Here is a 144179-nt window from a genome sequence, read left to right on the forward strand (position 1 = left end):
GAACTTTGAATGGTGTAGAGGAAAATAGGGTGAGAGGGGGTGGGGAAAGGAAAGAGAGTAAACTCAGACAGACATTATTACCCTATATGTATGATTACATGAATGGTGTGAATCTACACTGTGTACAACCACAGAAATGAAAAGTTGTACCCCATTTGTGTACAATGATTCAAAATACAGTCTGTAAAAATAAAAATTAAAACAAAAAAGATCTATAGGTGAATCTTGTTTTGTTTGCTTCTCTTTGTATTTATCTTGAACTAGTGATACTGCACAATTATACCAATCCTAATAGTAGTTTCCTTGATTCAGAATTCTATGGAATTAAAATATGAGTGGTCAGTAATGAAAAACCAATATTCACCCCAAGCTAAGACAAGATATTTGCAATAACAGCATCATTAAGAAAAGTAAGGGGTATGGAGTTGTAGCTCCATGGTAGAGCACCTCTGTTCAATACTCAGCACTGAAAAAAAAAAATAGGAGAAAGAAAGGAAGGAATAGAAAATACACAGACATTGATCAATATAATTGAAAATTCTGCCCAATTAAATATATTTAGCCCCCCCCATGCTGGGAGTAGGAATATTCTTTGGCACTGATTTTGCACATCCAGGTGCCTCCTTGTATATTGAATGATATCACTTGAGGTTATGATCTCAGAGTTGCTGTCATTTTCTGTTTGCACTCATTCAAAATAGGCATTTAGAAATATCTCTAACATAGAGTAGATCTGTGTAAATAATCATAATTTGGACACTAAAATCCCTGATACTGTACATCATTTTACTTCTTAAAGAGTCACAAAGGATTCAATAGGCAGGTAGTTACTATGCCAACAGAAATCCCTCAAAATTTTGACAGATTTTTACATGCATGTTACTATTTGCTCTCATCAGATGCATTTAATTTTTTGTCAATATCCTGCCCTCTAGCCTTACCTAATTATTGGCACTTTGAGATTATTATTTAAGAAGGTAATAGATAAAGGGAAGATAATATTGTGATTTGAAAAACAGATTCTATTTTATTTAATTTTGTTATTTAAAAAAATTTTAGTTGTAAATGAACATAATACCTTTATTTTATTTTTTTTTTTATGTGGTTCTGAGGATTGAATCTAGTGCCTCACAAGTGCCAGGCAAGTGCTCTGCCACTGAGCTACAATCCCAGCCCTCCATTTTATTTTAAATGAGATAGTGTTCATAAACATTTTATATTTGAGACAACATGTGAAGAAACAATTTGGTTAAAAAGAAATTATCATTTCAAAGGCCTTGACATAGGCAAATATCCTAGAATGAGCAAAAGACCAGTATAGCCGAGTGGTGTGAATGAACAGGAGAAACTAGTAAGATCTGTGTCAAGTGAAAATAGGGACAGATCATGCACAGCTTTGTTGGTAGTTATAAAAACTTTGACTTTTGTTCTCAATAAAAAAAAGACTAATGTGCATTTTACACAGAGAGTACCTGGATATGGCATAGTAATCTTTATTTTTCCTTCACAATGTACCTGAGGTTTAATTGACAAAAGAATTGTATATATTTAAGGTGTATCACACATTGTTTACACAAACACACACAAATTACCACAAGTAAACTAATTAACATACCCATCACTCACATATTTATGTTTTGTGATAACAATATTTAAAGTCCACCCTTTTAGCAAAGTTTCAAGTATATAATCCAGTGTAAACTGTGGTCACCATGATTATATATATTAGATCTCTAGAATTTATTTATCCTGAATAATTGAATCTTTATATCAAAACATGTCTTTTGTTGCAATTGAACTTCAGTAAGGACAAGATACAAAGCCAGATACAGATATTTTAAAGCAAGTCCAACATTCCACATGACAGATGGTGCTGTTTATGAGACATGTTCAGAGTCTGAACATATTTTGAAGGTAAACTTAACAAGATTGGACTGGCTATAGAAATTCAAAATTAAGTAGGTTGAAGTTGACTCCAATTTTTTTGTTGCTATTCTTAATGTTGTCATTTTATGTTCACTTTTGTGCTTCCAAAGAAACAAAGGGATGAACTTCCAATTAATTAAAATTTAAAAAGCAACAGCTAGAGATGGTTTTAAAGGAAACATAAGAATTTAATTTATGAATATGTTATGTTTGATTTGCCTATTAAAATATCAGGTAGCATTCTTGATTAAGCTTTTGAATATATAATAATGGAGACTGGGAGGAGATCTGAGTCAGGAATTTGAATTTTGAAATTAAGAGGTAAATGTATATTTATGATTATAAAACTGAACAAGATCTCCCCGGTAGTAAATAAAGGTCAAGGAAATAAATAAAGCACAAAGTTCTGGGTCATTTAGAATCTAACACAACAGGGGAAAAAGGAATTTTTGTCACCGGAGACTGATGTAATTTCACATAAAGAGTACCGTACAGTCAATTAGAAAGAAATGAAAGGAGAGCTGAGTCTAGTAAATACTATTCAGCCAGAAAGGAATAAACTTCTATGTTAGATTATTTTGTAATAGAAAGTAAAATAAGGACTGAGATGTGACCATTGGATGACAAATATGTATTAGATTTAATAGCTCTTCGTCCAATTTTGCCACTGGTGTGCTGGACCTTTCTATAATAGTCAAAAACATTAGCTCATGATCATTTAATAGATGGAGAAAATCATTTGAAAAAGTTAAGCATGATAATAGTGTCAACAGAAAAACAGTATTATTATTACAATTGATGTAGTAAAAAGAAGTTTGTAAAAAAAAATCAAAGCCTGTATAAGATAAATGCAAAAGGACATATAAAAATCAACACCTTTTGGAGAATATTTTGGGAGTTTTTTAAAGAAATTAAGCATGTATCTGCTATATATTCCAGAAATTATGTAAGAGAAATATGAATGTAAGGACAGGCAATTTACATATGAATGTATATAACAGTTTTATTCATAAATGTCAAACCTGGAAGCAATGTGTGAATAACCACCAGGAGATTAGCAGGTTAACACATTTTGATATAATCAAATATTCTTTATTAAATAAAACCATCTCTGGTATGTATAACAATAGGATCAACATCAAAATCATCATGCTTTACAAAGAAAACCATGCACAAAACATCGATACATATAGCACAATATAAACATAAAGAAATAGTTGGACTTTAGTGTCAAAAGGCAGATTAATGATTCCCTTGATACCATTTTTCAGTGTATAATTGACATGGAAGATCTTTTTAGAATAATGAAAATGTTCTATGTCTCAAATGCATAATAGTTATACAAGTTAATTTCTATTACAAAATTCATCTGCAATAAAGTTAAAATGGTTGAATTTCATTTATTCTAAATTATAGTTCCATATGGCAATATGATTAATTTCTAAAAGAGAAAAAAATACTTAAAATAATAATTAGAAAAAATGTGTTCCCTTTTACAACAGTAGGCACTTCAGGCAATAAAAGCTATATATAGGATCTGAGACAGTTCCAATTGCAAAATTTAATTTAATTAAAAAAGATGATAGTTAAAATTAAACCAGAGAGATCTCAGAGTTACTTAGCAGGCAAAATTTTCCATACTGTATTTTTAGAGTAGGTGATCCCCAAGATACTTAGCTTTCAAACAAAAGTGTAATACCCATTTTTTTCACTTGTGATAAACTACGGGAGGACATAGATCTTTCACTTTACCCTTTTAGTCTAATACATGAACTAAGAAAGGGCTCAAAGTATACTTGGCTTGTGTCCACTCCATTCCCTTCCTCAGAACTTACTCTGTGAGGTGTCGTTACACTACCCATATTTTTTGAGAAATTTTTTTCTTTATGTTTCCAAGCCTTTGAGGAGAAAACAACAGAAATTTATATTTAAGCACTCTGTTTGATCACTTTTATTTTGAAATATTTTACTTAAAAAAATTTCCCAAAGGTAATAGCATATCTTAAATCTCTAGATTGAAAAACAAAGAATAAACAACAGAAACAATCTTTTCTATTATTTGTAATATCATTGTTAATATAATATAATATTATGATATAATATCATTTAAAAATATATATATATATTTGTTGATGAACCTTTATTTTATTCATTTATGTATATGCAGTGCTGAGGATCAAACCCAGTGCCTCACACACGCTAGGCAAATACTTACCACTGAGCCACAACCCAGTCCTGTTAATATTTTTGTCTTGTTTATCTAATGTTAGGCGGCTCCTGACCTCTATTTCCAGCCTTATTCTTGGCAGGCATTTCAGTGACAAGGAAGATATAAATAAGAGATAAGAACAGAGGACAAAGACCTTTAGGCTTCTAGTTACAGAGTACTGTGAGAACTACCTCTTCAGGGCCCTGTTATCACCTGGGAGATTTAGAGCACATTATCAGTCACAAAGAAGTCTTAAAGGAGTGGATAGAGGACAGTTAATGAAAATGCTATTAACTTTCTAGGCACAGGTACAAATGCAGCCAGAAAATCACAAGTCCACCGAACACTGATGCAGACATCATCTTCAATACATTCACATGAGAAAAGGAGTCGGAGTCCCAAACTTAGGTAAAGCTTGAACTTGCTAAATTAGAAACGATCACATGGACAAACATCTTCATGTAGGTTTTTGCTTATAGTCAATTATGTTTTCACTAATACAGTTAGATAGATTGGAGACTCATCTATGTAAACTAATTTTTATATAAATTTCATATGCCCATATTTTAGGGTGTAAAGATCAGACTTCCTTTATAATGTCTATTTTTTATTCTCTCAGTGATATTCATTATGTTATACACTTCAGTTAAGTAAGGAAACCTACCTCATTACTTTGATCATGGTTTCTGCTGATTACAGAACTGGGATTAATAACTTTTCATGACTAGTATCAACTTATAAATGGTTTAATTGAACATTTAATGCACTTCAGTTTCACATCATAAGAACTTCATGTACATGATACCATAAATAAACTCAGTATTTCTTTTGCTAAACATGATATTACCTTTATCACATCTTTAACGGTTCATATTTCCAGTTTTAAAAAAGACACGTTAATATTCTTTTGTATCACCATATCTTTATTTTATTACCCTTACCAGACATGATCTCCCACATTATAACCCAGTTATTATCAACAATAGCTCTGAATGTTTATGTGCCTTATGGAAACTTTCAAATTCTACTCTGCTTCTTTTAATACAGAACCCAATTCCATGAAAATTGTATTTATTTAAAGAAGTGAAGAAATGGGGGTATATAAGTTTGTGTGTCTTTGTGTGTGTCTACATATAGGCACATACATTATTCACAAGCTTATATGGTGATACTTTGAACATAATTATATGCCTCATAAATATTTATTAAACCAAATTTATATTATTTCTATTTTTCAGTGTAAATTCTGGACAGGTCTGCATTGGCTTGATCATAGGGTGGAGAAAGAACAGATCTTATGTCCATGGTATTTTTTTCTCATAGGAATTTGTATTAATTACAATATTTATCTTAAATTATTGTAAGTATGAATATATTTACAGATACTTTGTATAGTTTATATGTAATATTTATTAAATAAACAAAATATAAAGAAGTAAAGAAGAATGGTTAAATCTCTACTTTTTTGTTTTCTGACAAATTAAGTGAGCATTCCATTTTTCAGTTAAGAAATAATTTAAACACTCATATAAACAACCATTGGTGTTCTCAAATTCAATTGCTTAAACACACACTGTGCATCAAGTTTAGTAAATTAAATCTCATCTGTGTGTCTGCATTATAAAGCAGAAAGCACAAATGAAAACATACACAAAGACAAATGAACTAATATAGTACATAATAGAATTTCAAATCAAGTCAAAATTAAATGTCTAATTCAATAAAATAGCCCTGAATAAACAAAGATATAACAAATTTTAAACAGGCCAAGTGATTTGAATTTCTTATGTGTGTTTTATAATATTATTCTACAGGAAGTAAAATGGATTCAATTTATCAGTTAAACGATTTATTAGACTGTCAAGGGTCAGAGTTTTTTTTAATAATTTTTTTGTTTGTTTGACTTTCCTGGGAGATTCAGCTCGGGGTGTTGAGCTTGCCAGGCAAGTGCTGAATCCCTGAGCTATATCTCCACACCCAGTTAATCTTATTAGAAATGTACTATTTTAAAGACTTGTCTAAATGTATTTATAACTTAAGGCATTGCTTAAAGTAGATCTGGAGTCAACCAAAAGCTTTTAAGTCTAAGAACATTTCCTTTCTATCTGTAGTAAATTTCCCCACAGTTTTTAATGCTGCCTTGAAGTTTTAAATTTTAATTCTACATTCTCCTGAACACACACACACACACACACACACACACATACACACACGTATTGAGGTGTGAATTTTTGAGTGTGTGTATGTGTGTGTGTGTGTGTGTGTGTGTGTGTGGTGTGCGCGAAGGTATGTTTTCAGGAAATTAGCAGGAGACACTTTTATTATTGGAAGTGATTATTACTTACCTTGTTTTATAGAGCATTATTTTGCTACATTTCATTTAATCTTTGATTTTCAGATTTTTTCAATTTATACATAAAAACCAATCAATGTATATAAAATTGTAGCTTCACATTTTAAGAATCAATAAACTATGAATGATTCAATAATGCAAGTCAAAACCAGAAAATCCAATGATCCTATGCAATCCTCTTTGAAAAGAAGTACTGAAATTATCATTATATCTACTATCGATATTTAATTTACTCAATGTAATTTTTAAATTAATGGAAATCAAGAGTAGAAAAGAATAATGTAGATGCTACCTTTTTAGCATATGTACATCATTAAAATTAATTTGTGAAGTATTTAGAGGAATAAATTTATTATTATGAATATATATATGTGAGGTAAATAAATTATTGTGAAACTTTAAGAATTATAAAAGATTTAATAATTTAGTAGGGCCTTTCAGAGTGAACAAATAAATCTAGCAACAAATAGAAAAATGGAAGATAAGTGCCCATCTTATAAAATCCCTCAGAAATAGTCACTGCAGGCTCTATAGTATCAACTAAAATAATTCACCCAAATGCCTGCTCATGTAGGGATGTGTTTCAATGAGAAAGTTTAAATTTCATACATTTTAGGAAAGGAGAGCAATTTTCACATGTATTTTTAAAATTCAATTGAGTTTATAAGTGAAATTTGTTGTAATAAGGTATTAGAATACTTTCTTCATAGTTACCTTGCAGGTAAAATTTTAATTCTTACACATATGTAAAAGTATGTATTTTTGCATGGGTATATGAATATATATACTCACACATCTTATTGTATTTATTTACAAACACACTTTTATTTATATATACTTATATTAACATATAAAGCTGTTGTAAATTAATATGAACCACAAGAGAATATAATGTGGAAAAGGTACTCTTTCTAACAAATTATGATAAAATAACATGATAACCCTGTGAAATACAACCATTTGACCTTTATGTCATATCATAATTCACAATCTTATTTCATCTGAGTTGGAGACCTAATTCCAAAAGGCAAAAGTCTAAGTTTTACAGAAACTGTTTGTCATGGTTTGGATGTATTTTGTGATCCAAAGTGTTGAAAAGTTGGTGCCCGATGTAATTGCATTGTGAGGTGTTGAGATCCTTAAGACATAGGACATGGTGGGTTATTTAGGTCACAGAAGGTACTACACTTGAGAGGCATTCAATCTTGTCATGCAGATGTGGGTTAGGTATCAAGGGTTTGGATTAGTTGCCACAAAAGTGTGTTTTAATAAAGCAAGTTCAACCCATATGTCAGGTCTCTTACACATGTGCTACTTCCAGCTCTCACAGGCACTCCTACCTGGTGATGCCATCTACCATGACAGAGCACAGCATGAAGTCCTTGCTACTTGCGACTGCCCAAGCTTGGACCTTTCAGTATCCAAAACTATGAACTTTGTGAGCCTATTTCCTTTATAAGTCTCCTAGTCTCAGGTAATTATTATAGCAACAAAAACACACACAATATATTATAGAATTTCTTTATGATTTTTTGAAGTGGAATAAAAATACTAAATAAAACATAAAAATCACATTCAACAGAATACATTTTACAACACAAAATTAAGAACTCCTATTTATCACAAGACACCACTGTTAAAAGTGAGCATGTAAACCATAAAATGGAAATTGGTGTGTTTAACCGTAATAACTGGGAAAGGAATCTTATCTAGATAGAGAAACCACAAGTAAATCAATAAAGAAATAAAATTCAATATAAAATGGGTAAAACGTAGACTAGACATTCCATAACTGTGATTATGTGATTAGTATTTGTAAAGGAACCCCAAAAATGAATAATAAATTACACTTAAGAGTTATTTGATGTCTTGAAAACTATGTAGAACGATTAGTATGATCATACAATCCTAGTAGAACTATATATTGTATAGTTCAAACCTTATAGTTTATATTTAGCAAATTTTTTTTATTACTGGCAATAGTTTACAATGTGCATACTGTATAACAAAACAATTCTGCTTCCACTATTCATCCATTGAAAGTATGGACTCACAAGTGAAAAAAAAAAGTAGTCTTAATCATAATAGGAAGAACTAAAAAATAAAAACAATTATCTATCTGTGTACTGGATAAATCATATGATATTATGACAATTGTTAAAAGGGAGCACCACACAGCCTTGGAAATGAATAAACTATAATCAGGTGACATAAGGAAGAATTTCAATAGAGTATTGAGAAAAATATGCCAGACAGAAGATGGTGTGGTATTATGACATTTATATAACAATAAAACTTACCATCTAGGTATGTATCTAAATATGCAAAAGGAAAAAGAGGATTAGCCATGAAGCCTGACATAATTATTTGTAGAAGGAGGAGAAGGCAGTGATTAAGAAATGACAGTGTGGATGCCATCTTGAGTAGTAGGAGATGTCCTGCTCAGATTTGCCTAAGAGCTGCAACACTGTTTTTGTTTGTTTGTTTGTTTGTTTTCATTTTGTTTATTAGTGAAATTTAATTGAGCTTTGCCCTTTAAGAAGTTTCCCATATATATGCCATATTTTACAATAAGAAATTTTACATATTTCCCATATATATGCCATATTTAATATGGTTTAAAATTTTTGAATCAGAGTAACTATTATTTATAAACAAACACATTTGCCTACACACACTTTCTCATTCTATTTAATTTACTTTCATAATTTCAAAATGTGCACATATTTTAAGTGTTAATAGTAATGTAACATAAGGACAATGAAAATAAAGCAAAATTTCCTTGTGAGAGCACCCCTGCCCCATACCTCATCTGCTACCAACCCAGAATTCACAAATGAGATTTCTCACATCCACTTCCCCACAATAACTGTCAACATCTTGGTAAATTTTCTGTATAGATAATAATTTATTGTATATTCATTTGTATTTTTATAAATGGTATCACACTACACATATTGATTGATTGATTTTTTTTTAATCCAAATGAATTAGATGTGATAGTCAAGTAAATGTGCCTACAGAAATTCATTCAAGGGGACATACACTGGGTAGCATAGTTGACAGTCAGTAGTTGCTCTCTATTCAGGATCCAAACAGCAATTATGAAGAAGCCATAGTGTTCCTGGGTTACTTCCAGCCAAGGACAAGGACAATTGGGGATCATATCTCTTCTACATGGGACAGGTCTTTGGTCTAAGGCTGCCCTCAGCCTAGGTGACATTTCACCAGAGCTGCACTATTGCTTAAGTTTCTTCCTACAGAAAGATTCTTCTTTTCCATTCACAGATATCAAATCTGAATCAAAACCTGAAAGATCTGCCTATTCATTCTCCCTTTCTTTTATCCTTCCCAGGCTCTTCCCCAATGAAATTTTTGTACATGTAATGCCATCTTTGTGTGTGTTCTTGGAAAAACCAAACAATTATTTTTCAACTAAAATATAATAATATATAACATAAATATGCTGTAGTTATTTGCAATTATTGTCTGTAATAAATATAGACAAATATAATTGTTTATATTGTTGATAATAATAAACCTGTTAATGCATTTATTTTATTTTTCTTAAAATGTTATTTTCATGAGAAGTACTGGAAAGAAAATTTTTGCTCATACCTACTCTTTAGAGAAATACATGCGTTTTTCTAAAATAGACATAGTCGAGTAGAATCTCAGGGTCAAGTGCACACATTTTAAGTTTAATACATTACACTGCATAAAGAATATACCAATTATTAAAATATAAACAAAGAGCACCAATTTTTTTCATATCCCACATTTGCTCATACAGTTTATTATTAAAGCTTTGACCATTAATGCAACCTACAAAGAATAGGGAGTGGTCAGAAGATTAGAGAGGACATGAAGTCTTTTCTCTTAGATCACCAATCTAAAAGAAATCCTCCATGAAGCCAGAGTGTGAGTTGAGTCTGATATGAGTACAAAAGTGATAGGTACCATGAGTTCTGACCACTTGCTTCTACAATTTATTTGTGTGAGACAGAAATTAATGTGCATGTGCTTTATTGAGAAAGAATTCACAATAAAGAAAACTCTTGTAAGTGATTGGGAAATTATTCAGGAAAGAGAAGAAAAAATAATTAAACAAAAACACTGTTTCAAGTGAAGTTTAGTCTGGACTATTCAAATAGGATTTGATAGGCATAGAAATTGTGTGACCTATCTTTGTGGTGCTGCATAAATCCCACGTTTGGTAGTGATTCCAGTTGAGGACAGTTTCAGGGAGGGAGCCCAACTGTGAGCTCTTAACTGCCAAAACTTAAATCAATTGGTAAAGCGGTACCTAGTTCTAGTTAAGAGGGAATCTTAGCAAGATGATGGCATGAACCATAATGACCCCAGGGCACTTACAGTTTTTTGTTGTTGTTGTTGTTGTTGTTATTTTGTTTTGCTTTTTATTCATTGTATACAAATGGGGAACAACTATCATTTCTCTGATTGTACACAAAGTAGAGTCACACCATTTGTGTAATTATACATGTACAAAGAATAATGATGTTTCTGTCATACCATTATCTTTCCTTTTCATGTACCCTCCTCATTCCTCATTTCCCTCTACACAATCCATCCTTCCTCCATTCTTCCCTTATCCTCTCCCCACCCCTGTTATGTATCACCATCCACTTATCAGGGAAATCTTTCAGCCTTTGGATTTTGGGGATTGGCTTATTTCACTTAGCATGATATTCCCTAACTCCATCCATTTACCTGCAAATGCCATAATATTATTCTTTTTCATGACTGAATAATATTACATTGTGTATATATATCACAGATTCTTTATCCATTCAGCTATTGAAGGGTATCTAGGTTGTTTCCACTATCTAGCTATTGTGAATTGAACTGCTATAAACACTGATGTGGCTGTGTCACTGTATTATGCTGATCTTAAGTCCTTTGGGTATAAACCAAGGAGTGGGATAGCTACAAAAGGGTGATGACATTATCCTACTATTTTCAGAGCTCACAAAATATTTCTGAGATACTTGACATCTCTTTACAGATACATCAATGAACACCTCAAACCCACCATTTGCAATATTGTGCTCTCAATTTCTCTTGACAAATGTTTTTCTATTGCTGCTCTTGTAAACGAAAACAAAACACAGAACCAAAAGAACCACATCGATCCAGTTGTTCAAGTCTTGAAGCTGTTTTGCTATCTGTCTCACATAACATTTTTGTCCAATCTATTACTTTAGCATATGTTTTTACTTCCCTGTCTATATTCCACAGTCCTTATCATTCTAGTTCATGACTGTATTCACTTATTGACAGTTCTTGAACCTGTTCACTTAAGGTCTTTCCCTAGCAGACTCAGCTGACATACATAGCAGTTTAGAAGTTTAGGAATTGGATAATTATTTTAAGCCCCAACTCCAGCTCTGGAATTCAATAACTTAAAAGTACCTTTTAGTCAATGATGGGTAGGATTTCATAGATTAATTCCTCTGCATTTTCATGAGAATTTCTCTATGTAATCTCCCAAAAACCCTCAGAAGAAATGAGATTTAGGTATCCACAGGGGAAAACATTTCAATATCACAACTGAACTTGAACCTTTTAATTTTCTCATCATACTTCCTACCTTACTGACCAGTCCTTCCTTGGGTCACATCTGAAAAGTACTTGCATTTAAATCTTTATCTAAAAGCATACTTTAGCAGAAAAGACTAATAAATTCACAAGTCTTAAAAATTGTATTGTCTCAATTCTTAAAATTTCTGTACTTTCTTTTGTATATAAATAGAGCTTTCTATCATTTCTCAGCTTAACACTGCAGTAGCTTCCCAAGAATTATTTCCAGCATTCATTTGTATCTCTTTAAGAAATGTAAATCTGATCATATATTAAAGCTATTGGATAGATTACATGGCTTAAGGATTAAAAAACAACATTTTTACATGGTATAGAGTTTATTATTGTCACTCAGAAGCTAGTCTCACCCATTTCCATATACCTTCTGAATTGCAATGAATGGATCTAAACAGTACATTTTTTGCATGCATGAGCTTCTTAAGATATCGACAATTTAGCTATTGTGAACTGAGCTGCTATAAACATGGATGTGACTGTGTTACTGTAGTTTGCTGATTTTAAGTCCTTTGGGTATAAACCCAGGAGGGGGATAACTGGGTCAAAAGGTGGGTCCATTCCAAGTTTTCTGAGGATTCTCCACATTGCTTTCCAGAGTGACTGTACCAATTTGCAACTCCACCAGCAATGTAAAAGTGTGTCTTTTTCCCCACATCCACGCTGACATCTATTATTGTCTGTTCTTGATAACAGTCATTCTAATTGGAGTAAAATGAAATCTTATAGTTGTGTTAATTTGCATTTCTCTAATTACTAGAGATGTTGAACACTTTCATATATTTATTAAATGCCTATATGTCTTCCTCTATAAAGTGTCTGTCCAGTTCCTTGGCCCATTTATTGATTGGGTTCTTTGTATTTTTTATGTAAAGTTTTGTAAGTTCTTTAAAATTTTGGAGATAAGTGCTCTATGTGAAGTGTGTGTGGAAAAGATTTTCTCCTGCTCTGTAAGCTTTCTCTTCATGTTCTTGATTGTAACCTTTGCTGAGAAAAAGCTTTTTAGTTTGAGTCCATCCCACTTATTGATTCTTGCTTTGATTTCTTGTGGAAACTAGATGTCCTTCAAGAGATGAATGGATAAGCAAACTATGGTATATATAAACAATGGAATATTATTCAGCCATAAAGAGGAATAATATTATGTCATTTTCAAATAAATGGATGGAATTGGAGAATATCATGCTAAGTGAAATAAGCCAATCCCAAAAGACCAAAGGCCTAATGTTTTCCCTGATAAGTGGATGATGATACATAATGGGGGTTGGGGGAGTTGGGAGTAAGAGAAGAATGAAGGAAATTTAGTTTATGTACAGGGAAATGAGAGGGGGGAGGGGGAAGGGGTATGAAAATGGTGGAATGAGACAGACATCATTACCCTAGGTACCTGTATGATTACACGAATGGTCTGAATCTACATCATGTACAACGATAGAAACAAAATGATGTACCCCATTTGTGTACAATGAATCAAAATGCAGTCTGTAAAAAAATAAATAATTTTAAAAAAAGATATCTATTGCATTCTGCCTCTAATAGGTGCTCCTATTAAGGTGGGAGAGAATTTTGAGGTAAATTACCCTAACACAACCTGATGCTATAATATTGTCAATTAATTTGAGAACTGGTATTTGTGGGAGCTAGCATTGGCATTTCATATCTATATGTCTTTTATAGCTGAAACAGTGGCACTCATATCTGAGGAAGTAATAATCCTGTCTTCAAAAAGTTGCCCTGTGTGAAGAAGAGCTGTAAAGATAGGTGGCAGCATGTTTAACTGATGCCTCTGCATTGATCCCAGAATTTTGTAAGCTTCTGATTTATTATGTTTATTATCTTCCTAATTGAAACAACTAGACTGATTCCAATAAAAGGACTGAAATATGATATATATAACCTGGTATGTAATTGTTTTGTATTTACATCCGCATCTTCAACACCAAAAATCTGTTCCCTTTTTGACAGTCTAATCATCCTGAATTTGTTTCATTATACTTTATGTTTTTATTTTTTTAAGTAAATTAAACTTATTTGTGCATTGTATCATGCTTCTTCAAACTTTCTTTTTGCTTATAAATGCACTTTGTCCTGACACCATTTAAAAAATGCCTATTCTCTTGTTATCAGAGAAAGAATCTTTGTGCAGAGAACCCTCTCTGAATTCCTTTATTATTAAACTGTTAATTAAATTATCTTATAAATCAAGTTGCTTTCATATTAAAGGAGCATAGAGATGTTCTATTTTAAGTTTGATTATTCAAACTTAAAATTACTCATAAAATTAGGTAACATATTTTACAGTCACAGTTTTGTTTGGTCTCACTTTTCCCATACTTAGAAGTAAAAATTCAGTAAGTTTTGGTGAACACTCACTTTGATGAAAGACTTAGAAAGAAGAGAAAACTACTGATGAAATGAAATTTGTAATGAGACAGTTAGGGATGGGATTCAGATCTCTAGTTGGAATTTTAGCCTTGTGTAAGAAGAGAGGAACCATTAGGATAGGATATGAAAAGGAAATTTGGACAAACACTTTTTAAAGTTCTTTATTGTATGTCAGAAATTAAGAAGTTCAGATTTTCTCCATGAAGCAGAATACTAAGGAGTCTGTTGGTATAATTGGAGTATTAATTGGAAGGTGATTTAAATAGTGGGAAACTTACTAAAAATATATACTTTTAAAAGAGAAAAGTAGTTGATAAAGGAAATGAAAGACCAAGCGGTTTTAAAAAGATAAAGGTCCATTTTAGAAGAGAAATAAAATATTTGCAGAAACACCAGTTCAGAAGTTGAATGACTAAATTGTTGCATATTTTCAGTGAAAGGAAAGAATTTAATTGATGCAGAATCTAAATGTTTACAGTACGTTCATGCATTGTGTCATATTAAGGCAACAACAGGGTTTTGTTGACAGTATCAGTAAAAGCATGGGTTCAAAGTGAGAGAGAGAAAATGGATGATTTTTTTTAATATAAGTTTAAAAATTCACACTCAAGATAACAGATTTGGGACTATATGAACATAAAATCAGAGAATGAAGTCTGAAGTTAAAATTCCAGAGTTGATGAAAGTAGAGTATATTAGATTTCATCTTTTTCATTAGTTGTTTTTCAGTCTCAGTTACTTGGGCATGAATTGGGTCACTTGCTTTTTCCTGAACTATTCACTGTGACTTTGATTAAACAGGCCCTGAGCATATGCCTGCACTCCTGATTAATTGGAAATGAATCTTGACCCCACCACTTATGGGACTGAGAGAGAAGAAAAAGATGTTTCCCAACAGAAATTAGATTATCAAGAGAGGAAAAATTGAATGGTGGATGTGATTTAATCACAGTAAGCCCTGTTTAAAACTGATTTTACCTATGCCTTCTTAGAGGGAAATCACAGACGCTGCCCTTGACTACAGCATCAAAGAAGCAGGAAATGTTTAATTCATAGTAAAAAAAAATAGTAAACTGAGATGTTCACATTTTGAAAAATATAAAATAAGACAAGGATTTGATTTACTCAACAAATTTTTACTGATCACCTTGTATGTTTCACAAACTATTAATGATGATTTGAATATATTAGTGGATAAGACAAATAAATATTATTTCTGATCTTCTGGAAATTAAATTTTAGTATTAGGGTGACAAAGAAGAATAAATTATACAATAAAAATTACATTTTATGGTAGTTTAAAAGGTTATGATTGCTATAGGAAAAAATGAAAAAAGAAACAGAGGTTACAAGCATAGGTATAGACATGTGCATTACCAAGTGGCAACTTAAATTCATTAATAAGGTGATTGGAGTATGCTTTGTTGAAAAAATAAGACTGCCATTAATGGGCAGAACTAGGGAAGGCATCCAAGTGAATGCCTAGTAAAGAACTCATTCTAGTTAGAGATGGTAGCCGGGAAAAATCTATGACTTGGAGTGGGCTCTAGTGTTTTCAAGAAATAGGAAACAATCTGGAAGCTGCAGCTGGGGCAAGAGTGGTCAAGTGAGAATTGCTGATGATTCTGAAGTCAAAGTTGTTACCAGATGCGATATCTTGGAGGGCCTTGTACAGCAGGGAAAGGTTTTGTTTTTACTCTGAGAGGAATAAAACTTTACATTTCAAGGGTTTCAAACTTAGGGTGCCTTGATCTGACATCTTTTAAAATGTTACTGCAGACGACATATAGAAAATAGATTATTGGAGAGATTACATATAGTTTGGAATATGATGTTACTGGTTAGATTTAGATTAAATAGAAAAAAAAATGTGTCACAACAGTCCCTGTTTGATTGGGTTGAGTTTTGGGGAATTTTCAGAGAGTGGCTCCTGCTGTCGTTGAAAGGCAGTGCCTAAACCCATTCACTTTGTTCAGAAAAGTCTTTCCATCTATTTGTAGGTAAAAGGATAAATCTATGAAAATGACACTAGGAATACACTTACCCCAAGAAATAAAGGATCCATTTCTAAAGTGGCTTCTTCCTACGAAAACATTCAGTGTTTTCTTGTGACAAGGCAAACACAGTATGAACTATGTAGTGGGAGTTAAAAGCAGCTATCAATCACAATTTCCTACCCACCAAGGCTAAACAACTTGCTTCACAGAAAGAGGTCCTGACCCAGGAGATGACTGAGGACATTTGACCCTGTACTATCTATGAGTATTTTCTTATACATGATGGAACCAAAAGAAGGAACTATGATTAGAAAAGACAAATATCTTGTTTACTTTTTAATATTTTAGCTTTAATTTGTAAGTAATAAAAATTTTAAAAAAGTAATGAAAAGTTTTCGAACGATGAAGTTATTAAAACATAGGTAGTGGAAAGAAATAGTTGAGAAATGTTAAAGAAAATCTTCACTCATTATGACATCATCTTAATAAGCAAAATATGGTGGCATACTGCTTTGTTCTTCAGTGGTATTTTTCATGAATGTGTTTATATATTTAAAATTTGTTGTTATAAATTTTTCCATAATTAGTTGCTACATTATCAAGTTTTTAATAACTCTATAATATTCAAAAAGAGGGTATTGCATACTTGGCCTTTTATTATGCTGGAAATAAAAAATACTGTAAAATCAAGATTCTACAGCATTTCATACATTGGTAGGTTATTGATATTTTATCACAAGCACATTCAATCCAAGTTCTGTATCTCTGTTTCCTGGTTGTTAATATTAGAAGAATAACATTAATAAGGTAGACAATTGGCAATGGCTCTTTGTTCAAATGATTTCAAATTGATATCATTCTTTCTCTACTAACATTTACCAATAATGAATAGTAAATATATAAATAATTATATTGAACAATGAAATAATGAATATAAAATTTGCCTAAAATCAAGTAAGTCCTAGATATGTTTAACTGTAGATTGGACACCAATTCACCATCTAACCACAGTTTCCACTCCAAGGTATTTGTTTTTTACTTTTCACTTTCACAAACCAATTTGTATAACATACAATTAGGAAGAGTCTGAAGAATGATAATTGGGATCCAGGAAAATTGGCAAAGATAAAATTGTGCTATGACAGATGAATATTCATTTATTTTGTGAAAGACAAAATATGTCAGTCAACTGGTTCATGTCAGTTTTATACATTAATTTCAAATACACTTTGCTATATATGCATATCAATATTTACATTGAGTTTGATTTAGAAAAGAGTTAAATAAACCAAACTTTGCAATATATTTTGTGAAACTAAAGCTTTAGCAATAATAAAAACAAAACATCTTGACTTGGCCAATAGACTAGATGTAGAAGAGAAAGTGAAGGGATTCTGATATGGAAATTATGGTTCTTTCTGCATTATTTTATGTTCAATATCTACCAAATGAACCTGTGAATAAAACATTAATTCAGATTTCATGAAAAAAATTTTATTAAATGTAAACATTCCACTATTTTCACTGTAAATGTTTAAGGAAGTATAATGTATAACACTGACTCAGTAGGTTTCTTTTATTCACTATTTTTGTTTTATATCCTCACAGGCCACATTTAATGATTTCCTACTTACATTGATTTTTCAAGATTAAAATTAAGAAACTTCTTAATATTTGTGTACTTCATCATCTAATGTATTTATTGGGCAACATGCATGTATAAAATATTTCATTATGTAATTCAACCAAATGACTTAATTCAAATAGCTACCATGGCATATGGTCAGACAGACATAGACACACACACAACATATAGTTCTTTCTCATAGAATTGTATAATTGTATAGTTTTGAAAAACAGGGAAAATGAAAGTCACAAATACATATGCTTAAGTATATATTATATAGACATGAAAAGATAGGATAGAAATATAGGGTTAAAGTTAAATTAAATATTGATTCAGCTTATAGTGTTATTGGATGTGGCTGCCCGCAGCAACAACCCCACGAGACTGAAAATCGGAGACAGACTGGGAATGAGCAGTATTTTTTTTGAGCCCGAAGTTACTTCCTTTCCTTGCACCAGGGAAGAAGCCTCTTATATACAATGGAGGGACAATCATCTTAGAATAGCCAGCAAATGATCAATGCACAAGCACAGGCTCTGTATAAGAAAGAATAGGGAGCATGAGTTGTCCACGAGTACGGAAGGAAACCTGATCAATCAGAGTAGAAATTACATATAAGCACGCCCTACTAAGGCCACACATGCACCACTTCTTGACTCTTTGCCAACCGCCATCTTAGAACTACTTGCTCATATGACTACATAGAATATGTAATATGTCTCTCACAATTGGAGTGTGTGTATGGTTTGTGTGTATGTGTGTGAGAAACACATTTCTTAATGAGCAAGAATATTTTATTTAAAAAAAGAAATGACAAAGGAAAATAATTTCTGGAAATTAGAATATATAACAATATATTTACCAATATATGTTCATACACTTTGTATTTAAATGTGTCCAGGTTTTATCTGTTCCATCTTTTGCTAGAAATAATACCAGCAGATTTTGTTAATTTTTTTTTAGCAGTCCACAAAATGTATTCAGCAATATAACTGAAGAGAACCATCATAATAGACATAAGGGAGAACACAGGGATGGGTCTCTTGGATACATTCTTCACACAGACTAACAAATAACTTTAGGTGTCACAACATATGACAAGTATGATTTGTTGTGCATCAACACCCATTCATCCCCCACTTCTTCCTTCCTAAAAGAATCGTGATTTTATCAGTTGAGATGATCTGCCCACTTGGGCAATGCCAACTCCATTCCCCTTTGCCAAGTTTCCCCAGGCTTCCTTGTGAATCTTCCAGTGAGATGTAAGAAGAAATCTGCTAGGAATCTGAGGGGGATAGATTTTACTCCCAAACAAAACAATCTTGAAAAGAGAAAGCCTTTTGCTCCCTGCTTCCAGTCTCTGGTTGGGATTAAAATGTCTGGGGCAACATCAAACCCTATTACACTCATTGAGGAAATAACCAGGACAGAAATCAAACATAAGGATCCTAGGGGGTAAGGATAGAAAGAGTCTGGATCTTTGATAACATTGTTGATCTGCCACACAAGCACTGGATGACTTAGCATCTTAATCTTAAAATAAAAATTGTTCAGGGGCTCTGAGACATTTTCAATAGCTTTTCCCAAAATTCCTAACTCCAACTCTGGTTTCATGATTTTCAAGAATAAGAGAAGGCCAGATGTGGTCAGCAAGACCTTCTTAGTTCTAAGAAGGATGCTTCCATTAGACTGTTCATAATTCATATAAAGTCAAGCTTGGTAATTCCTTTTGCCCTAAATCTCACAATACAGGCATTTTTCCATTTCCAAGGGAAGGCATTTTAAATTCAGTCACTACAAAGACAGAGTAGTTTTTGGTTATGTAGAGCCAAGTTAAAATTGTAAACAGGCACACTGTCTCTGGGCTGAGCTGGCGTGGACGTTTGGAGGGCAGCTGATCCGCAACCTGCAAGCCGCCTCCTGTGAAAGACTGAGCCCACTGTGCAGTTTTCTCCCTTTGTCTCATAACCATGTCCACCAATGAGAATGCTAATTCACCAGCTGCCCGGCTTAACAGATTCAAGAACAAGGGGGAAAAAAGCACAGAAATGAGGCAGTGCCGAATAGAAATTAATGTGGAGCTAAGGAAAGCTAAGAGGGATGACCAGATGCTGAAAAGGAGAAATATAAGCTCCTTTCCTGATGATGCTACTTCGCCACTACAGGAAAACTGCAACAACCGGGCACTGTGAATTGGTCTGTTGGTGACATTGTCAAAGTCATAAACAGCAACAATTTGGAAAGCCAACTCCAACCTACTCAAGCTGCTAAGAGATTGCTTTCTCAAGAAAAACAGTCCTCCATAGACAACATAATCCAAGCTGGTTTGATTCCGAAATTTGTGTCCTTTTTGGGCAGAACTGATTGTAATCCCATTCAGTTTGAGTTTGCATGGGCTCTCACTAACATTGCTTCTGGGACATCAGAACAGACGAAGGCTGTGGTGAATGGAGGTGCTATCCCAGCATTCATTTGTCTCTTGGCATCTCCACACGCTCACATCAGTGAACAAGCTGTATGGGCTCTAGGAAACATTGCAGGTGGTGGTTCATTTTTCTGAGGCTTGGTTATCAAATATGGCGCAGTGGACCCACTGCTGGCTCTTCTTGCAGTTCCTGATATGTCAACTTTAGCATGTGGTTACTTACGTAATCTCACCTGGATACTTTCATACCTTTGTCGCAACAAGTATCCTGCACCCCCATGATGTTGAGCAAATTCTTCCCACTTTAGTTCGTCTCCTGCTTCATGATGATCCAGAAGTACTAGCTGTTACCTGCTGGGCTATTTCCTACCTTACTGATGGTCCAAATGAACGCATTGAAATGGTTGTAAAAACAGGAGTCGTGCCCCAATTTGTGAAGCTTCGGGGAGCTTCTGAATTGCCAATTGTGACTCCTGCTTTACAAGTCATAGGAAATATTGTGACTGGAACAGATGAACAGACTCAAGTTGTGATAGATGCAGGTGCACTTGCAGTCTTTCCAAGCCTGCAAACTAACCCCAAAACTAATATTCAGAAGGAAGCTACATGGACAATGTCAAACATCACAGTTGGCCGACAGGACCGGATACAGCAAGTTGTCAATCATGGATTAGCCCCATTCCTCATTGGTGTTCTCTCTAAGGCAGACTTTAAGACACAAAAGGAAGTGGTATGGGCTGTGGTCAATTATACAAGTGATGGGACAGTTGAATAGATTGTATATACCTTGTTCATTGTGGCATAATAGAACCATTGATGAACCGCTTAACTGTGAAAGATACCAAAATTATTCTGATTATTCTGGATGCCATTTCAAATATCTTTCAGGCTGCTGAGAAACTAGGTGAAACTGAGAAACTGAGTATAATGGTTGAAGAATGTGGAGGTTTGGACAAAATTGAAGCTCTATAGAACCAGGAAAATGAGTCTGTGTACAAGGCCTCATTAGACTTGATTGAGAAGTATTTTTCAGTAGAGGAAGAGGAAGATCAAAATGTTGTACCAGAAAGTACCTCTGAGGGCTATACCTTCTAAGTTCAAGATGGGACTCCTGGGACCTTTAACTTCTAGGCTGTACAGCTGAGGCATAAAGTTTGTTGTGTACTATGTTCGGTATAAGTTTGTCGTACTGTTTCTCTACTAAGAGCTCTTTTTAAATATAGTTTGTTATTGTAGCACTTTTTACAACAAAACAACACTTGAACAGTTCCAAACTGTACATACTGTATGAAACTTGTCCTCTAAATGGGTTTCTTATTTCTATGTGGAATTTCATATCTTACAGTGTCCTGTAAATAAAGATTAAATTCCAAAAAAATATGTAAACAGGCAGCATTTTAACATATTTTTGTGTAAACTATGTAAATGTTGCCTAATAGAACATAATTTCTCTGACAGTGACCAGTCATTAACATTATGACAGCCACACTCAGGGTGGACCAAACAGAGCAAGAGGAATAAGTAGTTACATATGAATAAATTTTATATGCATTTGTACACACACACTCATATATATAGTCACCTATAGAGGTAGAAGAGGGAAAATTTAGAACAATGTAGTTTCTTATTAAAATTTATTTGAAGAATCTAGAATCCAGCTACAATGAGGATTCTTTCCCACAAAAGTTATTGTTAAAAATACAATTATGGGGCACATAGTATGGTGCCTCTCCTCTAAGAATGCTTTGTTGTATTTCAATAATTTGGCTGTATAACTTTTTAGTGGCGGCGAGTTATTTTTAAAACATTGTTTATATGGGTTAGTCTGATTCTAGAGGAGCTGTCTGGTTAGAATACTAAAGTCATGCTAAACAAAATATGCTTAGGCCACAGAAGCAGACCCAATAATTCAAACAGTTCCCCAAAGTAGTGACCATCTGGGTCAGATTCAGAAATAAGGCTAGGAATGTTGTTCAGTGGTATAGTGCTTGCCTAGCATTGGGGAGATCCCAGGTTTGATCCTCAGCACCACATAAAGAGAAAAAAAGAAGAAGAACAAGAAGAAAGAATAAAAGAAATGAATTATATTTCCATCTCCCTTGAACTACTAGCACAAAACCTTCTACGGTCTCCATGATTTTTACTATTTCAGAAGTTACTTTAGCCAGGGTTTCTGTTTAAGGTTTATTCTGTTCTGGTCAAGATTACCTGTAATGCAGGATTAAAACCAGCACTCTAGAGTCATGTATTCTTTTCTAACCAATGGAGGACCCAGAAGAAATTGATGGTATGCTTTTTGAAAGGTTCACCTGCGGAGATATTGGGGAGCCCACTCAAGTGGAAAAGACCAAGGAAGAACAAGGCTTCTATTAGCAGTATTATCAGGATAGCATTCTGGGCAATAATCAACTCTATTAATATGGTCTAAGAATACTTGGTAGCATTCATTTTCTACAAGTTGGGTATGGTACAACCAATGACCTAGTTTAAAACTAGGGAACAATTGCTGCCCACAATCAGGGCAATGTAAATTATGGGAGAACACCTGGACTTTGAAAGACAAAACAAGGAGCAATGTAACAGCAAGAGACCAAATGACAAACCAGTCCCATTACAGGATTGGTTTAGCAGTTTCTCATTTCCACCAGCATTACTTGCAGATCATTCAATGTGACATGTACCTCAGTGCAATTCTTCAAGATTTCATTGTCTGTTTTTCACTCAGTTGCAACTCAGTCTCTGAACTCAGGGACTGATCCAGTCTTACTAGCAGCAGCACAGACCTCAGAATAGCTCCTTCAATTCCCAGCTTCACAAGAAAAGAGAGGACTGTGTCTCAATTAGTTATTTTTTCTTTTGGTTATCAGCTGGTGGTGGTGCCACACAGAAATGTGAGACTTACTCTGCTTTGCTGGTGCTGGCACTCTGGCAGTTGCAATACCAGTACCCAAGTCTTAAGCCCTTGGCATTTTACAGCACTGCAGAGGGGACAGGAAAACCTGGCAGAGTTCTCTTGAGAGTGGATCCAAAGAAGTCTGTTTTGGGAGGACCTTAATCTGGAACTAATCACAGAAGTAGCTAATGCCGAGTTGGCTGGAGGGTCTGGGAATGTGTCACATACAAGTTATACAAGTTGTAGCCAGGGGTTGAGCTCTCAGTAGCAGGAGAGGCCTTCAAATGTTGCACAATGCAAGAAACGCCCTACAGCCGCCACAGCAGAATGTCGTCTCAGATTTTGTTAAATTAAATGAAAATAAATTCCAGCCAGAAACAGTGGCACATCCCTGTAATCCCAGCAATTTGAGAGGCTGAGGCAGGAGAATCACAAATTCAAACCACTCTTAGCAATTTAGCGATACCCCAAGCAGCTTAGCAATACACTGTCTCAAAACAAAGAAATTAAATTAAAAGAGCTGGAGATATAGCTCAGTAGTCAGATGCCTCCAGGTTCATTCCTTAACATCAATAACAAAGAGAAATAAAAAGAATTTCTCTGGGTTGTTACCTGATATTTCACAGAATCAATCAGATGGTTGGCGAATTAGTTTCATAAACCAATCCAGAAACGGTATTGTGGGCACCAGGAAAACAAGCTAGTGAGGTTACTCCTTGGGGCAACTTTATAACTCAATACAGCCAATGTAACTGGGCTCCTGAATTATCATCGCACTATTTTGAACTCTTCTGTGATTTTGTATTATTATTTTAATTTTTGGAGTGATTGCATCACTTTATTGGCAAATTGTGTATCACAAACATCTGTGGATGAAAGAAAGGAATTTCTGAGAACCATCTGGTGCCCCATGTCGGAAGGATAACCACAAAATGAAAATGTTCATTACTAGGATAAAGAATAAGGACTAGTCTCAAATGATAAATAGGTAAAGTATTGGGTTTAAACTTGTATGCCATCACAGAAAGCTTAAACTTTCATTTGTAGGCAATTCATAACTATGTCTTAAGTGGAATAATCTTATCAGAACTGCATCTCAGAAAAATCTTTGGCAAAATTGCACATGATAATACTACAACTCTGAATGTCTGTTCATAGAGAATTCAGGAGACTTATAAAATTTCTGAAAACAGATGGTGTCTTAACCAGCATAATAATAGTGGTAGGAATGGGGAAGATGAACCATAAAGAGTGGATTTAGTCATTATTTTGAAAGTAGAATTTGGAGAGTTTATAACTCACTAGGTGTGAGAGATAATAGAAATGAAGCAAAGATAGCATAGATTCCTCAATCAATGAGTTGGAATGCTGATGGAAGGTAATTAATTTAGTTTTGTACCTACCATAGTTGAAATAAATTGAAGATTCAAGAATTGACAAATACTGATTTAATTTGGTGGCAGAAAAAGAGGTACACACATTGAGACAATACTTAAGAGCTATCGTTTTGAGAATCTTTAGCATAAGGAGCACAGAATCCAGAGATACACTGAAAAAGAAGCCCATAAGAAACAGTATTAAAAATAAAATAGTGAATCAGTGTTTTGATGGAAGCTAAGGAAAAAGATTGAATCAATCATTAACTTATCTTTATCCCTATCATTCTTCAGACTTGTAAAGAGAAATCATGATTATAGAATTCAAGAATGAATTCATGGTCATGAAGTTTAAAAAGTACTCTTTAAATTTTTTTTAGCAGACGGAAAGTTAAATAAATGATAACTTGAATAGGAGGGAGAGATAAAGAAAGGTTATTCAAAACATAACCTTACAGAGTAGTGTTATTATAATATAGAAAATTGTTTATTTCAGTTCTAGTTTAGGTCAATGTGATTAACTTATTTTATGGAATAGGCTCATTTATTATTGTAATTATGTACCAACTATTAAGAATTCATACATCTCTTACTTATTTATTTAGTGTAAGTTAAGGTTGATGGTTAAATTTTTTAAAAATTTATGTTTAACCATACCTAATGCATAATGATGAGTTAGAATAATATATTTCTGGGCTATCCTTGAATTGTATGCAAATAATTTTGGAAACAAGCACAACATAAAATAAGTTAATGTATTTGAAAAGGTAATTATTTGAAAAAGAATAAAGTTTGAACTTTAGCACAAGCCAAGAGATAAGAAACATTTGTATAATCATCCTCAGTATTAAATGAGAAATAATTTTTTAAAAAAAATTATCTTTACAGACTGCGTTTTGATCCATTGTACACAATTGGGGTATAACTTTTCATTTCTATCATTGTGCACAATGTAGATTCACACCATTCGTGTAATCATACATGTACATAGGGTGATGATGTCTGTCTCATTCCACTATCTTTCCTTCTCTCACCCCTCCCCACCTCATTTCCCTCTACACAATCTAAAGTTCCTCCATTCTTCTTCCTCCCCCCTTTATGTATCATCATTATCTCTAATAATTAGAGAAATGCAATCAAAAACACCTTAAGATTTTACCCCACCCCAATTAGAATAGCTATTATCAAGAATATAAGCAATAATAGATGTTAGTGTGGATATGAGGAAAAAGACACATTCATACATTGCTGGTGAAGTTGCAAATTGGTGCAGCCAATTGGGAAGGCAGTATGGAGATTCCTCAGAAAACTTGAAATGGAACCACCATTTGACCAAGTTATCCCACTAATAGGTTTATAACCAAATGACTTAAAATCAGCATACTACAGTGACACAGTCACATCAATGTTTATAGCAGCTCAATTCACAATGGCTAGATTATGGAACCTACCTAGATGCCCTTCAATAGATGAATGGATAAAGAAATTGTGGTATATGTGCGCAATGAAGTATTATTTAGCCATAAAGAAGAATAAAATTATGACATTTGCAGGTAAATGGATGGAGTGGGAAAATATCATGCTAAGTGAAATAATCTAATCCTGAGAAATGATATTTTTTGATGAAAAAAATATATTCAGCTAAAAAAGGAAAAGTTAAAATAAAATAATAACATGAGGTATTATATTCAACATTTGTAAAGAACACATTTATATTCAACTTTTTGTGTGTGTGTGTGGTGCTGGAGATTGAACCCAGGGTCTTGTGCTTGCTAGGCAAGCACTCTACTGACTGAGCTATATCCCCAGCCCTATATTCAACATTTTTAAAGACAAATGCTCCACTGTTATTTCATCCTTTTTAAGTTAATTTTGAAAACCTACTTAAGAAAGCAAAAAAGAATCTCAGTAATAAAAACTATACCATCAAAAATATAGTTGTAGTGCTCCTAATAATATTTAAAATGCTTGTATAATATGTCTTAAAATACGCCCAAAGTTCTCACCAGAGTGCAATAAACTGATGTACAATTTGCCAAGGTTTGAGACACCAGCTTACTTGAATGACTGCTTTTGGTCTTAAGCAGTCTTGCTTACCTAATGTTTTATCAAAACATCATTCTGGACATGCTCCATTATGCAAAATATTTGCAAATTACTGCTTTTATTGATAAAGTTTTTGTTAAATACTAACAATCCAATGCTTTTTCCTGAAAGAGATAAAAAATGATATATCAACTATTAATAATTTTTTCTTACTATGAAACTATACAGGATCTGATAGCAAAGGTATACACATAATTATAGCACAAATAAAATCATCCATTACTTCTCAGTTTAAACGACAGAGATGTTATAAATATTTTGGGTCATTTCTTTCAAAGAGTATGTTGTGTGTGTTTACAAAGGTGTGTTGGTGTGTGTTTACAAAGTCTAGAAATATTTGCACAATTAATGAATGATTATTATAGAAAGGGAAAGAAGCAGGGACATAGAGAGCCTGGAATTTGAAGGATTTGGATTCTAGGATTTTAAATCTCATAATGTTAGGAATACTATAGGGGTTATAATATTTTGCATTATTGATAGGAAAGATTTTTATAAAATGCTCATTAAATGATGCTTATGTCAAAGTTTTTTCCTTGCCAGGAGCGACAAAAACTGGATGGGTAGAGAAAAAAATTCACTGAATTTAAGGTTGGCATTTAAAGAATTGAATTTAGGTCAAGAATAAACTACTATGACAGGTGTTCATTTGTTAGCATATTTCATTTTGATTGTATCAGAAACAGGATATATGTTTATGAAGGAAAATAATAACAGGTATTATATTTAGAAATAATTTCTCTAATTTTAATCACCGAATACGTTTATTTCAATAAAATAGATTTTATTTTTATTTGAATCTTGTAATTCAAACCCTGTACTACACATGCACAATTCAGGAGTTTGTGTGCATAGACATGTCTTCTAGTCTCCTTTCTTCGAGAAAATTCGTGTAGGTTATTAGGAAGAGCTCTATGCATGCACTTCTGCTTTGTCATCTAGTGATTTTTCTGTAGGTAATATTTGATACTAATGTCTTTCATGACTTCATAATTGTATTAAATCCTGTTGTGACTTGAAACTTTTTCTATAAAGGTAAGAAGGACTACTATGGTTTTGTTAAAAGGGAAAACTAGGCACACATACTTCATTGGATATTAGCAGGTAGATTTTTCTTTCTTAAGAACTTTTGATTTGACTATAGTTCCAGTTCTAATTTCACTCCAAATATCTTTTTTTCTCCTTTTTTTTATTGTTTTTATGTAAGCAGTTAGTTAGTTGAATTCTTCAGTTCTTGGCACACTATCTTCATTGGTTAGATTAAGAATCTTGTTATATTTGCTATTTTAATTTTTTTAAATTTTTCATAAAAGTTGTTATGAATATACAGATAAGGCCACTCATGTATTTTGTAGTTTAGACATATTCAATCAAATGAATCAATAAACACATCACTCTGAAGGAAGTGGCCAAATAACATTGTATAGTTTGTTTTAAGAAAAATAAATACAATCCATATGATAAAACAATAAAACATTGCATTCTACAATCTTAATTCTTGCACTTATTAAGATATAAGTCATAGATAATTCTGGATAAATGCAACTGAGAATTAAAGAACCATATTATATATAGTATTTATTCTTTTCATTTCAATGCTTACTCCTTCTTAAATTCAGAGCACAAAATTGAACATACTAAACAATAAAGAAATTTTCTCCATGCTTCTAAACTTCAAACTCACATTTCAACACTCACACACACACACGCACACACCACATGTTTGTGTTTCTAACAAAACTTTGCCATGTATATGCCAAATACATATACAGGGAATAAAAGACAGATATTTATATATACCAGAAAATAGGTGATGAGAAAAATAGAAAAGAATAGATGGCTTGATAATACATAACACTTCCATGAAGGAAATGCAAAACAAAACAAAACAGATTTAATGTTGTGTCAAAAATACTAACCAGTGTTTTGGAGTTAATTTTGACCTGCATATGAAATAACTAAATGGAGTCAAGTAGGCAATTAGTTATACTAATTAAGTAGTAAGGTGAAGTTCTAGATTGAAGAAAAATGTAATTGGTATTTTAAATCATGGGTATCAATGAGTCTTTTAGGGGGAAAATTTTTCTAGAGAGATAAGCACATATCTAGTCAGTCATTTCAGAGAGGAAAAATCAAGAAATATGTGTATTTGGTACACATTCTTTTTGAATGGAATAAAAGTAAACATTTGATGAAATCCCTACAGGTTTAGTAGCAGTATTGAGACTGTTTGACTATTTGACTATTGACTCCTATTTGATAGGAGTTTAAAATAAATCTAATCCATGAGTTATGATTTTTTTCTAAAAATTTGCACTTGACTAGATGTAGGAATGAGAAAATTTACATTTGAATTAAAACTTTACAGAAACTTTTTAGGTAAGAAAAATAAGAAAGAGAGAGAGAGAGAAGAATACTGATATTGAGGCTGTTTGTAAAGGAATACTTAAAATAGCTACTCAGGTGCCCTCAGCTGAGCAAAATCAACGTGTAGTTAATAGTCCTGATGTTGGTGAAAAGTTAGTTCTTAGTATGTACTTCTTACATGAATAAATGGATGAACTTACTGGAATATATCAAATGTATAAAAGTTTAAAATGTAGCTAATAATAAACAATCACATTGATATTTATGTTTTTAGCAGTAAAAAGGAAAATCTTTCAGTGTCCTAATAAATTAGCAGAGATTTTAGTGTGTGTGTGAAGAAATTGAGATTTCTCCTGTTGTGACCACCTGAGATGGTGACCACCTGAGCTACACTGGTTTTTAATTCTAATCTTAGGGTTCAAGAAATATTTCTTTTTAAACTGAGTTCACCGAATTTTTCTGTTGAAAAACTTGTATACATAGGTAAATAATAATATGTTGAGTTTCAGCAGAACTCTTAAGTAATCTAATAAATAATAACTACTTTATCTACTGTTATTTGGGTGTTTTAAAACACCACAAATGACTCAAAGCAAAGCTGAAGGCAATTTTATTCTGACAAATAAACTTTTTTCAATTAATGCTTTGAATAAATGGTGTATGTCTCAGGAAAGCCCCAAAATGCCATGAATGAATACACAGGCTTATGGCTTAGATTCAGTTGGCATTTCTCTTGGAAGCCAAATCTTATTTTCATAATCAAGGCCTCCCACAGAAGACTCTTCTCACACTGGAAATGTGCCTGGTTCATCTAGATGCAAGCCAACTAATTGGTGGGACAACAGATGGGTCTATTCAATTGATGTGCCTATCTGCCAAATAAGACTAAAAAGCCTCAAACCAAAATAAAACAGCCACCAAACTAAGAACTTGATCAAATTGGACATACAAGCATAGAGAACTTTTATTCTTTTTCATATTTCTTAATTGTAGGATATTAAAAAAAGAAAATTTTCTAGATTGGGACAAAACTGCGGAATCCTACTATGGGGAAGAATGTTAGAAACCTATCTAATAAAAATAAATGTCATAAAACATGAGTGACACTGGTAATTAAATAACTATAAGGTTAGCCAAAATTTGCTGTTATTTGTTTTTGTTTTTAATTGAAACTGTAATACAACATGATAGCCAATGATCACAGTGGTTTTACTTGTGCTGATGCCAAATAATCTTCTTGTTGCTTTTTATTTTAACTTTAGAGTCTCTATTTAATATATTGTAAAGATTTGGATAATTTTTATAGCAAAATGGCAGACTCCAGTTTGTTCATGAAATATTCAGTGAGTCAAGAGGTCTGTGATTTGCATTCAATTGTCCTTGAATTACAGTAATTACCCACTACAGGGTGCAAATTCATAAAGATAAATTGTGAATTATTTGTTTTAGCTTAATGTCCATTTCCAAACTGTGGAGTTTGTAATGGGGGAGTGCTCTAAATTTTTTGAGATATTTTCATGTTAAAAGCCTGGGTCAGTAATCATAAAAACAAATAGAAAAGGATGGAGAAACTCATCCGTGTATATTGGTTTAAACATTAGGAGCCAGCTAGCTATTATAATTTATGCAAATTATATGTAGATATTCATGAATCCTTTGCTGTGGACTCCATTTGAAAACAAAATGCTTATATTTTGCTAGTTCCTTATAGAATAGGAACATCATCTCTTAGTTCTACATAGAACATAGTCCTACATGGAAAAATGATTCATTATAATTCATAAATATATCAAAAGTTACCTTCTTACTCTTGGAAAACTACATACAGTGCTAGGACTTTTATGAATTATCAAAAATAAGCATGAGTCACTACTTTTAATTGCCATTCTAGATCACAACACTATTTGATAATGAAAAATATCTGGAGATTTTAGAAACATTTCATGGAATATTGCATTTTAAAATCTCCTTTTTGTCAATGTCTATTTTTTAAATAACTGGAGATATTATTATAAAAGTAAACCATGATGCATAATTAGTCTTTTCTCTGTCCATATTTCTACTGTTTCTTAAATTTTACTTTAAGAAAATCTATCATCTTATAAAAACAAAAAATAAATGACAAACTAAGAAAATAATCTTGTATTTAAACAAATTTTAAATTAATAGTGAGGTTTTCCATAAATTAATAATAAACCTAATTGAATTGCAGTGTTAGAGAAAGATATGGCCACATTCTTAACTATGTTCCTTAATTTAAAAGAATGATGGTGATTTACATTGATATGATTATTCCTGTAATGGTTTTTATGTCAATGCCAAGAATCAGAACTCATGAATCTATGTGGTTTATTCTGCTATGAAGAAATGCCCTTGTGGGGAGCACATGGAAACAGGGAGAACTGTTTCATGATGTTTGCTAAGTCTGACCTAAGTAGGAAGTCTATTTAAATCAGATATCAGTAGGAGAGAAGAATTAAAAACAATGACAGGGTTATGATCATATTTTGAAAGTAGAACATTCAGGATTTTCTAATTGTTGTGAGATATGAGATCAGGCATTTTCTCAATCTTTAAGAAAGTTTGAAGCACAAGAGAAAAAGTAGAGAGTTCCCTAAATATGTTTCAATTCTGAAAGGCAAAATATTATCCTTTCAAGGTTAAAGATGGGCCTCAGTTATCTATTTCATTTGTATATGGCTATCATGACCCATTACACTGACTTAAAGTTTATTAACTGGTAACCAATAAGTTTGAAAACAGTTCAATCTCTATATGGCCATATAAAGAATATTTTCATTTTTATAATTCCACCTGTTTCTTTCCCTGATGCTCATATCTCCATGTCTAACTTCTAACCTAAGATCTTTGAATATCTACAAATTTAATCCATCACAAACCAAGTTCTAATTTCTCTCACTGTTACTATCAAGCTTCCTCACCATTCATATATTAAATAGCAATGGCAAGAACATACTTTCAGTTGCTTAAATTAAGATATTGGAATTATATTTTCTGTTGTTTTTGTATCACAGGATTGGATTTCTTTAACTTCATAAATTGTGTCAGATTCCAGTTCCTGGTTTCCAGTGTGGAGATATAGGTAGAAGGAAGAACTTCTACTAGGCTACAAAGAAGACAGTTATCATACTGGCAGAAAAAATAACCCTGAATGTCATAATAAAGTCAAGTCATTATTATATACATAATGGGGAAAAAAAAGGAATGTATTTGGAATCCAGATGATCAAATGGAATGACTTTTGTGACTCGTTTGTCTGGTTACAGCTAAGTTCTATAAGCATAAGAGTCACAACATGATAATTTGACTCATGGATCATAATCCTCAATAATGTAGGTTTGGTTTACTCCACTTGATCAACCAACTATACCAAAAGTGCCACTATCCAAGGTAGAAAACTGTCTAGAGTTTGGGATGGAGGAAAAGTGTCAGTTGACTTTATCAGCTGCAGGAACGGAATATTCTGTTAATTGTACCATTCCATCTCTTGCATTTTTTCCTAGAAATCTAACCAACCAGAATCTTGGGGAATCTGCAAGTAGATGAATTATGAATGTAAGAATTAAGTTCAACTGAGCAGATTTAAATGGATGCTGTCCGCAATTTATCATGGTTCTCTTTGCTGACAGCTATTCCTACACAGCAGGAGTCATGAGTGCTGCTTTCTTATGTTTCTCTTTCTTCTGGTGCATCCCTCTTTGAGAATCATTCTCATTGTAAATATGCTGCCACCTCTTCAAAGAGGCAAACTTCAGTCTTTGACAGCCTGATATGGAGTGACAAAATGTTAGTTACTATGTCTTAAAGTTAAGTCAACTCAGTAGTACGAATACCAGAGTTCTTCAAGGTTTCAGACTCTAACGAAAATGTGATGCTGGCTTAATCTTTTGTACTCCTCTATCCTGCTTATTTCTCTTCTATTGCAAGTACTCATTCAAATAACTCCATAAGCAAACAAAGAATACCCCTCTTACACTGTTTCTAGGGAATTCAAATGAAACATTACCTTTGTCCAAAAGCTATTCTAAAATGTATGAATCAGGGGATTGTGCCCAAGGGAGAGGTGGAAAAGCTCTTCAGACAAGGAGATCAATGGAAATTTGTGAAAAAAGGTGAGCAAAACATAGAACATGCACATAAAAATGAAGTATCTAATATCTCTATTTTAGTGTTTGGATGGCAATTTTAGTGTTTATTGTAATGGTATATTGCTATGTATAGCAAAGCACCATAGACTCAAAGGTTTATAAACAACAGAAATATGTTTATTTTGGTTCTTGAGACTGGAAGTCTGAGATCCAGCAACCAGCAGGTTCTGGTGAGGATCCTCTTCTATGCTTCATATTGCTCAGTCCTCCAATCCACACATGATGGAAAGGGTACAAGTTAGCTCTCTTGGGTACTAATTTCAATCATGCCATCAATGATCCACTTTCATGATCAAATTGCCCCATAAAGACTCCACCTTTTAACATTATCACTCCGGATGTTAGGATCAATATGAGTTTTGCTGAAACATATCCACTGTATTGTAGACCATGCATTGGACCAATTTTTCCTTCCTTCCACTAGGGAATCAAACCCAGGGTGTTCTACCATTGAGCTGCAACCCTACCTCTTTTAAACTTTAAGATAGTGTCCCACTGAGTTTCTCAGGCTCACCTCAAAATTATAATCCATTTGCCTCAGTCTTCTGAGTAGACAAGTTGAATTTCTTTAAATGAGGAAAGTAGCGGAATTCCTGAGGCATTTGAATGTATTAAGAAAACAGAATTAACCATAGTGCAATGACTCATCCTGTAATCCCAGCTTCTTGGAAAACTGAGGCAGGAGTATCACAAATTCAAGGTCAGCCTGAGCCATGAAATGAGACCCTATCTCAAAATAAAGTTTTAAAAACAGGGCAAAAATATACCTCAGTTGGTGAAGCCTTGAGTTCAATCCCCAGTAATACCCTCCCTGTGCCAAATAAAAAGACTAAATCACAAATTATGCCTGTGATAAATATAAAGAAATCTAGTTGTATTTATAAGAAATTCAGTAATGATTAACTTCAGCAGAATTAAAAAGTCAATTAAGTAAGGAAAATTATAATAATGAATAGTTCAGTGGTGTGGAGCATTCATACCTTTATATTTTGAACTTCCTGTACATTATCTTTATTTTTTTAGATTAAGAAATTAAAATTCTTTAAAATAACTAATCTCTTATATGTTTATATTTCAATTCCTATGTTATTGTCTAATTTTGAACTTTACATCTTTAGACCATCTATTTAAATGTATTTGTGTTCATGTACTGTGTTTCTCCTTCTTTATATCTCCCTAAAATTTTTCTTAGAGTAATTTTCTCTTTTTAAAGTTCATTTAGTGAAAAATTCATTTTTTTAATCTCAAAATGAATATTTTCATAAACTTCTTGAAATATAATTTCACACGTTTTAAATGGAATGTTAGGTAGAACTTTGTTTCTCTCTTTGTAAACACTATCTACGGGTCCTAAAATCAGTGTTATTACTAGAAAAAGTCCTTTTAATCCATCTTTTGCACTTGCTGCTTTGAAAATAATCTTTATAGGTTTGATATTGTACAATTCTACCATATATTTAATGCATATTGGTTGTATTTTCCTGTTGACCTAGAATTTCTTGTTGTGTATCCAGTAAGATGTCTCTTTTATTAAAAAAATATAGTTATTATACCACCATTCTCTATTCAAAGATTCATTACCCTAATATCGGTCCTTCTCACTGTATCTGCAAACATCTTCATTACTTCTTCAGTAGTTTTCATCTTTACATTTCTCTGTGTTGCATTTTGCTTCATTTCTCCAGATTCTTTCCTACTTTGTTTATTATCCTCTTCAACTATGTCAAATCTACTACTTAAGCCTACTAATTTTAATATTATTTATTATCATTATTGATAAATTATCTGAGAAGATTTTACTGGTTATTTTTAAAGAAACGTGGTCATTTTTGATACCCTCATGATTCTTCACTAAATTTTACTTTCTTTTAAACAATTATAATGATGTAAGAATCTCTGATGCATGATTTTTGTATCTGAAATATTTCCAAATCTGGCATCATTGCATGAATTATTCATCTATTTTATTCAAGAAAATTTGTGTGATTTTACATTTCATGACTTTCAGAACTTTTCAAATTTTAGAAAATGTAATTAAGATCTGAGTTTATGCTATTTTATTCCTCAAGAGATTGGCCTTTGCTTTTACCAAGTGCCTATGATAATTAAAGCAATAAGATAATTTACTGTTTGTGTGTGTGTGAGAATGTGACTTTGTAGACAATGTGAAAAGCGTGACCTAACTCCACTCACTCCAGAAAACTGGGGAAGTATTTTTTACCATTTTATATACTCTGATTTAATCCAAGTAAATATCCCTAGTTTTTACTCTATTGAGCAATATTTTAATTGTGGTTTTTTTTTTTTTTTTCTGGTTTGTTTAGTGTCTCTTAGCATGATATTCAATCCCTACATCTCAGGCTGAATATGGTCATTTCAACAAAGTCATCATTTTGCATATTAAGCTTTGTTTGTTAATTCCAGGTAGTAAATTGAATTAAATTTTGGGGATTGAGTAGAACAAACATTTCTCTCTAAATATGTGCATTTGCTTTTTCCTTGTTCTCTGACAATTTTCTTTCCATTCTTATAAGGTTAGCTATAAATGTACTCATTAATGAAATATATATCAGATTTTTTAAAATTTGTAGCAGAATTTTAGCTTGTGTATTCCATCAAAATATCAGAAATCATAGTTGTCAATATATATATTTTATTAATGTTTTTTTAAAAAGATGATTTTTATCATTAATTCCTTGTCTTTAAGATCTTCTCTCTTCTGATGCTTAGTACCCCTGTATCTGAACTTACTTACTCTGAACTCTTATCTTGCTAGCTACTATTCTTGGTCTTACAGACCTTCCTGCAGATATTTTAAACTCAGTATTTTCTTTTATTATTGACATGTATTAGTCATATATATTAATGAGATTCCATACATGCATACATTTCACATGGATCAAGTTCAATCTCCCTTTTTCCAACCTCTCCGTATACATAACCTTCCCAATCTCTAGTAATTGCTATTCTACTTTCACATAGACATTTTTTTTTCTTCCTAACATGAAGGATAGTACTTGTATTTCTGTGTTTGGTTTACTTCTAGTCAATTTTTCTTGTGCAGAAAAATCTGTTTCTTTCTTAGGTTCCACCTCAAACTCATAGGAACCCCTCAGATTCATGCTAAACTTCTCACAATTGCTGTGAGGGATCAGAAATGGTGAAAATTAAAGCAAGTACATCCAGCAAACTACTGAAGAAACAAACAAAAAATTACATGATAGGAAGTTCTATTTTTGAATTGTCCACAGTATGTTCATAATTTTCTAATACATAAACTAGTCACTTATTGATGTTTCTTCATAATCTTTAGAATCAACTCATATTTTAGAAAAAGTCACATTGGCTATTATTAAGAATTAAATACAAATTATCTTGCCTGAAAAAAAATGTGTCTTGGCAATAATTAGATTTACTTTTTTATCCCTACCTTGTGATTATATCAGTGACTAATAATTATAACTTTACATGTACCATTGGACATATTTTGTCACTTTTACATTATATTTGTTTTATTATTTCTCTCCCTGTGCTGATATATGTCAAAGAACTGACCCTTCATTTATTTCTAAAGGTCAAATCACAATAAATCCTCTTTTGGATTTTTCCCTCATTATTTTCTGTCAGTGTGAATGGCTTACTGTCAAAGATTCTATCCTAGACTACTAATACAGGAAAGCTCAGTCTAAATATCATCTCATTTCCAATTAGTTCCTTAACCACCCAATATTAATCACACTTTACCAAATGTCAGAATCTTTCCTGTCCTTCTATTTGTTCATTTAATAGAATGTAACATAGTATACTAGTGTCTGTCACATATTAGATGCTAAATAAATATGTTTAATAAAGAAATGGACAACACTCTTCCACACTTTTATGGAACTTTCAGAGCAGGATAAACTGTTGGTTCTCATAAAACCTATTCCCCAAATATACTTTTTGGACTATAACCTGAGTAGTTTGGTGGGTAGCATATGACAATGATAGATTTTAAAACCATGGAGAATAGCATTCTCCACTGACTACCTAAGTGTGGATAATAAATCCTTACACAGAATTCAGTTTTATTGTCAAAGCCTGGAAGATTAACTGCTGTTAAGAACTGAAGAGAATAAAAGTAATCAAATGAGGAAGAGATACTGCTTGTTTTATAGCCATTTGTACTTTACTGATGATATAAAAAATTGAGCAAGGCACTATTTAAGAAGAGAGTTAAAAGTCAGAAGTGTCATTGATTGATGTCTGAAGACCATCTCACATCAGTTCAAAATTTCAGAGTAAGTCAGAGCTGTCTTTCTGCAGCTCATAAGGTTACTTGTGTCTATATTTTAAATAGAATTCACTAAAACAGTTTTTTTTAATGTTTCCTTAAAGAAATACTCTACCATTTGTTTTAGCCATTATAATTTCTTAGTGACCATTAATATAAAAATAAAGAATATGATATTTTGTGTTTTCTATGCATGTAGAAAATCTACACTATAAAGCTACCTTCTCCTTTTCTTATGAAATGTAATAAATAAGCATAATAACTGATTTCAAGATTCATTTTTGGGCACACAAAAAGAAATGTGTTTTGAAACTAACATTCTGCTACTCTGTCTTTTAGCAAATATTTTGAAAGTCTCGACAGCTTAGCACAATCATTTTACATATATATGTATATTTATCTATCTATCTATCTATCTATCTATCTATCTATCTATCTATATGGAGAGAGAGAGGCGATGGGGCGGGGGTAACAAGAGAGGGAGAGTTTTAAATCACAGCATGGAGGTAAAAAACTAGTTCACTCATGTACAGTTTCACAAGTTGTGAAATTTGCTTTTTTTCACATAGAAATATAAAATGCACAAGTTCTACTTCAATAATCTAATGTAGTAAATGCAGCCCATGTTCTGCAAGGATCATTTTGTTTTCAAATGCAGTTTTCTGGTTTTACATTACTTATGCAAACAACTTAAATTCAGTACAGAAAATACACTTAGAACACTATCATATGACTAGTAAGATTCATACAAGTTTGGCATTTTTTTTTTCTCTTTTTCTGTCTCCCTGTTTCTTTCTTTTCATTTTTTTCTTTCTCTCTTTTTGCCTCTTTCCCTTTCTCTCTCTTTTTTTTTTTATACTTTTCTTGTTGATTGGCATAGACATGAGCCAAGAACTGGCAAATGTAGGGAGAAATGTTTAGAAATTACCTTCTGTGTTTCAGAAGCCTCTATATTATTCATGACTAAGAGAGGAAAAAATGCCATAAAAGAAAACAATTATTTTTAAAATCAGGATGACAAATAAAATGAAGGGTACCTATATTATAATTAGAAAGCTCTTTACTGGAAGCAAAAATATGAGTTCTGTTCTTGATTTTGGAAGACTTTGTGATAAAAACCTGTGGGAAAGTGTACAAATGCTAGCGAGTAGTTGCTTTCAACAAGAATTGACACTGCAAGTGGGAGACACGTGGAAAAATCTTTGGAAAAGTGTTTGGATGCCACAGTAAGAAGACAACAACTAGTGCTTTGTATGTAGAGGTCAAGAATTCTTCTTGGTATCTCAAAACACACAGGATAGCCTCCTGCAACAAAGGGTTATTCAATCCCAAACAAATAGCATGAAGATGGAGAAAGTCTGACTTAGAAAATAAAACTGAAACTGTATTCAACAAATATTTAACTTTTCATATGAATATTGGCCTTATGTGGAACATTCTCACAGGTTCCATTTGGGAATTTCTTCTACAAGAGTAAATTAATGTTATATTAAAGTATAATTCACAGTAAAATAAAATAAAACTAAATTAAATCCAAATATCTAAATCGTGCTATTTATTTCTTAAACAATTGCTTTTATAAATATTCACAACTTGTTAATAGTTTTTATTATTCATAAAACGTATACTAAGTTTACACTTAGGTAATAAAGACATAAAATATAAAAACAGTTCTTACTTATCTCACTAGAATGCCTCTGATCCCCTGCAGGAAACTCCTTTATATATTTGATCTCCTGATTTTGCTTTCTGGGAGATTTCAAATTGTTCGTTATGATCAACAACCAAATCTGAAGTTTCTGTTTGAAGTTATGCTTTCTTATTGGTCAAACTATTTCATTTCATCAAATTATTTCCTACACATGGCTGAGATCAGGTGTTGCTTTAAAGAGTGGACAAAGTCTTTATAGACCAGGTTTGTATGGTTTTGATAATAAAATGTTCTCAATAAAATTGTAAGCTAATCTATTTGCTTTCTTTCATTTCAGGTGCAAATAACTAACCCATAGATTTCTTGTTGACACAGTTTTAAGACTGGTGAATCTTCTTTATTTTCTACTTTCTGTATCTGGACCATCTATTTATCCCACATTTGAATTGTGGTAACTATGAAACTATCAAAATTATAGGGTTGACTGTCAAAGCACTTAGCTCTAATCAAAAATTTTTCATTGATTTTGTCTCCAATGTTTGACCAAGGCTGCCAATGGAACAACACTGCTTAGTAAGATCCTTAGTAAAAGTCTTTTCTTGTTTTGGAAAGTGATTCAATTGGTTTCCCCACTGTAAATTTAAATTAAAGACTTAGCATAAAGTTTTCTCTTGGCAGCACTTTATTTTTCAATTACTACTTATACACCAGCTTGATTTTTTATTAAAATATCTACTTTGACAGTAACTTACTATTATGGTTTACACATGGGGTGTTCCCCTGAAACTCCTATGTCAATGCAGAAAAGTTCTGAGGTGAAATGATTAAATTATGAGGGCTGTCAAGTAACCAGTACATCCTAGTATGAATTGACTAATTGGGTGTTAATCTCAGACAAAGTGTGGCTGGAAGAAGTAGGTCACTTTGGTGCTTGCCCTAGAAGAGTTCATCTTCCTTGCAATCTCTCCCCCTTTCTCTCTCTGCTTTCTCACCACAATTATGTGCAGTGCTCTTCTGCCATGCTTTCCCACCATAATATTCTGCCTCATATTGGGCTCAGAACAATGGAGTCTGATGACCAAGGACTAAATCTCTGAATTTAGTCCATGCTCAGAATCAACTTTTCCACCTCTACGTTGTTCTTCTCAGATATTTTGGTCACAGCTATGAAAAGCTCACTAAAAACATCAAGCAACAGAACAAAAATATGCACCAATAAACTACATCTTTCTGTCATCTGCTTCACAATTATATACTTGATAGATATAAGGTATGCCTTCTAAATTGTTATTAACTGTTACCAAAGGATTTCCAGGGAGTAACCAGGAGCACTTGATTTTCAGTCTGTAATATCTACTAGCTATAGTTTCAGGGATAAATCATGGCACATTTAGTTTTTCTTGTTTCATTGTCCTACACTCAGGTAAAATAATGTAATATTTAAGGTGTACCCAAAGTTTCTTTAATAATGAGACCTCAAATTTAAATGGCCTAAATAAAGTAGGAACTTATTTATTTTCCACCTGACAATCCAGAAGTAGCTCAAGTTTGATGGCAGAGAGTTAGTTCTAACCAAAAATTTCCAGTGAATTTATGTTCTTTTCTTGATACCTTCCATCTTGCTACTTTGTTATTTCCGAGACTTCAACTGTAATTCACATTTTTTAACATGCCCAAATCACATAAAAATGTTGAAAGTTAGAAAGCAGATGTTAAACAGTTTTTTAAATATAAAACCAAAATCCAAAATTTATGCACATTCCTTCTATTCATATCCCATTGCCCAAAATTTAGTGACAGAGACACACCCATCAAAGAGATGACAATGAATTCAAGGAAAGTAATTCTCTTAAATGATGAAAATACAATTATATAGAAAAAAGGCAGAAGAAACGAGTATTGAAGAACAATCAACCATCTCTGCTAAAAAGAATATTTCTAAAGAAATCAGGCGAGTTAAGAAATCCATTGAATAGTTTGACATATAATCAGTGGTTATACAAAGTCCATTTTATATAGTGATGTGATAAAAGCAAGCTGCAAACTCATTCTACTATGATTATATTTCGGGAAAATTACCAAAATATTTAATTTTGATTATATGAAAATCAGTGAAAAGATAGACATCATATTTAGTATTTCATAAGAGTTACACAGTAGAATGAGAAGTATACATTTTTTACCATATTGTTTCTTTTTATAATAGCACTTTTTAATGACTTCAGTTTGAAAAAAAAGACAAACTGAGAAAGTTTTGAAAGATTCTTATTAGAAACTATTTTACATTAAAATTTAGTCATTAGATCTCATTATTCAAATAATTAATCTTGCTACTCTGCATTCACCAAATAATTATTGAGAACCTATTATATTCAAGAGGTTATAAAAAAGGCTAAGGTTATAACTATAAACAATTCCAGGCATTGTGGTGCACGCCTATAATCCCAGTGGCTCAGGAGGCCGAGACAGGAGGATGGAGAATTCAAAGCCAACCTCAGCAAAGGCAAGGCACTAAGCAACTCAGTGAGACCCTGTCTCTAAATAAAATACAAAATAGGACTGGGGACATGGCTCAGTGTTTGTGTTCCCCTGAGTTCAATCCCTGGTACAAAAAAAAAAAAAAAAATCAGAAAGTGAAAACTATATTTTAGTGGCATGTGTAAAGAAATACCAGACAGTGCATGGCAGCCCATGCCTATAATCCCAGCAACTCAGGGGGCTGAGATAGGAGGATTGCAAGTTCTAGGCCAGTTTCAAAAACTTAGCAAGACCCTGTCCCAAAATTAAAAATAAAAAATTTAAAAAGTACTGGAGATGTTCTTCAGTTGTAAAGTAACACTGGGTTTAATATCTAATACAAAACAGACACTCATACACACAAACAACAGAGTTTAATCTGGATTTATCCATGCTCTCAGACAAGAAAAGCTATGAGAGAACTTGAGTCACCTGAGGCTTCAGGGATAGGAGATACATCCTAGAGAATTGGCACTGAGATGAGAAAAGAAAATTCGAATAGAGTTATCACGGAAAGAATAAATAAAGTGTGTCATTCACAAAATAATCAGTATTCATTAACACCAGCATCGTCCTTTCCTCTAATCTTAAGCCGATGTAGGTACAATGTCAGCATTTTATGCTTTCTTCTCCTCAAATTTTTGTTGTAAATTACTCTGGAATTTTAGATATAGCCAACTTTGCCCTTTCTTATAATCTAAGAAGCTGGAGCCCTGGCAGGCATCTAGAAAGATGAACGTCAGTGAATGGGATGAAATATAGTATTTTCTTATTTGACTCACAATATCAAAAAGTCCATTGTTTTTGATCCACAGTAAGTTTTCTATAAACAGAAAGAACACAATTGGCTGACCCAGTAGGTACTAAAAGAAGACAATCAGATGAAGATAAAAGAAATTGCAACTTAACTTGACCACACTCAGTAACTAAAAGAAAGAATATCAATGTTTCATAATTTGAACAAACAGCAATGAGACATAGTCAAAACAGTTATCTTCCTGAGAGTTTTATTATTTAACAACAGATGGATAGTGTGTTCTATAGAAAATATTCATTTAAAGCATAAAAGGATCCCAAGTTCTCGTTTTTAAAAAGAAACTAATTAAAAGAACAATAGAAACATATAAAAATACATTTTTTAACACTGACGACTAAATGAATATGGATGAAAATTAAAGGCCATCAGAAAATTTTTGAAAACATCAAATTAAATGAGTAGACTGTAATTTGAGGAAAAAGAATACATCCTACCTCAACTTCTTAAACATTAGTTTAGAAGCTTCAACTATTATTATAATAACAAATTCAAATAATAATATGTACAATTAGTATAATCAGATTACAAATAAAATATATTTAAGATATATTTATGCACTCATGAATTTCAATAAGATAGAACAGAAATATTAGTTGTATTCTTCCTCTTATAAATAATACATTTGTTTACTTTACCTCCCATACTCTTCTAAAGCAATAAAAAGAATTTTAAAGATACAAATCAACAATGAAAACTGGAAAGAAAAAGATTAAATTAGCAGATGAATTGTTTCAACACATATTTGGAAGATGAAGGCTGATTGTAGAATCATAGTGCTTGCCATGAAGTAGTCTATGCAGACAAAGATCAAGTAGGAGATCAGCAGTGGCAGATAGGTGAAGCACATTTAAAAGATATGATCTTAGAAAATATTAGCTATCTCTGGCACAGCAGAAATTTTGAATAAGAAGCAAGGAGAACAATGAAAGGATAGGTTTAAAATCCATAGAACAGAAATCGTGTATGTGTTAAATCAAAGTGCTTGAGAAAAAGAGATCTCAGAAATAACAGGGATTATTAAGCCATAAGAAATCTTAGCCAGAAAGAAAGGACAGTTCCTGCGACAATTTCTCTGGACTGTGTTCAGCAAGACTGTGTACCTGTTAGAAAAAAGTCACGCACCCCTGAAAACCCAGAGTATTTTCTAATGAAAATTTGGGAAGAAGAAAGCATAAATTGCTAATGTTGACTACATTGGCTTTAGACAAGAGAGGAGAGACAATACTAGGAAGGGAAGGTTGAATGGGAGGGTGGTCTTCAAGGAGAAGGATTTGAACCTTCAGCTGGAGCTGTAAGCAGAAAGAGTGTGACCACGCTTTCATGGTTGTCCTCTGTGGTTTAGAGTCGAGAGTTTCCACACACCCTTAGAATTTTAGTGGGTTTGTTTTTGTTGTTATTGATGTTGGCTTGATCAGAAGCTGTTGGCTGCATCCCTTCTCTTTTCTCTCTTCTCTATTCTTTGGTCTAGTCACTAAATTAAAGACACTTCTGAATATTTTCCTCATCATATATGATATGTTATTTCTCCAAGAACAGAATACCAAAAAAAAAAAAAAAAAAAGAAGACGACATTTTCATTCTTAGTGAGAATAAAGGCTTGTTCCCTGAAAAAAATAAAATGGAGATAGCTAAAAAATATTACCTCCCACACCTACGTGGAACAGAATTTAAAAACCCAGGCAGAAAAATTTTGTAACTTTTTAGAGAAAATGAATAGCTTACAAAACTTCCACAGTTTGATATTTAGGTTGCTTAATGGCCATATTGAATAATGTCTTTTCACTGGAAGAGTGACTAAATTCTGGATGTTTTTAAAGCACTTTGTATATACTTAAAATAGGTTTTCTAAATTTGCATTTCAAATGTATTCATAAAGCTTTGTCTTCAGTGCAAAAGAGAACTAAAAAACCACAAAAGAGCCTAAATGGATTAATGTAAAAGTAAGAACTTTTAAAAACATTATCACAGCAGTGTTTGCCTAAATTTCCTGCAAAGAGGTTGAATATCCTTTGACTTTTAAATTACTGTCTGTTGGATGATGTTTTCATTTACTTCCCAAAGCATTGATAGCTATCCAACTCTAATTGGCATCTGTCTTGTGCTTTGACTTTCTTATATTCCCTGAAGCCATTTCCAAAACAACCAGGAGTCCAAACCAGCTACAAAATAGAACTGTCATATGAAAACAAGACAGATTGCGTTAATTCTTTTAATGGTTCATGTGATGGAAACATGGATGGTATAAGCACAATTAGATAGAACACTGTATCATTTTAACTAATGCAGTTGTTTAAATCCTGAGTCTCTAAAAATGGAATATTTTAGTGTACTTGCTGTGATTCATTCGAAGACCAGACCAAAGAAAATTCTGGCTAATGTTTGTTGGAGTCAAATTCATAAAATTCACAATAGTTAAACTAAATTAGATATAGATTGAAATGTAAATATTATGGGTTATAAATGGATGTTAATCCTTTAAACCTAAACTGAAAGAAAATTGAGTTTATACTTGGTGGACATGCTTTGTGAACAGATCTGTGTTAGCTCATTTTATTTATTTTTAGATAAAAATATAAAAAGAAAGAAAGAAAATTCAGTTTATATTGAACAGTTTTATATTTAAGAAGTTGTAAGAAAATTTTAAATTTCTTTCTTCCTTCTGAAGTCTCAATAATTTTAGCTGAAGACACAAACTAACAATAGAGAGATAACAGAAAAAGAAACATATACAAGTTATTATGTAGCTGAGCATGGAAGTCACACACATTGAGTACAAGAGGGATAAGATATCTAAGCATTAGTTGAAGCTTGAAGGGACAGTGTCTTGAATTCCCCAGGGAAGGGAGGTACAGAGACTGCGATGGTTGTGGGAAGAAAAAGAACAGCAAGCACAGTTGTCTTGTGACACAGGTCAAGTTTCTCAGGTAACATGTGACAATCTCTGGGCCTGATGTCAGACCTCCAATCTTTTCTTCTTGTGGAAAGATATTTCCTAGAAAGAAAGGATAATATCAGATAGCAATTATCTACCTATCTGATGTTTACTTCACTGATAAAGAAAGATGGATATTTATTTTTATGAAAGGACAGCTTTTAGACATGTTCTTTTGTCTGCAGAGATATATAACTTCTCCAAATATCCAACTCATAATATACAAAAGAATATATTTGTTTTAGTATATTAGATAACTTTTGTCACTATAACCAAAATACCTGACAAGAACAATTGAGGAAAGATTTATTTTGATGCATGGCTTCAGGGGTCTCTCCATAGGTGACCAGCTCCATTTCTCTAGGCCTGAGGTAGGGAGAACATTCAGATGAAGGGTACAGTAGAAAAAACTGCTCAGCTCATGGCAGCTGGGAAACCGAAGGTTGGGGAGGAGGAGACAAACACAGAGACAAAAACAAAAATAGAGGTAGAGGCCAAGGAAAGATAAACTTTTCTATGGCATGTACCCAGTAACCTACTTCCTACAGTTAAGTCCCCTCTCTCAGTAGTCCTTTCAGCTATCAGTTAATTAATCCATTTGATGAGTTAATGGTCTGCTGAAAACAGAACCCTCATATTACAATCATTTCCTAGAAGCTCTACCTTTGAATCTTACTGCATTGGGGACGGTGCTCTCAACACATAAGCTTTTAGGGGGGCATTTCAGATCCAAACCATTGCAGGTAGGATATTTTACTCTCCTACAAAGTCATTATGATTAAAGAATTCTTGGATATATTGAATTTGAATGAATGATTGGTCTTAAGCATTTCTTTCAATAGTATGTTACTATATAGTAAGTTATTCAATTTCATCATAAATGCATTACATTCTTAATTTTTTATTCAGCATTTTAGGAGATGAGTATGCATATCCTGATGTGACTGAAGTTCTTGGAAGAATCTGAGTCTACATTAAACAATTCCCAGACTGTTTGACATTGGTTACCTGGAATATCTGGATGGGAAGACAGAATTTTATAGATTAATCTAAGATTTTCTTGTGCCTACTCTTTAATAGCCATTAATCTTCACTCTTTTATTTGACTTCACAGTCTCCTGACCGTTAGGAAAACTTCTAAGAAAGTTATCACTAAGCTTAGCAGACTTCTAGTCCCCCAACCCAAAGTCTAAGAACACTATAAGATAATATCTGAAACCTGCCGAAAAAGTTTCCCACTCTGCTGGAACCCATCTACTCAAGGTTGTTGATAAATGTATTGATTTATCTCTTTCTTTTGTCCTGTGATTATAAAAGTTCACAGAACCATTGCTACAGTGGAACATGTCATTCAGGGTAACTTGAATTTATGCTCCTAGATCAAGATCACTTATATTTGTCTCAGAATAAACTGTTTTCTTATTTTTTAAAAAAGGTTTGTTATTTTATGTCAAAATGAATTTCATATTCAAAATGTGGTCATTTAATATATAGTTAATTGCAGTAAAAGAAAGGGTCAAGTGATTCTTAGAAAATTTAAAATATAAACTTTTAGGCAAGAGGATGAACGTTCATTTGGATTCACTAATTTGTATAAACTTGACAAAAATGAAATCAAGTAGCAAACTCTAAGTAATTTAATTTCTAAATAGTACTAGAATTTCAAGCTCATCAATTTTTAAAATAATGACTTTATATTCATTGAAAAATTACCTTATTTGGAAACTAAAACTCAATTAGATAGATGAAGATGGGAATATGTGACAGTATTCTACAAATACACTATATTCAGAATTATGAATTAAGACCTGTTTAAAACAGCTTGCTTGGTAGCAGATATTTTTACATGTTCATACTACTCTAAAATAATCAAATTGACAAAGTGAATAAAGTTTATTTGCCTTTTTTCCCAAGAAAAAAAATAAGAATAAAGCCTGACTTATTACTTTTTGTCTTACTTAGCTTGCTGTTATGTTTTAGATACTAGGTGTCCCCCAAAAGCTTATGTGTGATGGCAATGTAAGAAGAATCAGAGTTGAAATTATTGTGTTATGACAACCTTAACCCACAGTGAATTGATCCCTGATGGAAGTTAACTAAGTGGTAACTGAAGGCAGGAGGGCTGGAGGAGGTGGGCATTGGAGGCCCAACTTTGGGGTACGTATTTTGTATCTGGTGAGTAGAATCTCTTCCTTCCCTCCATCATAGTGTTTTGTCATTACTGTCTCACCTCTTGAGATCTGAGGAATAAAGCCGGCTGTGTATGGATTGAGACTTCCAAAACTGTGAGGCCCTAAGTAAACTTTTTCTCCTCTAATTGTAATTTTCAGGCCTTTTATTCACAGCAGCAAAGAAGCTGATTAAAACACCTGCCATCATTTTTCAAAATTCTTTGCTTCTATACAGATTGGTTCTCAGATTGGACGAACCATCCTTTAATCATTCTAAATTTAACACATTCAGTTCACCTTCTCTGAAATCTTCTGTATTTCCCCTGAGACACGGAGATGCCATCAGACTTTTATCACCATTTTATTCCCAAGATCTTGGATTTTCTGATGGTAAACATATCTTATTTCAGCTTTGAGAAGATTGGAATCCCCAGAATAAAATATGTCTCCATTTCCATTTCAAATTTAATAATATATTTCATTCATAGGTGAGAAAACAGAATTCATCTCCTTAAATTATTGCTTTATTTCTTTATGAACTATTTAAATCTTTATATGCTATGTTATAAAATGATAAATATTGAGCTATGAAAGTACCTCAGAGGTACAGCACTTTTGACCCTATATTTGATCACAAGTACAAAAAGAAAAAAAAAAGAATAGTAATGTATGTATGTGTATATGTATATATATCTATATATCTATCTATCTATATATATATATATAATGGGTGAATTGTTATTTTATGGAGTATGCTCATTAGAGACTTTATTGAGACATTAGACTGACAAATGTTATTTGAACAAAAACTTGAAGTGAGAAGAAGTAACAACTCATTAATTTTGGTGAAAGACAAATTAATCCATATCATGAATATGTTAAGTGCTTTTCATGGCTGTAAACAAAATATCTGACAAGGTATTTCAACATTTCAGAAGATCCATCCTGATTGGCTGGTTCCAAGGCAGAAACATCATGATGAAATGCATAGTGGAGGAAAGTATCTCAGGTTTTGGCAACTGAAAAGTAGAGTCAGAGAAAGAAAAGGACCAAGAAGAAAATACACACTTCAAAGGCACACTTCCAGTGACCTATTTCTTCCAACTCGGTCCCACCTCCCAGAAATGCCTCCTGCTATTCAGTGGAATAATCCATTTCATTAATCCAATGATGAGGTCCCAGGTCCCAAGATTTAATCAATGCCTTAGTACCCCCGCTTTGACCGTCCTGCATTGTGGACCATGCTTTCAACACATGAGCTTTTCAGGGGACATTCCAGATCCAAACAAAAATGTTTATCCCTGGCCCCCCAAAATCCATGTCCATCTCACAATTCAAAATGCATTCTGAACCTCTCCAAGAATCCCCCTAATCTTACCAGTTCCAGCATTGTTCAAAAGTCCAGGTCCAAAGCCTCTATGACTCAAGAAAAATTGTAGACTATGAGCCTTTCTAAAAATAAAAAATAAATCAAGTACATGCATCCAATATACAATGTCACAGAGTAAATATTCACATTCTAAAATGAAGAAATAGGGGTACAGAAATTAGGGATAGTTCCAAACCATGAACAAAATCTAGAGAGGCAGATAGTAGGTTGTGTATTTCCATGTTCCTCCTCTGGGACATGTGATGGCTAGATATGAAACCCTTAAGGGTTTGGACAATCTCAGTCCATGTGACCTAAAATTTGTTATATTGTTACATATGTATATGTTTCTGGACTAGACATTCAAGATTCTAATCTTTAAAGGAGTTACAGAAAGATTGGTTATGGCAGTCTAAACTCTAATCCACATACACAGACACTCACACATATACATATACATATGCACAGATTGAGGTAAAAATGTAAATTTGTATTAAATATACAGTTCTCCTGTTATAGTCTTTGTGAGAGACATAGAGGCACTTAGAGACCTCCGTTTCTCAGAATTTGAGACTCTTCTGGAATGCTAAACTCACCAGATGGTTTTACAACTTGGCTTCATAGTGGAGAGATTGTTCAGGTTGGCATAATGTGTGAGAACAGAATGCAAGACAAAGGGAAATGCTGTCCTGCTTGCCGTTCTCTGGGGAACAGAACTGTGTAGAATTAACAAGCTTTCTTCTCTGCCTATGGCATACTTTTCTGTCCAGTTGCTCAATCTGGGTGAAATTAGCCAAATTTGCAAACATGAATCACTTAATTTCTCAGTTCACATGACAAGAAGCTGTTTATGCACACATGTTGCATGGGGATTCCATCTTAAAGATGACTTGTTTGGTAAATAACAGCTCATAAGAATAATGTTATACATGACATGTTTTCCTCACAATTACTAAAAAAAAATATTTAATAAAGAATGAAAAAAAATGACTGATAATTGCATTTGGAATCAATGTTATATATATATATTGTTTCTTAAACTCAGCAAGCACATTTTATATAAGTCTCAGGGAAAGATTTTAACATCTACAAGCATTTACATTTGAAAATATAGGATGTGGTATTACCATTGCCTTGAAGTTAAGGAGATAGTTTTTCTTTTTGCCTAAAATCTTTGGTTATATACCTAGAGACTGTTATTAGGACATTTGTTAGGTGAAAACAAAACTAAACTATACAACACAGTGTCTGGCACCGTATCTGGCACAGTGATAAATAAGGCTTAAGTTTTTGAAGCTGAACTTATTAAATAGAGTATAACTGAAATTTAATTATGTATGCTATAAATCTTGACATAAAAATAATATAAAATTTTAATTGATAAATTTGATGACCTTAGATTTATATTATTCTTTAAAAAGTTTTTGTCTTTTTTCATTTTAAAAATGATTCAATTTCATTTTTTATATATTTAAAGTATACAACATAATATTTGGATATACATATGCATAGTTAAATGATTACTATAATCAAGCAATTTGGTAAATCTATAACCTCACATAGTTTCCTTTTGAAAAATTGTTTTAAGAAATGATTATCTAAAATCTATTCTCTTAGTGTTCCATATTTCATTGCATACCAGAAGTTATTTTTCTATATAGCAAACAACCTTGAAAAATAAAAGTGGTGTCTCACTTTAGGGCAGATAGTGCCTTGCCCAGGATAATAAATAATATATCCCTGAGAGACAAAGTTTTAACAGGTATGTTTGTAGATCAGCTTCTTTATAATATTGAAGGTACCAAGTGGAGTTCTGCCAAATACATCCAGTTTATATTTTAAGCAACAATTATTAATTTATCTTTCAAAACTAATATACTCAGGTGAAATGCTATACCATAGAACATGATAAAACAGGTATAAAGTAAGACTTTTGTTGACAAATGAAGCAGAAGTTCATTCTAAGTAAATTGATGTTTAAAGAAAAGCAAATGTACCCTCGTACAGTGGTGCATGCCTATAATCCCAGTGGCTCAGGAGGCTGAGGCAAGAGGATTGCAAGTTCAAGGCTAGCCTCAGTAACTTAGTGAGGCCCTGTCTCAAAATAAAAAAAAAAAAAAAAAAAAAATTTAAATTAAAAAGGGTTGAGGATGTGGCTCAGTGGTTAAGCTTCTCTTGCTGAATCCTGAGACCAAAAAAAAGAAAAGAAGAGAAGAGAAAAAGAAAAGTAAATGTGTCTACAACAAAGTTGTTGGAAGAGAGTGAAGAATAATAGCTGATGAATGTCAGGGCAAAATGTGTGAAGAGCATTTGTCATTATCCTAGAATCTGGGAAATTTTTGAAGGATTCCGGTGACACTATTAGATTGATTTTTAAAAATATAGGTTTTCCGTTCTCAGAGAAGTGATTGTAATGTCAGAATGGATACTTGGAAAGTCCAAAGCATGGACACACACACACACACACACACACACACACATCAGAATCTTTAAAGATTGAAGGATGGCAGGTAAAAAGGATGCATTAGAGTGATAGTAATGATGTTCTTATTCCAGATTAACCATGTGGAATCAAGAAATGATTCATTCAAAGCAGTTTGTTTATTTTGTTACATGAACTGGAAAATATGGACAAGAACAAACTCAAATTGAAATTTAGATGACTACTAGATGACTAGAACATTTTCTTCTAAGAAATAAGAATTCACTGATTTTATTTTAATGGAGGATATGATTTGCTAGATTTTGTATTTAAAAGATGGGAGAATTTGAAGCAACATTTGTAGCAGGGAAACAGTTTCAAGGCCATTGGTATGATCTAGGTGAGAGATAAGATGCTATTATAATAAAAAATATTGAGATTATAATTCTGCTTAATGGTAAGTGAGGAACAAAACTAATATGTTTTCCTCCATCGATTCCTTAGGAATAAATTTGGTAAGATTTCACTTTCATTACACTTCAAAATCCAGATTTTCAGATTGGTATGTGATTACCCTGGGAATAAAGGTATATTTTATCATTTAAAAGATAGATCACAAAACTTGGACTTCAGATATATGTGTGTAATATATATATTTCAATCATATAACTTAGGCAATTAAGACTAGGATGACATAAATGGCAGGAAATACAAGTGACATGAAGCTCATTTGTTTCTCCCTAAAGCAGGAATAAACTGCACTTATTCTTTTATTGATGCAGACACTGATAAAGGCAAATCATATGAGCAGGGCTAGTGATTTGGAATGTCTGAAACTAACAGATGCAGAATGTACTGAGCAATTCTCCATGTGATGATTAAAAATTCAGTAAAGTAATGTGCCTGTCACATTTAATGGAAGGCAGCATTCAAGATAAACAGATTTGTATGCACATTTGTAATGCTTTTCTTCTCTTAAAGAAGGACTGGTAGCACAGAATCTTCACATTAAAGTAAGCATAATTCAATGAAAGTGCCCACTTACACTCATAAATCAGAGTTCTGACTCAGATCAATTTGCATAGATCTTTGGAAAGTCTATGATACTAAAATAAGCAAAATATAATTAGAATGTTGAAAAATATCCAATTTAATTAGTGCAAAATTTTGGAACTGCTAACTTCAATTTGTTTTTTCAATATAATTTTATCTGATATGAAGAGTTGTGATGATCACACTTTAATAGGGAAATAAAGCAAAATTTAAATTTGAACAATTTTGATGAAAATCCAGGATGCAACCATATAATAAAGTCAAAGAACTTTACTATACTTCAATAAAATAAGAATTTTGAAGCTATCTGTAAAATTCAAGAATCTGTTCCTTGACTATCAAAAGTAACTTATAATCTATTAATTTAAAGAAAAGAATTATACTAATGGAAGAGAAATTTTAGGAGGACCCCAATTCAAAACAATCAAAAAAAGTTTTGAATTCTCAATGGTACCTAAATATTGAGGTATACTATCAATAGGAGAGTGAATTTTCAAACACTAAAGGGTTCAAAGTCACAATGATTAGCATTAGAAAAAGAACCCTTCTATTTTTTAAAAAGCACTTCCAAATAAGTGGATTCCACTATACTAGGGAACCTAGGATTAGATCTGTGTTTGCTCCAGAATGATTCAGTGATGGAAGATGTACTATCTTCTAACAGGTGAAAGGATGAGATCTGAGAAATTTTGTGACTTTTAAGAATAATTATTTTGTTTTGAGAACCTAAGGCTCATTTTACATATAGAGATGGAATTATGGAACCTCTCCCAAATTTGATGCCGATTTATTTTTTTAAACTGATTACCAAGGATGGAGAGTGAATTAAAAGTTTTAAAAAGTAATTATAGAGTTTATTTTCAAATAATTTGAATCTTAGCAATTGAATCAAACGTTTTCCCCAAGCCAGCTTTTTATTATTAAAAGGACTGCATGCAGTTCCTTGGTAAATGAGATGCCAGTTGTGAGGTGACAAGTAGGACTGACACTAAACTTCTCACCTTTCCATAATTGACTTTATACTGACAAGAGCTTTTCACCTACAACTCTACTTATTAATATTTTCTAGATTTCCTTGAAGTTTTAAGTCATTTTACTTGAATTTTTTTTTCTCTCAAGAAAAATAAAATGAACACAAACATATACACATACATATTCTTGTTTTAGTTTGATTTACTGGAATTGTTAAATAGATTCCTTTGGTAATAGCAGTCAATGTGCCTGTTACAGAATATTTTTCACAACTGTCGTATATATAAATAATATAGTAGTGTTTATGGTTTCAATGTAATTTTGTTGAAAATGTAAGAGCTCCTTTATATGAGAAGATAAAGACTTAATGGGGTCATAAGATTTACTAAAATAATTATTAATTCATGAAGAAAGTATTTAAGAAAAAATAAATTATATGATGTGTATTACTAGAAATGACATTTTGGAAGAACATCTAAAGCTTTGAATTTTATTTATTTGAATGTAGTTATTATAGGCTACAGTTTAGTTTGGCTTTAGAAGCAGAAAATTGATTTTGTTACTGTACAAAGTGGTCTCCTATTAACAAAGTTCACATAAATAGAGATACATCTGACTGGTTGTGTGTTGGGGGGGTATTTGAGCAACCACAGCCACATTTATTTGTTAACTCAGTTCTGTGTCAAAAATTCAGCAACCTATTATCTTTCTTGATTATTCAGTCTTGATCCTTCAGAATTATTTTTAATAAAAATTCTCAGCATGTATAGTTTTATAGTTTTTTAAGTTTCTTTCTTAGAGCAGTTTTAGGCTCACAGAAAAATTGAATAGGTATAGATATTTCCTGTATACACCAGATCCCACACCTGCATAGCTTGCTCATTATCCACATCCTGCATTAGGGTTTTACATTTGTTAGAAGTCATGAACCTATATTGATACATTGTAATCATTGAAAATCCTTAGTTTAATACATTAGAGTTCCCTTTTGGGGCCGTAGTTCTAAGGATTTAGACCAAAGTATAATGATATATCTACTACAGTGTATCCCACACAGATTATTTTCTTTGTCCTAAAATATCCTGTGTTCTCCACCTGTTAATTCCTCTTCCCATCCCCATCCTTTAGCAACTACTGATCTTTTTACTGTCCATACTTTTGCCTTTACAGAATTTTGTATAGTTGGGATCATATCATTTTTGGTCTTTTAAGACTGGTGTCTTTTGCTTAGAAATAATACTTTTAAGTTTCCTGCATGTTTTTTTTTTTTTCATAGTTTGCTAGATCATTTCTTTTTAGTGCTGAAAACTATTTGATTGCATGGATGAACCAGTTTTTTTTAGCCATTCAACTACTGAAGATCATCTTGATCACTTCCAAGTTTTGGCAATTACAAATAAATATCTATGTGCAGATTTTAGTGTGAACATAAATCTTAAATTCTTTTGGACAAATACCAAGGAGCACAATCACTGAATCATATTAATTTTATCTTTGTAAGGAAGTGCCAAACTATGTTCCAAAGTGTCTGTACCATTTTTTATTCTCAACAGCAATAAATTAAAATCCCTGTTACTGAAAATACTTTCCAGAATATTTTGTTGTTGTTGTTAGTGTTTCAGATTTTGGTGAATCTTATAGGTGTGTAGTGGCATCTTTTTTACATTTCTCTAATCACCTGATGACAAGTAATTTTCATATACCTCTTAGTATCGGTGTATTTTTTAAAGGGAGGTTATTTTAAGGTGGTTACCCCTGCTTGTTTTTCTGACTGTTCACTTTCTTATTGTTGAGTTCTAAGAGATATTGTGTATTTTAAACAACAGTCCTTTGTCTGATGTACTTTTGCAATATTTTCTCCCAATCTATCTTTGACTTCTCATTTTTAAAACACACAGTTATCTATGTGACATTATGTAAAAATTCAGGAACAAATTTCTTTTAATTATCAAAAGTTTACTATACAAAGACTACTATAAGCCTTATGAGGAGAAAGTGAGAAATCAGAGAGCTGGGAGCATATTTCTATGTACCTGGTACTATGGCATACATATATTATTTCCTTCCTTGCACTACACCTAAAATTTTATTGCTACTGAATCAAGTAAATAATTATTAAACTTTTGAAGTGTTTTTTCATGTCTCTATGAGAGATTAATTGCTTTTCATGCCTTTGAAATAATAAGAGATTATAATTCAAGTACTAGCTTTCCTCTCTTTGACTTTGGAGATCGTTATGATTAAGTGAAAATATGTTTACCTAATGCTATTATTAATCTTCTTTTTAGAAAGATTTGAGGAAAACAGAAGAAAATTGTGAAAGAAAAATAGGGCCAAACTCCTGCACTATACCATCCAGAGGCTGACATTCATATGACCTCCCCCGTGGGAGGCCTCCTGTAGTGTACACCACTCCACAGGGACCTGAACCAACCACATTGCTGTTTTCCATAAACCACATCTTATCTGTTTAGAATTTTACTATAAAATATCTTGTCTAAATAATGCTAGAAATTTCACATTTTCAGCGTGATATAAACTGGTGTATTTGGATGAACGTATTTCCTATTAAATTTTTAAAAAGATTGGGGAAGATAAAATTTTTCAAAACACTGAACTAAATGTGCTAATAAAGTGAGAAATATTAAAAAAAAAATAGAGAGAGGAGAATCTTTAAATTCCAAAAAGCAAATAATTCTCTGAAGAGAAATATGCAAAGGAAAAAAGGATGATGTAAATATAACACAATACAACATCAACATGCAAAGCACATTGATATACGAGGCTTGAAAGTGGTTGTGAGCTTGGAACTTGGAAGACAATTATTTAGAATTTATAGCCTGGACTTTAATAGTGATAGTGTCAAAATAAAACTTGAAAGTATTCTTTCTGCCTGGTAAATCTGATAAAAAATACCAATTCTAAACTAAATTTATGACTGTGCACCATTTCTGATGTATCTTCCTAGTTAATGTTTCCTTGGTTGCGATATTATTTTGAAATGTCTCAACTGAAGGCCCATAAATTGATAAAAATGTCACATAATGTTTTTTGAAACAATATTTTTTAAAAGAAATTTATGTTCTGGATGTAGTCATTTACTTCTCAAAACTCATTGTTATTTTGCTTGAATAGTGTAAATCATCTTAATTCTCTCGAGTCTATATTGCATTCAAATAGCCATTTTAGTTTTATTCATTTGCTCCTCAAATTATTCTTACAAGAGCTTGTTTATTACTTTTTATCGAACACTTATATTGTTCCAGTAATATTGTTTTCATAGGAGTGAATAAAGTTAGAAAAGATTGTGTAACAGATTAAGCTTTTATTGAATATTTATAATGTAAAAAAGAAATTCTAGTTACATAAATGTGTATTTTCTTAGTTTCTCATCAATATCTACTTATCCTGACATATGTTATGCAAGTGCAGTTAATGAAAATAGAAATCAATATTGAAATAATTTTCAATAATGTAAACTTTATCTCATTTAATGCGAAAGTTTTAATTAAAATCTTGCTCATGATTTTTAGCCTGAGTTCTAAGAACAGGAAGTAACTTCCAAATGCAATGGGCTTTTAAAAACTCTATGGCATGTGTTTATTCTTTATATTATGTGCAGATGTCCAAGTGCTATAATAATTCCATGAAATTCTTTCTTGTGTTTGGTCATGTTGTCATCTTTTAAATAGAAGCAGGTATTAAATTGTATATTTTAAATTTGCTTTACATTTCTGTCAAGGTAGCATTTATATTAATATATTCAAGGCATGAGCATCAAGTAGCATGCATGAGTATTAAATATTAAGCCTTACAAAATTATAATTTGTAAATTACTTTCAAAATGATTATAGATCATTGAACATAAATGATAAAATTACTTTTTTCTATCATTCATTCTGTGATCAGTAAGACCTTAATGTTCATAATAAAGTTTCCTAACATTTCTGCCTGCTTCTTTTCAGATACCTTTACTATACTCACTCTTGCTGAAAGAATAGTAAAGCGATTCTCAAGGAATACAATGGAGGAAAGAATGCAAGGAAAGGCTTTCAAATATGATGACATGTCTACTCTTTCTTGAATTCTTATTTGATTCCTAAATATTTTTTTCTTAACTTATACTTTTTACTTCTATCTAAATATCATGCAAGTGACCCTCTCTGCTACTGTATTCTTGGAGGAGCACTATTGGATAAGATGCAAAAAAGTTTAGTGGTAAATCTAGAGTCTGAACTCTAGATGCAGGCTTTCTGGGTACACTTGCCAACTTAATGACTTGTTGCTGTACAGTTTTGGACAAAGAAATTGAACATTTTTATATCAGTTTCATCATCTGTTAAACAGTATAATGATATTTTTCATTAGACTCAGAAAGATTCAGTAAGTCCATCACAGTGTTATATTTTGTTTGTCATCACCATCATCACCTTTATCATCTTAATTTTAAATTAAGATGCTAAAATAGTGAAAAAATGTGACATGACAATTGCATGTACTAAGGCTTATTTTGAACAAGGTCTCTATCATCAATAGAGTACAAATGTTTAATAGAAATTATAAAATTTCTAAACTTTTATGAGGTTAAATGTAGAAACCATAAAATCACTCATATTAAATATACAGTTTGATCAATATTGACAAACATCTAGAATCTTGAAAAAAAAATCATGATCCAGTTGAAGAACATCTCATTGTGTTGAAATGTTCTTTCATACCCATTACATCACTTTCCAACCTCAGCCCAGTCAGTAACTCATCTGTGGAAACAGAATTTTATATAGATGGCATTGCATTATATATAGTACCATGTGTTATTCTTTTTCCTAGGACAATGGTCTGGGAATACATCCATATTTTTAGCAGTATTTCATTCATTGTTATGACAGATGATTCCAACTGTATGAATGTTATGATTTAGATATGAGATATCTCCCAAAAGCTCTTGCTTAGACAATACAAGAATTTTCAGAGGTAAACTGATTAGTTTATGAGAACCTTAACCTAATCAATGGATTAATCCAGTGATATGAATTAACTGGGTGGTCACTGCAGGCAGGATATGATTGGATAAGATAGGTCACTGGGGACTGGAGGGGGCGTGGCTTTGGGGTTTTTACTTTATCCGTGATGAGTAAGCTCTCTCTGCTATTTTGTTGCCATATACTGAGTTGTTCTCCTCTTCCAAACCCTCTGCCATGATGTTGTACTTCATCTCCATCCCAGATCTATGAAGTTGTCTGCCTGTGAAATATTTTCTCCTCTAATTGTTTTTGTCAGATATTTTGGACATAACTGTTAAGGTTTGGATGTGAGATGTACACCAAAAGCTCACGTGTGAGACAATTCAGGAAGGTTCAGAGGAGAAATGATTGGGTTGTAAGAGTCTTAACCCAATCAGTGAATTAGTCCCTAATGGGATTAATTGAAGTGGTAGGGGGTGTCTTGAAGAGATCAGAATTGGGGAGAGGCTTTGGGGTATATATTTTGTATCTGGAGAATGGAGTATTTCTCTCTGCTTCCTGGTGATTCCAGCTGCTTCCCTCTGCCATGCTCTTCCTCCATGATGTTCTGCATCCCCTTGAGTCCTGAGGAATGGAGCCGGCCTTCTAGAATCATACCTCTGAAACTGTGAGCCCTCAAATAAGCCTTTATTCCTCTATAATTGTGCTGGTCAGATCATTTAGTCACAGCAGCAGGATAGCTGACTAAAACAACAACAATGAAAAAAATGATTAATACAATGAATATACTTCTTTTTGTTAATCATTCATCAGTTGATCAGCATTAGATTGTTCCAGATTGAAGCTATACTTTGGCTAGAAGTATTTGTGAGGAAATATGCTTCATTTATCTTGTTGGAATACTTAGAAATGAAATTGCTGGTTTGCACAGTAGGGCATGTTTACCAAAATGTTTTCCACTGTGTCTCTAATTGCTGTGTCTCTTCAGCATTGAATGAGAGTGTTTAGTTGGTTTCATGCTTTCCAATCCTTTGAAATGATCAACTTCCTAACTAAATTCTAATGCATATGTTTGGGCGTTGAATTGTGGATATAAGCGTAATTTCCTGTTGACTAATATCAATTCTTTTACTCTTTGTTTTCCTCTGTATGTCATCTTAGGGAAATATTGTTGAAATATTTTACTCATTTATGTATAGTTTGTACTCTTTATTCTGCATTTAATCAATAACAATCTCAATTATTATGGCTTTCAGAAAGATTTTAATAACCAGTAATTATGGTTATCCAATTTGTTCATCTTCAATATTGCCTCCTCTATTCTTTGTCCTCTATACTTTCATAAAATTTCAGAAATAATTTCTCAATTACAAAAATGCTGAGATCTTTACTGAAATGCATGAAATCTATTACAATTTAGGTGCAGATTAAATACTGTACCATATTGAGAATTTGCAAACACGAGCACAGCATACCCTTCCATTTATTTTTGTTTCTATTTATTTCAATTAGTAATGTTTTATAGTTTCAGTCATAAAATAATCCACACCAAAATATGCCACCTTAAGACAATCATCATCAGTGTAGTTTATGTGTCAGACTGTAATAGTGCCCCCTTTGTCTTCTGAATGCAACCCTCATTGCTCTGAGGCTTATTTTCTGGAAGAACATGATTTTTTTTCTCTTCTGCTCTCTCCCCCTCCCTAACAAGATTAGGAAGGCAGTGTTATCATTTTCTTCCCCTGGTTAATTGCCCTTGAACACACCCACTACAGGAAGGAGATGCCTGCTGAGGATCTGGGAGATGACTATCTCCCAAAGTGACAAGTGAATCTTAACCTACCATTGAGGTACCCTGAACCCCCCTACTGGAGCACACCTGGAATGTAGCTCTTGAAGAGTTCCTATAACTCCCAGCCCCACCAACCCTTCTGAAGGGGAGAATCACAGCCTTTGTGACTGGAGTCCCCTGTGTTTCTCCTTTGCTAACAAAGAAATAAGCCCTCTTTTTTCCTTTTTTCTCAAAAATCATGTCCTTGTTATTGAATTGGCATTGGGGACAAGGACCAAGCTTTCTGTTATCCGACTGGTCAGATCTTGGTTGGACTTTTCCATGCACCTGGAGTCAGCTGATAAATTAACTATCTACTACTTGCTCTAGAATGGCCTGGTCTAGGAGAGCTTTTGTTTGCTACATGTTTCCTCATCTACCAGCATAATTCAAGCTTCTTCACATGGCAGTTGCAATATTCCAAGACACAGCAGACACATGTACTGACTATTAACCTCTGTTCATGAGACACACTATGGTGCCAAACCAAGTTACAAGAGCACCTCAGGTTAAAAACGTGAGGAAGTAGATTGTACATCTTGATGAAAGACAATGAAAGTCACAGTACAATACACATGGATTCAGAGCAGGGATGGTTATGGTTGCTTTTCCAGTTATGTATCATATTTGATAATGTGACAACTTTTAACACTTTAACTCCATCTTTCCACTTGCCATCTTTCATGCAATTTGCATCCATTTATTTCTATGTTCATTTAGCCCAGTAAGATTCTATCATCTTGAATCATGGACATTCATTCCATGTGGTTCACAGAATTTTACCCTTAGTCACTCAGCCTTATATCTTTCTGTTATCTACTTATCTTTATTGACCTTAGGATTACATATTCCTTTTAAAATATTTTAAGGGCTTATATAAAATGAAAAGCTCTCTCATTTATTTTTTATTTAATTGTATTTCATTTGTAAAGTCATTTTAAACCAGAAGAAAAATAAAAGTTTTCATTATTTTTTTCCAAAAATTAAAATGTTAATATTATGTTTACTTCATTAAATGTTTCTGTTTACAAGTCAGATGCCATTCTTATTGTTGTTCCTTTGAAGGATTTCTTCCTCTGACTGCTTTAAATATTTTCACTTTTTTTTTTAGCAGTTTAACTCTGATTTGCCTAAAGATAGTTTTCTTTTCATTTAAAAATACTCCTGGCAACTATTTTAACCACAAAGACTTCTATACTTCTAATGTTCTGTTTTCATTTTTTTTTTAACTTCTGGAACTTTAAGAGTACTGTTATGGTTTGGATGTGAGGTGTTCCCCAAAAGATGACATCTGAGAAAATGTGAGAGGGTTCAGAGGGGAAAGGATTGGGTTGTAAGAGTCTTAACCCAAAGAGTATATTAGTTACCTGATGGGATTGACTGAGTGGGAAGTGGGATGTGGCTGGAGGATGTAGGGCACCGGCCACATGACTTTGGGGTACATATTTGTATCTGGTGAGTAGAGTTGCTCTCTGCTTTCTGATCATCATGTGAGATGCCTCCCTCTGCCACACTCTTACACCATTATGTTCAGTCTCCCCTTGAGCCCTAAGTAATGGATCCAGCCTTCAGTGGACTGCGACCTTTGAAACTGTGAGCCCTCAAATAAAGTTTTCCTCCTCTACAATTTTTCTGGTTGGGTCTTTTAATGACGGCAGTGAAGAAGCTGACTAAAACAAATACTTTGTTTTTTCTTTTTATTTTATTGCACATTTACCTTATCTATTTTATTTATTTCCTTTCTCGGCTCTGTTTTTACGTTTGAAATTACTTTTTAAATTTTTTCTTTTCCATATGTTTTTTTCATTTTATTCTTTAATAGTTCATAAGAGGTATACATAACATTAGGATTCATAATTATGTATCCATGGAATATACTTTGCTTCAATTAAGTCCCCAGTACTTAGCCTTCCCCTCTTCTCTCACCCTATTCCTTCTTTTCTACGCTAGTGATTTTTCTATTTGTTTATATATATTTTGGTAAAATTAGTGTGATATGAATGTACATGATAGTGAAATTTACTGTAGTATACTCATACACGTACATTGGAAAGTTAGGATTAATTCCACTGTTTTTCACTTATCCCATCCCTTGTCCATCTCCCTCCATCCCCTTCTTCTACTCTCTTAATCTGTATTTTGTTTGATGAAATTATCCACCCCAATTCTTCTCTCCCTTTCTTCTCCTATTTTTAGACTAACTTCAGCATATCAGAAAAATTATTCCACCTTTAATTTTCTGAGTCTGGTTTCTTTCACTTAGCATTCTAGTCTCCAGTTCTACCATTTACGAGCAAATGACATATTTTTGTTCCTTTTCACAGGCAACTAATACTCCGTTGTGTACATATGCCACATTTTCTTTAGTCATTCATCTATCGATAGGCACCAAAGTTGCTTCCATAATCTGGCTATTGTGAATTAAATATTGATGTGGCTACATCCCTATTTTATGCAGATTTTAGATCTTTCGGATATATGCCGAGGTGCAGAGCTGGATCATATTGTAGTTCCATTTTTAGTTTCATGAGGAAACTCCATATTTCCTTCCAGAGTGGTTTGCACTAATTTTTTATCTCACCAGCAATGTATGAGTGTACCTTTTTCCCCACATGTTCACTAACTCTTATTATTATTTGCATTACTAATGACTGTCATCTGACTGGAGAGAGATAGACTCAATGTAGTTTTCATTTGCATTTCACTAATTGCTAGAGATGTTAAACACTTTTTTATGTCTTTTGGCCATTTGTATTTCTTCTTTTGAGAAGTGTTTAGATTTTTTGCCCATTTATTAATTGGTTCATTTGTTTTTTGATCTTAAGGGTTTTGAGCTCTTTATCTGTCCTGAATATTAATTTCCTCTCTGAGGAACAGGTGGCAAAGATTTCTCCCATTCGGTGGGCTCTCTGTTCATACTCTTAATGTTTCCCTTGCTGTATAAATGGGGTTTAGTTTGATGACATCCCACCTAATGATTTTTTTTTTTTTTTTCTTTATTTCTTGTGTTTTAGGATTTTTGTTAAGGAAACTGGTTTCTTTGCCAATATGTTGCAGTATTGGGCCTACATTTTCTTCTAGTAGTTTCAGTCTCTAATCCAGTCTCTGAGTCTTTAATCTATTCTGAGTTGATTTTTGTACAGGGTGAAAGATAGGATCTCAGTTTCATTCTTTTATGTATGAATTTCCAGTTTTCACAACATGATTTGTTATAAAGATTAAATTTTCTCAAATGTAAATTTTTGGCATCTTTGTCTAACTGCATTTATGTGGGTTTATCTGTGTCTTCTATACCATTCCCTTAGTCTTGTCTGTTTTGGTGTCAATGCCATACTTTTTTTGCTGCTATAGCTCTGTAGTACAAATTGAGGTCTGGTATTGTGATGACCCCAGCATCGCTCTTTTCCCTGAGAATTTCTTTGGCTATCCTGGGTCTCTTATTTTTCCAGAAGAATTTTAGTATTGCTTTTACTAGTTCTAAGTTCAGTGAAGAATGTCATTGCTGCTTTGATGGGAATTGTGTTGAATCTGTATAGTGCATTTGGTAGTATGGCCTTTTTGACAATATTATTCTGTCTATGTAAGAACAAGGGAGGTCTTTCCATTTTTTGAGGTTTTCTTCAGTTTCATTCTTCAGTGTTCTATAGTTTTCATTCTAGAGGTATTTGGTATCCTTCATTAGATTAATTCCTAAGTGTTTTGTTTTTGTTTTTGTTTTGGTTTTGGTTTTTATATGAAAGGGATAGTTTTCCTAATTTTTGTTTTTCCAGCAGATTTATTATTGGAGTATAGGAAATCAACCAATTTATGTGTGTTCATCTTCTATCCTGCTACTTTACTAAATTTGTTTATTAGCTCTTGAAGTTTTCTGGAGGAGTTTTTTTGGTCTTCTATAGAGGATGGTATCATCAGCAAATAGAGAATTTGACCTATTCTTTTCCTATTTGTATTCTTTTAATTTCCTTCCTTTGCCTGATTACTTTGGCTAAAGTTTTGAGGACTATGTTGAATAGGAGTTTTAGGAAATGCTTTCAGTTTTTTACTATTCTGTATGAAGTTGTCCTTGGTTTATCACATATAGACTTTACAATGCTGAGGAATGTTGCTTCTAGCTCACCAGTTTCTTTAGTATATTAAATATACATAGGTGCCCTACTTTGTCAAATACTTTTTTTGCATCTATTGAGATAATCATGAGATTTTTGTCCTTAAGTATATTTATGTGGTGGATTAAACTTATTGATTTCTGTCTGTTTAACCAAACTTGCTTTCTTGAGATGAAACCCACTTGATGATGGTGCACTATCTTTTTAATGTGATTTTTGTATGCAGTTTGCCTATATTTTATTAAGAATTTTTGCATCTGTGTTCATCAAGGGTATTGGCCTGAAATTTTCTTCCCTTGATGTGTTTATGTCTGTTTTTGGTATCAGAGTGATACTAGCTTCATAGAATAAATTTGGCAATGTTCTCTCCTTTTCTATTCATGTAATAATTTGAGGAGGATAGTTTTCCCATACAATAACCTTGTGTTTTGCAACATTCACTCTGCTGTTAAATATGTGCTATTATTTTTAATTCTCATTAATTTATTTTTAATAATGAATCTTTAAAATAATTTATTTCTATTTCTGTAGTGAGTAACTCTTTTACTCTCAAATTTATTTACTTTTTCATGTATTAAGGTAATATTGTTTTTGAAAACATTTGTCTGATAATACCAATCCTGATTATCTCTGGGTTTGTTTTAATTGATTTGTTTTACTTTAGATTGTGTCATAAAGTAATGCCTGTTTTGATGACTTGGCAATTTTAATAAATACTAGATATTACACATAAAAATCTTCAGATGCTGTTGTGTTAACTTTTCATTGCTGTGGTCAAAATATCTAACAATAACTTGAGGAGGAAGTTTATTTTGAGCTCTGGGTTTTAGAGATTTAGTCAATGGCCAGCCAAGTCCATTGCTCTGGGCCAGAAAATCCTGGTTGACCTCAAAGGCTGAGGGAAGCTGCTCAATTTATGGAAGCAGGGAAGAAGTAGGGGGAGGGAGAGTGGCTGCAGTGAAGGTGAATTTACAGGCACACCCACCATGACCCACCTCTTCCAGCTGAGCCTCCCCTGCCTAGGTTGCTATCCAGTCATTCAAACTGCCATGGACTGATGAGGTTAGAGCTCCCATATGCTAATCATTTCACCTTTGCATATTCCTATACTGACATAGGAGCTTTGTGGGGGGGGGGGACCCTTCATATGCAAACGATAACGAGTGTTGTGCTCCTTTGGAAAGGGTTTTAAACTTTCCTTCATTTTATTTAATAAAGTAGAAGAATTATTATTTTAAACTAATGAAGTGGACTGAGTTGAAGCTCAGGACACATTTGATAATATTTCATCTTCATCTCCTCTGAGTCTGTTCCTAGTTCACATTGTTGTGGCAATTCCATTGAAGGTCTAACAAATTCACTGCCAAGTTCTCTAGGGCAAACTTGCCATTGTTTCTGAGGGGGTTGGACTTAAGTTTACAGCTTTCTGCCTCCTGAAACTTTAGAATTTTAGAAAGATCAATTTACAGTTCCAAGATCTTCCTATCATAGTAAAAACTGTGGCCCCCTCCACTCTGGGTTGCTCCACCAGCTCTCTGATGCCCTTTGCTCTAGTGATTTCAAATTATAACTCACTTTTCTATTATTTCTTTTCTCAATAGCAGATATTATATGATGTAAGTTATTTTACATTATTTAGAAATAAAGTGATGTCCTCACACAACATCCAATAGTTGACTGAGAGCGATCATTTGATAATATCTCATTATTATTTTCACTCTATCAATGTATCTTTTCTTCTACCCTGCTGTCACTTTCCAAGAGCATAAGCAAACTCATTTTCAAAATATCATCTTTAACAGCATTCGATGACCTTTAACATTTAATTAAGAAATGCATTTCATACTTTTGACCCTTGATCGAAATGTAAAGCATAAAATTTCACATTGAATTTATTTTGTGATTAATGATGTCATGTAAACCTAGTTAGTGTGATTAAATTACATGATCATGTGGAAGCAATGTTTCAATTTATACCTTTACTTTTACTTCAGTTTTGAAAATAATTTGTTTCACTTATCTATGTTTACAGTAAATAAATGTATATTAATCAAATTGACAAAAATGTGTGCTTAAATTCATATTGAACATCAACATAGATGTTGAAGTAGGTGCAGATTTTAATTTCTTCTGAGATTTGTTCATGCCATTTTCAAGTAAGAGAAAAGTCATGTTTGCCAGCATTAGTCGTATTTTTGACTTTATGAAATTATCTGAGTTTACTATTGAAATTATTGATCTTTAAAGGAAAATAAAAAAAACACTTTATTTAAAAAATATAAATATGATTAAAACCTAAACAAAATTGTAAAGCTAACTAAAATGCCTTTTTTGGGACGCAAAACACCTCTTCTATGATTATTATCAATGTTCTATGATATTTTCCTTACAAATTTCAATTTTTAAATAAACCCATTCAGTGCTGGCTTTGTTTTCATTCTGCAAGCTTGTTCATTTTGTAAATAGTTTGTTTCTAATACAAAAATGTGTATATTTTAGGTTACATTGTTCTATTAAACCACACTTTGCAAAATAATTGCTACACTAGTTGGGGGAAGACAGAGGTGAGTGGTGGGTATAAGCTCGGGGGACACGGCTAGTGGTCAAATAAAATCAAACAGAAAGTGGCCGAAGCAAACCTTATTGGAATTTGGCTCTTGGGCAAAATTCCCAGCTCCCCTCCCCACTACAGTTCAGGGTAGGGAGCTGGAGAACATCGCACATGGCCCCGGCTGCCCAGGATCTTTATAGGCTGGAATGAGCGAGGAGTCCTGCTGAGTGACAGGTTTAAGGGTCAGTGGAGTTTTCTTGCCCATTTGATTGGTCGCGGTGTGGTGCACTGCCCTTTGCCTCAGTTGCTCCCACTCTCTGTCATATAGTCGCCTAAATTCCGACCTAACAGTGGGAACAGGATAAGGAAATTATTTTATACAATGGGCCCACTGTGGTGACCCCCACATGATTTCTCTTCCAGGAAGCAATTTACCTGCAGCCCTGCCTGGCTTCAGTGTACAGGATATGTCACATTCCCCAGAAAACTACTTCTTGTCTGCAGGAGAAATGCAGGTCCCAAAATAATGTCAATAAGAGGTTCCTGAAGGGGCAGACTTGTGACCCTTTTCACAGAGCAGATCCTGAAATTCAGGGAGATAAGAATAAAACCTCCTAACAAAAAAATCTGTATTTCACTGTTCCTGGCTGATAACATTTGCATCTCAAATAACCTAAGAGAACATTCCTGCCTCTTTTAATACTGGGAGAGCTTCTTTTCACATGATTAATTTTAATTTAGAGAAATTTTGTCAGAGTGTTTTTGGAAATTCTCTAGATTAATCCAAAATATGATAACAATACTAAGAAAGAATTTGAAACCAATAACAAGATTTAGCTTATTAGTATTAGTTTCAAATGAATTTTATTCTTTATAAAAATTGGTATGAAATATCTGTAACTTTTAATATAAATTAGAGTAGATTCAAACTAACTTTAACTAGAAAAAATGAATGACATCTGGATTTGTATATATGAATAGTCTTCAAGATATTTCACATTCATGAAAAATTAGTCAAATATCATTGTAGTGCATATTATAATGAAGGAGAAATAAATGACTCACCACAATTCTGTTCAAATTCAGTAAAACTCATGTCAATTAAGAAGCAGAAGGCAAAGTTAAAATAATGCAATTAAAATAGCAATTTGTAAGATGGGTTAAGGGGAACACAAATAGTCCAATAACTTCAAACTAGTATTAACAAAGCCATCACCATATTTAAACCTGATTAAACAAAAGAAGAAGTTTCCAGAATCTGGATGCAGCAAGGGAGTCATGTGACGTAGGATGTTTTGAAGATGAGTTGATTTTGTCAACAGACAGACTCCACCTCAGACTGAAAGAAAAGAGGAAAGAAAGGGCGAATATGTGACTTCACTTTTTAAGTCATTACAAAAGGCTTTGTAGTGACAAATTGATCAGTGAAACCAGAACATGGTTAATCAATAAAGAACAGTTTCAGCACTGGAACAGTGTGGAGAATGACAGAGAATACATTTGGAGAGGCAAACATTAGATAACAAGCAAAAAATATAATCTTTTTGTGAAATTATTGTGAATAATAATAAAATAAAATGTGACATGTCAATATTTTGCTTATCAAAATTTTAACAGTAGAAATCCCTTTAACCAGCTATCTTAGTGAAATCAATTAAAATTAGTTATGAATTGCATACTTGCTTTAATTCATATCTGATGCTTAGGTTAAACATGAGTTTTTAATATTGAAGCTTATTATACTCAAGATGATAAACATAAATTTCATTAAGTATAAGCCATCAATAATTTCAAGAGCATGAGCCTTTCATATTTTAAATTAATCCAGAATGAGTAATTAAATTTATCCAATAAAGTGTTTGATTAGATTACACCACCCATGCTCAGTTTTGCACATTTCTTTATAAAAGTTGATTGATACTAAAGACTAGAAGCACTGGGAGGATGTAGATTTTTATCACTATGGGATTCTACATTTACTGTTCAAAGATTTTCTCCTCCTTTCCAAACCACAGAGATTCCTTTTTTTTTTCTGGTAAAGTGGAAATAATATTAATAAATCCTAAAGTCTTATGTGAAATATTTTACTAAATAAAGTAATATATATTTGAAACTAATACTGATTTAAAATTATTCCAATCTTGCAATGACTAAAAATAAAAATAAAATGTAAATCATACCCAAATGTATATAACATGTTCAAATACACTTGCATCTGCAAATCTCTCATAAGTTAAAAGTTTTGTATAGAGTCGCATTTCTTAAACTATTTTCAGGTACCATCCTTCAACTCTCATGATAGCTTATCCAGTACAAGAGTTTACATTTTCTATTTCCATGTACCAAAACATACCTTTTTCATTGTTCTCAGGAGAAATTCCTCCTGGAAATTCGTTCTCTACCTGAAAACTTATCCAGCCACTGAACAATATCAGTGACTTTTCTCTGTTCTTTTTTCCACTCAATTCTTCTTTCATTCTCTAGAGGGTATGTTAAATAATCTCTATGTTAGCTCTCATCCTATTGATTTCTCCACAAGGTCATGAATAATTCCTCATGTAAGAAACTCTACTTTTGTGACCGCTCTGAGATACCCATCTTTCACAAGTGATAAACTCATCCAGAAAAACTTAGTTTTAGAAACACCTTATACATGCTACCAATTACTTGAAATAATCGAAATCTCAATATTGAATAATATTTTATATAACTCACAGAAATGTCTTAAATTGTAATTGAAAGTCAAGAAAAATGTTGTGACAAAAGTTTTTTGCCAAAAATTATCACATGTAATTTTAAAATTATTTTCCTACACTTAGTATATATTATAACAACTGAGAAAAAAAACTCTTATTTTAAGATTGGCTTTCTGTATCCAAGAAATAACTTTTTAAAATGATTAAAGACCTTTTCTAAAATATTATTTTATTGGTTAATAAGTCAATAAAATAACTAGTGCTAAATTGTTTTCTTCTGTGCTTTTATTAAGACACTTCTATTTTTATTTTTTGAAAAGATAGTAATAAAATGTCAGTATATAATTATGTTTAGTTGTAACTAAATTTGTGGACTTATGTAGAATTCAGAAAGATGTTAGATTTCTACTTGAAAGTCACCAACTATATGTCTTTTAATTCTTATCTTTATATAAGCTATATTGCAAAATTGGAATGATTAGTCATTCCTGTCAGGGGCGGGCTCTGAGGGCCCCAGAGCCGCACCGTGGCCTGATCTCTAAGATGGCGCCTGGCAGCTTGCCAGACATAGCTGCACTCATAAACAAGTTTTAGGAAGTAACTCTGGTTGGCTGTTGTACATGAGGCGATCCTGGTATCTGCCTGGAGACTGTTCCTTGATAGGCTGACTTTCCTGGTAGTCTACTCTCTGATAGGCTGATGTTCTCAATATAAGTCTGAGACTTGCGGAATAAAGCCCCTTTTTGGTTCCTGTGATCAAGAAAAGCGTATGCGTTGTGATCGCCCACCGCCTGGGCGGTGGGCGATCATACATTCCTCAGCTTCTTATAATTTTAGTTAGAACTTTAATAATTTACCCTGACTTCAACTGCCAGTCCTTCCAGAAAAATAATATATTGAATTTCATCATTTTGAATTATTAAATATTTTCTTCATCTATTCATCAATGAGAAACCTGAAGATTTGTGCACATAATTTCTCATATTTGAGTAGATCAGTATCAATGTGAAGTAAATAATTTAATATGACATATAGAAGCAATAGGCTAATGATCATTTGGTTACTGGAATTGAGAACATAAATTGAACATGGAAGTCAGGTTGTATATGAGTAGATTTTGGATATTTACATTGAATTAGTTAATAAATCAAGTAAAATGCCAAGATTAATACTCCCAGTATTCATTCTCTAACATATAAGTCAAATCTTGTCATACATAATGGAACACTCATAACGACTGAATAGTATTTTAAGCTTTCCAAAGAGTCACCTATTCACCTTCTATTTTTTACTAAATGTTTTCTAAATTTATTTCAAAACCTCTATATACTTTATAAATATAAATGTCTTTAAGCAAATGTACTTGAAAGTATTCACTGATTGGAGCAGTACAATTATGTAAATCCATTCATTACTCAAAAATATTACAGTTGAATAATATTTTAAAAATAAATGATTTCACATGTAAAAATTTTGCATTTCCTTTTTTTTTTTTTTTTTTTTTTGTGGTGCTGAGGATTGAACCCAGGGCCTATGCAAGCGAGGCAAGCACTCTATCAACTGAGCTATATCCCCAGCTCACTCATACATTTTTTTTAGCTTATTTCACAAACTACCATATCAATCTAATTATTTTGCTTTAAAAATAAATAATTTTTTCAAAGATTTCTTTTTAAATTGGAAGAAAAAATGCTGTACTATTTTAAATTCTCTTTATCCCTTTTGTAAATCCAAATTTTCATCTATTGTAAAAATTTCTGTGTGTCTGAAAATGTCTATATTTTGGAAACATATTTTTGCTAAAGATTTGTAGTTTGAAAGGGGTTTTTGTCTAATTTTTAATTTTTTTAATTTTAATTTTTTATCATACTACAGATTGAATCCAGGGCACTTTATCACTGAATTATGTCCACAACACCATTTTATTTTTAAATTTTTAGACAGGGTCTGACTAAACTTGCTCAGATTGCCCTCGAATTTGTGATCCTGCAGCCTCAGCCTCCAGAATGACCCATTTGGTAGTTTTTAACTCATCAAATTTAAAACGTTTATCACACACAAATAAAAATAATTGAATCATTAACTAAGATTTGTTTAAAACCTCAATTTATGATTTAAGCAACTAAAAATGCAAAATAAAAAAAAAAACCAGGACTATTCATAATATTGATTTTTAAAGTTGTCTTCAAACTTTTAAAATAAAATGACAGAAGTATTTTGCAGATTATAATCAACATATTAAAATAATTTCATTGCAAAATTTAATATAATTTTTATTATTACATTAAGGAGACTATGAATGTAATGGTGGAAGTCCAACCTAAGGGATAAATTAGCTGATTTATGAATAATTGAAAATAAAGACTTGTTAAATGTTAGTAGCTGGAACCTATGTGAGAAGCTAAAGATATAACTTACTTAAAAATTTGATTTATTTTTCAGAACTTTACCTTGAAAAGAACAAACCAGTATAAAAAAATTTAGAATTTTAAGAAAACTACATTCTTTAAGGGAATTAAACAATCTTGGAGACTATCTAATATTGGAGAGCACAAGGTTTTATTTCAAAGTTCTTTGGAACATTTTGATTTTGAAATTACTTAATGAAATAAAAACAATTGATTTTGTCATCAATCATAACTCTGCCCAATAATTATTTAATATGACTATCTTCTAAAATAAATGAATATAAATAAATTCTTACCAAGATTGTAATGCTTTGCTAACTTATTATATCAAGTTAAATTCACAATAATGCCAACAGCAATAAAATTTAATTCTGGGTGTGTGCTTATTCAGGATTATTATCCCTGCCATCTTAAATTCAATTCAAAATTATCTAGTGTTCTAACTGTTATGCTAGATATAAGAGAAAAAGTTAGAGACATTGTTATAAATACTAAACTAAACTTAGAATCTGCACTTGATTAAATCTTTACTTTTTGTCAATGAATCCTAAAGTTCAAATATTTATTTTTTAATCTTGAACAAATTGCATTTAATGAAATTTATGTAATGTTGTAAATAATGAAATTTATGTAATGTTGTGTAATGTTGTAAAGATTCAAATGGTTTATTGACCCAAAGAACATTAAACTTTCTATCTTCTTACATCAATCATACTGAAGTAGCTTACATCTATTATTTATTAATATTATGTTTTAGTTGGAATTTAAAAATATGAAACAGAGATAATATTGCACAAACTATTGCTCAATAAGTAAGTACATAGGAATTTACAAAACTCCAAATCTGATGGGTCATAGTTTGGATAAAGTTTCATTTTAAAGGTGATTTCATATTCAATTCATTCCTCAGGAGTAATTATGTACATAAATCTGGATCCATCCAATTTTTTATTGATGGTGGTTGACCAAATAATGCCTATATAGTTCCTGATGCCCCTATCTTATGCCTCCAAATCTGTAAATGTTGCATTATTTACCAAAAGGGGTTCTGCAAAGATAACTAAATTATAGATCTGAGTATGGGTTGATTTTATTAATTTATCTTGGTAGGCCCAATGTTATCACAATGGTCCTTTTCAGAAGGAGAGAAAAGGATAAAAGTGAGAGGTGGATTTTTTGATGGAACAGATGTCAGAGACAAATAGAGACTTAAAGATGTTACATTGCCAATTTGAAGATGAAGGAGTTATCACCAGGAAAGAAATGTAAGCAGTCTGCGAAAAAACACACAAAAGGAGAAAATAGAATTTTCTCTAAAGTATTCTCTAAAATAGTGCAATCCTGATATAAATCTTGATTCTAGATGTCTACAGAAAAATAAGATAATAATTTGTACTTTTGTTAAACTCCTACGTTTGTGGTAATTTCTTATAGAATAAATAGGAAACTTAAGTATAGTTAGGGTATCCCAAGTTGAGTGCTTCTCTGAAAAAGACCTGGAATTGTGGAAATGGCTTTGAGGGCCTTCAGTGTACAGAGAATGGAAGATTTATGAAAAACACTATAGAAAAAGCCTAAACTGCCTGAGTCATCAGAAAAAGTATGAATGTTATTTTTTTCATATAGATGCAGAGTAAGAACTCAAAAGTGTGGACAATGGTAGGGGAAATCGGTATCATTTTAAAGAATAAGTCATCATAACAGATTTGGTAGAAACGCAGATGTTTAAAAGGATTCTGGAGTGGGCTCAGAAGGAATGAGGATCACGTTATTGAAGACTGGAGAAAAGAGCACGATTGTTACACGGTGGCAAAACCTTAGTAGAATTCAATACATTGAATTATCCTACAATTATGTGGAAAGTACAATTGTAGGTGATGAAGTCAGATATTTATCTGAGGAGATTTCCAAGCAAAGTACTAGTGGTTACGAGTTTGACGAGTTTGTCTGATCTCACTGCTTATAGTAAAATGTGAGAATAAAGAGGCAAATTGAGAACTGTCAAGCCAAAGGAAACAAAATATGATAAATTGAAAAATTCTCAGGCTTTCTTAAATGCAAAAGGCAGTAAAACGAGGAGATTTGCTGTCAGAAAAGAGTGATCTTGGAAAAAACTCAAAGTGTTGACTAGGTAACTTTTGCTATTCCTTTGTGGAGGTGGGGAATCACAGCATGTAGTTACATGAAGGGTACTATGAAGAGCTTGGGATTGTCTCATGAATATACTAGCCATCCCTCCAGAAGTCAAAAAGAGAGCTGACATTACCTAGAAAAGACCTGTGGAGGAGACCCTTGCACATTGAGTACATTCCTACAGCACTTATGACATATATAAGAAAACTTCAAGGATCTTGGGAGTCTTGTAACAACAGAAAAACCGCCAACATGGATGGGAAAGGGTGGCAGGAATGAAAAAAAGAAGCTTGCTGGACTTCAAAGAATTAAAGGCAAGAAACTTGGTGATAAATCTACTTCCCAGCAAAAGTCTGAAAAATATTCTAAATGAGAGAAAAAAAAAAAAAAAAAGATGGTATCTTGGTCAGAGATGGGATCCCTAGTGTTAAGGGATTATTCTCAAATTCTGAAACATAATATTGTTTACTAAACCTCTGGTTTTTAAAATTCATATGAGTAATGAATTCCTTTTTCCCTCCATTTGCTGATTTTTCAAAAGGGAATGTCTGTGAGTGGTAGTCTAAAACTGTTCCCCCATTGTATTTTGGGAGTAGATTACTTTTTCTTGAGTTTCACAGGTTCATTGATATACAGGATATTGATCTTAAGTGAATTACAACCAAAGCCTCACAATTACCTATTTTAGATATGGTACATTGAAGCTGAAGACATGTAAATGAGAGTTTGAGCTTTGAGTTAATGCTGTAATGGATTAATATTTTAGGTATAATGAGATAGAGTGGAAATATTTTGCATATGAATTTGGTGTATACTTTTAGGGGCCAGAGGGAGGAATGTGGTAGATAGAAGAATATTTCTAAAATACTACATCCTAGTCTTTTAAGCCCATGAAACACTATTGTACAAGACAAAGGGGACTTTGCAAATAAAAGTTGAAGAACTTGAGATGAGGATTACTATATATTTTCTGGATGGTTCAGTATAATCACATGGACCCTTATATAATGGAGGTGGGATTGCTAAAGTGAGAGAGTTAAAGACAGAAGCAAAGATCAGGGAGACACTAAGATTTGAAAATATTATGTACTTTTTGAAAATAGAGAAGGGGCCACAAGCAAAGAAATTTCTCCAAAATTTAGAGAAGACAAGGAAATGTATTCTCTATCTAGAACCTCCAGGAGAAATACAGCCTGACCAACAAATTGACTTCAGGAATTTTGACCTTCAAAACCATCAGGTAATAAATTTGTGCTGTCTTAGCCATGAAGTTTTTGATAATTTATTGTGCAAACACTATGAAACTACTACAATAATGTAAAGAACATGAATCGAAGGTTATAAAATTGTGAATCTCTTTTATAATGAAGAAAACCACAGTCTAATTTCTCAGTGTAAAACTGCATTAACATCATCCAAAAGCAAATTAGCTCTTTATCCATTAATTTCTATAGTCATAAATTAATAAAAAGTCATAACTAAAACAAACAGCTTCAGTCTAATATTTAATTGAGAATAAACTTTTACATGGACATCGAAAAAAAAATCTTTCATTAAGCAGTTGTTAACTTCCTCAGTCAAATGTAAATAAAAAGACATTTCTGGAATTGATTAATTATGACTATATTTTTATAAATGTAGAAACCAGTGATGTATATTGGTGAAACTTAACTTGTTTGTTTTAGGAGGTAAACGTTATTCTTTCAATCTGAAGGTTACAGAAAATAACATCACCCAAAAAAAGAGGAATGACAGCCTTCAGGGAGAAAAGGAGGACAGTGTGATCCTTGATGGGGGAGGGTAAGACAAACAATGGAGCCTGGGCCCTAGTCTTTCATCCTTTCCCAGTAACACTGAGTCCTGGAAGGGACGGTGTGGGGGTCCTCTCTGCCACCATCTGCGTGGAGGAGGAAAGGGTTGACTGTCCGAGGAGGATGTTGGTGTTGAGAGCACGGTGATATCTGTGCTGCTAGCTGTCTCAATCACCCAGATGCAGGCAATACAGGACAAACAGGACTGCTGGGCCCCTGTGCTTACCAAGGTTGTTAAGAGATATTTGTCCGAGGAATGTGCGTTGCCTGTAGACCTTATCTGTCAAGGATGGGGGCGGGGCTTAACCCCGACTCATCTCCTGCATAGTTCACCCCTTCCCTCCTCCCTTCTTCCATTAGGACCGTTCAGTTCTGGCAACCCAATGAGAATCAAATAGATTGGCAGGACCCAACCAGAGGAGGACTAATGTTTAGCTGTTCAAATGTTAACCAATTAAAAGAACACTGTAAAACTGCTTGCCTTTCATTATAAAAACCCTGCTAACGAGGGCTCGGGGCCTCTTAGCGTCACTGGTTTTTGAGGACGCAGAGGACCAAGTTCGAGCTTGCTAATAAATGAGTCTTTGTTGCTTGCATTGATCGTGGTCTCTGGTAGTCTTTGCGGGGTCTCGAGCCTTTGGGCACAACAGTTGGTGGTTTTTCTGTTACCCCCCAAAAATTATTTACTATAAACACACAAGAGTCAGTACTCTTTTTATGAGAAGTGGTGTGGCCATAACAACTCTGTCCTTTTTACAACCAGGAGTTGCTCAACTCTCTTTTATTTATAGACAGGTAAAAGGGGCAAGGACTGGGAGGAGTTTCTTCTTTGATGGACAGAGTAGGATGGAGTTAGGGGAGTCATCCTCTTAGGGGGAAAATTCCAGGAGACAGGGAACCACTTCCACACAGTGCCACATACTTCCCAGCAGTTCCTAGAAACCAGGTCTCTGCATCACATGGCTCAGCCTAGTCTGATTCTGCTAAATAAAAGGGCTTCCCATAGGATGGCAAACAAATGGGCCATGGGCACTGGATTTTTATCCCAGTAACAATGAGTTTCAAGTTTTTGCAACTGCTTCCCTGAGTTAGATCTCTAACCTGCAGTTTACTGACTGCCCAGCTGGCAAGTCCCAAATCTCTAATGATTAAGTCACACTAAACATTCTGATAGGATTAACTATCATTAAGACCTATAAAACACAGACCCCAGCTGAGGGCCATCTATGAACCATGTGTGGGAATTGAGCATTGTTCAGAGACATTAGGCAAGGAAACCTTGTCTTAGGAACTCCCAGTCCAAATCCAGTGGTTCCAGAAAGACTGATTCACATATAATCCTGTCTTAGCTCACCCTTGAAGTACAAGCACAGCCTCCTTGGGATGGGTGTGGCATACCAAATGCCAATCAACTTGTTTATGCAAGACCCCTGCCACAAGAGAAACAAGCATCAAAACAAGACTCCTTCCACTGAAGCCTTATCCCTACCTTTGATGTACTCCCCCTTAAATAAAGAATTGGGTCCTTTTTCAGTTGTTCAGTTATGGTTCCTATCAGGACAAGAAGACCCATCAAGCACTTTTTATATCTAATCTTTGTCTTTGTCTTTAATCTTCTACTGATTATTTCAGAACTTTATTTTCTCAGGCAGCTCACATCTCCTGAGCAGGAACCTGCTCTGTGGGGGTGCTGACCATGCCTTCATAGACTCCTCTTGTAACCCTCCATTTTCTCCCCTGAAAATGTGTCACGTGCCATTCCACCCTTGCTTAATAAAGACAGCTTGATGATCTGAGGTGTGCTCCCATTTCAGCTATTTTTGCTTACACAATCTGATCTTTTTAATTTCGTATTTAAAAATACCAACTTTAGTTTGAAACAACAAAAACTTTTTAAATCAGCAATATAAAATGTAAAATTTGAGAAAAACAAAAGCCAAAATATAAATGGAAAACTTAATTCCAATTTAACTTCAATTTAACTTCAATTTAAAAATGAAATATAAATTTTTGTATGCACTAAAAAATTGACAAAAATGTTTTAGTGGCAATATCTGGTGTTAATCACGAGGAAAATAATTAAACTCATTTATTGACACTTTTGGTTAAAAAAATTTTTTACAGTCTCTTCAGAGAACAATTCTACTCTGAGTTTCAGACAAGTATTTTAAATTTAATATTTCAGAATGAAATTGTCTTATCCTCAAACTTGCTCTTTATCTGAAATTTTCTTTGATGGCAAAAGCTCCATTCTCCTGGTTGATACAGATTTATACCCAGAAGATCTTATACACTCATTATATCTCACTTTCATTTTCACATAATGATTCAGTTTTATTGATTCTCTCTCTCTCTTCTTTAATATTGTAGAATCCATCTCTCTATTCCTACTGCCAATCCATTAAAAGTTTAGTAGGCATAAGAAGATGATTCTACAGCACTATTGAAATTGCCTTTTAATTTCTGCGAAGCTCCAGTTTAGTAATCCTCTGACTATTCTCAATGCTGCTAATGTAACATATTTATAAAAATTTAAACATTTAATTATTTTACTAATCTGTCCTATTATCAGCATATAAACCATTTCTCTTGGTGGAACACCATTTTTTAAAACACTACTGATTATCTCTCAGGTTCATTCTTTGTCCTGATGTCTTACCTAAATTTTATGTCTTGCAGACCTACTTACAAACTATTATTATTTATTACTTTCCTTTTACACATTTATGGGGTATACTGTAGTAATTAAATGAATCTGTATATGTGCAGTGATTAAATATATAATTTTTGGTTCAGTGGTTAACGTATAATAGTTGTCCATGTTTGTGGTGCATAGAATGATACCTCAATACATGTACACAAGAAGAATTGATACAATCAGGATGATTAAAATTTCTATCTCCTATTTACTTTGTGCTTGGAGGCTTCCAACTTCTTTTCTCTGGTCATTCATAGATATATAAGAGGTTATTGTGAACTGTCTTACTTGTAATTTAAGTAAGCAATACTGTGTAGTCCATGACTTTGTAAATATTACTGTTCCAGGAATTCATTCTTAATTCATTCTTTCACCAATTATTAAGAAACAATTAGGTGTCAGGTGTCAGGCAGTAAGTCATCTAACTCCTTTTCAACTCTAATATCTTTTAGCCTTTCAAAATTTAACTTATTAACTCCTCCAAGAAAAAAAAAGTCCTTCCATTACCTACCATGCCAACTTATTTGCTTTTAAAAATCGTTTCTATGGATTTCCAAAAATCTTCATTACAAAACTTTTTAATTCATTTTTGTTTTTGTTGTTTTGAATAAATTATTATTCTAAATCTATTTCTCCATCTAGGTCTAAATCATGAGCTAATTAAATAAAATAGACCTTGAGATAATAGCTCAATTAAACATCAGCAGTAAAACTAAACAAATAATGTAAACGCAAAGATCTTCAAAATGCATATTGACTAATTTATGTAATGATTTTACAATCTTTCAAAATTTCATCTTTATACTTTGAGAAATGTCAGTGTATAATTCCATGTGCCTATTCCCTTTATGAAGGCAAACCATCAGGTTGTGGATGTACATTGGTAATTTTTATAAATAACTAAAGTTTCTATCTTCCCTCACATGTTTGCTTGTTTTTATTTTTCTTTTTGCTTTCATATTGAATTTTTTATTTATTTTGGTATGTTAAAAATGTCCATGTGTTTGTCATAACTCTGGTCATGGAATTGTCCTATCATTGATTTATAACCATAACAAAATATTATTAAATGAATTTTTAAAAAGTAATTTAAAAAGCTTAGTCATGCCATTTTTTGACAATGTTATTTATTTATAATGTATAATTTAGTAGTGCAGAAGTGTACAGGAATATAGGAAAAATCTCTCTAAGGCTGCACAGTTACCTATATTATATTCTGAAAGGATCCTTTTCTAGCTAATAACTGTAAAATCACATTTTAGTAGCAGTACTTGCCAATCTAATATACTTTCAAAGTATCCCTCCATGGCCACAAAATTCAGAAAAATAGCATATTTTAAAACTTGGCTCATGACAGTAGCTCTCTACTAAAAGCCAATTATTCTGGAATATTCTGGTACTAAAACAAATCGCAAATACTCCTCATCCACTGGAGTCTCATGAAACACTTTCAAGGCAGCAATGCAGTTTAGTTGAAATAACAGATGGAATAAATGTCCCCCCTGAACCTAATTTTGCAAATATTGTTGTTGCCATCCTGCTTGTGATACTGCTTTGCTCTGAAAAGCTTTTCTTAAAATTTTCAGTGTATTTGGATCAAACATGTTTGCTTTTTTAAACTAGAAATACAAAACCAAGAGTTTGGGATAAATTTATTTCAAAACATTGATTTTCAGATGGCCACTCTTGAGAAAAAATGTCACAAATTGTCAGGTCAAACAATTCTGATTCATTCTGTTTGGTTTTGTTTTGCCATTTACATCCTATAAATCTGATATTACAATATTCTTAATGGCTACTCATGGTTGATAGTTATACTATATTTTCTCCCATAAGCTTTACTAACAATGTTAACCTATTTTATATAGTTCCCACTCATGGGTGTTATATTTGATATTATCATAGTCTTACCTTAACATATTAAATATATATTTCAGAGCAAATAATTTTCTTAATTTTGTTCTTTTGTCCTTAAACTCATTATTTTCGTAGTGGATTTTTTTAGGGAAATTATGAGTCAGAAAAGTAAATTGTATATGAGATCCTCCAAGTGTTCAGGTCGTCTATAACCATCAATTTGGTATATCTTTATATTCAGTGGGGTAGATAATAGGGTCTTAGTTTGTATAAAGAACATGAGGTTCAAAATCTTTTTTAATGATTATTTCACTTTTATTTTTTGTTATATAGGACAGTAGAGTGTATTTTGACATATTATACATACATGGAGTATAATTTATTATAATTAGGATCCCATTCCTGTGGTAGTACATGACATGGCATTTCATTGGTAGTGTATTCATATAAGAAGATAGGAAAGATGGTTCTATTCATTCTACTGTCTTTCCTATTTCCATCCTCCCTCCCTTAGCTTCTTTCCCAATTGTCTAATCCACTGAACTTCTGTTCTTTCCTCCAGTCACCCATCGTTGTGTGTTAGCATCCACATATCACAGAGAATATTAGGCCCTGGTATTTTGGGAATGGCTTATTTTAATCAGCATGATAGTCTCCATGTCCATCCATTTACCAGCAAAAGTAATAAAGTTATTCTTTTTATGGCTGAGTAATATTCATTGTGCATTTGTACAATGCACAATGTACACATGTACACATTTTCTTTTTCCATTCATCTGTTTCAGGGCACCTAGTTTTGTTCCATAGTTTAACTGTTGTGAATAAAGATGTTGGGTTGGGGATATAGCTTAGTTGGTAGAGTGTTTGCCTTACATGCATAAGACCTTGGCTTCAATCCCCAGCATCATCAAAAACAAACAAACAAACAAACAAAACACATTTATGCGGCTGTGTCACTGTAGTATGCTGATTTTAAGTCCTTTGCCTATATACTAAGGAGTCCATATAACTGGGTCAAATGGTAGTTCCATTCCAAGTTTTCTGAAGAATCTCTATACTGCTTTCCAGATTGGTTGCACCAATTTGAGTATGAGTACAAAATCTTGACTATGTTTACACGGTGATAAAATGAGAAAAATGAGTGAGGATTCGAATATTTTACTGTCTCAAAAAATTTATTCTAGGAAAATTAAAACTGCTATTATTATAATAAATTAATTTGCAAGACTGTTCTTTAAAAATAGGTTTCAAAATCATTGTCTGCAAAGTGAATTTGGTATTCATATATATTTTTTTCTTTTCTCAGTACTTTCAAGTAGTGACCCACATTTAAATTACAAGAATGTCAATGCATTTCAGATCCTAAGGTTCTCTTGAAAAAAATAACATATGACAACACAGGAAAACAGCTGAGGCACATCTTCTGATAATGTATGTGATCTGTCATTTGCCTCATTAAAGCAGCTACTTGTACATTTAGTATAACCCTGCAGGTTTCTTTTGAGCATCCATTTTTTTCATCCTTGTAGATACTTCTCTTGCTTCCTCCAGAAATCATTTTCCTCACTCCCACCAGATGGCAGGTTATGCTCACTTCCCTGACTGGAAAAAGAGAAAGAAACTGGATGATGTTTATGATCCTTAAATTTAAATACAAAGCACAGCAACCCAATTTAGCAGCATATTGGCATTATCTCCGTATTCCAGGTTGTGATGTATAATTTTGGAACACAGATAATTCTAATTTTGTTTCCTCTGTGGTCATAATCTCCAACTCTTTAGGACAGCCATATTGAAAGAAAGGAATCAATTTAAAGAAAAAGGGAAAAGAACAAAAATGGAAACAAAAAGATAACAGAGATACAATGTGCAAACCTTTTCTTAAAGTTGTCTCACAAGCCACCATTTGATGAGGTTTGCTGATTTGAGATCATTTCATTTGACCTGAATTTGTCATTTGTAAACAAAAATATTAACAAATATGTATATAAGTGCACCGCAGGGAAGTTGTGTCTAAGGGTTTACATCAGGGAACTGTCCACACATGTAATAACATAACCAGAGCATCAGTATTGTCAATTTAGTCAATCGAACATGTTTTGACTAAAAAATAACTACTAAATACCATATAAAATGAAAAAGAGAATTGCTCTTATTACACTCACTGTTCTCTGTAACTGTTTAATATAAAACTGGTTATCAAATAATATTCTCATAGTTATAATGGCTAATGTAGATTGCCAGATTTCAGACACTTTTCTAAGTGTATTGTATGTTTTAATTAATTTTCTCTTTACAAAATTATATTATTGTCTCTATTTTCCCAGTGAGAAGAATAACAGTAAGTAGTTCAGGTGTAAGTCCACAGGTATTCAACTGATCTATTACTCTCTAGCTGAGGAGTCCCTGTTCCTAATCACTTTATTCTGCTACTTATTGTGATTAACTTCATCTTAAAAAAATGCATTTCTAAACAGATAGAAAGACTGGAGTTTTTGTACAGCAAATGTTTAGCATTCATATTCTCTTTGTTGTTAAACTATGAGTAATTTTTATCATGTCTGTGTGTTTAAACATATTTACTAAAATGTTATAATCAGCTAATCATAGCATGATATCTGTTAAAGATAGATATGGCAGCTAGAAATTATCAAATAAGTACTTTTAGAATTCTCTAATAATGTTCCCTATTTGGAAAGGCATAAGATTTCTGTTAATATCTATAGAGTCAGTAAATATTTATTCAATAAATAAATGGGTAAAATATCAAATAATGATGTCAGTTTGTTTATAAAAACAAAGGGAAAGGAAAATAGGTAGAATTGCCATTTTATTGACAATTTAGTAAATATGAAGAACATATATTTAGTATTTCTGGTTATTTCAGATATTTTTAAAAAGCACAATCCTAGTTTTGATGACTACTTATATCAGAAATTTTGGCAATCAAATAATATTCTTTCCTCACTCTTGTTTTTTTCCTCTGAAAACCAAGATTTTGGAAAGAGTATTAAACTGATGATTTTGAAAATTTGAGCCAGTTTTTCTGAATCTCAGTTGATGTCATTATTTTACATTAAATGTGCAACTGTTTGAAAGGCAAAAGCCCTCTCAAGGTCTAGATTACATTTAAGTATAAAACTTTATTATTGCTATTATTAAGCTATGCTCATAAAAGGCTTTATACTGACTACTTTTAATGTATCTTTTTATTATGCTGCTAAAGAGGGATAAAGACCAGGCATTATTGCATCTTGCATTCTTCTGTTGTTGAGTGAAGGTATTTTATTTTACCAGGAGGAAATACTATATCATCACTCTATTACCCAATTTATTTTCACATTACAAAGTCTATGTAATAATATAGGAAGGGACTATTTTATTCATCATAGCTTGCTTGTTATTAAATTATATTTATTATAATCAAACTTAGAGTTTACATTATTGATCATTTTGTATTTCTGTACTTCAAATATATGTATATATATATATATATCTTTCAGAGTTCCAAAACTTTCAAATATTTATGAATATATTAAATATGAATATTATAATTGGTTATTTCTATCAGAGACATAATGGATGATCAAATATATATTAAATTATAGTTAAAATAATGATTCATATTAAATAGAATTTTATACTAAAAGATTACTTAAATAAAATTGCTTAAAAATACTCTTACAAAAAATCTGTGAAATATATCTTAGGAAACAAACTTCTTTTGTTTAGTCAATTATCTTTCCAATTTAAAGAATGGAACACCTTACAGTTCATTTTTTATGTTAATTATACATATAATGTGTCTATCATGCTCACATGACAGTAATAATTCTTAATACTATTTAGGAAATGTAATTCATGCTATTAGTCTCAGTTTCTTTACTATTTAAAATACTCAACTTACTTTTGTTCTTGGGAATACTTCTGCCAGACTGAGTCCATTTATCTAAATTAAATTTAATTCAGTTCTAATATTCTTGCCTCTAAGTACAATATTACTATATTGTACTCAGATTTCTCCTACTTGGAGAAATCACAGATTTAGTCTCATAAATTTAAACTCAAAATGGATATCAAGGTGCCCAGTCACATTTGAGACAGCCCATTTGAGTAATTTAATATATAATTTATAACTATTAATGTATCAGAAACATTGCAGTTCAGTGAGCAAAGTACAAAATTAGTGAAATATAATAGAATATCTTTATTCTTTGAGCACATAGTGAGCAACAGAAACAAATTTTTACAAATATCTCACATTCTTTTAGTTCTTCAAATGATACTTAAAGCAATATTTCATGAAATAAGATAAATGGGTTTGGTTTAATATTGAAGTAGTGAACTTCTTCAACATGTTGGTTTAATCCAACACGAATCATTAAAGATTTTCTAAATTATAAATTATTCCTTGAGTAACTATAGAAGATATAGCTCAAACTTTATTTGAACATAAAAGTAGGTTTTGAAAGATATTTTTAAGAAATAAAATGGAATATTATCACATGCTTCCCTAACTCCAGCGACCTCATTTTATGATAAAAATCTTAAGAGGCTTTCACTATAAAAATTTATTCATAATTCATTTACTACAACATAAAAGTCAATGTATTTGTGTGCCTCTCAATGTGAAAGACAAATATCTGAGGAAATTAAAGTGCATTCAAATAACAACAAAGTTTTATTGACTATGGAACTTGGTACTGTTTGAAGCACTTCACCTGGATAATTAACTAATTTAATTCTTCAAGCTTTATGGAATTGTTTCTATTATAATTCTCATCATAAAAATAATAAAACCCAGACTACATAAATTGGCCCACTCTTTGTTGTCAAGGCTATAGCACACACCAAGGTAGGGCCCTTCCAGAGTTGTGAATGTAATGCTTTACTGCCTTACGAAATCCCATTAAATTATTAAAAACAAACATTCATAACAGTGGATAGGAATGCTGTAGAACATTCCTGCTCTAAGCACAAGTTTCTGTTATCCTCCCAAACTGATGAAAAAGAAAATTTAAACATAGAGTTGGGGGCAGGATAGCAGCCAACAAAAGCTAAAAGCCTGGTGAACCTAAAAACTCTCTCACAACTAGATTTGAACTCTGACAAGACGAACACTCACAATTAAGTGACATTGAGATAGAATTAATAATAAATCAACTGATGCAAAACAGATTCACTAAAGTCTATTGTATTAATTCCCTGAAGCTGCCAAAATAAAATACCTCAAACTCAGTAGTTGAAGTGGATATAAATTTATTTTGATACAGTTCAGGAGATTAGAAGTCTAAAATCAAACTAAGAGTAGGGCCATAATCTTTCTGAAGCCTCTGAAGTATTCTTCCATCTTCCTAACTTTGGGAATCTTTGGTACTCTTTAGTTTGTAGAAATATCACTGTAATCTTGACCTCCATGGAAAATGGACTTTTACGTGTACATCAGTGTTTATTTCTCTATATTTCTTTCATATAAAGATGTCAGTCATTGATTTTAGGGGCACATTCTAAACCAGTATGACCTGATCTTAAGACCCTATTTCCAAATAAAGTCACATTCACAGAAACCGGAAGTTAGGATTTTGTAACTTTCTGTGAGATGCAATTCAATGTAAAAACTTCCCTTGCGTACAATGCACACCACATAACCATATGTGTGTGCATCTATGTACATGTGGAGCATAATTTTGTATTAGTGAGAAATAATTAATGAGAAGTAAAGAGACATCACTAAAAATACTGCATTTGTACAAGAACTATAGCCACAAAGAATAGAAGGCAGATATTATTGTTTAACCTATTATTCCAAGGGTATAGTTGAATTAAACTCTAATTAAAAGGGAAACATTCATTATCATATTTAAAATATTTCAATGCTTACCATTTGTAACTTAATGAAATTTACAGTTGAGTTGCTAAGTTTTAATAGAGAAAAATCATTTGACTTGGCTATTACAGCAAATTCTTGATCACCAATCTAAAATGACTATGAATAAGGATTCATTAGGAAATTAATAGTAAATTAGTAGAATTACTAATTAATATTAGTAATCCACCTAGTAAATTCACCCTTATGCTATACATGGAATTAGGTTAACGTCTTCTCCACTCTCTTTAAACATCCTCCCCTGCCCTAAATCAGGTAATGGTCTTCCCCCATAAATAATCATTATAGACTTTTTTCCTCAAATGCCTGGTAATCCTTAGTTGTCCATTCATTTTTGACAGTCAGGCACTTAAACACTGAGCATAAAGTCTATGCTCATGGGAGGGATTTGGTTGTATGTTAGGCTGTATTGTGATTTGGCAATATCCATTCATTTTATTGGAGAACTCGTCAATGCTAACATTTATAGACCAATGCCTTGAGTTTTTAAGTTGCCTCAGGAAAGAACCTTCCAAACTTTATTCTGAAAAGGTCAGGGATGCAGCAGCCATGGGCATTTGAAGCATAATTTTTTTGTACTAAGTGAAACTGAAGGACTCCTTATAGAGAATATATGCTTTTACATAATGCCTCAGTTTTCAATATGGTATTCCAATCTGCTACAATGCATATAATGCCTTGTACACACTTTTCAGACAACATATTTACTTTTTTCTTCTGAGAGAAGGAAAGGGAGTCAACTCTTTGTAAAAAGGGTGAATGTCTGGATATAAAAGGCTTTTTTATAAGAACCTTTAGCAAATCACCACCCAAACTCCTATGCTCAGGGAGACCTTATATTTTATTGTCTGTAGCTGTCTAAAGATTGACTTGCTTCTTGAACTCTATATATACAGACTGTAATTTTTAGCTTATTCTCTCTGCTAATTTGTATTGTTATTTATCATTCAGAGATCTTTCTTTCTTTCTTTCTTTCTTTTAATGTAACAGGAATTGATCTCAGTCACATCCCTAGCCCTGTTTATTTTTTTATTTTGAGACAGGGCCTCAATAAGTTGCTGAGGCTGGCTTTGAACTTGTGTTTCTCCTGCCTCAGCTTCTTGAGTCATTGGAACATACAGCATGTACAACTGTGTCAACCTTGGAGATCTTTCTTTGTGATATCTTTCTTTTTTTATAATCTCGATATCTTTATACAATCATGAGTTTTTCCCTCTATAATGTCTGTATTCAATGTAGTATTGTAACTCTATTGTATGAATATTAAAGCAAATTCTAACATAGGGTTCATTACCAGTCCAAATTTAGTTGAGATAAATCTTCTTTAATAATAAGAAATAAATATTTGGAAGGCAATAATATGGAAGATGTTTTCCTATCTTTAATATGTTGAGGATGACTAGGGGTTCCTCAAAGTCCAAGAATTTGTAATTTCTTTTTAATTTTATAACACAAATTTTGAAATTATTGACTTTGAACATTGAGAGACAAAAAGTATTGAATTATTCAGCATAGAATTTGAAATGGCACTATAAGGACAGAGATACTCTTGAGACAAATTTGGTACTTACCACATAAATGGTACAAAATGTAAATGCAAATTACAATTGTTTAGGATGCTGCATGGGTGTATGTTAAAATAAGAGAAATTTAGAAACAAATACATTATGTCTTTAGGGAGAAAATAAATTGTTGCGATGCAATGATCTGCTGAGACAAGTTTTATTGTTACACTATATGCACTATCGCCGATTAATGCATAAACTTGGGACTGTTCTAAATTGGAGCACATATTACTGATAGTATGCAGCATCAAGTTTAGGAAAATATTTTAAACTAACATACCACATAACACGTGGTAGATTATTTTAAGAATTACTGGTAAACTGCTTAAAGCATACTCAAATTGTTACGTGTTAAGGTAAATTTGTTACATTGGAAAGGCAAAATGTCATTCTTCAATCCTTTTCAGTATGAACATTGTAATTTCTGAGATTAGTTGAGTCTTTAAATGTAAAATATGAAAAGAAATATCACAAGAATGAGTCTGTCTGAATAATAAAACATATCTTTGTTTTAAATTAAGACTTCACAGTTTGATGTCTGCTGTCAAAGCCCTGGAGAACTTCTAATCACTGTAACTGAATTAATCTGAGTATGACTAACCTTTAAGGCCAGAGACTATTCTGATTCTATAATTCTCCCTCAATGGACATGTGAAATCCCACAAACTTGCTCACCTTGAACATGTGAGATGGCAGTCTGTGACCTTCCATAAGCCCAAGACCCTTATGAACCTACATAAGCTCTTTGTCCTGGCAGGTAGGACAATTGCTTCCCCAAGTTTCTACCTCAGTTGCAACACCTTGTAAATTTTCCTCTATGGAACATGTGCCATGACCTAGACTGAGAATTAGGTTGGTTGCCTTCACATACTTGAAGCAACCTCCTTTTGAAATTAGAGCATATCAGAGATTCTTAAATCTCCCACTCTTGAAGATATACATCTAAATTAGGCATTAAATGACTTTTAGATTTGATCACCCAGGGTGTAGATTGCTTCAACTAGTTTTGGCTGAAGAAGCAGAATAATTCTCCATTTTGTAGAGTACAAGAATGAGAACGTTTTCCTATTCTCCTTGCTAAATCCCTACCAATCAATAATGATCATAGAAAACCTCATCCAAGCCAACACGATGGAAAATTGGGCCTACAGTTTCTTCTAGGTACAGGGTCTCTGGTCTAATGCCTAGGTCTTTTATACACTTGGAGTTGAGTTTTGTGCAGGGTGAGAGATAGGGATTCAATTTCATTTTGTTACTTACGAATTTCCAGTTTTCCCAGCATCATTGTTGAAGAGGCTATGTTTCCTCCAATGTGTGTTTATGGTGCCTTTGTCTATTATTAAATAACTATGTTTATGTGGTTTGTCTCTGTGTCTTCTTTTCTGTTCCATTAGTTTTCATGTCTAAGGAAACCTCATCCAAGCTTCCTTCATAAGTTCTAAAACAATAAGAGTAAAAAACCAATGTGAAGAAGTTTGATCATAACGGTTATGAACTCTGACCTTTCAGTTAAGAAAACTCTTGGGCAAGACTATGGTTTTGTTCAGAATCATGGAAGTGTTGTTATTCCTATTTTTCTGGTTTGTTACCTCTATTAATAGGATTCTTGCCTATGTTCTGTCAAATGATCTTTATTTTGTTTTGAAAGAATTTTATTAATCTTTCTTTTCTATAGCTGCACATTTTTAAAAGTCTGTTTACTTTCAGTCGAGAAAATCAGCAATATCCTTGGATAGGAATGTTGCAAGGTTGAACCGTATTCCTCATGAAGCACCGTTATGCTTCTTTCAGTATCTATATAAAAGCTTGAACTATCTTTCATTGAAGGAAGGTGATAACCTTCTTTGAAATATGGATGATTAAAGCCTTTGTTCATCCTTCAAGGAAGTTTAGTAGAACATCATTTTATCTTCTTAAACATTGCTGAAAAAAAAAAAAAAACTCCCAAAATAAATAGAAATTTTGCAAATCTCTGATCCATCATGTGCTGCATGACATCTGCAAAGTAAGTAGCTTTCAACTGACAGTTTATGGGTCACTGAAATTTCCCTCTACCTACCACCAAGAAGGAACTAGGGAGTTTGGGGAGTTATAGGATTTAGTTATTGGTAGGTAACCAATCACCTGAAATAGCCTTTCCTGAGTTGAGATAATGAAACGCAAGAATGTTACACACAATATGCTCTACTCCAGAGCCCTTAGATTTTTCCTTGTTGTCCACTATTCTAGGGCTTCCTGGTCTTCCTAAATTCTTTCCATTGTACACAAAATACTTGGACATGCATTTGTATTATTCAGTCCAAAATAAAATGAACTAACAGGCTGTAGCACACTACCGAATAATTTTGTAGGCTATTACTGTGACTTCTCTATTCTGTAGGGGCAGTGATTGTTTCTATACAATTAGCAGAAACGTCTGCCTATGTTATTATGGAAAATATTTTAGGTTTGTTATTGCCTGATAGTCTCCAAACCTTACTATAATTGATAATGTACAACCTTCTTCTCTATTTGTCAACTTTTATGATGTAAAAGATTCTGCCCTTCTCACATTACTCCACAATGATACAAATGATACAACATTTTCAATTCTGCCACATCAATGCAAATTCCTGATGAAATAACACCTGGTAGGACAACTATAAGTTGACTCTTCTTCTACTCATCTATTTCAAACTAATATTTTAAAAATGATATATGACTCTCCCATTTTGATTTTCTGTATAAATGGGTATAACTTCAAATGTAGGAAGAAAAATTCCAAACTGGATATATTATTACTAAATTGCAATAGATCTAAAAAATTTATGGCCTCACAGATAATAAAATACACAATGGCACGATTAGTAACTCTTACCAGAATAGGTCAACTCTCTATATAGAGGGTTAACATATTTCAGAAGAATAGATATGTTTTTGGAAATGTACACATTTTTTGAAAAATAGGAGCACAGAAGGTTTTTAAATATCAATTGCAGCCCTACCTCCTAAAAAATGAATTCACATTTTGAACTACCTCATGCCATCACTCTTAGAAATGGAATATTATAAATGGAATAGTTGTGATTAAAATAAGCACATATAGTAAGCAACAAACTTAAAGTCAGAGGAAATGCTTATTGTCAGCTTCTATGCTAAAATGGTCACAGTGGCCAAAATCTTTGTGTTTCATAAAATAATTAAAATTGATTTGCCACACAAATTTTCCCCAGGATTTAATTAGCATTCAATAAAAATATTGAGAAGTGGAATAATTTCACTGGTGATATTCAGAATATTCTGAAAACTATGGTCTCTTAAGGTACTAGGATCACCAGAATATGATTCTTTCTGAAGATATTGAGTCACCTGAAATAGGATTTGACAAAATGTTGCATGCCGTTGCAGAACAGCCTACTTGAAAACTAACTTAAAGCATCACTGGTGGGAAAATATCAAATATCTGTGGAAGTTCCCAGTGCATTCTCTAGAGGTCAAAATCATCATGTATGCTATAAATAAAAGAGAGTTGAGCAAGTTGTTATTGTAAGAGGACAGAGTTAGTATGGCCAGACCCATCTTGTCTCCACTCATTTAAAAAGAATATTGGCTCTTGTATGTTTAGTCAGTAGGTAAATTTGGGGGGTAATTCAGTGAAATACTGAGGACATCCTCCTCTAGCAGTTAACCCTTTTCTCATCTACGTTGGATGTGGCACAGAGGACCCCCACAACTAATGATATTTACTTGTTAAAAATATACTTTTAAAAAAACTTATGCTTACATTTATAATTTTCCACAACTGTTGCTATATTTTTTATCTTTGTTAAAGAAAACATTTATAATTCGTAGAGTTTAAATTAATCAACAATTTCAAATTAGTCAACCTCTATATTTAAATATTAATAGACAAAGATAAGAAATGAACTAGAAAAAGAGATAGCAAAAACATACTGAGTGGCATGAATTATTTAAATGACCATTAAAACCACTCTAAGAACAGAGAAAATCTAGAAAGATTAATAAATTGTCTTGTTCAGGATCCATTTATCCAATAGCCAACAAATTACCTTAATTGAGTTTCTTAAGGAAAGAAGTCCATTATAAAAATGAAAATGGTTGCTAAATGTCAAGTTCTCTGTTTCACACAGATTTTTCTTAACCTCTTACTGTGACAACTTCCTATGTTGAATTGTTTTCAGAAAGAAAAGGAAGAAAAACTTCCTCCAAATACTTCATGATAAATATAATGTGTTTTTCCTTAAACAGAATAGAAACTTAACTTTCTTATTCCCCTTTACTATTTTTCACATCTTTCTTCATTTATTTGTTTCTAACCTTCATAATAACAGTTTAGGGTCCTTCTATCACAGCATACTTACTAATAATATTTTATCTTTCATGAATACTAATTCTTTCAATCAGGTTTTTAAGATTTCCTTTTTGAGAACATAACCTATTCTTTTCATCATTTTGAGGTTTATAAGTTTGCCTCCTTTTTAAGTGCTCATTCAAATACGGCTTATTTAATTTTAAAAAATGTCATGTATGACACCTCTCATTGGCCTTGGAGAACTTCAAATTTTGATAAATATTGTTTAGTTAAACCTAGATGATCTTACAACATTGCTGACCAAAGACGTGGCACTAGTGTCACCTGTCAATGATTAAAACAGCATGAAATGTTAGGAAACACTTTCGACATTTTTTTTAAATAAAGATTTATTTCTGTCAACACCTACCCACCCACCCACTCACACACACACACACAAGATAACCCATTCTATAAAGTGTAGTGTGTTAAATATTTCCTTACATGAGCAAGTGTGAAATATGATTTACTATGATTCCTTCTCTTGGAAACACAGGAACTAATATTTTGTTAATAGTTAAGTCAATGTTATTTTAAGGTAACATATATTTCCACTTAGATTACTTGTCTTTTACTTTCTTGACTTAAATGTTTTGTAAATTTTGCCACTGTATATTCAATACCTAAAACTGTTCATATAATATAGTAGGTATTCTGTTAATCCTATTGAATTCATATGTACTTTTAAGAAAAGTATGTTTTATTTACTTTGCAGTAGAATTATTTGCAGACTTTCGTGTGATATGTGGGTGAAATTTCATATATGAGACATTGTTGCATATCGTTGGAATTGGTATCCAGATAGAACTTTTGTGTTGAACAAAAGGATAAAATAAATTTAAATGCTCATTCAAATATGGTGTATTTGAAAGTAGTTACTTGGTTAATTGAAAGTACTCTGTATACTTTTAATGGAAAGAGTAAAAGGAAATCATAGATTGCTTGAAATATCTGAGACTTTTGACAGTGAATTCTGTTAAGCTTATGTATAACCCATAATTTAATTCCTCTTCTCCATATCTACTATAACTTTTAGTAGAACATCAATTTAATTTTTTTTGTTATTTTGTGAACGTGGGGGGGGGGGGGGGTGCGCGCGCATGCGCGCACGCACCTGCACATGCTTCTCGGAATACTTAAAAAACAGAATCTTGCTTAAAAATGATTACAGAGTGAGAACATTCTATTCTTAAGAGGAAAAGTCACTTTTTCCTTGCATTTATTTCACTAGTGTAATAACAAGTTGGATTGTTGATACGATTTAACATCATTTTAAAATAGAATGAGTTTAAATAATACCTAATTGTCATAAACCAACAATCACCAAATTAAGGAACAAGTATGTGAGTCACCACAAGTATGTCAAAAGAAAACGTAAACACTTGCACTTGTTGCTGTTTAAATTTATTAAGAGTTTTGTGTTTATTTTATTAGCACAACTTTAGGTTTAAGAAAAAATAAGTGGAAAGGCCAGTCACTATATACCTTTTTCCACATCTCCAGGTTTACAATGTAAGAAAGGATCTACATAAGCTGTAATTACACTAAAAGCTTGTTCCTCTTTCATTCTCACTGATGGCACCTCCTTTTGCCATATCTTACCTAAGAAGATAGTTTTTGTCAATGTTTATTCCCCACCAAAATCCTGTCAAATTGAATTGCTTCATGTACTATTTGTATATTAGCACACTGTGCTTCATATTTAAAATTGCAATACATTATTATTTCTTGAGAATAAACATTCAATTTACCTAGTTAGACATTTCTATCTACCCGACATCTACATAATGTCAATCTCTCTGTTTATATAACCATTGACTTCCTATATATGTATAAGTATTTTCTAGCAGTTAAGAATTTGAATATTGTGGTTAAATTTGGTTGGGTTTGAATCTATACTTATAATATTTGTTTAGGCAAGACTTTTTTTTTTGATCTTCCATTGGTGTACAATTTTTCATATATAAAATGCAACTAATAATATAGAAACTCATTATTGAGTTAATACTTCAAAAGCACATGGACATTCACCTGAATATTTAGTTCTGGGACCAACTCTGTACAACCCATATATTTTGACAATAGTTTTAATAGGTTGTTCTTAGAATAATAACTCTGAAAGCAGGTTTCTGATTCTTTGAATTGTAATTAAGAATATGATGAATCTGATTAAGGATGCATTAAAACACTCATAATCATAGTTATTTTTCTCCTTGAGGGTAAATTAACAGAGAAAAAGAGAGCAATGATGAAAAATTGTATTATCTTGAAAATTATTTGGCTATTTTCAAGTGGGATCATTTTAGTCATTTTTTTCATGTTTGTTTTTTATTGTGGTTATTTTAAAGGTTTTTATTGCTCTGTAGAATCTTTAGGATACGTATTTAAGAATTGTCACCTTATATGATTCATATGTCACAAATATTCCAATATGTCTAAAACTAAACATTAAATTTTAAATTTTGTTGTGAGGACATTTCTGGAAATATCTTAAAGTACACTTCTTTAAATACCTTTACCTATGCAATACCCTAAGACAGTGTTTACTGCTCCTGTCTTAGATTTATGTTGTAAAGTTTTCATTTCTTTTGAACTTGTTTCTCTCATGTTCACTATCACTTGCCATTCCACTACTTGGCATTTTTTGAAGTAGTTCTTTGTTAAAATTGTTCTTCTCTTTCCAAAGAAACCTTCGCCTTTGTGCTGCAATGATTTCATTTGTTGGTTATATAGTTCCCCTGTGAGCTTAATTCTCTTCATAAATTAAAGGAGTTTAAGGGATTTGCATGGGCCTGATAGCAAGATTCACAGCAACATAGCAAAATCACAAAATTCTTAGTCCATTTTGTTCTTTCTTTGATGTATATGTGCACAGGATCAACTGAAAATCTGAAATCAGTAAAGCACCCCAAAAGTAGTGAGTTAAGAAGTCAGTTATGTCAAACAGCTATTAAGAGTATGGTAGCAGAGTTTTTGGTCAATAACTTTTCCAGAATCATAAGGCATGTTTGAATAGAAATATCATCCTTTGATGAAAATATCTTTACTTTTGGAAGTTAACTGAGTTGACCAAAATGAAGAATAAATCTCATTCTGATAGCAAACTCGAGATTAACATATTTGTAAATAGATCAATAGATTTTAATTATTTTCCCTTCTCCTCTTCTCCAGTGATTTTCCTCCTTTCACATATGAGAAAAAGAAAAGCTTCAATCCTTTTCAAGGAAAAAAAAAGGAACTATAGATATGTGTCATAGTAACACAGATTTCAATAACTGTTAATAATATAAAATTATGTCTTGATCTAAGAAAGTGTTCTCTCTTCTAAGAACACTGACAGTTTATTCAGTAAGACAAATTATACCAACAGACAAATAACTTTAAGACAACTTAACTTGCAAAGGCTATATTAAAGACATATTCTTTGTATATAAAATGCCATTTCACAGAATATATTTTTAGATATTCTATGTCTCTTTAGCCATGTCTTAGGTAGTGATGACTTTATTATCAATGTGCATGCTTCTGCCTCCAGGGGAATAAGGTGATAGTCACTAATTCATTCAGCAATATTTAGAAAGTATTCATTATGCAGCAGTGACTGTATCGTGTATCTGATACTGGGAGAAGAACATGACAATATTTTTAAGGAGTGCCAGTAACTTACCCTTCAGTAATTTGTCAAAATTACCATTTGGGTCATTTCTTCTAATGTATGACTCCAGGAGCTTCTGCTCCACATGAGTTGATCCCTGATGAGACTCTCTAGGCTACTTTCCTCTCTGGAGTTTGAGGGTAAGTTTGCCCTGAAACTTCTGTTCTCAGAGTCATATATGAGAAGGAGTTAATTTTCAGTTTGTTGAGCTTTTTCTTGTAAGCATCAAAGTAACAACTTCCAACTTTTAACATGATAGAGCTAAAAACTGAATTCTGAAAATATGTGTGTGTGTGTGTGTGTATGCATAGTTTTCTTTTAAACTATTTCCTCTCATATTTACTGACACTCATCATCCCAATTGTTGGCATTTTTTAACTTGTTTTTTGTTAAATTTTTTCTTCCATTTTTAAAGAAACTTTTGCTTTTGTGCTGCATTAATTGTATTTGTTGGTCATTCTGTTCCCCAGGCAGCTTCTCTTTCAATCATCTAAACAATACTCTTGTATCTTCTTTTTTTTTTTTTTTTTGAAGAAAAATCTTCATATTTGGTAATATTAGTCCTTCAGTTTAGTCTCTTCTCACCGTAATTATCTTGGCCAGTTTGATCACTTATGTTGCCATATAAATATGATAATTCTCATATTAGTGATAGGACTTTAGTGCTAATTGTTTTGATAATTCAGAGTAATTTAGCTGTCACTGTAACTAACTCGTCAAGAGAACTTTCTATGATTGTATCACACAGTGCTTCAGAATGATGGGGAACTTGATGTAACTGCTAATTTTTTGCACATCAGTCAATAACTGCACTATATTTGTTGTAAAACCAGTTATTTGCTCAGAAGCAATGCTATATAGAATCTTGGCATAGCAAGTCATACTATAAATCTAATTTGGAAATTTAACTGAACTACTGATGGCAAGGAAAATACCTGCCATAGGGTCAGTAAGACTTAAGTCTAACACAATCAATTAGAGCCAGTTCCTACATTTCTGTTTCTAGGAGTTCTGGAAAGAACCATTTATCCCACTAATTTTTATTCAAAGAAAGAATACTTTTTGGAGTGGTTTAGAATATATGTATATATATTTACATATTTACATATATATAAATATACTTAATATATATAAAATTAGACAACTCAATTTTGAGAATTCGGGAGAAAGTGTCTTAGCCTGTTGTATGTTCATTAGTTGTTGCTCATAAAGTATCTGTTAATTGGCAGAATCAATAGTTAGGAAGAAAAGCTGATTAGAAGTCACAAAAAGAAGGAGAAATGGAACACATGAGACAAAAATGAAATCTGCTCTCACCATGTCCAATCTCCAGTAATGTTCCCTGGAGGAGAAGCTGACAATATTCATACCCCTAGCAGAATATAGACAAGGTCCCTCCATAAAACAGGATAAGCCAGCAGTTGAGTGACCTAGTGCCTGGCAATGAACTTGATGTTCTAATCAGTATTCAGATTCAAATAACCACAGCTTCACTTTTCTCTCCTAAATTCCCCACAAATTAATCTATAACCAGCCCTAAACCCATCACATAAAGGCTATTCAGGGAAGGTAGTTCCCACTTTACTATGTTGAGACAAGTCAACAAATAAGCACATTTATATTTTAGAAAATTAATTCTCAGATATATGATGTCATTTTGAGGCTAGTGTAATTTTTATATATTTCATTGTCTACTCTTTGATTGCTAGTATATTGAAATACAAATTATTTTTATAATGACTTTTTTTATAGGAACCTTGCTACATTCTCTTATTAACACATCGACTTATCTATACAGTCTTTGGATTTTCTGTGCATCTAAATACATCATCTAAAATTCTGTTTTGATTTTTTTCTATTTCATACGGTATACTAATTTTTTCTTTACACCTTTTTGAAAATATCTGTGTAATGTTAGGGCATTCCTTTGTTGATACCAATATTTCAATAATTCTTCATTATGTGACAGGTTTGTGGTACAGATTTTTTTTTTAATCAGGTGAAGAAAAGTTCCTTCCATTGATAAGTGTTTGCAAGATAAATGAGTTATATTTGTTCATTTGTACATAAGTCTTCATGATATCTCTTAAATGATCATAGCACATCTCTCTTTTATTAATGAAGTGAATTATATCAATTGAATTTCAAATATCATAATAAGCTTCATTTTCTATAGTGAATGTCTCCTGATTATAATGTATTAACTTTTTATATAATCCCTGAATTATATTTGATAATACATGGTTTAGTATCTGCAATATGTGCAGTATATTCATTACATTGACCAACAAACAGTAAATTCCTTCTCAAATTTTGCTTTCTTAATCAGTTTTATCAGTTTTTCTTTCTTTCTTTTTTTTTTTTAGTACCAGGGATTGAAAAATAGGCACTTAACCACCCAGTCAAATCAGCCATATCCCCAGTCCTCTTTTGTATTTTATTTAGAAACAGGGTCTCACTGTGTTGCATAGAGCCTTGCTTAATTTCTGAGTCTGGTTTTGAACTTGCAATCTTCCTTCCTCAGTCTCCAAACAGTTGGAATTATAGGTGTGCACCACTGCAGCCAGTTAGTTTTTATTTTCAACAGCACTCAAGTCTTATAAAACAAAGTAAGGGCAAGTTTCATATTATTTTTTCTTGAATATTTGCATAAATATTGCAAATTAATGCCAACTTATTCTCATGTTTTCTAAATGCTTTTTTTTGGTATATAAATGGACACTTGTACTTATATATGTTTTCTTGTTGTAACTCAGCTAAGTTAAATTGTGTGTGTGTGTGATTGGTACTGGTGATTGAAACTAGGGACATGCATGTGCTAGGCAAGCACATCACCACTGAGCTACATCTTTACCCTGCTAAATTGGATTTTCATATAAAAATTTAAATTTTTTGACAAAATATTTGTTATATTCTTACTATTTTAAATTATTATTGGCATCTGCAGTTATTATCACCTTTTCACAAATACTGCTTTATTCGTTCCTTTACATTTTGTTTTCTTGACTTGCTTTAGGGTAATTTTGTCATTTATATTAGCATATATTTTTTTGTTTGTTTATAAAGAATCAAGATTTGATTTTGTCAATTTATTTTGTCTTTCTTTTTTAATAACATTAATTCCTATTCTTTCTTTCTTCTATTTTCTTTTTTATATTGTTGAGATGAATACCTTATAGATGGTCATAGTTTCCTTTGAAACATGACTTTATGGAATTTACTTTTCCTCCAGTCATTGCTATAGATATATCCAATAAGATTTGTTATTTGTGTTTTCCTCATATTTTGGTTCAAATTGTATTCAGGTTCCTCACTGTTATTTTCTACTTGAAAAATTATAATGCTAATTTTAACCTACTTTAAAATGATAATCTCTGATTTTTTGTATATTTGTTATCATAACTAAATTCCATTTTAGAATAGAACTAAAATATTTCAACATTATGATATTAGCTTTGTAGTACAGTATAATGTCAGTTTTGTTAAATTGTGTATTTAATATATTTTTACTCATTAATGCATATAGCATTCAATATCTATCAGGCAATACCTGGATAATAATACATCATTGTCAACAGATATTTGATAGTTGTTCCATCAGCTGCATATTCTTATTTCTGCCCTTTTTGCTTTCTTTTGGACCAATCAAATGTATTTTACTTTTTATTTTTCTCAACAATTACTAATCACTATTTATTCTTTTTCCCATCTTGTCTGTTACTACTTTAAAACTTCAATAGACATTTTCATATATACATTATAATATTTATTAGTACTTTGAATTATTTCCTAGGTTTTACTTTGATCTTAGAATGCATGATTTCCCCAAGTCAAATTATGACAGATTTGTTCAGTGGAAAATTTGATTTCATACATTACATAGGAATTGAGAACAGAAAGGGAATTACTTCTGGAAAAACAACCTATTTCTTACAGAAACAAATTATTCCAAGATTATAGAAGGAGGTGTTATTCTTGAATATATAAGTTGTCTGAAAAAAATGAAAATTTATTCTTATCTCTTTGAACTACTATCATTGGGAAGTAAAGGGGCATTTTATTTGTAAATTATTAGGAAACATATTTCACCAGGGAAAGGGTGAGATATTGAAATGTGGAGGTGATGTAGTAATTGTCCTAGTAAGAAAAACTAAAAGACTGATTTTACTGAAAAAAGTAACTATATATTTGCTGAATTGAGAGGCTGAAATGTTGGAGATTTGTATACTAGAATCTCTTGAGAAAATATGTTTACCATCAATTTGGGTAGCTGAAGGAAAGCACTGTACAAATGAAGGAACCATTCACAGTGTCATGTGTGGGGTTTAAGGAGGCCTATGATCTTCATAATGAAGTGCCCTAAGAATTACAAAATGGCTCCCTAAGGTGAGAATGGGAAGGAAATTGTAGCAGAATATGTAAAATGGAACTCTAAGAGTATAATAAGAAAAGTGTTAACAATCTGATGTAGTCAAACTAGGAAAATAAATAGATTTCTTTTTTCTGTAATCCTCCAATATCTTGCTCCCTGCAGTTGGTACAGTGCAGCCAGAAGAGAGGAAGTAACATGTAACCTGATTCAGTCTATTGATGCCCTGAGCAGCCACCATAATGAATGTATTTGAATGGTAATGAAAAAAAATCGAGTTCAATTTTGAATCTCACACTTACCTTTTAAATGTACCACAGTTGCTGAATATCTAAAATATGATGTTAAACTTGAATAATCTATGACTTATGCTTAATATGGTAGGTACAACAGAAAGAGATAATTAGTTTTCTGAGATGTACTAAGTCTCTTCTTAAGTGAAGGGACTAGTGTAAGGCTTTCAATGTCTCTTGAATTTTTTTTTTTTTCCAGATAATGAAATGACAATGAGTCAAAGTAGTGATCCACTGCAACTGAACAGGAATGGAATGATTTGAGATAATAATGGTAGAACACATTTTACCTCATGTACTAGAAGGTCTTTATTAGTTCCTTACTCTTTATGAAACTTTTCTTTCCAAATTGAAGAAACCTTGACGAGTAATTCTTTTACTCACATGAGGAGGTAGTAGAATACCATTTTGAGATAATATGACATATATAATAGAATATTAACATGAATGGGTCTAAATGGATTTCAGAAAATGCCACTATATGAAATCAATGTATCAAACAGTAATCTTCCAAATAAAAACTGTTGGCAAAGCACTGACAAAAGTGGGAAGGAAGGGAGTAGACAGATGTTAGGTTAAAAAAAATGTGTACATTCTGTATTGTTTTCCTACATAAAAAGTGATATATTTAATGTGTAAGGACCTAGTGCCATGTTATCAGGCTCTAATCATTATGAACAGATTTTCCTTTCACAACTTTGCCCTCGGATAAGAATGTCACCTCTTTCTGCTGCCATATTTTCTCATAGATGTTGCAGTGAAGAAAAGAGGAAAAGTATTTAAAATCCATGAATTTATTATTTTAAAGAAAATTTGTCAAATAAACACTTTATTTGACAACCCAAGGTCTGTCAAATACTGATTGTCAAAAATCTTTGCCATAGCAGTCCCTTTGTAAATTGAGTTAATGGTTATAGAACACATGTCCTCCAAGGTTCCTGGCAGTGTGAAATGATGACTGCTTCTACTTGTCATTGAAAACTTTGAAAATACTTGACAATCACAGATTTAAAAAGAAATCATGATCTTCTGACCTGGTAAAAAGTCCTAAAGGACCAGATGCAGTGGCATATGCCTATGATCCCAGTAGCTTAGGAGGCTGAGGCAGGAGGAGCTCAAGTTCAAAGCTAGCCTCAGCAACTTAGGGAGGCTCTAAGCAACTTAATGAGACCCTATCTCAGAACATATAAAATTTAAAAAGTGCTGGGATGTTGCTCAGTGGTTAAGCACCCCTAGGTTTAATCCCTGGTATCTAAAAATAAAAGGAGGAGAAAGAAAGCACACAAAATAATTTTCCTGATTTTCAGTTCAAAAAGAAAGTGACAAGAACAACAAAATTTCAACTTATATATCAAAATGTGTATGATTTTTCTACAAGTGTAATTTAATTTCTTGGTTATCTTATAATCAATTTACAAACTTAATAACAGCAGTACAAGGGCAGCTTGAAAAAATGTCACGATTTCAAATAGTCTTAGTCTTAATGTGTTTGTTTTGACTCATTTTACCTTTTTCTTGTATGCCCTTCTGGCAGTTCAGATTTTAGATTACATTGTATTGTGACCCTATAGAAGCTATAAGGAATTATTATTTCCTGTGTAGGTATTGCTAGTGATCATTTGAACCTCATGTGTGAAATAAATTATGGGGAATATCTGAGCTCATAAGAGAGAACACGTATCAATAGTAAGCTTTGAGATTCAATTCTCTGTTAAAAACTTATGTGGATACACTTGTGGGTTTTTTTTCTGCTTTATGAACTTCAGGCAACTCAAAGTACCACAGGCACAGCCAAAGAGTTAGGCTCAAGGCTAAGCTGGTAGATTTAATGTCAAAAATCTTGCCAAAAATGAAAAATTTTCCCAGAACCACTGAGCACTGTATTTCACAATTTGTACTACTGGCTTTTCTGTTCCAGGAACTTGAATTCCCTGCAGGTACTTGTTTCCTCTGGCACCATGACCATTTCTCTGTCAGATATTACATATTTACCTTTCCTTCACAGTTACTGTTATCAGTCTAAGACGTCAGTTGAACTCTGGTCACAATTCTTCTGACTGGCATATTCTTGGACATATGCTTCTTCTGTAGCTAGAGGGAAGGTAGGGAAATAAACATGGAGAAGAGTGGCAAAATTTTTATAGAACCATGAGGAATTTCTTTCCAAACTTAAAATCTTCAAACATCTTTCTTTGAGTTTCATCATTTGCATTATTGATGCTGGTATATGGTGATGGTTGTGTTTGAATATTTGCATTGTTTTGCTTTTAACTAATTTTGTTCTTAAAAAAACTCAGACTATAGATTGAAATTGCAACATGAGGAATTCAGGTTTATTATTACAAATATAGAAAAATGTCAAATTGCAAAGTGATTGCCAAAAAACTGCTCTACTGAGTTCTGTGGCAATAGCTTCCATCCTCCTTTTACTGGAAATGTAGCCATTCCTATAAAATATGCTGTCTTTGTTGCATCTCATATCATATCCAACTCAAAGCTTTATTCAAACTGTAGCTATTAACTTGCAAACATAGTACCTTTCCCTAAATTCCTTCCCAATATTTTCAATGAGATTATTGGTTTTGTGGTTTGCTGGTCCATTCCTCCAAAAAGTACAAAAAATGCATCATAGGATGCTTCTAAAATATTTTAAAATGTAAGCTTATAGTAAGATCATAGAGTTCTGCTTCTCATTTATCTTTAAGTTACTGTGTTTTCAAAAAGGGACAGATAATAAAAAGAAAACATACTCTTGATCTGTGTCTTTATTCTCTTCAGCACGATAAACATCTGGTGAATAAAATTTGACATTTCAGAAGAGACTTCAACAAAAACTAGAATTGTTTTGAAATGACAAAGTCATAGAATAAGCTGTACTATCTTTTTATTTATCATAAAAGGAAGTGTTTGTGTTATCTATGAACATGAAGTTGATAAAGTGGTCTCAAGGACAGGAAAATAATTATTTGTCATTTTGGATTCCACACATTGTCTGATTTATGTTTCACATGGAATTCCATAAAACATGGTTGGCATATGCAAATAAGAAACAGAGAAATTCTACTTGTCTTATTTTATTTTAAATAGCAGGTCCTTATAAGTAAAATGCTAGATAACAGAACTGTGAGTATTAAAGGAGATAATGCATCTGCAAAAACATTGTAAATTTTAAAACATTAAAATAAATACTTGGGGTTACCTTTTTCAAAGATTAAATAAATGGCCTAGTTCAAGCAAACTATATCTATTTAAGAAAAGACGCATGCCGGTTTTAGCTAATAAATAAATGTTCTGACCTACTACTTGCAATTTATTTTCAGAGTTCTAATTATTTTATAAAGTAAATAGTATGTTTAGTTTGAGTTTTCTAGCTACCTCTTAAGGTAATATTATCTAATATTGATCACACTGATCAAAAGAGACAGTTAAATTTACTAAAACAAAACAAAAATTGTTTCTTCTTATAGGTTGTAAGACATATAAAATGTAACTATTTCATATTAGTCTTACTGTAAAGAGCAAAATAGCCACATAGCAAGTGATGTTCCATGCATCATATGTGACCTTAGACATTCTTAAAGTGGAGTTAATGCTGAGAAACATATTGTATTAAATATCTTGTCATCTTCAGATGTCCTAATGGTAGTGCCTATCGGGTGACTAATTATCTGCAAGGTATATGCAAATACACAGAATTTGATGAGGTCTTTACATTTTGACTTAAATTATCACATTAAGAATTCATGAACACCAAACTGACATTTCTATGGGGCTTATATAGCAGTGAAAAATTATCCAACGATGACTTCAAAGGTGGAAGAACGATAACATAACTGTACTTTGAGGTCATTTTGACCATTTGAACACAAATTATATGTGTGCATTTTATTGGTTTAGCATTTACAAAGCATTACCAATGCGCAGGGAGGAGATTTTGGAACATGAATGGTATGAATCTATATTGTGCACAACCATAGAAATGAAATGATGTACCCCATTTGTGTACAATGAATCAAAATGTAATGTGTAAAAAATAAAAAAAGATTCCCAGTATAAAAAGAAACATATTTGTTGCCCATAAATGACTCACAAACAAATCACAGATAAAAAAGAGTTTCAGAAAATCCATGAATTGCATCCAAGTCATTTAATCAGCATTATCAATTTGAGGTGCTTGTTTTTTATGACATTGGGCTCAATTGGGTCCCACAGGTAATGATATACGAAAGCCTATTTATTTTCTGCAGTAGTTGTTTTTTAAAACAGTCATGCAAGAAAAATTACACAACTCCTTAGAACTGCTTAAAAGCTATTTTCTTCTACCTGAGAAAATTGCACATTCACATAAAATATCATTGTGTTAAAATATATTAGAAACAGCCTAGTAAAGCAATTCTCAGTCTTCAATATAATTTTGTTTCAGAATAATAAAAATTGCAAGAGAAATATTACTTTTCAAGGTGTCTAATGTTTTAAAATTTTGAAAACCATTATGCAATATGAAAAAGGCTAAATTCAAAACAATTATATTTTGAAAATATTCAAGATAATTCAATAGACATCTGACAATCTGCTAATGATTATTCAATTAATAGGTAGATTGTTACAGTTGGTATCAACTACATTATGTTGTCTTTCATAGCAAAATATTCTAATCAATAACAATATCTAAGGACTAAATGTTTTCAATAGATTATAATCACATTGATTAGTCCAAAATATCAAATAACTGTTGTAAAATAAACTGACGATTTATTTGTCACAACGTGCCTAATATAGTGCAATCCAATTGAAAGTAATTTACCATGATAAAGTCAGGTTTAAATCACAGTTCATATAGGTAGATGATATTTTAATATAATTAATATGATACATAATGAATCTCCAAAAAAGATTATGATTTCAATGAAATTCTGAAAATATAGCCTGTAATCATATCAAAACTATTTCATACACATACATGTACACACACTCACATCTTGATAAATAGAACAGATTGAAAGGTGCAATTATGCTAAATATTCTCTGCTATAGACACTAGTAAGCTTTATGTTTTTTAAAGCTGAGAAAATTAAACATACAGAAATGTAGAAATCTCAGAATAAAAATTTTAAGAGAACTTTATTGATATGATGCTTCTAAATACTATGGTAGTGGTACCTACGAAGGCCCATATTGTAGTAGTATTACCATAAAAATCAGAAAAGTAACAATGATATACTAATACCATTATTCCTCAATACCCATTCAAATTTTGACTTGCTATACTGTCCTCTATAGCAAAATGATCTAATCCTGTATTACTCATACTATTTGCTACTTATATACTTAGTCTTCTTCACTCTGGAGTAATTTCTTAGTTTTTTCTTAATTTCTAAGTCCTTTGTAATTCAAATATTATAGAGATTTTGTACTTTGTCCTTCCTTTTGGTGCATCCAATATTTTTATTATTATTTTTAAATTTAGGTTATATATTCTTGGCAAGAATATCACAGAGAAATATCCTCTTTTAACCCCATCCCATAAATAGTAACCAAGATAGATTGGTCCTACCATTTGTGATATTAACTTTGGTGACTTGAATAATTTACTATTTCTCATTTGAATTGTTTTTTTAATTAGTAATACTTTGTAAGTCCATACTTTAAAAGTATATACTTAATTATTCACCATTCAAATATCAAATACTATGATATTTGTATTATATTCCTTTCCTGAATTAAACATGAAAGTTGCAAAATGATAATTTCTCTCTCTCTCTCTCTCTCTCTCTCTCTCTCTCTCTCTCTATATATATATATATATATATATATATATATATATATACACACATATATATTTTAACTTTAAAAATTATCACCTGGCAACATTCAAATAGTGCTCCCCATGAAGCAAGAATTAAAGACAGGCAGTCAGAGTAGGTAGGTAATCCTGTGGGATTGTAAAAATGGAGGCCAGTTTGTTTCCTGGAAATTGCAGCCAGCCCCTGGGAGATTGGAAGGTAATGCCTCCAGAGCCCTTTGATTAAAAGATTGCCTGCCTATGCTGCCCCTCTCAGAAAGTTGTTAATGAAGTATCCTCTGAGCAGACTGGGGACTTTTAATTAATGCACCCTGGGTTGCTATTCCCTTCCTGCCCAGATTACTCCACCTTGGCCCTTCCATCCCACCTGCTTCTCACCTTTTGGCAATCCCACTGGCATCTCATGGGCCTAGTCATGTAGGCAAGAATGAGAGATAAGGGAGAAGAGGTCAGGAGAACAAAGAAAGTCTAAAATGTATCCCCTTGTATACATTTTAGACTTTCTTTGTTCTCCTGCCCTTGGGATACCAAGATACCATCTATGGCCCCCTTCTCCCTCCCCGGAGAAGTCTGTTTTAATATTTTTATATAAAACTTGCTTTCTATATTTGGCTCAGCTACTTCTCTAATTTTCAAATTTTAATATCTGAGGAAGCAGAACTCGTCACTGATAACCTGTGGTATCACCCCCATTCCTCCTTTAGTCATGTATTTTCTCAGTTTCCTCATATCAATAGGGATGCGTAAGCTGATATTTTACTGAAGAGGTTATTACCTGAGAGTCAATATGACAGACGAGAGGAAGGCAACATTTCCAGGTGCTCCATGGCCCAGGTTTCAAGCAGTGGAGATACTGCTTCTCAATAAGGTACATGAAAGAGAGAATTCACTGAAATTCATTATCAGAGAGTGACTATTAGGGACTCAGACATTTAAGTGCACTGATCAAAAGACAAAGAAGAATACATTGAAGGCCAGCCAGTTGCTACAGTGGCAGATGCAATGATTCACCACAGAGGAGAAGAATAACACAAACCTAGAGAAACACAATGGACACATTTGGCATGCAAAAATTTAGGGTCTCCTAAACTTGGGATTCTTTCTCTATGATGCAAACCCGCTACATAAGCAGGTAGAGAACTAATGTTCATCTATCAACCCATAGACATTGGAGCATGGAGGACCAGGAGTAACTGGTCCTGGCACTACGTTTACCATGAGTAATAAGTACCTTTGTCTCCGACTTGAGTTCTTGTATTTTCTGTCAGTATATGTATCTGAATCTGAAATAAGATAACTAAATTTTTAAGTAAAAGACTCAAACAGATCCTTCATAGCTTTGAATTTACTATCTTTGAATTTCCTATCTAAGAAGTACAACTTACTAAAATGTGGCATCATAGTTGAAAGAAGTATTTCTAAAAATTGCAGGATAAAGAAAAGATCTTTATCAATTGCAATAGTAATAGTTTTATACTTAGTCTGGGTCACAGGAAGGTATGGGAAATGTTTTTCCTTAGTTCAGCCTGGGAATAATCCCTGATAATGAACTGAACTATAGTCAATTTTAAACAGAGGTACTCTTACTCTCCCTTGATCCATAACACCACACTGATATTTTATGTAAAACAAAAGTACAAATCCTTCCCACACAATAAAAAGAAAAATGAAACACACACACACACACACACACACACACACACACACACAATAAACAAACAAAAAAACCCTGCTAACAAATGGCTTTCCCACATATGATGATGATTCATAACCACCAGGATTGTCCAGCCTGTTTTCCTTATTCTTCTGTGTTCATCTAACAGTTAGAAGATGTGCTAGAATAACTTCCATTTACATTGCACTGCTCCAAATTCCTACCTGGATCAAAGGAATTCCAATAAATACAGCTCATAGTTAATCAAACATATTAAACCAAACATATCTATGTTATAAATAAATCTACTTTTTGTTGGAAATGTAACCACTTCAGTCACACATTACCAGATGTTCGTCCTCTGCATCCCAACTTTAATAAACTATAATAGACCTTTACCATAGCTAAGAGTTTGTATTAAAATTATTCCCATTGGTCAGGCCAAGTTGCACATGCCTGTAATCTCAGCAGCTCTGGAGGCTGAAGCAGGAGGATTATGAGTTCAAAGCCAACCTCAGCAAAAGTGAGATGCTAAGCAACTGAGACTGTCTCTAAAATACAAAATAGGGCCAGGGATGTGGCTAGTGGCCGAATGCACCAAGTTCAATCCCAGGTAGACAAAAAGAAAAAAAAACCAAAAAATTATCCGAGTTGCTTTGTTTTTGGACTCACTCAAATTTTCTTCTGTTTTCCAGCAGAGTGATATTTTTAATATTCAAATTAAACACATTATTTAACCTATAAATCAGGGACATCTATTACCTACACAATTCGTCTCATTTTCTAAACATGGATTGTTAGGGTTCATGAGTAACCAACCCCTGTCTATGTTCTCATCGTCCACTTCCGATATTTATTGATGTGAAGTTGTGTATCTTCACACATCCATTTTCCCTACTACATTAGCATGAAAAACTCAAGTCAGAAATTATACCATACATAAACTTCACTATTTTCATTGATTGGTTATGCAAGGTAATAAAATGCATTATACAAAATATTTTAGATATATTGGAACTATGAAGTTTTTAGCACCTCAACGATATATTTATTAAAACTCTAATAAGACATAACATGAAAATTGCTCTATTTATTACATTGTGTTGTCTCAAATATCCATATATTCAATATAAAAAATTTGAAATAATAGTACCTCTTGTTATTTGAGACATGGGGAATGATTTTTAAGCAATTTGAGTTAATTTTATGTTACTATAGAAACCTAAAGAATACTATCACGTAAAATAGACTGCCTTTTAATCTCCTCCCCATTGATCTTCAATAGTATGCATGTAGAACATAATCATTAACTTATCATTATATCCTGTGTTATAAGAAGACCTAGCTCATTATACATTTTTTGCTAAACTCTTCAAAATTTGATGTTTCCAGTAAAATACTATTAATGGAACTTTATTTAGGAAACATAAATTCATTTTCTACCTTTATTAAAGAGAGAGATTAAGAACACTAGCAAAATAATTGCATAAAGCATTATATTTTATAGATGTGAGTGGTGGGAAAATAATAATTATAATAACCACTTGCCATTCCTATGAGTTCCTGAAACTTATCACACTTCTTCTCTGTGATTCCAATTTATGAAATTATAGTTTGCATTCATGTGCAAACCATTTTAATTTTTTTTTTTCTAAAAGATTCAGGAAAGAGACCTAGATGAAAATAGGGAATTGCTTTTTTGCACTGCCTTTTAAAATCTCCTTATTTTTCCTTATCCTTTCAAAATGATGCATAATTCTTTTTTTAAAATACCTCTAGATTTCCATATTTTTATCAAACTTAATTTTCTAAATTCTTGTCTTTCTTAATGATATTTTAAAATTATTATGTTGCATTTTACTTATGTGAAATTTTGGAAGAAATTTTATATTCTGACTGTGATCTATTAGTCTTGCAATTTTAGACAATTTTCCATTTTCTGAAAAATTTTAAAATAGACTAACACCTTGATATCTTTGCTGCATATACTCATAATTTTTAAAAGTTGGATAATTAATATTATAGTTTAAATATATTAGTATTATGTGTGTATAGTCTTGAAATTTCCCTCTGATATTTTGATTCAAAATTGAATTACAATTTAATTGGTATGATTGTAATTAAGAAACTATCTTAATTAACTACAATCCTATAGCCTAGCAAAATTTTATATACTATGTACATATTTAATACATAATGTTCTTTTGGTTGATTTAAAGAAATATTAATTCAGTGATAGTAAAAGGGAAAAAAACAAGTATGATTACCTTCATTCATACGTCCATCAAATAGGTGCTGACTGCCCACAATGTAAGGCACACTTTTAGAAATAAAGCTTGCACTTGGCAGTCAAGCAGGATATTTCTCTTTCATGTGGTGAGAAACTAAAGGAGACAAGCAGCAAGAGTGCTTGCATAAAGAACAGATAATCCCAATAAATCTCACAGGGGTCTAGTGGTCTAGACTAATGAGAGAAATAGATTCTTTGGGTGTCTTCCAGAATTTTACCAGTCTCAGTTACCAAGGAATTCTGTGGGCCCTGTCCCCTGGAAGGAGGCCTACATGGCATTCTGTCAAAAGAGGGGAGGCACCAAACAGGATCCTCAGAGACTAGGACCCTAACTTCCTCTCCTGTGTTCTGTGAACAGGATGTTCTTCTGCGGTCTGTGAAACTGTTACCTTCTATGTTCACACGGTGGTCTTTGTTCCTGTAACTAACCTATAGTCTGCAAAATAGACTAGTAAGTGCTTACACAAGGCTTAACCTTTAAGATGTATGACTCGCTTAATTGCAAGGATTTAAAAGACAGTGTTATATGCAGTAAAGACAGAAGCAGCTTCCTCTGTGACAAGTGCTCCAACTCTCCTAAATCAAGCTTTTCTCCTCAGATCTTATTGTGTAGACTGAGTCCTTTCCATTGTTGCCGGTGTTGCAGACTCAGACAGTGCAACACATAGGCCTACCTCCTGTGTTGCAGACTCCAATAGTACAACAGGATTCCAGATTGTCAGTCACAGTATAGTAACCTAGTGTGTGCTGGCCACAATGATGCTGGACTTGGGACCCCACCTACTGCATCAATGTCTAAAGTAGATATGGGCTTAAGGATCATAGCATTAAATATGTTCAGCGTATATGGACAGGATTATTGTTGTAAAACATTACCAGACAAAGATAAAAGTATTTACTCATTCAATGTGCAGTTATATAATACATGAATATGAGTATCGAGAAATATAAAGAATATAAGGAAAATATGTCAATAAAAGAAAAAAGTAAGTTACCAGTGATGGAGATACAGTAACTGACAAATAATTTGAAATAATTTAAGAAATATCAGTAGACTTTAGTAAAATACAATTCAGAAATTTGAGAAATTTAACAGAATACTTGAAATAGCAAAGTATCAAAGAAATGTTGGAGATGAAAAATACAAGGAACAAAATTAAAAAGTACAACAGAGGATGTCAATATCAGAAGTGAATAGACAGAAGAAACAAATCTGTGAACTCAAAGACAGTTATTTAAAAATATAATCAGAGGAGCACTATAGTATAGAAAGCAGAAAAACTTATGGGTCTTACTGCATATCCATCAAAAGAGCAAATAAATAAGTCACTATCATACAAGAGGGAATAGACAAAGATAAAGATGTAGATAACTATTTTAAAGAAATATTGGAAATTTTTGAAATCTAGAGAACAATATACAGTTATGTGTTACTTAACAGTGGTACTATGTTCTAAGAAACATGCCCTTAGATAATGTTGTCATTATGTGGACATTGTAGAGTGCAGTTACACAATTGTAGATGATAGAGATTAACCACTCAGAGTGGTCTGTGCATGCAATCCAAAGACAATGAAAAAATTAAGATTTGTGAATTTGCTGTTGGTGTAACCAGAACAGTTTTCCAGTAGCTTTTATTTTTGTAAATAGAAAGACTATACTCTAAAATAAAGGTAAACTATAAGAAAATAAACACAGAAATCAGTAACATAGTCATTGTCAAGTATTATGTACTATACATATCTTATTTGCTGTATTTTTTAAGTTATTTTTTAATTTTTATTATAAACAAATGGGATACATGTTGATTCTCTGTACATGGAGAAAAGGCATACCATTTGTGTAATCATACATTTACATAGGGCAATGTTGTTTGATTCATTCTGTTATTTTTTCCCTTCCCCCCACCCCTCCCACCCCTCTTTTCCCTCTAACAGTCCCTCCTTCCTCCATTCTTGCCCCCTCTCCCCCGCATTATGTGTCATCATCTGCTTATCAGCGAGATCATTCTTCCTTTGGTTTTTGAGATTGGCTTATCTCACTTAGCATGATATTCTCCAATTTCATCCATTTGCCTGCTGAGTAGGTTTGCTTACATGAGCATCACCACAAACCTGTGAGTAATGTGTTGTTCTATGAGTACTGTGTTGTTCTACAGTGACACGATGATATGACATCACCAAGTGATAGGAATTTTTCAGCTCCATTTTAATTCTTTGGAACCATCCTCATATATGTGGTCCACTGATAAACAGAATGTTCTTATATAGCAAATAGCTATAAATATCCAGAGAGAGGAATCTCAATGATCTCTAAATACATTCAATCCAAAAAGACTAGCTTATAAAATATTACAATCGAACTATCAAAAAATTAAAAGCAAGGAGAAGATTTTCAAAGGAACAAGAGAGAAGAAGCAGATCATTTGTCAGGGAATTCCAATCTGCCTAGCAGCAGACTTGTCAGCAAAAACACTGCAGACCAGGAGAGAGAGAAGTAATATATTCTAAGTGCTACACAAAAATTTTGCCAATGCACTGTACACCACAATTTTTTCCTTCAGAAATGAGAGATGAATATTTACCTAGTCAAGTAAAAGCTGAAAGATTTCATTACTGTAAGAACTGTATTCCAAGAAATAACTAAAGAAAGTTTTCCAAATGGAAAGGAAACAATGCTAAGAAGTAACAGGAAAACAGTAGAGAATAAAAAGCATAAAAACTAAAAACCTCCTTGTAAAACTAAGAACACAGTAAAATTTAATTTCTGCTATAGATAAATAAAGAACACTTGCTTTTATAGTTCAAAGGCAATATTTTGGAATCAGAGAGCAGCACTCAGCAGAAAATTAAAGCTGCTGGTATCTTGATCCTGGACTTCCCAGCCTTTAGCTGTAGTAAATAAATTTCTGTTGTTTATAAATTATCCAGTCTGATGTATTTTGCTATAATAGCACAAATGGATACTTGATGCCAAGATGTATAATTTCTAAATGCTCCAAATATTTCCTATGATAATGTCACATGGTTCATTCTTTAAAACATGTGTTCATTCATTAAAACATTCTTATTATAACACAAAAAATAAAATATTTATCTCTTATAGTTGTTTCAAAAATTTGGTCCATTCTCCCTGAAATCATATCATCCTATCAACAATATAACCAGGTGATTCCTAGTACCTAATTCAGGAGATTACTTTCAATGAATTAAATAAAAGTGAACTCTAATCTATTACTCTTTAAACATCTGAAATAGACTCACTCTCAAAACAAATAGAGGGAGCTGTTGGTATTATACAGGGAAACTGCTATATTGAATATGGTAAGATTTAATCATTCATACAGACTTTAAAATATCTTCGTGTAGCTGGTAGTGTGACATATAACACCTCATTGACTAAGGTCAATGAGGAAAACACACTTTTTTCCGTTTGCAAGCAGAACTTGCAAATTTCTTAGCAATGAGCTCTTTCCTAATAGTTATTTTTTAAAAGAATTTTCTAAAGCAATGTAAAAGAAAACCTATTTTTAGAATATCAATCTTTTATGCCAAGTTAGAAACATTTGCATGTATGTTATCTTCACAGTTGTATGAAAGTTTTATATTTGTTTTCATTTATTCCTTACATCATAGGATGTTGTTTTCTTCCTAGAGGCATATGAATTTTTATGATTTTTTGTGTGTATTTTTATGGAGGTGGATGAATGAATGTATCCTTAGAAAATTCTTTACAATATAAGTAAAGTTTACAATGTAAACTCTTATTATATGCTCTTAAATTCAATACATGAAAAAAGAAAAAACAAACTGTGAATATGTTTTTCTTTTTGTACCAGGGATTTGACCCACAGGCATTTTACCATTGAACTACATCCCCAGTCCTTTGTGTTTGTTTGTTTAATTTTGCTTAGGGCCTTGCTAAATTGCTGATGCTGGCCTCAAATTTGTGATATTTGTGCCTCAGCCTCCCAAGTTGCTGGGATTATAGGCATGTGCCACTACAACCGGCTAAAATAATGCCTTTTTTATGGGCAGTGATATATGAAAAGTTTCTCTGGTTCTACTTTTTAAAGTAAGGCAGCATGAAAGAACCCTTTCTCCAGGGGAACTAACTTTTGGATTCTCTACAGAAGGTACAATGAGCCCTTTAAAGACTGAAAATAATGTAGGGTCTCCCAAACTGTTTAATATTTGGTTGGATAATGATATGCATGCATGGGTAGGAGGATATATGAATAAATAAATGAATGAAAGTCGTGTTGTGCTGGAGTTTGCTTGCATAAACCCACAAGAGCCTACCACTACATACTCAGAGGGAGGAATGAGAATAGGAAAGATGGTAGAATGAATTGGACATAATTTTCCTAATATTCATATACGATACAACTCCAGTGAAACTCCACATCATGTACAATCACAAGAATTGGATCCTAATTAGAATAAGTTATACTCCATGTATGTATAATATGTCAAACTACATTGTATTATTATGTATATCTAAAAAGAAAAAGAATTTTAAAATTCAGATATTTTTACATGTGAAATATATAATTAAAGAAATTATATTAAAACAAAGATATTCAAAACTAAACACTTCCTATTTTCCTAAATTTTACATTATCCATGATGTTGACATGATATGACTTTAACATCTGTATATAATTCTCTGTGTCTTTCTATTTAATGTTGTCTCATTGTTAGCTCAAAATAACACCAATGAGACTACTCCATGGAAAGCAACGATATTACCAGCTTTTGATTGATTGCCTTGTCGATTATTAGATAAGATCAAATGCAACATTCCTTGAATAAACAGATGAACAGTAAGAACATTTGTTCATGTGCAACTCCAATAGCTTTATGCTGATAATTTTTAGTAGACTCATGAAATAGATTTTGTGCAAAAATATAACATTGCAAATTAGATCATTCTTATGATTCAAGACTAAAGCAAAAAAAAAATCTTTAGATTGAATAACTTTCTTGAAAATATGTAGATTTAGTTGTCAAATGTATATGTGAAAAGTATTTGATTCTATTGTGTTAAATTTATAAGGGTAATATTTGTCTAACATTTAACATGTCATGACAAATCAAAATTCAAAAATCTGTTTCCCAATTTGCAAGAGATTCTGGATACCTTCTTGTCTTATGAAAACACTGGACAAATTGCTACCTGGTTAACTCCTTTGAGTTGAGAAAACATTACCTAATTAGAATAAATCAGTATGAACTTTTGTATACAGAAAAAATTAAAAATGAATGAATTCAAGCTTCCTTAACAGAAATCATGAAATTAAAAAATAAAAACAAGCTTTGCTCACATTGAAAATGAAATTTAAACTGAATTAAGAAGACATAGAACCAGTATATATTGATTGTGTGTTACAGTTTCAGCACATTATAATACCTAATTAAGTATTACCACTACTTTGCTAAAAATAACTTGAATATTTTTATTTTACTTAGAACAAAATTAGATCAATGATATTTGTACTATTTTTAATCCCAAAAACATAAAAATTATATTTGTGGATCATTTTTCTAAGGTGAAAAATAATAAAGATACACAATTTAAAAAGACATTAAGCCAGGTGTGGTGGTGCACGCCTGTAATCCCAGTGGCTGGAGAGGCTGAGGCAGGAGGATCTTGAGTTCAAAGCCAGCCTCAGCAAAAGCAAGGTGCTAACCAACTGAGTGAGACTCTGTCTCTAAGTAAAACACAAAATAGGGCTGGGAATGTGTCTCAGGAATTGAGTGACCCTGAGTTCAATCCCCAGTACTCCCCTCCAAAAAAAAAATAACTTAAAATGGTGATTATTATCTCAACAGTTTAAACAATTCAAACTTCACTACCAAATCAAGTTCAGATATGAAAATGTATGTTCTTTTCTTTTCTTTCTCTAAAAAAGATCAGTTCACAACTGTGTTAACAAATATTCTAATCATAATTATAAATAGAATGAGAAGGATTCACTGTGAGAGGAATAGTAACTCTTGCAATTAAAGTTTCCATTTCACTAGAGATAAAGAGAAGTTTTATAATAAAAAAAACTCAAAATAAAAACTCTTCAACTACTACTGTGTAAGTTAAAGTTTGCCTAATAGGAGGATGATAATTGGTATAGTTAAGAGTAAAGAAAATGCCCCCTTTTTTAACTACAACCAAAATCTATGAGTATTTTCTTACACATCACCTAGAGAATCTACCACATAAGAATAAATACTAGAAATGCAGAATTTCATAACAAATTGAGTTTTAACATGGTTGGTTTTATATCCTTCATATGTAACTGTTTTAAAATTTGAAAAATCACAAGTGTATGGATGACTTTAATAAATTATAATACCCCAAGAAAGTGACTAGTATTTTTATGGGCAAATCTATTCAGTCATTCTGTTTCTCAAACATTTTTATTAGTACATTCTGAGTCTTATATGACATTTGGAGTCATAATCAGTGAAAGATTTATGATAGCTTTGAGGTTATAGAAAGTAACCCTCCACTGACGGAGGAATCTTGCATGCTCCTGCTTAGCTTGTTTGCTTGTTGTGGGGCTTTGTTGTTGTTTGGTTGTTGGTTTTGTTTCTTCTGGTTTTTTTTTCAGTGAACTTTTTAAAAAGTGATAATTTATATGGATGAAGCCTGCGCAATGCATGAGCATGAGTGTACACACACGTGTGTGGGCACACACACACACACACACACAACTTCACAGAAAAAAATTATGAATAAAAGAAAAGCATTTTTACATAATTCCCCAAGTTCTATGTTCACCTTCGCCAATAAGAATACTTTCTTCATCCTTGCTAACACCATCTTGGCTTCCATACAGGCAACTGTTTAAGTTGTGAAATATCTAGTTTTCTGTTGCAAAAATTTATATAAACTAACTTACGATGTCAATATTTCTTTGTGTCTTTGTTTTCTATTTGTGTTTCACCTTTCTTACTACTTGTATCTATAACTTGTCATTTTAATTTTAGTTATTGTGTGATATATATGCCAATATACCACAGTAATCCATGCTATTGCTGATAGATGGTAGGGCTACATATATTCTTTAAAGATAAGATGATGAGCAGTTTTTACAAGATTGATGTGAATATGTGTGAGTATTTTCTAAGCAACAGTAAAACTGTTGGATCAGAATTAGGCATCCTTTCATATTTCCTGCAGAATGGCTACCAGTTGTTTTTATTTTATTTTATTGACTCCACCTATCAATATATGAGAGTTCCTTTCCTGAGAACACTCTCCAACATGTGATGTCAGACTTCAAATGTAATGGCACCTTATTGTTATTTAACTTATGTTTGCTTGATATAGATTCCAAAATTGATAATCTAAGTTCATCAAAAAATTGATACTTCAAATTATAATACAGATGAATCATTTAATCAATGAGGACATAGAAGAAAAGGAACTTTGGATAGATTTTAAAATGGGATTTATCAGAGGTAACTAGAGATAATAGAAGAGTAGTCAAGGGGAGTTTAAATCATAAAAAAGTCAAAAATTGTTGACTTAGAGGTGATCACCAGTGAATCTCAGCAATATTATTAGAAACTATTACCACATATATTTTTTCAGCAACATTCTTGATCGCTTCTGAAAATTTCAGCAATTAAATTGTGCATTGTTGTTAATTTTAGCTGTTTGTTCTACCAATACTATTAATTTCTCCTTTGCGGAAGTATTGTCTGCAATTTCCTATGCAGAAAAGGTTTATCCTTCCCTTATTTCTTCCAATTATGTTGAGAATTTCTTGTAGTGCTTTCTAATGCAAACCACATTGCAAATGGATTCTGAGCAAGTTTCCAGCTCAGTCATATTGCACAGCACCACATAGTTATGATGCTATGTACCTCTGGTCAACACAATGTCCCTGCAAACCCTCTAACCTACTCTTAAACCTTTGATGAGGACTGGAGATGTGGCTCAGTGGTAGCACACTTGCCTGGCATATAGGGCAACCTGAATTTGATTTCCAGCACTGAAGAAACAAAACAATAAAATCCCTCCAAGAGACAACAGTGCAAAACATAGAATGATGCCATTGAATCATTCTATGTATGATAGTCATACATAAGAGGAAACATACTTATGATTGACCTTAAAAAAGATATAAATCCCAAAAGTTATTGTTTATATTTCTGAATGATAATCAATGTATTTGTAGCTCAGTTCCTACCACATTTTGATATATTATAAGGTAAATATTGAATTGTAGGTTTACTATAATCAGAAAAAGAAAAAAAATTAAATACATATACATATACAAGAGGAAAATATGCCTACATTTTTTAATGTTTTTTTCTGCTACTGATCTTTTTAGCCATGTGCTATCTACTGAATATGTGTGTTGCCCCCAAAATTGTATTTTGAAACACTATTCTTGATGTGGTGATATTAAGAAATAGGACCTTGGCAGGTGATTTGGTCATATGTCAGAGCCCTCAAGAATGGGATTAATACCCTTGTACATGAAATCCTGAGATCTTCCTCAAGGGATACAATGGCCATGAGCAGGAAGCGGAGTCTCACCATACGCCGGAACCTTCATCTAGGACTTTCCGGCTTCAGAAACTCTGAGAAATTTTATTTTTTTATAAGCTATCCTCTCTGTAGTATATACAGTATTACGAATGATATGTATTCTGTTAAAGTAAATGAAATGAACTAAGACACCATAGTTAATGATTTGTATTTTCCTCCCTCTACTTTCCAGTTTACATTCTCCCTCTTTTAATTGACACTCAACCTACTATGGAATTTCATAAACCAATACACAAAGATAAAAATATATAAGATCAATAATTTTAGGCTGAGCCCGCCCACCCCTCCACTGAGATTGGACACCAGCACTGAGCCTGCTCCCACTGCAGACGGACCCTGTGCGGATTCCCCAGCCTGCTCCCACACGAAGGATGAAGGCTGGTAGCAGAGCCTGCCCGCCTGTCCCCTACTGCTGAGGGACACGGCACTTGCCTCTGTGCTGACTCAGCACACCCTCACTGGGGCTCCCCAGGTTCTTTGGAGGCTGGTGCAGGCATTTTGAATTATTCCTGAGAGCATGGCCATCATCATTGGAAGGGCAGCTTCCTTCCTGAGACACTTACAGGAGACTGGAGGTCCTTTGACAGGTACCTCTATTTACTCACTTACATTCTACACCCTCCCCCATCCTCTTGTTCACAACTAGAAATACTGAAAATAGTAATCGAACTGATCCTGTTCATTATAATAATATTAAAGTCTTTATAGGGGCTATCTGGTTCAGGACTGCATTTTCTCTATATTGGTTGGATGCTACTGGTATTGATCTTCCCTTCAGAGGAGAGGTAGTAGACAACTGCAGGGTCATAATAAGCCTGCAGGGGAGAACTTCTTTATCTTTGATCTTCACTGTTAGAGGGGAATATATAGAAACAATATGAAAAAACAGGGAAAGAAAGTGTCCCTAACAAACCAAGATGCTATTGTGATAGAATCCAATGATAGAATGGCAGTAGAAATGACAGAAAATGAGTTTAGAATCTGCATACTTAAAATGATCCGTGAAGCAAAAGACAGGTAAGAGAGCAAATGCAGGCAATTCATGACCATTCCAGTAAACAGTTAAAAGAGCATATGCAGGAAGCAAAAGAAAACTTCAATAAAGAGATAGAGATTATGAAAAAAAAACAAGAAACAAAAAACGGAAATACTTGAAATGAAAGAAACAATAAACCAAATTAAACCTCAATAGAAAGCATCACCAACAGACAGAATCAGACAATGAAGACCAATATTTAATCTTGAAAATAAAGTTGAAAAAACTGAGAAGATGTTAAGAAGTCATGAAGAGAACGTCCAAGAATTATGGGATATCATGAAAAGACTGAATTTAAGAATTATCTGGATTGAGGAAGGCCCAGAGATACAAACCAAAGGCATGAACAACCTGTTCAACAAAATAATATCAGAAAATTTCCCAAACCTAAAAAATGAAATGGAAAATCAAATACAAGTGGCTTACAGAACACCAGGTGCACAAAATTACAACAGATTCACACCAAGACACATTATAATGAAAATATCTCATATACAAAATAAAGATAGGATTTTAAAGGCTGCCAGAGAAAAGCATCAGATTACATACAAGGGGAAACCACTACTGATATCAGGAGATTTCTCAGCCCAGACTCTAAAAGCAAGAAGGGCCTGGAACAATATATTTCAAGTTCTGAAAGAACACAGAGGCCAACCAAGAATCCTATACCCAGCAAAATTAACCTTCAGATTTGACAATGAAATAAAATCTTTCCATGATAAATAAAAGTTAAAAGAATTTACAAATAGAAAGCCTGCCCTACAGAACATTCTCAGCAAAATATTTCATGAGGAGGAAGTGAAAAGCCACAATACAAGTCAGCAAAGGGAGGAACTACTCTAAAGGAAAAGCCAATCAAAGGAGAAACTAAGTTAAGTTAAAAACCAAAAATAAGTCAAAATGACCAGGAATACAAATCATATCACAATAATAATTCTGAATATCAATGGTCTAAACTCAATAATCAAAAAACATAGACTGGCAGATTGGATTAAAAAGAAGGACCCAACAATATGCTGCCTTCAAGAGACTCATCTCATAGAAAAAGACATCCACAGACTAAAGGTGAAAGGATGGAAAAAAACATACCATGCACATGGACCCAGAAAAAGGAGGGGTCTCCATTCTCATGTCAGATAAGGAGGACTTCACCTACTTTAGTCAGAAGGGATAAAGAAGGACATTTCATACTGCTAAAGGGAAGCATAAAACAGCAAGATATAACAATTTTAAATACTTATGCCCCAAACAATGGTGCATCTATGTATATCAAACAAATCCTTCTCAATTTTAAGAATCAAATAGACAAATAGTGGGGGGATTTAACACACCACTATCACCACTGGATAGATCCTCCAAACAAAAACTGAACAAAGAAACTATAGAACTAAATAATATAATCAATGGTATAGACTTAATGGATATTTACAGAGTATTTCACCCATCATCGAGTATATATACTTTCTTCTCAGCAGCTTATGGATCCTTTTCCAAAATAGACCATATGCTATGCCACAAAGAATCCAGTAGTAAATATAAAAATATAGAGATCCTACCCTGTATCTTATCAGACCATAATGAAATGCAATTAGAAATGAACAATAAAATAATGAAAAAAAATACTCATATACCAGGAGACTAAATAATATGCTACTGAATGATGCAATGATAACAGAAGACATCAGGGAAGAAATAAAAAAATTCTTAGAAGTAAATGAGAACAATGACACAACATGTCAAAAACTCTAGGACACTATGAAAGCAGTACTAGAGGAAAGTTCATTGCATTAAAAAAATAAAAGTCAACAACTAAATGACCTAACATTACATCTCAAAGCCCTATAAAAAGAAGAACAGATCAACACCAAAAATAGTAGAAGACAGGAAATAATTAAAATCAGAGCTGAAATCAATGAAATTGAAACAAGAGAAACAATTTAAAAAATTGGCAAAACAAAAAGTTGGTTCTTTGAAAAAGTAAAGAAAACTGATAAGCCCCTAGCCACACTAACAAAGAGAAGGAGAGAGAAAACTCAAATTACTAGAATTTGTGATAAAAAGGAAAGATCACGACAGACACCATTGAAATACATAACATAATTAGAAGCTACTTTGAAAATCTATACACCAACAAAATAGAAAATATTGAAGACATTGACAAATTTTTAGAGACATCTAAACTGAATAAGGAAGAAGTACACAATCTAAACAGATCAAATTCAAGTACTGAAATAGAAGAAGCCATCAAAAGCATATCAACCAATAAAAGCCCAGGACCAGATGGATTCTTAGCTGAATTCTACAAGACCTTTAAAGAAGAACTAATACCAATACTCCTCAAGGTATTCCAGGAGACAGAAAAGGAGGGAACCCTTCCCAATTCATTCTGTGAGGCTAGTATCACTCTGATACCAAAACCAGACAAAGACACATCAAGTAAAGAAAACTTTAGACCGATATCCCTGATGTCCCTGATGAAAATTGATGCAAAAATCCTTAACAAAATACTGGCAAATCACATACAAAAAATATATTAAAAAGATAGTGCACCATCATCAACTAGGGTTTATCCCAGGGATGCAAGGTTGTTTCAATATCTGGAAATCAATAAATGTAATTCATCACATCAATAGTTTTAAAATTAAGAATAACATGATTATTTCAATTGATGCTGAGAAAGCATTTGATAAATGCAGCACCCCTTCATGCTTAAAACACTAGAAAAAATAGGAATAGTAGGAACATACCTCAACATTGTAAAGGCTAACTATGCTAAGCCCACAGCCAAAATCATTCTTAATGGAGAAAAATGTGAAAGCATTCCCTTTAAAAACTGGAACAAAATGGGGATGCCCTCTTTCACCACTTTTATTCAACATTGTCCTTGAAACACTTGCCAAAACAATTAGACAGAATAAAGACATTAATGGCATACAAATAGTAAAAGAAGAACTAACACAGTCACTATTTGCTGATGACATGACCCTATATTTAGAAGATCCAAAAAAATCCACTAGAAAACTTCTAGAACTAATAAATGAATTCAGCAAAGTAGCAGGATATAAAATCAATATGCATAAATCTAATGCATTTCTATTCATAAGTGATGAATCCTTTGAAAGAGAAATTAGGAAAACCACTCTATTCACAGTAGCCTTAAAAAAAAATAAAATACTTGGGAATTAATCTAACAAAAGAGGTGAAAGACCATTACAATGAAAACTACAGAACATTAAAGAAAGAAATTGAAGAAAACCTTCAAAGATGGAAAGATCTCCCATGTTTTTGGATAGGCAGAATTAACATTGTCAAAATGGCCATTGTACCAAAGGTGCTATACAGATTCAATGCAATTCCAATTAAAATCCTAATCAAATTTCTCATAGAAATAGAGAAAGCAATCATGAATTTCATCTAGAAGAACAAGAGACTTCAAATAGCCAAAACAATCCTGAGTAGAAAAAGTGAAACAGGAGGTATCACAATACCAGGCATTAAACTATACTGCAGAGCAATAGTAACCAAAACAACATGGTATTGGTACCGAAATAGACAGGCAGACCAATGGTACAGAAGAGAAGACACAGAGACAAAACCTCATAAATACAGTCACCTCATACTAGACAAAGGAGCCAAAAGCATACAATGGAGAAAAGATAACCTGTTCAACAAATGGTGCTGGCAAAACTGGAAATCCATATGAAGTAAAATGAAATTAAACCTCTATCTATCACTCTGCACAAAACTCAACTCAAATGGATCAAGGATATAGGAATTAGACCAGAGATCCTGCACCTAATAGAAGACAAAGTAGGCCCCAATCTTCATCATGTTGGCTTAGAATCAAATTTCCTCAGCAAGACTCCCAAAGCAAAGAAATCAAAGCAAGAATCAATAAATGGGATGGACTCAAACTAAAAAGCTTTTTCTCAGCAAAGGATACAATCAAGAATGTGAAGAGAGAGCCTGCAGAGTGGGAGAAAATCTTTTCCACATGCACTTCAGATAGAGCACTTATCTCCAAAATTTATAAAGAACTTACAAAACTTTACACCAAAAATACAAAGAACCCAATCAATAAATGGGCCAAGGAACTGGACAGACACTTTACAGAAGAAGACACACAGGAAATTAATAAAAATATAAAAAAGTGTTTAACATCTCTAGTAATTAGAGAAAGTAAATTAAAACAACTCTAAGATTTCATCTTACTCCAATTAGAATGGTTATTATCAAGAACACAAAAAATAATAGATGTTGGCATGGATGTGGGGAAAAGACACACTTTGACATTGCTGGTGAAGTTGCAAATTGGTGCAGCCACTCTGCAATATGGAGAATCCTAAAAAGACTAGGAATGGACCCACCTTTTGACCCAGTTATCCCACTCCTTGGCTTATACCCAAAGGACTTAAAATCAGCATACTACAGTAACACAGTCACATCAATGTTTATAGTAGCTCAGTTCACATATATAGCTAGATTGTGGAACCAACCTATATGCCCTTCAACAGATGAATGGATAAAGAAACTCTGGTATATATATACACAATGGAATATTATTCAGCCATAAAGAGGAATAATATTGTGGCATTTGCAAATAAATGAATGGAATTGGAGAATATCATACTAAGTGAAATAAGCCAATCCCAAAAAACCAAAGGCTGAATGTTTTCTCTGATAAGTGAAGAATGATATATAATGGGGATGAGGTGTGTGGAGGGTAAGAAGAGTGGGGGAACTTTAGATTATGTAGAAGGAAATGAGAGGGAGGGTGTATAAAAAATGGTGGAATGAGAAAGATAACATTACCCTATGTACATGTATGATTACACAAATGGCATGAATCTACATCATGTACAACCATAGAAACGAAATGATTTGCCCCATTTGTGTACAATGAATCAAAATGCAGTCTGTAAAAAATTAAAAGATAAATAAAATAAAGAAATAAAAGTGAAAAAAATAAAATAATTTTAAATAGCTTGGGGAAATATGTTTATTAGGTCCATTTATAAAATAATCCATTATTATTTTCATTTTGAAAAATGCAATATATTCAGGAGAGTTGTAATAATTCAACCACTGTGTCTAGACTGCATGGTAACTGATTTCTTATACAAAGATGCTTGCACATAAAAGTTAAAATTTTTACATTATTTAACCCAATATTTATATAGTAGTTTTAAATACATGAATAAATTCTGTTTAAAAAATAAAATATGAACCTAAGAGCATTAAAATATTACTCTAGGATAAAACACAATATAAGCACATACAAAGAAGTCCAAGATCAAGTTCTGGGTTGGCTCCTGTTGAGGGAGGTCCAGTTTTCTAGCTTATAGACACCTGATCAATTAATATGAAAGCACTTTAAATGTGATTCTCCCTAATATTATTTGTATATATTCTTATGGTCTGATTCTTGTCAATAATAATGAGATTAAATCTTAAACAAGCTGTGCTTTATGATGTAATGATGAAATGGGTTAATATTAGAGACATGAAAATGGAAGTTTTGTATCAAAAATAATGACACTGGATTACTTATATTTCAAATAGATCAATTATATTAAAAATTATAAGTATTTTCAAGTGTACATTCCTTTCCCCCTATATTTATCCCATTTCCTGCCTTTCCACAATATTTCCTTTCTGTATTCATAGATTTCTGCATACTTTCTTTGTCGTTGGCTATACTGCTGAATGTTGTTATCAATGATCTTCCTAGACTGAGTACACCAAAAATAATTGGTAGCCAAATCTATGAGATATAAAACACTTCTTGAATTAACTACCACACTAACTGAATATTATAGGATATTTAATTGTGACTATCACGATTCATTTAATTGTCTTTATTTTGAAATTATCTTTCAGCAATACAACTGTTGTCACAACTTCTTTCCTGTTTTGAATTTGTCATTACTTTTGATCTCTCATAAATATTGCATTTCAGGAGGATATCTTCAGGAAAGTAAATGCCTGGATGATATTGTTTAATTAGCAATTCCACTTGGATTGTCTTTTGTTACTCTTGTAAAAATTCAATCAACCTACTTCAATTCTGAACATGTATATTTTACCATATTCCTTTAATATTAAGTTGTATTAATATTTTTTAAGTTTTTACTCTTCTAATGCTAATTAGTTGTTCTCTGTTATGATTTTAGTATGTTTTTTTCTCGTCATGGTTTATATAATCTAAAGTTAGTTTACTGAGTTATAATTGCATTTGGAAAAAAACATGTTTAAGTCTTTTTCCATTAATATATTGCTATAAATAACATACTAATATTCCTTTACTACTGTCTCCTCAAGAATGAGGAGACATGTAATGTTGATCTCCATCCTGATTGGCATCCCTATTAATATTCTGGTTTCAGTGAAACTACTTGGACTTTGAATTCTAGAGTATGATTATATTTTTCTGTATTCTACTTTTCTCATTCCTTCTGGTGGAAAATAAAACTTATGTATTGCCTTCTTTTCTGTGATCTGGATACAATATCCACATTTGCTTGGAATTTTTGTTCCAATTTTTAACCCACAGTTAATTTCTCATTGTAGAGTTTCCCCTGAAATCAAGATATTTTGATTTTCACTTTATTTCAAAAGATACAACCCCATGCTTATTAAAATTTCACATTAATTAAAATATATATTATCTTATTAATAATAAACAAGTATTTGTTAAACTTCAAGATAGTATCTAATTTTCATTAACGTTAAGGATAGTAATCATGTTTTTTTCTATGGAGGATAAAATGATCTGTCACAGGGATGTATCCTTTCGGAGTATGAGAAGTTTCTTTGTTACTATTGTCTTCATATCTGATGTTTAAGCTGAATGCCATGGCACATTATGAATCCAAGGTAGGAGAGAGCAATAACAGTCTGGAACCCAGAACTAAAAGTTGTAGTCATCTATTTAAGTGTTTATCATCTCTGATAAACACCTTGGGATAAGGGTATCCTGAAGAAGCTAAGGTAAGAGTCCTAGCACCACACACACAAAGCTGGTCCAAAATCCTGAGAAACTGAATGAAGATTCAGTGGAAAGCAGAATAATAGAGGCATAGCTGCTGCCTCATGCCCCTACGGAAACCTCAAATCATCAATAATATGTGTAAGTTACCAAATAGCTACAGCTACTCTTTACTCTCCAGATCCCACACAAGAATCTTTCTTACTCAGAAACATAAAAGGGAGGGAATTCTGGTGGTTAGTTGCTTTTTTTTTTTTTTTTTTTTTTTGTCACTGTTACCAAAATACTTGAGAAGAACAATGTAGAGAAGGAAACATTTATTTTGCACTCACAGTTTTAGAGGTTTAGTCCATGGTTGACCAACTTCAATGTCTGGGCCCTAGCAGAACATCATGGCAAAAGAGTACTGTAAAGGAGAACTGCTTAACTCATGGTAGCTTGGTAGCATCAATCTAGATGATAGGTAGGTAGGTAGGTAGGTAGATAGATAGATAGATAGATGATAGATAGATAGATCTGATATATAATATATCTATACACAGAGAGTGAGAGAGAGAGAGAGAGAGAGAGAGAGAGAGAGAGAGAGAGAGAGAGAGAGAAGGAGAGGGAGACAAAGAGAAAGGGAGACAAAGAAAAAGCCAGGACAAAATATAACACCCAAGGGCATGTTCCCCACCCTACTGTGACTTATTTCCTCTAGCTGCACCATATTTTCCTGGAGTTACCACTTAGAATTGCATTTAAATTATTAATCCATCAAATGAATTTATGCATAGATGTGGTTATAGATCTATAATCTGATTATCTCACTTTGAAAAATTTCTGCATTTCCTATCACATAAGCTTATTTAGGAACACCTCATATTCAAACCAAAGGATAAAGTGTAGTTTACCTTAGCCACTAGACATATTACAAATCCATGAAAATGGATATACTTTAGCTCTGGTGACTTTCTACTGTTAAGCAAAAGGTCTTGCAGATGACTTTCCAAAGGGTTTTAAAAATGATTTATGATATGAAAACATCTTGTGTTCATTTGGTTAATATTTTGGGATGACTTGCTGGAGCTATGAAAATAATTTATCAATTATAATATCTTAGAAATTTCAAATTTAGAAAGATTTTATTGTTCTATGAAGCAGGAGAGGAGTAAAGAATTAATTACTTGATTAAATAAAATGTCAATTTTAAATAATTTACTGACTAGGAAATAGGCATTATGACTCTAACATTAGTGATTTATATTCTTAATGATATATATGATATATAACCTAGTTTTCTAGAAGACAGTTGAATTTAATTCAGAGAAATATTTAAGGTAATAATTTATAATCCTAGTGATGAAAAGATGTGATTTTTTTTAGAAGAATGGTTGATAAAAGGGATAAGGGAGGTAGAAGTTTAAGTTTGGTTCATTTTTGTTATTAAATGTAAGGATTTTTGAGTACTCAAGACCATTCCTTTGCAATGTATTATCCATTGTAATATATGCCTTTAGAAAATCGTGTAGATACTGTCAATTCTTCCCAAAAGTAGCAGCCAGGAATAATTGTCATTTGTACTCAGTAGAGATTTTAAAAGATGATGTAATTTATATGTTTTCTCTATGATGGTAATAGAATCAGAGAAGATAGGGTAGCTTTTCTATTCTTCCCATTATACACCATAGTATAAGTAGATGCTGGAACCCAGAATACAGACTTAATGAAAGAGAATCTGAAAGGGGAACAGTGTGGTACTATTATCACTGTGCTCTAATGACTTCTACAAGACAAGGTACTGTGACAGTTTCCAAATACAGTGATTCAAAACTTTAGGAGAATACTGGATCTTTTTGCATATTTGTAGAGGAACATATTGAGCATACTAGAAAAATTTAAATAAATTGTAAGGATTTCTATGTGGACCTGGCTTCTTTGCCAAATTTTCATGTATTATATATAAGGATCAATCTTTCAAGCATTAGAAAATCATCTTAATTTTCAGTTCCTCAACACCTGCCTGCTTGAATATTCCTACTCAAGGAAAACTTTGGTTTCTAGAAGTTAGCTACATTTTTCACTAAATTCCCTCCTCTCCTTCTTCCCTTTTTTTCCTTTCTTTGATATTCTATGTGAAGAGCATTGAAAAAGTTTCTTTCTATTTCTAGTTTGCTAAGAGTTTTTATCATAAATGGATGTTAGATTTTGACAATGTTTCTTCGGTGTCTATTGAAAAGACCATGCAATTTTTTTCTTCAGTATATTAAGTTTATGTAGCAGATCATTGACTTTTAATGTTGTAATACTTGATTTCTTCCACTTTTTTTTGTTTTACTTCACATCCTTCATGAATATATTGTCCTGTGACCTTAGGCAATTTTGGAAGTTCACATTGTTAACTTTATCCCTCTTCTCTTCTTATCAGTTCTTCCTTGAAAAGCTGCCATATATTTTAACTACTTCAATCATTATACCAATCTTAAAATACGGCACTCACACATTAGCCCTAAAAGAGAGTAACAGTAGTCAAAGTAATTATTCTCTACAAGTTATTAAACATTTCCTGACTACACATATGAACCATGCATTCTGATGCATTTATACAGTTTTCCTCTATTAAAATGAACAATAACTCATATACAAAGGCTCATTATGTTAGGTACTGTGAACAAAGTCAATCATTAAACAGAAGATTCAAGTGGATTTGAGCAAGGCAATCTGGTACCAACTACCTACTTGATGTCTCATTTTGAATGTGCTGTAAACACAGAAACAAAGCAAATTAATTGATGATAATACATTTCCAATTGAATTTCTTTGTATCAGAAACAATTGTCATACATGTGATACATAAAATTATTGTAATAAATTCAATATCATACTTACCTTTCAAAGTTGAAACAAGAGTGTTGGGACTAATGACACGTTAACTAACTCAGGCTGACTCCTTACTCCCTGGTGAGTGAGCTAGATCAAGGCCTCAAAGGTGGTTTCCATAGTTAATGACGATGAATCCAACCACCATCAGGGATTGGTTAACAACAGTTCCTTGAATGTGATCAGCTCGTGCTTGCCACATAGTCCTATGGGACTCTCACCTGCATGAACCTCCCATGCCTTGCTGACTTTAAGCTGATTGGTTCCCGCCTAGCCTCCACCCTACATAAAAGCTGTGGGATTTCCTCAATAAATGATTTCCTGCTGTGCCTTCTGCGCTGACAGACCTCCCAGCTCTAGTGTGTTTCCTTTGCCACCGACACTCATCATCCTGCTTGACCCCATATTCTCCTCAGGCAGGTCCTGAGGAGGTACATCGGACCTTGTTGCCCGTCAGGGAGTAACACAAAAGTAGATATATACTTTAGATTTATAAAAAGTGAGGCATAGAGAAACATGCCAATGAAAAAATATATAATATGATATTTTATGTAGCTTAAGATTTCTTTCCTATGCTGCAATAAGGAAAGTGAAATTCTCAGGAAAATCAGTTAAATGAAATAAATAAAATGGAATGTAAAGTATATCATATTTATAAAAGCACAAATGAGGGTGAAATGGATGATTATAGGAAGGATGATATAATTTTCAACTTTAAATGTTATATAATAATAAATAGCAGTTTGCCCTTTTAAAAGTTGAATGAAATTTTAGAATCCTTGAGCTGAAAGCCTGTATTATATTTGACTGGGTTTGTTTAGAAATGTTAAAATAATATGGAGCTGAAGAATAAAATCATAGTAGGCAGATTCATGCCTCCCAAAGATGTCAATGTCTGTTACCTAGAACCTATAAATATGTTTCCTTTCATGACAAAAGGGACTTTGGAGATATGATTTCCACACAGAAGCTTGAGACAGGAAGATTATTTTGGATTATTTAATTTAATCTAATCACATGGGTATTTAAAATTTAAAATGTTCACAGGGAAATTATGAAAAAAAAATAGCCAGAAATGAAACACTGTGGCTTTGAACAAACACAGGTGATCTCTAGAAGCTAAAAAGAAAGGAAATACTTACTCCAGTAAAGTCTCCAGAAAGCAACACAGCTCTTTCTTGATTGTAATCTAGAAAGACCCTTTCAGTCTTCTGATCTACTTTTTTATACTTAAAGAAAAGGAGGAGTGTAAAACACCATGATCCTGACAAATCCCTCCCACTTCCCAAGAACTTAACCACATTAAGGAACCTGAGAAAGTGGGTCTGGGCCAGAATGACCAGATACATATCTCAAAGGTCACTGGTTCTCATGTACATTGGGAATTAGGACAAGTTAGTGTTATCTGTAGAAAGCCACTTTCTTGCACAAATACCAGAAAAGTTGCTCCCTGGGATACTGGCCATAGGAGCAAACTAAGCAATCTAATGCTGATTATGTACTGCTTCTGTGTCTAACTTATGAAACCCCTCTCATGGTTACTGGTGCAGAACAGAGGGCACTGAAGAGAGGATACATGTCATTAGCCCAGTCAGACACCACTGAAAAAATTGCTGTGAGGAGAGGAGGCAAACTTGGCAAAGCCCTGTGGGGGACAGAGGTGTTAGCTGTTCAGCCTATTGCTACTGGTCCTTCCCTACAAGCAATTATCAATAAACCTTTATGACTTCTAAGCTATTCTGGTTACTTTCTTTGGTCTCAGCAACCTCTCCCACACCCTGGTAGGACTAGGCTATGGACATCACACAAAATTCTGAGAGAGTAAATCTGTGCTCTTTAAAGACACTAAATGTGGTAAATCACTATGGCAGCCTTATAAAAGGACAATAAATGAAGGATACCACAAGAGAAGAATTTTATAAATGTTAATAGCTAAATTTTTGGATTTTTTTAAAGAAAAACTTGATAAAACAATGCATATTACACTTTATCACTTAAAAGTACATTTATGCATGCAATTTTCCCATGATGTCATTTGTTTTTGTTTTTGTTTTTGTTTTCACTGATGCACCCAGCACACTTAAGACAGTGCCTGGAAATAAGTGGATCCTCAATGTCTATTTGCAAAATGAGTGAATGGGGTCAGAACAATTGTCTGCTTATTAAGTGGGAAAATATGAAGGTAAGGAAACCTAAAATATATAGCCAGAACCTGGGAATCAGTCTCAAATTCTGGCCCTTCAATTTATTATTCATATGGCATTGAATTGTTCTATATTCTCAGTCCCAGCTTCATTAGTTACCAATGTAGTAACAACTTTTACTAGAAATACATGATAAGTATGTATATAAAACATGATTTCCTACTTTTCCATGCTTAGCAAACTTTATTTAGAATTACTATAATGTTTCCTTTACAGATGACAAAGGGTTATACATTCTTAAAAGGGTGAGAAAACATAGTGGATTTGCTCCATAATTTTTATGGGTCTTGTGCCAGTAAGTACTCAGTGATTCAATGTTTTAAAATTCATGAAAACTCATGTGGTTTATTTTTCATAAGATTACCAAAGTTTTATTGGGAACACTGGATGTGATACTTCAATTTTCTTTAGGTTTACTTGTGTTTTTAAAAGTTGCTGTCTTACTCCAATTCACTTAGGAATAAGTGCTAACTTTTACATTTTACCATGGATATCAGAGGGTATATATTAACCAAGTTATATTTTTCATAACATCTATAAATTATCTATTCTGCATTATTCACTTTTTCTTTTACAATTTGTTCACATCGGTTGCATTCAAAACACCAAGTTCACATATTTTCACATATACATGTCTAAGCCACAGGGAAAAAATAAGAAGAAGAAGGAGTAAGGGACATTATTTTCTATGTGACATAGCAAAACCATATTAGACACAACATGCCAGGAGAATAAACACTTAGACTGCTTATGTAGCTACTGAAATATGATGAAAATTATTTTAAGGGGGTAGGAAACAGGAGGGAGAAAATATTATTTTCTTGGAACACAGACTTAAACAATGTGGCAAAACAGATTAGGAAGAAGAAATAAAACTCATTCTGCTATATTCTCTGAGAATGATCCTATTGCAAGGAAAGGAGATCCTTTTTCGACCAAAGACTTGGTAGGGTCATAAATTAAACATAATTTTAAACTCCAAGAGAGGAATATTATATATTTAATATATTGTATATTCTATTGTTATACACTAAATGGGACTGTTGTGTGTATTTATTTTATGCAATTTCAGTTACTTGCAGATTTGAAATAATGATTCCATCTTAATAATTTTCCCACGTGAAAAGTCATTGTTTTTAAAATGCAATATCATAATATTAGGAAAATCAGTGATTAATAATCTTATCTATTCTTTAATGCAATTTCACATTTCTCTCTTGGTGTAAATATCTTCTAAAAAATTTAATCAGATTTGCAAATTGTCTTCATTTGTTAGGTAGTTTTGGTACTTACAAATCAGAGAAAATGACCAACAAATATTTTGTATTTTGTGACATTGACTTTTAAAAAGTTAACCTACAGAATGAATTTCATTGTTTTCTCATATTTTCCATTTATTTTGTTGTAATATCAACTGTATAAAAGTGTCAGAAGATGATTAGATTCAGACAATCCTAGTTGATTATGAATATTTCATATTAGAAAACTTACAGTGATGGCAAATACTGATTTTATGGAAAATAACTTAGAAGAATTGATCAAGATGGTGACTGCCAGATCTTTCCAGTACATAGATATATTTTTATTCCTATGATTAATTAAATAAAATATGGAGAATCCTTTTAAACACTTTTATTACCCTAATTTCCATCATTCTTTCCTTCAATTGTTTTAGCGTATATTGATATCCTGCAGAGGAATGATTTATTGCATTAGGTATTGTGAAATAGTAATTTTCTAATTATAGTTTTTTCTCATTAATAACTAGTGTTATTCTGTAAACAAGAATCTTTATTATTTCTCCTTCACTTTTTGTATTACTCTTAAGGATTTTTTAAAAATTTATTATTTAATCAAGAATTTTGATCACTGTTTTTGTTTCTTATATTCTAGATTTGGCCATTGACAGCCCTTTATTACTCATTCTATTCCTCTCAAATTAGAATAGTAGTCTTAAGTTACTTCTAAAAATGCTATGTCCCATCTTGTGCTTTCTGTATACCACAACTTACAGAAAAATATATCCAAGAAGCTGTGTCTTGTTAGTGCACACAGGGAATGGTAATTTAAATCTAAGCTCTGATCACTAGATGAGCAATTTGTATCTGTCATAATATTGCCTGAAGGCTCTTTCAGTGAATTAACACAATCCCATGCACACACGTATAAATTTGCTGTTACTATTTGTTTCATATTTGGTGTATGCAATTTCTCTTGGCCCCTTTTATTATCTAATTTTGTCTCTTAGAACAAGAATCTTATTTCTTATAATATCAATATGTTGCTCATTATGCTTTTTCTTATAATTTTTACAAAACAGCTTAAATTGCATTATCAATATTACTAGCAACATAAAATATATTATCATTTGATATTTCTTTTATCATTTTGACATGTGCATTAATTTTGTTCTTTTGTGTTTCATGGCTTGTTATCTTTTCCTATTTGCTTCAATTATACTGGTTTTAATGTAAAAACATTTGAAATATAAAATATCAAAAAAAATGATGCATGTATTTTGCTCTAATCTATATATTTTTTAACTTACTTTCTTTAGGAATCTATTTCCATTATTTTTTATGTTCATTTTTCAATTAGGTCTTGAAAATATAAATTTATATATGTACTTATGTGTGTTTTCCACACCCATATATTAAAATAAACTGTCCTTATTTTTTTCTTTATTAATGTGATACAAAATTTTAGGCATCAAATCAGACTTTACACTGATCATAGATTTTTACTATGTCCCAATGTATATTGATTCAAAGGACCCAGGTACAAGAATTTAACCAAGCTTTCTTCCTTCCAATGTCTATTCTTTCCTTTATTAGGACATATTCTATTTAGCAAGCAAAGATTAAGCAACAAATGTAGAATGTTGCTTGGGAAGAAGAAGCATTTTAGTTGTAAAACAATTTTTATACTCTAATCATTACATAGCCATCCAGCCATGCATCATTAATTTATGTATTTCAGATTTATTTTCTATAAAAAAAATAGGTCACATATTGTCTTCTAAAATTACTTCACAGATAAATATTCTCCATTATCCTTCTGCTGGTAAATGCCTTTAGCATGCTTACTAGAAGTTTTGGTTGTTAGAACATTCCCAAGTAGAGGTTATATGTTGCCTTATTCTTTCTTCAGCTATCCTATGAAAAATGATGACAAATTACAGGTCTGTGGCTTACTATGCTTAACCTATTATACTAAAAAATATCAAGCATAATATAAAAATCTTTTTAAAAATTTGTTTGTTCTTTTAACAGTACAATCTGTAAATCACTGTATGCCATTTTATACAAATCTTAGTATTCCTTCACTCTTTATTTTTGTTGTGTAATTTTCATTCCATAGTTTATTTAGCTAATATTCTATTGACTGTAATTGTGGTTGTTTTTTCACTAACTAATAAAAATGCTTCTGCAATTGCATTTAATTTACTTATGAGTGTATATAGGTAATATATAGATAACGGTTTGCAATATATTTAATTTGAAGTGAAATGGATGAGTCAAATGGCAAATATCATACACATATATATACACACAGAGACAAAAAATGCAATATGACATCCAACTTAACAATAATTTAACTTAAATTGTTTTAAATTTACAATCATGTGAAATCAATGCATACTCAGTAGGATCACTACTTCAAATTTTGAATTTTGATCTTTTCCTAAGTGAGTGATATGTAGTACAATATTCTCCTATGGTCCTGGGCAGCTCCCTGTCAGTCAGAGAGTACTGAGGGTAAACAACTAGTACTGAATAGAATACTAAAGTATGATGTTTGGTAGGTAAGGCATATTAAATAAAATCTGATTCACAATATTTTCGATGTACAATAGGTTTATCAGGACACATCCCCATAGTAACTTTAATTAAAATGTAAATCAGTACATTAATACAAACACATATATATATACAAAAATTATATAAACATAAGCAAAGATCTCATTCACATGTTTATCACTTTGTTCTCCTATTAAAAATGCATGCACAATTTTGTTTTCCCATGTTTGTCCAAGTGTCTTGTCTATTTCCTGAATATTTTCTAATTTCTGACTTAAATATGGTTAACAATAATATTTTGAATGATTTATTAATATTAATTTTGTATATTACTTCACTTGACTAGTGAGAGATATTTCAGTATTGTGTTAGATGGAATTCACATATTGGAAAGCATCTGAACTTTGATATTCTAAAATTCTAAACATCAAGTTAAAGATTGATAACTTAAAGTTTGTCCACCTTCATTCTGAGCCAATAGTTAAAAATGTTTTTCACTTGAAAGAATTACAATTTTCATTAAAAATAAGAGTTCAGAATGCTAACGGTTTCTCAAATGTGAATGATTCTAAACAGCTGAATGATCAATCTAATATTACTTCCAGGGATATAGTCAACTGCATGCCGATTCATGAAGAAGCTACAAAGAGGAATCACTTTTACTCAATTTAACTTATATAAATAGTAAAGCATGGTAGGTCAAGATGTAAAATGTCATGTCGATGTAATATCTGTGATTTAATCATTTGCACAAAAGAAAATACCACTGAGTTTTCCCCTAACATTTATTTTAAAAGAAATTTATTTGGTACATTCGCTGATCATTGATGTGTTAATACATTTTAAAATTTTTTTCATAAGTGATATTATATGAAGATGAAGTGCCTAATAAACATCTTTTACTTAGGCAAATGATATAGTATTAAAATCATTCATTCATCTATACTTAGTTTATCCCCCATCCAGATAAAATTCAGAGTAGTGTCTGTTTGTTTATCTGGGTCTATGTCTATGTGTGAGAAGTATATGTAAAAACTTCTCAGGTGCAGAAATCCTGCTATGTAACCAACAGACTTTTTTGATATATTTTTAAATATGACAAATGTTTAATGTTAAATACAGGTAAGAAAATACATATGTACAAGTTCAAACGTGTTTTAAGAATTTTCAAAGTATATCAAAATTCTTATACTCCTTTCTGCCACATTTGTTTCTTCATCTGGGTTATGACTTTAGAATATGTAAGCAAGCTCTATTTTTTTGTTGTTGTTGTTGTTTTGGGGGTACTGGGAATTGAACCCAGAGCCTTGGCTATGCTATGCAAGCATTCTATGAGTGAATTACATCCCCAGTCCTACTATTTGATTTTGACAATAAAATTAAGTAGGATGCCAAGATAGACATAAATTTTCTCCAACAAAAGTATACTAATTACAGAATAAGCTGATTAAATAAATGGTGTATAATTGTTGTGTTAGGGGGGTGAAGTGAGGGCTGAGGGTATGGGGGAAGGAAAGACAGAATGAATCAGGCATTATTACCCTATGTACATATATGATTACCCAACCACTGTGATTCTACATCATATACAACCAGAAGAATGAGAAATTATACTCCATATATGTATGATGTGTCAAAGTACATTCTACTGTCATGTATAATGAATTAGAACAAATAAAGATAAATAAATTTAAAAAATAAGAAAAAATATTTCACGAAAAATGTTTAGTATTTATATAAAATGTAAATACCATTCCTCAATTGCATAAGCATCATTTATTTTTGTTGGTTACCTTTTTGGGTGATGTATAGACAAGCACTACCAGCCTTGTGTCTCTGTTCAAACCCCAATAAGTTAATTTTATTTGATTAGACTTATAATAATATCTTTGAAAACCAATCATGCATAACTGATAACATATATCCTATAAAGAGCATATTGAGGGAGCTGGAAAACACATGGGGAAGAAACTTCAAAGTTTATATCAAAAGCTGAAGTCTATCACAAAAACACTAGTTTCTGAAATCAGAAACTATTAAGGTGTAGGAAAGAGGTAGAGGAAATCTGCTTTGATTCAAAGAATTAAAGTCCTCTCTCTCTCTTTCTGGTGCAAGAGAGGAAAAGCAAGGTGAACCAGATCTAATTAAACATCATGTTTAAACAAACATCTTTACACTGCATCCACTCCTGTCATTTAAAAATAAAACACTTATTTTTCCCCTGTAGTGTTAAGTCGGTAAAATATTCACTGTGCCAACAAAGATTTAATTTAGACATGGATTACTGGAAAAAAGGACTAGTGCTTCCTCCATATTACCCTTTAATTTTTAGTCAAGTCAGCCTTATCAGATATGGTCTAAATCTTCACACCGTAAATGTTTAAGGATGTGAGCAAAATAATGATCAAGGCACCAAAAAGCATGTCCTCAGAAATATTATTGAGAAAAACTGATATGACACAAGGAAGGAAAGAGAACTAAGCAGTGTGATGGTTTACACCATCAAATGGAATGAGAACTGTAAAACAGTCACTGGGATTGTGGAAATTAATGTAGTCATTGCTATAAAACTTGGGAGGAACTTGACTTTCCATAATCATATAAATAAATGTCAGTAAGTTAAGTATTTGGTAGGTTAGAGAAACTACTTTAATTTTCCCTGGTTTTATTTTTTAATAAACTGAAGAGTTAAATTATTAATTTGAACTCTTCCTTAGATAGTATAAAAACTTACTTGAATGTTTGCATCTATGTACAGACACACACACATCTGTATAACCACTGCTGCCCCTGCAAGCACTAGCATTTTATGTCTTTCATATTTGCTATACCATAATTGTGTAATTGTTTAGTGAAAATATGAGTAAAATTTTCACCATAGAATCTTTATATTGAGAATATGCTATGAAACAGGCACACTGGTGTTCACCTGTAATCCCAGTAACTCCAGAGGTTTTTGATTCATTGTTATGTTTTTCCTTCCCCCGGCCCCTCCCACCTCTCTTTTCCCTCTATACAGTTCCTCCTTCCTCCATTCTTGCCCCCCTCCTACCCCCCATTATGTGTCATCATCCACTTATCAGCAAGATCATTCATCCTTTGGTTTTTTGAGATTGGCTTATCTCACTTAGCATGATATTATACAATTACATCCATTTGACTGCAAATGCCATAATTTTATTATTCTTTATAACTGAGTAATATTCATATATATATGAATATATAGATACCACAGTTTCATATATATATATATACCACAGTTTCTTTATCCATTCATCAACTGAAGGACATCTAGGTTGGTTCCACAATCTGGATATTGTGAATTGAGCAGCTATGAACATTGATGTGACTGTATCTCTGTAGTATGCTGATTTTAAGTCCTTTGGGTATAGGCCATACTGCTTTCCGGATTGGCTGCACTAATTTTCAACCCCACCAGCAATGTAGGAGTGTACCTTTTTCCCCACCTCCTCGCCAACATCTATTGTTGCTTGTATTCTTGATAATTGCCATTCTAATTGGGGTGAGATGGAATCTTAGTGTAGTTTTGATTTGCATTTCTCTTATTACTAGAGATGTTGAACATTTTTTCATATATCTGTTGATTGCTTGTAGATCTTCTGTGAAGTGTCTGTTCATTTCCTTAGCCCATTTGTTGATTGGGTTATTTGTATTCTTGGTGTAGAGTTTTTTGAGTTCTTTATATATTCTGGAAATTAGTGCTCTATATGAAGTATGAGTGGCAAAGATTTTCTCCCATTCTGTAGGTTCTCTTTTCACATTGCTGATAGTTTCCTTTGCTGAGAGAAAGCTTTTTAGTTTGAATCTATCCCAGTTGTTGATTCTTGCTTTTATTTCTTGTGCTATGGGAGTCCTGTTAAGGAAGTCTGATCCTAAGCCGACATGTTGAAGATTTGGACCTACTTTTTCTTCTGTAAGATGCAGGGTCTCTGGTCTGATTCCGAGGTCCATGATCCATTTTGAGTTGAGTTTTGTGAAGGGTGAGAGATAGGGGTTTAGTTTCATTCTGCTGCATATGGATTTCCAGTTTTCCCACCCACACTTTCTGTCGTGTAATTTTTACTATAAATGGAGTGTTTTTCTCTAATCACATTTGTGTTGAATTTGAACAATGGTCAGTTAATACTGCATAACAAACAACCTTAAGTTCTACAACTGGATATATAACAGAATAACTAAAATGTTTTCTGTTGGCAAATCATTCAGTGGCCACAGAGATGACTCTAGGCAGACGTTGACAGATGTGCACAATGTATTGTAACTGTGATGAGGTGCTCTCAGTTTAAAACTGCATCCAACAGTTGTCACAGCCCTGGCTAAAGTAAAAAAGATGAACTCACAGACTGTACAATGCATAGGAGGTGTCTGAGACAGTCTTTGCACACTGAAATAAGTTTGAAATTTGCACTAAAAGCCACAGTCTACATATTGTCCTTTTATAAGGCAAACTCAACACAGGAAGGGCAAATTTCCAGCTACATTTACCCAGTACAGTGTACCCAAGGTAGTAACTAATAATTTATCTTTTCTCTTCTTTCCTATTTTAGATTCCCTTTCCCTTTGGCTAGAGGACTGATGAGTTTTTGATGTTGTTGTTCTTTTGTTTGATTTTTCTTAGAACTTTTGAAATATTATTCATTTTCCTTTCACAAGTGTAGATAGGGTTACTGAAATCACTTCATAATTATCACTGGACATGGAAGCACAAAGAAACATTTCATGCCATCTCTTGTCTTCCACTTATTTGTTTCTCTTCCCATTTTGTAAGAGCAAACCAATCTATTCATGAGGAAATTCAGTGCCCCTATTAATATAGTAAATCATTTCTTAGTCTTTGATTCATTAGCATAAGAGTATCCAACAAATCAGAACAGCCATAGCTTCAGTTTAAGTTAAATATTTGCTGTATCCCTTCATAAAAGCACCACTGCTTGGTACTGCTCTCAGATTCAGGGCTTCCTGTCCTGAATCTAAGGTAAAGGGAAGGAGAAGCACAAACTCAACAAATTAGTTGCTGGGAGTGAAGGCAAAAATACAATATTACTGGTTTCCAGACTCACATATTCTTGTTATTTGTTACCATATATCAGCAATTGCTTCACTGCATTTGCTACATCTTGGAAGACAGAGCCTCAATTCTGCATTAGTTTTTTCCTCAGCTAGCACTGAGATTTATTGGGCAAATATATCATTTTATTAGCCTGGCTACTTCTGATATTTTCCCAGTTTATAGACCATTTTTAATATACACATATATATGTATTTTTTCTGGTGTGTGTGTGTGTGTGTGTGTGTGTGTGTGTATGTGCACATTGTGTGTGTGGTGGTATAGGTGGAATCTACAGCTTCACAGATCATAGGCAATCTCTCTACTACTGAGATATGTCCCCAACTGTCATATATCATTTTTACACATCTATCACTATAAAATGGATTCCTGGTTTTATATTCATGAAGGACCTCCTTCCTGTCAATAAAGCAAGGGTATATTCTTATAACTAACAGTTTAATCTTAGCCCATCACAGCAGCTAAGCCTTAGCCATCCATTGGCTGCCACTTGATGAGGGCATGTCCATATTAGGCAAATGCCACCTCACATCATATCCAAATAAGGTAAATGCCGTGCTGTAACCAATGAAGCTTTTTTCAGTGTTACTTCCTTTTTCTTTTTAAAATAACAACCTGTACACATTGCTGAGTGAAGTTATCTGAACTAGATCTGGTTCTGAGAGTTGTCTGATTATAGAATCACAAATGTAGAAAATTGAGTTATTAAAGTACATTTATAATTTTTTCAGTATAACCTCATGAAATACAATCTTTCCTTTTGCCTTTCTAGTTAATATACAGATGCTTCCTGTCACTTACCAGTAAACCAAATGTAAGTCAGTATTTCATAAGTTGAAATTCATGTAAGACACCTAAGCTCCTGGATGACATAATTCAGCAATACAGTACACAGTGTTGTTTATTTTCATGATCACATGACTGACTGAGAACTGGGCCACACTGCACTGCACAGCATAGCAAACCGCATATCAATATTCCAGGAAAATATCAGAATTCAAAAATTTAAGCATAGTTTCTATTGAATGTGTATCAATTTTCCATCGATAAGAAAAAAATAAAAAGTCAAATCATTGTAAGACAGAGACTGTAATTTGCAAATTGAGACATAATTTTGAATTTATTTTTGTTCCAACCTTTTAAACCTTGAGAATCTCATTAAGGGATAGAGTACAGAAGTATTTCACCATTAATACCACTCCATCATAAAAATATTAAAAGAAGTTCTATTCCTAAATATTAAATAAAAATTTTATTACTTATATTTTATGAGACATTGTGTTGTTAAAATTGTAGTAAAAACAATTGTGTAGAAATTAAATTATATAAAAACATATCACATTGATATTAAAATGTCATATTTCTGCTTCAAATAAAAATTTTCTCATTGATGTTAAATTCTCAGATTTATCACAGTAATTATATTTAAACATACCATTGATATCCAAATGAAGACCATACATAAAATTCTTTCCTATTCTTTTCCATTGAGTGGTATACTAAGATTTCATATAAAGTACTAGTACATTGGCAGTGCAGTTAGAAAGGGAGAGCATTGAGAAGAAAGGTTTCAAGTCTTTCTTGACTATATCTGTGCAGACAGAAAAATACCAAAATCACTATAATTTGTGACTTACATGATATCATAAACAAAAATGTTTTAGATATTGAAGCCAAAGAGGAACTGTTGCATTTTCTCCTCCGGCCTAATTAAAAAAAAAAAAAAAAAAAAAAAAAGAGGGGGGTATCATTTTAAGGAAGAGGGGAGTACTTGGAGACTGAACTTAGGGGCATCCAACCACTGAGCTGCATCCCCAACCTTATTTTGTGTTTTGTTTAGAGACAGGGTCTCACTGAGTTGCTTAATGCCTACCTTTTGCTAAGGCTGGCTTTGAATTTGCAATTTTCTTGCCTTAGTCTCCCAAGTTGCTGATATTACAGGCATGAGCCACCAGATATGGTTAAGGATATTATTTTAAGATTCCAAATTTTTCTGTTTGTTTTAAAACTGTAAGATTGGTAAGTCTTTTGACAGCACTGCTATGGTTTGAATGTTTTCCCTTTTTAAAGCTCATGCTAAAATTTAATTGCTAGTGTAATAGTATTAGGAGGTTGGATCTTTAAGAGGTGACTAAGCCACAATATGGTGTTTATTGGGTACTGTTACCTATCTGTTAATGGAATAGTTTTCTTCCAAAAAACAAAAATATTAAAAAATTTTTCTTAATTATTTTTGAGAGGGCAGACTATGGTCAACAGAAACTGGATGTTGTATATTTCAATGAATGGGAAAATTAATGTTTCAGCATATATGGCAAATAACAATTTCTGCATCCTTAAAGACATCATAAAATATTTTGTTTGGCAATATAAGCTATTTGGTATTGTTGCAACACATCAAAATACAGTGGGAAAATTCTCGCATTCTGGCAAAAGCATAGCACTGGGTAAAGTGTTAGGAGTATGATTAGGGTAGAGAAAGCATGGTCAATAGATACCGTAGTTTTCTCTGTGAGATAATGTTTAGTGTATTTCTTAGATTTTATTATTATCATTATCATTCTTATTATTAAAGAAACACATTTGAAAATGAACAAAAATATATAAGATTGCAGAAAAAGTGTGCAAATGAATGATGTAGAAATATTTCAGTGTCCATTCGTCCTGACTTGTAAATATCTGCCTTTTGCTGTATCCTCACATGTGGGAGGAAGCAAGCTCTAGTGCATTTTTCTCTTCTTATAAGAGTGCTAATTCATTAAAAGTCTACACTCTTGATCCCATCTACAAAAACCTAACTGCATCCCAGAACCCCTCCTAATACTGTCATCGAGGTTATGACTATCACATTGGGACACCATGTTGGGTTACAATATATGAATGTTGGTACAGAAGCAACACAGTCTGCAAAATAACTCATCACAGGGAGTTTCTGCCCAGGAAAGAGAAAATAAGATTACAAATACTTTCTGAAAGAACATACCCAAGAGAGTCAAAGATTAAATTATAAGCAAGAGAAATAGTTTTTTAAGTTAAAAGAGAAATTTCAAGATGTTGGAAACCAGATAACAGACATTTACATCAAGCTATTTG

General features: G+C 32.5%; 2 pseudogenes; one reads left to right on the forward strand and one right to left on the reverse strand.

Moving 5' to 3' along the window:
• The first annotated feature begins 20083 nt into the window (after positions 1–20083).
• LOC124995000 (importin subunit alpha-1-like) lies at positions 20084–21669 on the forward strand (annotated as a pseudogene).
• Positions 21670–22698: 1029 nt separating this feature from the next.
• LOC124994284 (torsin-1A-interacting protein 2-like) lies at positions 22699–77824 on the reverse strand (annotated as a pseudogene).
• Between the last annotated feature and the right edge of the window lie 66355 nt (positions 77825–144179).

This window comes from Sciurus carolinensis, chromosome 10, assembly GCF_902686445.1.
Source record: "Sciurus carolinensis chromosome 10, mSciCar1.2, whole genome shotgun sequence".
Taxonomy (NCBI): domain Eukaryota; kingdom Metazoa; phylum Chordata; class Mammalia; order Rodentia; family Sciuridae; genus Sciurus; species Sciurus carolinensis.